General features: G+C 40.8%; 3 protein-coding genes across 5 annotated transcripts; 2 read left to right on the top strand and 1 right to left on the bottom strand.

Moving 5' to 3' along the window:
* The first annotated feature begins 56,527 nt into the window (after window positions 1-56,527).
* LOC108436949 (trinucleotide repeat containing adaptor 6A) lies at window positions 56,528-97,003 on the top strand. 2 transcript variants are annotated; one of them, XM_037544723.1, is made up of 21 exons: window positions 56,528-56,819; window positions 58,243-58,290; window positions 61,461-64,082; window positions 68,002-68,208; window positions 69,304-69,470; window positions 70,456-70,533; window positions 70,827-70,875; window positions 70,985-71,115; window positions 80,627-80,779; window positions 82,903-83,034; window positions 83,212-83,349; window positions 84,016-84,090; window positions 84,327-84,528; window positions 85,655-85,792; window positions 85,881-86,042; window positions 87,340-87,480; window positions 88,201-88,308; window positions 88,702-88,911; window positions 90,096-90,163; window positions 90,488-90,627; window positions 91,311-97,003. In XM_037544723.1, exons 2-21 carry the CDS (start codon window positions 58,245-58,247, stop codon window positions 91,663-91,665), a joined length of 5,322 nt encoding a protein of 1,773 aa, XP_037400620.1. In that variant the 5' UTR covers window positions 56,528-56,819; window positions 58,243-58,244; the 3' UTR covers window positions 91,666-97,003. The 2 variants fall into 2 exon arrangements, with proteins under 2 accessions (XP_037400620.1, XP_037400619.1); XM_037544722.1 differs by lacking the exon at window positions 80,627-80,779 and having other exon boundaries at window positions 56,688-56,819.
* A 5,958-nt stretch (window positions 97,004-102,961) lies between these two features.
* rpusd1 (RNA pseudouridine synthase domain containing 1) lies at window positions 102,962-112,900 on the top strand. Of its 2 annotated transcripts, none has more exons than XM_017713727.2 (6): window positions 102,962-103,086; window positions 106,440-106,632; window positions 108,869-108,992; window positions 109,437-109,539; window positions 111,028-111,129; window positions 112,238-112,900. In XM_017713727.2, exons 2-6 carry the CDS (start codon window positions 106,451-106,453, stop codon window positions 112,612-112,614), a joined length of 888 nt encoding a protein of 295 aa, XP_017569216.1. In that variant the 5' UTR covers window positions 102,962-103,086; window positions 106,440-106,450; the 3' UTR covers window positions 112,615-112,900. The 2 variants fall into 2 exon arrangements, with proteins under 2 accessions (XP_017569216.1, XP_037400530.1); XM_037544633.1 differs by having other exon boundaries at window positions 112,223-112,900.
* A 2,954-nt stretch (window positions 112,901-115,854) lies between these two features.
* Window positions 115,855-122,605, bottom strand: dctn5 (dynactin 5). The gene is made up of 6 exons (XM_017713768.2): window positions 122,503-122,605; window positions 120,400-120,468; window positions 120,192-120,310; window positions 118,444-118,555; window positions 118,230-118,332; window positions 115,855-116,365 (listed from the first exon to the last, which is right to left on the bottom strand). The coding sequence occupies exons 1-6, from the start codon at window positions 122,548-122,550 to the stop codon at window positions 116,268-116,270; spliced, it is 549 nt and encodes a 182-aa protein (XP_017569257.1). The 5' UTR covers window positions 122,551-122,605; the 3' UTR covers window positions 115,855-116,267.
* Between the last annotated feature and the right edge of the window lie 12,842 nt (window positions 122,606-135,447).

Here is a 135,447-nt window from a genome sequence, read left to right as displayed (position 1 = left end):
GTAGAGTGATGCTGCATCTGTAAATAAAACAGTGTAGAGCGTTGGGGTGGGGGCTGGGGTTGGAGAATTATGTAACAATATGCTTTCATTCATTGGTCATTAACCCTGATTCTGCTCTACTGGAATCAATGCATTTGTTAAGACAATCAGCTGAGATGAGGCTACTGTAGCTCACAGGCTAATGCAGGCATATAGCAATTAGCACTGTGTCTAAATCACCAGAAAATTCCCTGCTGAGGATATGTTTAAGCTAACATAGCTAACTAATGGAATCTTAGAGCAATTAGCATTGTGTCTACATCATACACTTTCCAGAAAATGGTACATTGAAGCTGTAGCTAATGTAGCTAAATAACTAATATAGATATAATAGAACCTTATGGTAATTAGCATTCCCTCATGAGACAGTACAGATATAAATACTAAACTACATCGAAATAAACAAACAGTAAGAAAGAAAATCACAACATATAATATATGATATCTGAAGAGGTGATGATCGGAGGATTATGTCTAAAATGCACAATGATCAAAGGGTAATCTCTGAAATAGGTGATGATCCAAAGATAATCTCTGACATAAGTGATAATCAGAGGGTAATCTTTGAAATAGATGATGACTGGCGGTTAAGCTTTGAAATAAGTGATGATTGGAAAGTAATCTCTCACATAGGTGATAATCAGAGGGTAATCTCTGAAATAGATGATGATTGGAGGGTAAAATCTGACATAGGTGATGATCAGATGGTAATCTCTGAAATACATGATGATCAGAGGGTAGTCTCTCACATAGGTGATGATTGGAGGGTAATCTCTGAAATAGGTGCTGATCTGAAGGTAATCTCTGAAATAAGTGATGGTCAGAGGGTAATCTCTGAAAGAGGTGATGATCAGAGTTTAATCTCTCACATAGGTGATGCTTGGAGGGTAATCTCTAAAATAGGTAATGATCAGAGGGTAATCTCTAAAATAGATGATGATTGGAGGGTAATCTCTGAAATATATGATGGTCAGAGGGTAATCTCTGAAATACGTGATGGTCAGAGGGTAATCTCTGAAACAGGTGATGATCCGAAGGTAATCTCTGAAATAAGTGATGATCAGAGGTTAATCTCTGAAATAGGTAATGATTGGAGGGCATTCTCTTGGAGGGTAAGATCTAACATAGGTGATGATCAGATGGTAATCTCTGAAATATGTGATGATCAGAGGGTAGTCTCTTACATAGGTGATGATTGGAGGGTAATCTCTGAAATAGGTGATAATCAGTGGGTAATCTCTGAAAGAGATGATGATTAGAGGGTAAAATCTGACATAGGTGATGATCAGATGGTAATCTCTGAAATATGTGGTGATCAGAGGGTAGTCTCTTACATAGGTGATGATTGGAGGGTACTCTTTGAAATAGGTGATGATCCGAAGGTAATCTCTGAAATAGGTGATGGTCAGAGGGTAATCTCTGAAAGATGTGATGATCAGAGGGTAATCTCTGACATAGGTGATGCTTGGAGGGTAATCTCTGAAATACGTGATGGTCAGAGGGTAATCTCTGAAATACGTGATGGTCAGAGGGTAATCTCTGAAACAGGTGATGAACAGAAGGTAATCTCTGACATAGGTGATGATCGGCGGGTAATCTCTGAAATATGTGATAATCGGAGGGTAATTTCTGACATAGGTGATGATCCGAGGGTAATCTCTGACATAGGTGATAATCAGAGGGTAATCTCTGAAATAGGTGATAATCAGAGGGCAATTTCTGAAACAGGTAATAATCAGATGGTAATCTCTCACATAGGTGATGATTGGAGGGTAATCTCTGAAATAGGTGATGATCAGAAGGTAATCTCTGAAATAGTTGATGATCAAAGGGTATTCTCTGAAAAAGGTAATCATTGGAGGATAATTTCTGAAATAGGTGATGGTCAGAAGGTAATCTCTGAAATAGGTGATAAACAGAGGGTAACCTCTGAAATAAGTGATGATTTGAGGGTAATCTCTGAAATAGGTGATGATCAGACTGACTGAAAAATGGAGGGTTTCCGGCGGGATGGTCAGTCCTTAGTGATTTAGTGACACGGTGAGAAGCAGATCTCAGTCCCTCTTCATAGGCTCATAACTCCGGATGTGAGTCTCGTATGATCTCGTGATAAGATGGAATGGATAGGGTGGCTCTACAGATTCAGAAAGTGTTTGAACTGGATTTCTGATCTCAATCATCACGAAGATGATATAAACAGATATAAAAACATTGAAAATGACGCATGGGTGAGTTCATAGACCCCAGACAGTTAAGAAGCCTAAAGACCGAAACAGAAGGCAGGATGTTGTGGAGTAATATTATGACTCAGAAACAAGTTGACAGTTTATAATAATAATAATAATAATGACATATTGCCATCTATAAACATGGACCTTTATGACGTTAGCATGCAAGTTCTTGCTAACATCAAATATACTGTTAAGAAGAAGCTAATGCAGCTTCTCCAAGTAAGAACTTAACAGTGTCAACTCTAACAGCAGTTTTTTTTTACAAGCTTGTTGTTCACTTTAAAGTATGTGTGTAACATTTGCTTCTTTTCACCACAAACAGACTCACTTTTGACACTGTAAAATACAACATTCTGTTATTAACCCTCTGTGGTCTGAGGACATTTTCTTGATTTTTACATAACTTCTTAAACTCTCCTTTAGAGGCTCTTTAGTAAAATATGATACCCATTTATTTCATATCAAGATGCTCCATTATCTTTGTCACTACTTTCCAGCTGGAGAAACATATATAAAGACATCAAGAAACATAAAATTTGAGATGCGGTCACATTCATCAACCCCAAAGGGTTTACAGTACCTTGAAGCCTGAATTTAGTCTGCACTTTAGTCCTAGTTTAAAGATAACAGTGAGTCATACAGCATCATAAACCACATAATCTAGTCTACTAGAGATTAAACTACATTGTTTGAGGCATGATGCTAATCGGTGGAGAATAAGCTTTCATTACCTGTTAGCTACATTAGCCTCATAGATCTAGTGCTAAAACTAAGGATGCAAACTTCAGACCCCAAACATGACCTGGTTCACAGGCTTTATTTGGAGTAAAGTGTGAGTCGGGGGGGGTCTTTAAGTAACTATCACACTGGTGTCCAGCACTCAGTAATTAATGAGAGATTAGATGTTTGTTGACACACTCTGGAGGCTCCGCGTGGGGCTTTAGTGACTCCATGTAACTGAAGCTTTGACTGTGAGAGCAAATTAAGGCGAGTCCGTGGTTGAGGCCGTGGTTGCGATCGGTACGGGTGTAACTTCACCCCCACATGAATAAATGAGGGGACGCTCGGCTCCGTGGCCTTATCAACGCAGGGTGGAAATATCCTTATGTGTGACGACTCCACAATTTAGGATGCAATCCAATGCTGCTTTTTCCACTATGGGTTAAAATGTCCACATCTAAAGGACAATGAAGATGCAGTCTTTTTCCATTCTCCCAAACATTGGCAAAACAAAGGCAGTGCAATCTGCAATGTCTTAAAGGTGCTTCTTTTAAAGACCCTCTTCAGCTTCTTCCCCATCTGACCCCAAATGTAGTCGTTCATCCAAGACATGTTTGGTGTCTGAAGTTTGCTTCTTTAGTTTTAGCCCTGGAGCTATGAGGCTAATGTAGCTGGCAAGTAATGGAAATTTACGTTCACCTTTATCATTAGGCCTAAATCATCACCCACTTGCCTCAGTTCTAGATAAACTTACTGAGTCAGAACTGATAACAGTGGTGGTGATAGGAACCAGATGTCCATCTCTAAAAGCTTCCTCACAGAAAGTTACTACGTGAAATGGTTATGAATTCACTGCCTGATGACTGAGACGCTGTTTTGGTGGAGGGATACATAACATGCAGGGGGCTGTGAGGCAAAATAGTCCCCAAAGAATTTATTATTTCAGGTTTTCCACTATTTTCCATCATCAACATTCCATATAAACTCAGAAGACTCGTGTAGGTTCACTGGTGGTTCTGGTTAGTAAATAAAATGTCTATATTTGTGTTGTAGTCATGACGACCCCTGGTTCTTATCACCACCACTGTAAAGACATCTGAATCGTTTCACATTAAACCACTCTGAATCACTTTGTTTACATATCACACACTGGATTATGGTAGAATTTTGAAAGCTGGTGGAATTGCCCTTCTGTAATAGACTAAATCACATTAGCATAGGTAAAAGCAGTAACAGTTTCAATATTACTTGTTTAGATGGGCAGCACTGAGGCCTAACATCCTCCATATGTGCTGGAGAGACATTCACACCCATGCTGATTCTCTGAAGGCTGATCTGAGCCAGGTGTTGCTGTGCAAGGCTCTCACCTCCTCCTCTGAGCATCACCCTCAGGATTACCCTGTTAAAGGTGGAGCTGGAGGGTAATTAGGCAACATCTGCTGTGCTGTGACACACATAGATGGTTTATGAGGGAAATGCAATCAGGAGAATGAAGACCTGGACAAAAAGAAAGGACGAATTTTAGATTATAACTAACACCAGTTATTTATAAAAAATGAAGAAAGGTACATACTAATTTCAGTCTTCTAGGTGGCTGCTACTGTGTTTAGCTATGTTAATGTACTTTAGTCCACATTTATAGATAACAGTGTCAGAAAACAAACAATCAAGTTTATTAAAGAAGGGCAATTTCACCAACTTTTAAAATTACACATAGATCAGAAGTCATTTCAGATCCAACCCAGAATGTATTTTATTTGCTGTGGTTAATGTTTTTACTGACAATGACTTTTCAATATTTCCACACACTTAAAGAGCTCATTTTTTTCTGCTTATTTAAGTAAAAAAGTTTAACATACAACATAAACACTGTTTCTTTTTTTATTATAATTATATTTTTATTGTCATACACAAGCATACATGTCATTGTGGGACATATTTCAATCTTTTTATGTATATGTGCACAGACACACACGTCAAAAACAAGCACAGTTGTCATAAATTTCTGTAAGTCCCTGTACATAAAGCCTTTTTTTGTCCCCTCCACCCCCCCCCCCCCCCCCCCCAATCCCCCAACAACATCAAAGAGAAAAAAAAATCCACAGTATCAGAACTATATACATACAGGGGGTGATCTTGTTTGAGCCCAAAATATAACGTCTTACTTTCTAAGGTAATTTCACATTCAAAAATCTCTTGCAGGGCTTCATGTATCCTCTTCCAGTAGACTTTAATACCGGGGCAGTCCCAAAATATATGGTAATGAGTTGCGTTTAGATTTCCACAGTTCCTCCAGCACACTGGGGGGTTATTATCATAATGGGCCTTCTGAGAGGGTGTAAGAAAATATCGTATCAGGGTTTTCCACCCAAACTCTCTCCAATACTGGGACCTGGTGCATTTCCATTGATATCTCCATATTATTTTCCATTCTTCATCTGATATAGTTATCCCTCCTTCCTTCTCCCATTTTGTTTTAATGTATGAAGTTGAATGTGTTTTTAAATCTGACAGGGCTCCATATAGACATGAAATAATTCTACCGCTGGTATCTGCATTATATGCTTTCCTGAACAAATCCATAAGACCTGCCCTTGACTCAGTTACATTTTGTGCCTCTGTTTTAATAAAATTTAGCATCTGTAAATATCAATAGAAATCATGTTTTTCTAATAAGTGTTTCTTCTTCAACTTTTCAAAACTAGGTAGTGCTCCTTCTTCCAATATCATACACAGTGCTGTTATTCCCTTGGTCGTCCAGTCCTTAAATCTGGAATCCAGTTTATTCGGTGTAAAGTTGGAGTCATATGCACACCATTTAAGAATTACAATGTCTGCCTCTAATTTGTATTCTTTTATAATAGTTTTCCATACTTTAAGGGTCCATTATAGGATTGCCTGTATAGGTATGGAGGTTATTTTTTCCTCAATATTCTTCCAGTGTGCATTATATAATGGGTTGCACCAGTATATCACAGCCCTCATTTGTGCTGCGAGGTAATAGTCTCTTAGAGAAGGTAGGCCCAATCCCCCTTTTCTTTAATTAATTGTAAGGTTTTAAGGCGGAATCTAGGCCTTTTTCCTTGCCATATATATCTCGACATTGTTTTATCCCATTCATCAAATTGGTTTTGATTAATCTCTATAGGTAGGGTTTGGAATAAGTATAACAATCTAGGTAGTACATTCATTTTAATACATTCAATCTTCAAGCTAAAGCTGAAAAAATGAATAAGATTCCATCTTGCGATATCCTCCTTGATTCTTTCATTTATAGGCTGATAATTACATTCCGATAAGACCGCAAGGTCTTTTGGTATTGTAATACCTAGATATTTTAGATGTTCCATGTGCCAGGTCAGAGGGTACCTATTTGTAATTGTTTCTGGCGGATTATAGTTATATGAAAGTAGCTGAGCTTTACTTACATTAATTTTATATCCTGAGAGTTGACCATGTTCAAATGACTGCATCAGATGGGGTAACGAATGTGTTGGTTTTGCTAAGTATACAAGGATATAATCGGCATAGCAAGCCAGTTTATGCACTACCCCTTTAATCATAATTCCGCTAATGTCTTCATTTTATCTAATAAATTGAGCCAGTGGCTCCAAGTATAGAGCGAACAACTGAGGGGACCATGTACATCCCTGTCTAGAGACTCTTTCTATAGTAAAGCTGTTTGATAAATATCCGTTAATCTTAATCCTGGCTACTGGGTTATTATATAAAGCCTGTATAGTTGTAATAATCGTATTGTGTAGGCCAAATCTGTGTAAAACTCTATAAAGAAAAGTCCAGTTAACTGAATCAAATGCCTTTTCAGCGTCAACACTCATCACCATTGCTTTTATTTTATTTTTTTGTATCTATGACATGTAGGGATCTTCGTATGTTGTCCTATGTTTGACGTTGTTTTAAAAAACCTGTCTGATCGTTGTGAATCAGAGTGGGTAAAAACTCCTCTAATCGTTTAGCCATGATAGAAGTAAAAAGTCTATAATCTATATTTAGGACAGATATTGGTCTGTATGACCCACACTCTGTATTGTCCTTGCCTTCCTTTAATATAGCTGAAATTACTGCTTCCTTCCAGCTTGGTGGTGTTTGTGCCTCTTTTAAAACCCAGTTTAAAGTAGGAAGCATAACCGGAATTAGTTCGTTACGGAATTCTTTGTACCATTCTGCTGTAAAACCATCCAATCCTGGTGATTTGTTCAATTTAAGTTTACTGATTGCCACATTCAATTTTTCTTCAGTTATATCATCAATAATTTCATTTTGTTCATCACTTAAAGAAGGTAACTCTAATGAGTTCAAAAAGGCATCAATCTGGGTCACACTTCCCCCTGGAATTTTAGAATATAGCGTTTTTATAAAATATTTCAAAGGCATCTTGAATTTCATTAAGCTTATGTTTTATTTTCTTTGTTCTCAGATCCTTAATTTTATGTACTGCATTTTCTGCTATCTTTTTTTTCAATTTTCAAGCCAATATTTTCATTGATTCAGACCCACTTTCATAATATCTCTGTTTCAAAAACTTTAGCTTTGTTTTAATTTCTTGTGTAGTCAAACTATCAATTTCATATCTAATGTTCCTAATTTCCTCAAACGTGTTTTGCGCCAGGCATGACTTGTGGTTTTTTTTTCTAATTCCTTCAGTTTCCTTTGTAACTCCTCCATTCTCTGATTCTTTACTTTTTTCTTGTAAGATGATATTGCTATTATCTTACCACATAGAACTGCCTTTAGAGTATCCCACAAAATGGGTGGGGAAACCTCCCCATTATCATTCAATTCCAAATAGTTTGTAATTTCTGTTTTAATTTGTTCCTTAAAGCAAGGGTCAATAAGTAGACTTGCGTTCAGTCTCCAAATACTATTCTTTGTCCGTATACCAAGGTCAACACACAAGTATATAGGCGCATGATCACTTAAATCTATTGTTCCTATTCCATAGGAGTGTACATTATCTTTGTCTGTTGCGAATGTTATAAAGTAGTCTATTCTTGTGTAACGGGAATGGGGAGCAGAATAATATGTATAATCCCGTCTGTTAGGAAATAGATCTCTCCATATGTCAATTAAACCAACTTCCTTAAACAGAGTGTTTATTTTCTTTTGTAGTGAACACTGTTTCAAATTATACATCTCAGTACATACAATTTCTGAAAACTCAACTTCAAAAACAGCCTGTTTTCAATTCATTATTTTTGTGATGTCACCCTGCACATTAACATATATCCACCTATTTATGTGTGTGTGTGTGTGTGTGTGTGTGTGTGTGTGTGTGTGTGTGTGTGTGTGTGTGTGTGTGTGTGTGGAATATGAGGCAATTAAAATTTTCAGATGTAAACAGTGATTCAGAGTAGTTTGGTGTCTTTACGGTGGTAAACAGGAACCAGTGGTCGCCATGACATAATTACCCTCCAGCTCCACCTTTAACAGGGTAATCCTGAGGGTGATGCTCAGAGGAGAAGGTGAGGGCCTTCCACAGTAACACTCAGATCAGCCTTCAGAGAATCAGCGTTGGTGTGAATGTCTCTCCAGCACATATGGAGGATGTTAGGCCTCAGTGCTGCCCGTCTAAACACTAGTAATATTCAGACTGCTACTGCTTTTAGTTATGCTAATGTGATTTAGTCTACTACATAGGGGAAATTCCACAAGCTTTCAAAATTCCACCATAAGCCAGTGTGTGGGATGCAAACAAAGTGATTCAGAGTGGTTTGGTGTGAAACGATTCAGATGTCTTTACAGTGGTGGTGATAGGAATCAGGGGTCGTCATGACTACAACACAAATATAGACATTTTATTTACAATCCAGATCCACCAGTGGACCTACATGAGTCTTTTGCGTTTATATGGAATGTTGATGATGGAAAATAGTGGAAAATCTGAAATAATATATTACTATGTATTATTTTGCCTCACAGCTCCCTGCATTTATCCCTCTACCATGAATGGAGTTTAAGTTCTCAAAATTATCATAAAACAGTGTCTCAGTCACCAGGCAGTGAATTCAAACCATTTCATCTAATAAATTTCTGTGAGGATGCTTTTAGAGGTGGACGTCTGGTTCTTATCACCACCACTGTGAACAGTTCTTACTTGGTCAGTTTCTCTCGAACAGAGCGTTTCACACCAAACCACTCTGAACCGCTCTGAACTGCTCTGTTTACATCTTAACCATTGACCAGTAGACCAGCAGCCCAGTAGCTTTAGTGGAAATGACTGGACGACTCTATATGAGGGTAAACAACAACAGCCCTTCAGAAAGACAGAGCAGAGCTGCTGGGTTTAATCTGAGACGGAACCTGCTCTACAGCAGCAGAACTCATTGGTAGAGCAAAGGGAACATTTGAATATTTACATTTCTGACACAGGGAATGAAGCGGAGTGTGCATGGCTTGGGGTTTCATTTCCAGCCCCCCCCCCCCCCCCCACCAACCCACACTCCGGTGCTGCTGAAATATGATGCGGTGCACCCGGCTGTTCGGGCTGCTGTTGCCATGGCAACAGCAGTCACAGTGAGTGGAAAGAGCTGCACTCACCTCTTCTGGAGTAACCAGCAGCTGGCAAAATGCCAGGACAGCACACACACACACACACACACACACACACACACACACAAACACACCCACCACTGCTGTGTGTGTGTGGCTACACTAAGTGAATGCGGATGCATTTTAAAGCAACAGTTGCACGAAAAGTCTAACCCCTCTCCTCCAGCCTGCGCCATCCCCATTACCTTAAATGTAGCTGACCAGCTGAACCATGTTTGGTGTCTGAAGTTTACTTCTTTAGTTTAAGCAGAGCTGCTAGGTAGGTAAATAGCTGTTAAAGAGCATGGTGCCAGCTACAGGCTTAAATGCATCAAACCGTGTGGAGTTGTTCAGTAACAGATTTGAATATGTGGTGTCATGCTTGGAAGAGTTGAAGGTAAAAGGTGAAGAGCATGTCCAGCTATAAGATGGACAGATACAATCAGAGGAATAATGAACCAGCCATTCAGAAGCCTGAAGACCCAACATGCTGGAGAAACACTGTCCATCGGATCATGACATGACTTGAAGGCACTTAATAACAATAATAAAAGTGACCATGCTGGGGTGAATAGCTAGACGAAAACCAGACCAGCACTAGACCAGCATAAACCAGCACAGAATATCTTAGGTCAACATGAACTGCTTCCTGGTCTATGTTGTTTTTTCAGGAGGGTGTTTCTATAAATATGGGTCATTCTACAGAAACGTCCACTCTTCTATCTCTCCAAAGGAGTCACTGGTGTTACTGATTGTCATTGGTAACACCAGAGACATTTTTAATGAACAGTGCATTTTACAAAATAACTGCTCAGGGCAACAAACCACATGTTGTCAATCATGGAATACCTAAAATATGTCATTTAATCAAATTGGATTCTATTTTTTCACAATTACCTCAGAATAAAGTAGGTCACACCAGTGACATCAGCTAAAAGCTTCATATGAAATCATGAGTTAAATGAGAAAATCTCTGATAACTGAAAGACACAGAGCAAGGGTTCGTCCATCACTTAGGCTGAGGTAGCCAAGGTGGTTGGAAAACTCCTTGGTGGCAGAGCACCGGTGGTGGATGAAATCCCCCGGAATTCCTGAGGGCTCTGGATGTTGTAGGGCTGTCTTGGCTGCCATGCCTCTGCAACATCGTGTGGACATCTGGGGCGGTCACTCTGGAATGGCAGACTGGGGTGGGGGTCCCGCTTTTTAAGAAAGGGGACAGGAGGGTGTGTTCCAACCATTGGGAGATCACACTTCTCAGCCTACCTAATAAGGTCTATGCAGGGGTACTGGAGAAGAGAGTCCGACCAATAATGGAATCTCAGCTACAAGAGGAACAATGCAGGTTTTGCCCAGGTTGTGGAAAACTGGACCAGCTTTTTATCCTCACCAGGGTCCTACAGGGTGCGTGGAAGATCACCCAACCAGTCTACATGTGTTTTGTGGATTTGGAGAAGGCATTCGATCGCGTCCCTCGGGGGATCCTGTGGGGAGTGCTCCGGGAGTACGGGGTGAGGGGCTCGTTGTTACGGGCCATTCAGTCCCTGTACAAACGGAGCAGGAGCTTGGTTTGTATAGCCGGCAGTAAGTCGCATTGGTTTCCAGTCAGGGTTGGACTCCGCCAGGGCTGTCCATCGTCACCAATTCTGTTCATAACTTTTATGGACAGAATTTCTTGGAACAGCTAAGTGGCGGAGGGTGTCCAGTATGATGGCCTCAGGATTTCATGTCTGCTTTTTGCGGATGATGTGGTCCTGTTGGCGTCATCAGGCGGGACCTCCAGCTCTCTCTGGACCAGTTTGTAGCCGAGTGTGAAGCGGCTGGGATGAAAATCAGCACCTCTAAATCTGAGACCATGGTCTTCAGTCGGAAAGGGTGGAATGCTCTGTCCAGGTCGGGAGTGAATTCTTGCCCCATGTGGAGGAGTTTAAATATCTTGGGATTTTGTTCACGAGTGAACGAAGGATGGAGTGAGAGGTTGACAGGCGGACTGGTGTGGTGCCTATACCGGTCCGTCATTGAAGAGAGAGATGAGCCAGAAGGCGAAGCTGTCAATCTACGTTCCGACTCTCACCTATGGTCACAAGCTTTGGGCAGTAGCCGAAAGAATGAGATTGCGGATACAAGCGGCTGATATGAACTTTCTCCGCAGGGTCACCGGGCACTCCCTTAGGGATAGGGTGAGAAGTGTGGCAATTTCGGAGAGGCTCAGATTAGAGCCACTGCTCCTCCACGTTGAGAGAAGCGAGTTGAGGTGGTTCGGGCATCTGGTAAGGATGGCCTCTGGACGCCTCGCTAGGGAGGTGTTCCAGACATGTCTGACGGGGAGGAGAGCCCAGGGAAGACCCAGGACACGTTGGAGGGATTATATCTCTCAAATGTCTTGGGAATGCCTTGGTATCCGTCCGGAAGAGCTGGAGGAGGTGGCAGGGGAGAGGGAGGCCTGAGCCTCTTTGCTTAGGCTGCTGCCCCTGCGATAATCGGGTAAGAGGTTGAGAAAGGATGGATGGATGGATGGATCATAAAGAAAGTTGTCACGATTGGCTCCTCCCAGTCTTGTCCATGTGCTTGTGGTGTGTACTTCCCAGTCCTGTCCATGTGCTTCTTTGTTTTGGTTTTCAGTCCTGCCCTCTTGTTTCGTGACTGCACCCCTGATTGGCCCCATATGTGTTTCCACCTGTCCCTCGTTTATCCTTGTGTATTTAAGCCGTTTTTTGTACGTATTGGCTCTCTGTCCATGGACTGTTCTGACCCTGATTTTGGATTTGCACTTAATAAATCTTGCTTGTCTCCGCACATGCGTCCACCTCAACGCTCCCGGCTGTTAAAAAAGCCAGTTATACAGCTGTAACCACTCTAGCACAGCATCAGCAACATTTTCAATAAGGCGTTTAGGCCTAGTTATTAATTAATTTCTCTGAAGTTTTGTAATATTTGTCTTAGATAAAACACAAAAATCAGTTTGAGGAAATTAAACATAAGTTAGACTTTAACACATGACAGTCATCTAGGTGGCCTGAGGGAGTCCAGCAGGCTAATATATGCTTGGTATCTGGGTCTGAGCCCAAACGAAGTCTATCAGGTAAGCTAGTTTTAGCACTGCAGCTATGTGGCTAATGTAGCACCAGGCCTTAGATGGCTGTATTTCCAATGGTATAACATCCAGTCAGCGTGGAAGCAGCTCAATTTCCAGCACAGTTTATATAAATTCAAACAGATTCAGAACTATAATTTAATTATAACAGTAAAATCTCATTGTGTTTGAGGCTGTAATGTCAAATGTAACCAAGTATGTGATGCACCCTTACAGTTTTCCATGTTTTCCAGCTTTCTAAAGCAGTATTAACCTCCCCACTGAGGATCCTCTGTGTTTGCTAACTTTTACTAACGACAATTTAGTGAATTCTTTACTCTCCCAGATGAAGTTGTCCAGCACTATTACACAACCAATAAGAGCACTGAGATGTAAACCAGGATGCTATGTTGATGTGTTGAGCTCTATGTTTAGAGTTATTACTTTGCAGAGAGTTTTAGATAAAGCAACACAAGCTATAAGAAGCTAACGCTACTAGCATTTAGGCTAGCAGCCAAAGAATGAGTGTTTTTGCTCACATATACAGAGAAAAAGCTAAGATTTGTTTGATTCTTCACCTGATTATGTGTAAGTGCAGGCATTTGTGTAATGGTGCGAGCAGAGCAGTGCAGTTTGTGATTTCATATTAGCAAATAAAGTAAGCTACAAAGCTAGCACAGTAGCTAATTAGCCAAATTAGTTACTTAAAATGACCAAAAAGGTGAAAAATGAAACGGAACTAGAACCGTAAGTTCATGTTTGGGTCAGTTGTTGTTTTTGAATGTGCAGTGAAAGCACATTTATATAGCAAGAGCTTCATATTAATTAATGCAGAGAAATGCGTGGCTGATGTTTTTGATTTTATGCCAAAATTAACCACACAGCCAAGTTTTGAAGTTGTTGATCTGGGAAGATCGGTTTAAAAAAAGTATTCTATTTCTAACATTTTAGTTAAATAAGTCTCAGAAATGGCACAAAATCCTGCAGTTGCACTAGCTGTGTTATTCACCAGGAAGTAAGTTCTGATTTTCAGTTCCACCTTAAATGGTGCAGCAGTTACATTCAGGCCAAATCTGAATGAGACTAAATTCAAATAGGACCATTTAAGGTTGAATGGAAAATCTGAATAACAAGCTGAGTAATAGGTGTGATGATTTAGGCCTGATTTTAATTGGTGGGGTGTAAGGCACAATCCCATTTCACACCTCGCCCCTACCACTCAGACCTTAGCCCTCTGTTTTGCATGTTCACGTCTAGGGGGTAGGGTGTATCGATTCTTGTTGAGATAGAGGGTGAAGTGTTAAGACTATATTACCCTCCAAACGGAGGTTTTTCAGAGACTCCAAACGGAGTGTTATGAGGGAAAAAACGGCAAGATGGCTGAACAAGAGACTACAGAAATAAAAACCACGATATCCATCATATTTTCTTAGTTTAATGTTGTTTCAGTTTATTATGGTCATTTTCTTTGTAACATGCATAAAAAAGTTGCTAATAACATGCTAGTGTCTTGGTAGCTAGCTAGCTAACTTTTCTGTTCCACCTTAAATAGTCCAGCAGTTCTGATGCCTGAAGCTCCGGAATGTTACTGCTGCTCCATTTAAGGTGTAACGGGAAAATTCAAATAAGAATCTGGTGAATATCTGACTTCAGCTTCATATCACTGAAGAATTAGGGGTGGGTGATAATAAATAATTGGCCCCCTCTTTGAAGGCCTATGATTCCCTAAATGTAACTGAAGCCCAGCAGTGAGGAGCTGAACTTTACCCTCCTCTGCTGTCACTGTTAGACTGGCAGGGTTGCCTACAGAGCAGCGCTTGTAGCTGTTAATGAAGTAATGCTCTTTTTATCTGAGGGTCCCATTTCATAGAGAAGATTTCAACCACTACCCTGTGACTCAGTTCCAAGGGGTTAGGGTGGCACTCGAAAACAAGGGGTAGGGGTAAAAATAAGAAATGGGACTGGGCCTAAGGTTCCATTACTTGTTAGCTACATTAGTCTTGTTACTCCATTGCCAAAACTCAGCTGCACCAAAACACCTTCATGACAGGCATTTTCTTAAAAACGCTCTGATACATCATCTCCAGCATTCTAACCACTCAACACCAGCACAAAACTCAACATTACACCCAGTTAAAATGAAAATTTCATAGGTAGGGCTGTGCAAAATTGCAGAAATATAATGCATGACACTTAAAGGTGTTTTCAGTTTTCCTAAAGTTAGAACAAACAAAATTCCAGTGGAAAACAGATGTTCAAAACTATTCTTGTACAAAAGCATCAGCTTCTTATTCAGAATTTCTGTTCCACCTTAACAGTTACATTCAGGTGCATCATTTATATAGAACCATATGCAACACGTTCTACAGCACTCTGAAGAACCATTTAATCATGATGTTTCATGTTTTCGTTACACCTGTAAAGATTTATTGAGGGTGAATATTACTAAAGAGGGACACTTTCAAAAATATTACTTGTCAGCTGCTAATTTGAATTTTCCATACCATCTTAAACAGTACAGCATTCAGAAGAGCTATTTACAGGGGAATGGAAAATTTGAATAAGAATTCACTGAAAATTCACTGCAGCCTTAAATTGACTGCTCCCTTACATCCAGTGCCTTTTTAAATCTACTTCCACCTTGAATGTCCTTCTTCCTTAAATCCACAGTCACTGCTGCTGCTGTTAATCCAGTTATACCTTATATCTCAACATATCCTGATGAATAGGAATCCAATTTCACGGACATGTGTGAGGCGAGTGCGTGATGATTTAGCACTGATGCTAATTGGTGGGATACCAGCTTTCATAACCTGTTAGCTACATTAGCTTCATAGCTTCAGTGCTAACACTAAAGAAGACTTGGTCAGTTATGTTTGAGCTAAGAGGAGGGAAACAGGAGAATCAGAATTTTTGGCAGTTTGTTTACAGATAAATATCCCTGCTGGGAAAAGACAAACCTGAATTAAACCAGGATTAAACCATGATGGTTTTGTTTTCTAATGGGAATTTGCATAATGGTTACCAACGGAGACCACTAGTTACCTGTAGGACACCTATAGACCCCATAATGGAACCATCAAATGCATCTGGAATCAGAACACCTGTCAAACCATTAGTCCTTTACACTGTGATATCAGCCAATCAGGAAAACACACAGTACAATTATTGATTATTGGACACCAGCAGGAACCCGCAGAACCTTTCAATGGTTTCTCTGATTGTTTTAGTGGGGCTCTCAGCTGCTTCTCGTTAGCCTGTCCTGCTGGAGTCATGTACTGTTGGCTCTGGGCTTCAAACCGGCGACCTTCCGGTCACAAGGCTGATTCCCTAACCTCAGCCCATGACTGCCCCGGCTACACTAACACTGTCACTAACACTGGCACAAATATTAACACATGTAAAGTTGTTTTGTACTAAATAATTCAATTAAAGTTTATTTATATAGCGCTTTTTACAACAAGGTTGTCACAAAGCAGCTTTACAGAAAAACAGGTCCACGCCTCTTATGAGCATCACCACAGTGAGGCCAATTTTGTGGTGACTACAGTGGTAAGGAAAAACTCCCTTTAAGAGGAAGAAACCTTAGAAGGGACCAAGGCTCAGTCCGAGGAACCCAACCCCCGTGGGTCGACCCGCACAGAAGAAACAGAACAGAAACAAGAACAACAGTACAAAGAGAGTGCAAAAAGATGGCTGGAACGCTGGAACCACGAATGGGGCACCTCCAGACAGGCCAACGGGGCATCTCGACACATGTGAGAGAGATAGAGAGAGAGAACGGAGTGGGAGGGAAGAAAGATAGGTTAGAAGGGTTGTGTTAATCTCTGTTGAGCGGGACAGGGCCAATTCCAGAGTGCTGCAAACACGAATCGGCACCTCCAGACAGGCCAACCGAACATCTCGACGCATGCGAGAGAGACAGAGAGAGAGAACAGAGTGGGAGGGAAGAAAAAGAGGTTAGAATGGTTTTATACTTTGCTGAAGAGCGGGGCACGCCTGTGAAAAAGCACAGGGACCCTGGATGGACACCTCCAGACAGCAGCTCAGGACATGAGGGGAAAAAGAGAAAGATAATGATTAGAACAGGGTTTGTGTTTAAATTATTTATTATGGTAACCAAAAAAATAACATGATAATTTGGATTACAAACAGTTAAGTAAAGTTTTCCCAGGAACAGTGTTGGAGTTTGATCCCTCTGAAGCTCCACTTTGGCTTAAAATGAAGCTGGAATTCAGGAATGTTCCAGTAACATCTGGTGTTTCTCTCTGCACTTAATTCATCCAACCATCTGCACTTGGACGAAGTTAAAAGAGCACAGAGCCAGACGCTTCGGAGGAAAGTCAGAATCTGGACACTTTCCTTACAGATAGGACTGACTGAGGTGTGTGTGTGGTGGTGGGGGGGGGGGGGGGGGGGGGGGGGGGGGGATATGCAAATCAGGCTCATTTGGGGAACAAAGTTTCTGAGGACTCTCTGAAACATCTCCCATCTAAAATATGTATTGCATATATGAATGACAATAAGGCCAGTGTAGAGAGTGAGGATGGCCTTTTGACCATTATTTGCATCTTTTTCTGCAGAGAACTGAAGAGCCCGAATCTGAATCAGTCACTCAGATAGCTTTAAATTGATAGTTAAGCCAAAAATTAAACCCCCTCAGTCCAACCCCCACTCCCCACACCACTTACCCCAAATGTAGTTGATCAGCAGAGTCGTGTTTGGTGTCTGAAGTTTGCTTCTTTGGTTTGAGCGCTAGAGGTACAAGGCTAACGTGGCTAACAAGCAATGGAGGCTTATACCCCAACGATTAGCATGGTGCTACCTGCAGGCCTCAGTTTTCATACAATTGTCTCAAATGTGTTGGAAAAGTTCTTTCACTCCACTACATTTTGAGAAATGTGTCCTGTCTTTTGGTTTCTGTGTGTATAAAAACGTAACATGTCAAAACGAGAAAAGCTCAAAGTAACAACACCAATCAGGGCACAGCAGCACTTTGTTTTGAGCTTGTTTTGACCTGTTGATAATACCGACCCAGTGCAAGCACACGGTTCAATGTTAGTGCAGCAGAGTGAAATTTTGGGAGAGTCTATTAAACATAAATGATGAACTAAGCTAACTTTGTATAAATAGAGCACAATATAGAAATATGGACACGTATGCAGTCGTGACTGACGCGTCTTTTTACTGAAATTCTACAAACCCTTTCATTTTATAGTAAATTAGTTTTGACTAGTTTATGTTTATGAACAGAGGCCTACAGATCAACATAGTAAAGGAAGCTCATTTGTGATCCTGAGTTTAAAGCCAGTTTTTATTAAACTTAAACTTGTAACTAAGTTGTAAATAAATCTTAAACTGCAACTTTGCTTGTTTGTAAAAGTGATTTCAGAGCCACTTGGTTCTCCCTGATGGAAACTGTTTACCTTCAGTGTTTTGTGCTTATGATCATTTTAATAGACATCAGCGTCACTAATTAATGACGTTCTATTAAAAGACTGGTTTACCAAGAGAGACGCTGGAGGACTTTCACCTGAAATGAGTTCATGAAGCAAGTCTTGTTATAACAATGATAACAGGACATTAGAGTCATAATTCATCTTTTTGTACTTTTACTCAAATGGAGGTCTAAAGGGAGGAACTTCTACTTTTACTGGAGTAAAATTTTACCTTGGATATTTCTGCTTTAACTCAAGAACATGGTTTGTGTACTTCATCCACCACTGGTGCACATGAACATTTCAGCCATTATAGATTAAACTTAAAGTCACTTCATGAGTTTTATCTGAATCTTGTATTGTAGACATTATCATGTATCTGATCTTGTATGTATCAGTGTTACAGTCATTCTCTCAGTAAAGAGTTCTGACATAGAGCAGCTGCCACTGTTTAACATTCATAGCAATTAACACTGCTTAGACTCCTATTCACAGTCAGTTATCTAGAACTTCAAGAAGATTTTTCTTCTCTCTAAAATGGTCCCAAAGTGTGATTAGTTCACTTCCTGATTATGTTGGTAGTTAATCTAACATGCAAAGCCTTCAGTCCAGCTCCTGAAGTTCTGACCAATAGGAGAGCAGCTCAGCTGTATCTACATCCACAGAGAGAACAATCCTGATTGGACAGTTTTTAGTTGAGCGTTTCAAAATTTTTACCCATTTGTTTCCAAACAAAATTTAATTAAATGTAAGTGTTACTACAGGCTTGATGATTCTGTTGAACAAGAAAATGAACAGGAAATTACAGAAATGCATTTTATCTGTTCTCAGAAATCATTTGACCTTATTGGAAGATCTAGAAGGTTTTGAGGGTTCTGGTTTTATCTCAAAAAATTGACAAAAGCTGCTAGAGTGTTTATCTGTGCTAATGCACTTTAGTCCATGTTTATAGGTAACAGGGACTCATACACTATCAGAAACCACATCATCAAGACTATTAAAGATACTGAACAACTACACGCAGTTTGAGGCAGATAGGACCATGCTAATTTGTAGCGTATTAGTTACATTAGCCTTATAGCTCCAGCTCCAGGGATGTTTGGTTACCAGTGTTTGTTAACTCGACTCTGCTGTCAGATGTATAAGTTATAAGCGATATCGATCAACTACATTTGGGTCAGGAGGGGAAAACTGGGTGTATATGACCAAACAATTCCTTTAAACAGGTGAGCTAAAAGTAGAGCTGGACAGAGAGCTTTAGTACGCTTTAGTACACTTTAGAAGATTTTTCCACAGAAAAAGTAAGAAACACTTAAGCAGCAAGTGGATATGTTTGGTCTGGCATGTAAAACAAATCAAACAAACCTGTTTTGGAGGCAGCAGAACAGAAAATGAAATAGGTTCAGAATGAACAAGAAACTCAGTTTATATAACAATACCTACATTTAGATTGAGTTATTCATTATATTTTAATGGCATTTTGTTGAGTGATTAGGTTACACGCAGTCCCAGGCAGTAACTTGAAAAGGTGAGTGTAAATGTGAACATGTGTGTCATATGATACATAAAGAACATTCTATATACATATACATACACACATACACATGTATGTGTTGGTGTATACATATATACATACATGTACATGCTATATATACCCACTTTGACAAAAACATAAAAATGTAGGATACAAAATATAATAATTTGGCATACTTTTATGCTTAAAACTTTAAAATAAAAACCATATTGCAAAATATGGCAAGTTCTTACTTCCTCAAAGTAGAGCTTGTTTAATCTGAAATTAGTATAAAAAGATAGGTGGCACAACCAGTCAGTCAGATGGAGCAACCAGACCAGCACAGTTTAATAACTGAACCAGGCAGTTAAAGCTTTAATAAAACTAATTGTGTTTAAGATAGAAAATACAGAGATATAAATGCAAATATATATGCATATATAAAAGTGAACATCATTTAAAATCTTAAAATTAACTAAAACTTCATTTTTCGATAACAACACTCTAAGGTCCAATCATGAAGTTTGTGTCATTTTGTGTGACAAGAACATTTTCAGGTTAATTTTTTACGTGATCGAGAGGGCGGAGCTATGGAGGATGTATGTAATGGTGGATGTATGTAAATATGTTGAACGACATCATGACAATAGGCTGTTTTGGTTGTTTAGTTTTCATGTATGTGTTTGCATATTATATCAAAGTCTTCTATTAAAAAAACAAGAAAATTTATTTTTTATATAGTTTTTACTTATATTTATTTTTTATTTTATTTATAGTGAAGACCCACAGAGACTTTAAATCAAATCAAATCACATTCATTGTCACATCACATTTACACAGATGGGAAGTGAGTGAAAATCTTAGGTGCGTAGCCCCCTTATAGAGTTTAAATACAAAAAATATATATAAATATCTAAGAAGAAAAAGAAATATATATATATATATAAATATATATATATATATATATATATATATATATATATATATATATATATATATATATATATGTGTGTGTGTGCATATATATATATATATATATATATACACACACACACACACACACACACTGACTCACATATACACAATATACACTAATATTGCACTATTCCAATGTACAGTTGTACTGTAATAAGTTATTAAATAAAACTATGAAATGTGCTGCTGTACACATTCCGTATGTGCAGTTAGTCTGAGGTAGATAATAAATGAGATGCAGGAACTCAGGGACAGGATACTGATATAGAATCTCCCAGATTATACAAGATATGGATAGAAGATGTCAATCAAATATGTGCAAGCACAGATTTGCTGGATTGAAGGTGCAGTAAGTGTCACGGTTGGCTCCTCCCAGTCCTGTCCATGTGCTCATGTTTTGGTCTTGTAACTCCGCCCCTGATTGTTATCACCTGTCCCTCATTGTTCCGTGTATTTAAGCCCTGTGTTTGCCCCTTCCGTTTGCCAGTCTTTGTATCTTTGTACCTTTGTATCGTGTCTTTGTACCTGGTCTTTGGTTGTGTTGATTCTAGTCTTTGTTATGTCTTACCCCAACTCTGTACGTGTCGGCTCATTGACCCTGGACTGTTCTGACCACGACCCTGGATTTGCCCGTAATAAATCTCGCTTATCTCAGCGTGTGCGTCCGCCTCCTCGCTCCCCGTTACAGAAAGACTGGCCACCACAGGACGCAGCAGGTGAGCGAGACTCCGGCATGTGGTTGTTCCGTTGGGACGAAACTCCGGCTGTTTTAAAGCAGCCCGAGTTCGCTGTGTCCCAACGCCACCAAGCCGGAGACAGCAAATCCCCTGGCGCTGAGGGAACACGAGCGTCTCGTCGGTCCCGCAAGAAAGCGGAGGACCTTCCCGCCTTGTGTCCGGGCGACGAGAGCTCAGGTAAGCGCCTTGGGTCTGCCCGTCTTGAGCGCCACTGCAGGGAGGAGCGACCTGCAGTGCAAGACGGTGTCAGACGGCAGGAGCATTCAGATGACCCGTTTTTTGGTACTCGGCTCGTTCGCAAGCGTCACTGCGAGCTGCCAATCGCTCGAGTGAGCATTGGGAACGGCCGAGTGGGTCCAGTATCTGTGTGTTCCTCCAGGTTGGAGCAGAGGTCCCCAGCCCGAAGGCTTGATCCCGTGGCCGCACCCCGCGGCACTTCTGATCCCGTGGCCGCACCCCGCGGCGCTTCTGATCCCGTGGCCGCACCCCGCGGGGCTTCTGATCCCGTGGCCGCACCCCGCGGCACTTCTGATCCCGTGGCCGCACCCCGCGGCAAGCCTGCGCCTCCGGACCCGCCGCCAGTCGCCGCGCCTCCGGACCCGCCGCCAGTCGCCGCGCCTCCGGACCCGCAGCCAGTCGCCGCGCCTCCGGACCCGCCGCCAGTCGCCGCGCCTCCGGACCCGCCGCCAGTCGCCGCGCCTCCGGACCCGCCGCCAGTCGCCGCGGACGTCGCAGCAGGCCCCGCGCCTGCCTCCGCGGACGTCGCAGCAGGCCCCGCGCCTGCCTCCGCGGACGTCGCAGCAGGCCCCGCGCCTGCCTCTGTGGACGTTACATCCCCTTTGTTCCCTCCCATCCCGCCCTCGTCAGTGTCTGTTCCCCCTGGGCCCTCCGTTTCTGTCCCTGTTCCCTGTGGTCCTTCTGTGCCTCCTGTGTCTGTTTCCGTTCCTTTGTTTCTGCCTTGTTCTGTACCTGGTTTTGTCCTTTTCCCTACTGTTGTGTCTGTCTCAGTTCCCTTTCCCGTTGTGGTTCCCGTTCCTGTGTCTCCTTTTGTTTCTGTTCCTGTTTCTGTTTCCGTGCCCGTTTTCGTTCCTGTGTCTGTCCTGGTGCCTGTTCCCCTGTCTTTTGCGTGGTCTGTTGTTCGTTCTTGTTTTCCTCGTCCTGTGTCTCCGGTCGTCTCTCGTTCGGCGTCGTTTTGTGTTGTGCCTCCTCGTCCTCCCTCCGTTTTTTTGTCCTCGTTCTGTTTCGTCTGTTCCTGTGTCTGGTGTGTCTCCGTCTGTGTCTGTTCCTGTGCCTTGTGGTTCTGTTCCTGTGCCTTGTGGTTCTGTTCCTGTGCCTTGTGGTTCTGTTCCTGTGCCTTATGGTTCTGTTCCTGTGCCTTGTGGTTCTGTTCCTGTGCCTTGTGGTTCTGTTCCTGTGCCTTGTGGTTCTGTTCCTGTGCCTTGTGGTTCTGTTCCTGTGCCTTGTGGTTCTGTTCCTGTGCCTTGTGGTTCTGTTCCTGTGCCTTGTGGTTCTGCCTCTGTGCCCGTTTCTGCCTCTGTGCCCGTTTCTGCCTCTGCTCTAGCTTCGGTGTCTGTGCCTGTTTAGTTTAGTTTTGTCTTTCTCTGGGTTTCGCTTTTTTGTTGGGTTGTTTTGTTCTGTGTGGCACGCCCGGTGTGCGTGCCTTTGGGGGGGGGTTCTGTCACGGTTGGCTCCTCCCAGTCCTGTCCATGTGCTCATGTTTTGGTCTTGTAACTCCGCCCCTGATTGTTATCACCTGTCCCTCATTGTTCCGTGTATTTAAGCCCTGTGTTTGCCCCTTCCGTTTGCCAGTCTTTGTATCTTTGTACCTTTTGTATCGTGTCTTTGTACCTGGTCTTTGGTTGTGTTGATTCTAGTCTTTATGTCTTACCCCAACTCTGTACGTGTCGGCTCATTGACCCTGGACTGTTCTGACCACGACCCTGGATTTGCCCGTAATAAATCTCGCTTATCTCAGCGTGTGCGTCCGCCTCCTCGCTCCCCCTTACAGTAAGTAAGATCAGAGTGAGTCTGAAGAGATGTGGATGAGGTGGTGACTGTCCATGGAGATGATGACTCAGAGGTGCAGTGAAAGGCCTATAGACTGATACACCAGCACTACTAGCTGTTCAGCAGCCTGATGGCCCGGGGGAAGAAACTGTCTTGGAACTGGCTGGTTCTGGACTTTATGCTTCTGTACCTCCTCCTGCTCAGTGGCTATGAGAACAGACAGTGGCTTGGGAGGGTGGAGTCCTTTAGAATCCTCCTGGTCTTCCTCAGGCAGCGGCTGGTGTATAAATCCAGGAGGTTTGGGAGCTGGACCTTCGTGATGTGCTGGGCTGTCTGCACCACCCTCTGCCGAGCTTTCGGTTCAATGGCTGTGCAATTTCCATACCAGGAGGTGATGGAGCCTGTTAGAATGCTCCTTGTTGGTCTTGTTGACATTGAGAGGGTGTTCTCCTGGCACCAGAGTGACAGAAAGCTGACCTCTTCTCTCTAGGCCTCCTTGTTGTCATTGGAGATCAGGCCAATAATTGTGGTGTCATCTGCAAATTTGATGATGACATTGGAGCTGTGTCTGGCTGAGCAGTCGTGGGTGTGCAACGAGTACAAGAGAGGGCTGAGCACACAGCCCTGAGGAGCTCCGGTGTCAAGGGTCAGTGAGGAGGAGGTGATGTTGCCCATCTTTACTGCCTGGCATCGGCCAGGAAGTTCAGGATCCAGCTGCACATAGAACTGTTCAGACCCAGATCCCAAAGCTTAATGTTGAGCCTTAAGGACACGATGGTGTTGAATGCTGAGCTGTAGTCCACAAACAGCATTCTCACATACGTGTCCTTTTTGTCCAGATGGGAGAGGGCAGTGTGTAGAGTCAGGTCTACTGCGTCAACAGTGGATCTGTTCTGTCTGTAAGCAAACTGCAGTGGGTCCAAAGTGGCAGGTAGTGAGGAGATGAAGTCTCTGACCAGCTTCACAAAGCACTTGCTTATGATGGAGATCAGAGCAACCAGGCACCAGTCATTTAGATTTTAGGGCTCATTTTCAGCAGCATGCGGCTCTTTTACTGTCCTGTTGTGGCTCCACAGCTGAATTAGATTTAGAGGTAAAAATAAAATAATCCTCCTTTACAGTAAAGTAAAGCTCTGCTGATTGTTCAGCACAGTTTAACAATAAATGGTCTTAAACTCTGGAGTTAATGTAGAACTGCAAATTCACCCTTTAACCCTGAAGATCACCACAGACTGATGGTCATCATAGCAACTCAGACAACAGTCTCACCCAGCTAGTAGCTAACGAAATGGCAAAGAGAGAGATAACAGAGAGAGATAAGAGTAAGATGAACATTGATAATTTGGAGATGAATGAACTGATTTCTGCTTATAATCACTCCAGCTGGTTTCCTGATATGTTTAATCTGCAAATAGAAACTGACAAACACTAAAAAGCTGAAGTAGTTTCTCATTTGCCAGCTTCTCATTCAGATTTTTTTATTCCACCTTCAATTGTGCAGCAGCTACATTCAGGCAACTCAGGCACCATTTAAGGTCACATGAGAAAAATTTCAACAAGAAGCTGGCAAATGAGAAGTGACTTCAGCCTCATAACAAGTTGAACGTTAAGAGACATTTTACAAGAAACTGTAACTGCAACTTTTGCTGAAAAGAGATGCGAGAGAAGCAGCTACAGCTAAGCTACAGCTTAAAGCAGAGCAAAGTAAGTCTGCGTTTTCATTTATATTATATTTTTTATCCTATACTAGCATATTAACACATACTGAGAACGATTTTTTTTATGATTAACATTTTTTATTGATTTTTCTCTTAGATTAATATAAAACCACACATATCAGTATTTTGTAACAACATGACCCCCCTTTATCCTCCCCCTTCCTGTTGGTGCTACATGACCTGGTTTAATCCAGTGCTGTGCAAGGCTCTGTATCATTAAAAGAAAGGGAAAATAAATAAATAAATAATACTACTAATAAAATAAACATACAAACAAGCGAGCAAGCATACAAACACACAGACCCTATAAATAAATAAATAAATAAGCCAAAAAATATATAAATAAAAATGGCAATAACAACAAAGTGGCTCTTTAAATCTTAAATGTTTGTAAACATCTAAATGCCTGAACAATTTAAATGATAGTTTTTCATATGCAGCTATTTTGCCGATCTCAGCAACCCATTCATGAAATGATGGAGGGTGTGCTCCCCTTCACCTCCTAAGGATAACTTGCCTACCAATCATTAAACTGGTTTGAATCCATGCCTTTAAATGCTTGTCCCTTGTTTCTAGCCCCAAAGGATCTCCTAAGACAAACAATCTTGGGCAAAAGGGGATTTGACTCCCTAATACTTTACAAATAAAATCATAAAGCGTCCTCCAAAATTCCTGAACTCTAGGACAATTTCACACAGTATGAACTGAGACAGATTTACTGCCAAGACAGTAAAGTGAACATAAAATGTTATGACTCTCAAGGTGGTTTGATTTTTGTTGAAAAGACAAACTGGCTCTTCTTAATGTTTGGGTTACGACTCCAGTACTAGTACAAAATTGAAATCAAACAAAATACTTTAGAAAGGAAGGTAGTGAACAAAATAAGTTCAATTAAATTTAATTAATTAAAAAGTGAAAAACTCTGCATTGGCAACCCCCACATTCCCTGAGCCGGAGAAAATGGATTCTTTTCTGTATTGACGTCGTCAACCTGGAACTTTCAGCTGCCCGCATTCATGGCGCTAAGGAAAAGACACTAATGGCTTGGGAGAATGCTGCTGACATGTTTACAACACTGCTTTGAACTTGTCTAATCTTATCTCTGCTCACTGTTTTTAACGTAACATTGTTTTTGACTGAACTGGCCACTGGAGAAGGGTGCCTTGGGGAGGGCGGGTGGGAGTTCGCGGGAGGTGTACACAATCACCCCCATTCTTGATTTTATTCTGTAATGTATGTTATTGCTTATAGGTGGAAAATAATGAAAATAAATAAATGATTGATCAAAAAAAAGGGAAAAACAAAAATAAAAAATAGTGCATATAAAATAGGTGCTGAAATATTGAAATATGGGTTAATCTCTGGTTTAAGTCTTCCATGTAAACACATTAGCCAAAAAAAATAAAAACATTCAGTATTAGATTTGAAATTAACAAATGTAACCATAATGGAGGATAGTTAATTACAGCTAGCTGAGTGTAACGCGTGTGGCTTTATTTTAAACCTATTATTATTGTTGTTGTTATTGTTATTCTGTTGCCGTGCTCTGAGTGGTCCAGACTGCGCCTCTGAGTTCAGGAGACTCTACAGGTCTGATTATTATGTGAGGAGTGAGTTTGTGTTGGTTTGCTCCACTGAAGCCAAAGCCACAGCTTCGTTTTGGTCTTTGTCATGCAAAGCCGGCCTGCTGGAGCACAATGGAGCCGGCCGTTTTCCCAGGACCTTCTCTCTCTCTCTCTTTATGACCATGCTGACCTCTCTCTCTCTCTCTCTCACAGCTGCCCCTCTGCCAATCATCAATATTCATGCCTTCATCCTTCATACAAAATTCATCCTCACCTCCAAGTCTCTGCTCTACTGTTACACTCTGAGCTCTGGCTGGAATAAACTGCTCTCAGGTGGAGCTGCTGACGCTCCAGTGAAGACGTTGGACACAGTGTGTGTTTATTTTGGATGATTGTGAAAGTTTTCTGTGGTAAAGCGTCACATTTCTGAACTGTTAGTGATTCAGATTATAACTTACACATCTGACAGCAGAGTCGAGTAAACAAACACTGGTAACCAAACATCCCTCAAACTGTATAAATCTGATAGGATTTAATTCCAAGTTTTGATACGACAACATTCCTTATAACTCCAGGGTAATGAATGGAGCTAAACTGTTGTAGGCTGAATGGTGGAACTAAACTGCTGTAGACTGAATGTGTGGAGCTAAACTGCTGTAGGCTGAATGGGTGGAGTTAAACTGTTGTAGGCTGAATGGTGGGGCTAAACTGCTGTAGACTGAATGGGTGGGGTTAAACTGTTGTAGGCTGAATGGGTGGAGCTAAACTGCTGTAGACTGAATGCGTGGAGCTAAACTGCTGTAGGCTGAATGGGGGAGCTAAACTGTTGTAGACTGAATGGGTGGAGCTAAACTGCTGTAAGCTGAATGGGTGGAGCTAAACTGCTGTAGGCTGAATGGGTGGAGCTAATATGGTTTTAGGGTGAATGGGCAGGGACAAACTGCTGTAGGCTGAATGGGTGGAGCTAAATGGTTTTAGGGTGAATGGGCGGGGACAAACTGCTGTGGTCTGAATGGGCGGAGCTAAACTGCTGTAGGCTGAATAGGTGGGGCTAAACTGCTGTGAGCTGAATAGGCAGGGCCAACATTTATGTAATTTGTTGCTTGTATCATTAGACTAATATTCTGTAAAACTCTGATACAGTCAGTCCAGAGTTCAGTCCAGTTCTGCAGACACAAATCACGTAAACACCACCTGCCTTGTAATTGGCTGAATTAAATGCTTCTCGTTAGCTGGGTTCATTTGCATAAAGTTCATCTCTGCTGTATTTTTTTATGTCCTGCACCCTCAAAACGCACTCTGGAGCAGTTTAAATGCAGATTAGTTTCCATATATGGACTGTATTTAAAATTTTAACTACATTTACACACTACAACTCATGTTATGAAAAAAGAGAGTTTTTCTTGATTTCGGCCCTTTAAAGCTTAACATTTCTAAGCTGTTAAAAGCCAAAAACACCCAAAGTGATGAACAAATGAACACAGAGTATAATTCACATTTACATCTGAGGCCAGCCAGTGTCTCTTCACGACCTAATGCCCTGTGCTAGCTCCATTCACTTACACTATAGCCTTTTAGGGACTTGTTAGCACCGACAGTAACTGGCCATTTAAAGTGGAACTCCACCAACCTTTCAAAATCCCTGCATAATTGAGTGAGATATAACCAGAGTGATTCAGAATGGGTTTGGTGTGAAATGGTTCAGATGTCTTTACAGTGGTGGTGATAAGAACCAGGGGTTGCCTTGACTACAACACAAATATAGACATTTTATTTACAATCCAGAACCCAGTGAACCTACACAAGTCTTCTGAGTTTATATGGAATGTTGATGATGGAAAATAGTGGAAAATCTGAAAGAATAAGTTTTCTTTGGGGACTATTTTGCCTCACAGCACCCTTGGTTTTGTAATTGTGCTATTAATTGATTGGTAATTTTAAAGTAATACAAACTCCACACAGATTACAAAATAACTCTGAAATTAAGTCTGCTCTGAGAGAAACAGTAAAAATGATAAGTCATGTGGTGTATGTGAGGAGCACCTGCCCAATGAGGCAGAATGACTGTCTTCAAAAGGACACCGGGGTGGGCGCGGTGGGCCGCTTTTCGCCAGTGTGCCGTTGCTTTGTCTACAAAGTGAAAACGTAGGCAAATTCCAGCTGCGAGGCCGGACAGTATCAACATTGTTTCTGATTTGTTTAGGGTTTTTCTCTCTCTGCAGACGGCCGGACGCTCTCTCTGTGTGCCTGCATTGAAAACGGAGCCTGTGCACAAAAGCTAAACGTGCCTCACTGTAAACAAACAGTTAAAAAGAACGACTGCTGAGTTTAGAAACTGTAAACACACCGAGAGCAGAATCTCTCACACCCAGTCACACATTTCTGTGTTGCTTTTACCCAGAGAGCGTTATCTGCACATCCACAGCCCTGAGATCAGCTTCAGCTCTCTGCTTGGTCTAGTTGTCTAACTTCATTCTCAGTTTGTATGAACTTTACACCTTTTTGTTTCACTGATGGAAATAAAGCTGATGCTGGATGTTCGTTTTATGCCATTATGCATTCATTTATTCATTCATTCATATATCTGATTTTCTTCTCTTCTGTCTGTCTGTTATCACCTTTAATTGGCCAAAAAATAAATGTTCAAGTTTAGACTATAGGACAGACAGACAGATAGATGGTTCGATAGAGTGACAGATAGACAGACTGACTAGCAAACATATAGACAGGTAAAGAGATGCAGATCAATAGACCAACCAATTGACAGGAGGATGGATAGACAAGCAAACACATAGATAGATAGATAGATAGATAGATAGATAGATAGATAGATAGATAGATAGATAGATAGATAGAATGAGTTTGACAGATAGATTGACAGACTAATCAATAGATAGGAATCAATAGACCGAAATACAGATCAATAGACCAATCAATTGGCAGGTGGATGGACAGAGAAGCCAATAGACAGACAAACAGACAGACAGACAGACAGACAGACAGACAGACAGATAGATAGATAGATAGATGTTAAGTATGAGAGCACTGAACATGGTAAAATACATTGACGGGGTTTTGAGGTTAAAGTTCAGTGAACTGTATTTTAATAATTCTATCTTAATTATACTTTATCGCCATTATTCAGGGTTTTATGCTGCTGTGTGTTTAATTCGAGTGATTTAAGCGATTTTAGTCCGTTTGACTTTAGTGGCTTTTCTAGTCGTTTCTCTGCTCTGTGGCGCCATTTCGTAGCGGAAGTAGAGCCGTGCGCGCCCCCGAGCTCTTCCTGTGGGAGCGCGCAGTGAGAGAGAAAATGTCCGCGCAGGCGGAGCGGTGATTCTGCAGGAGAGCGCGAGCTCGGGTTAAACAACTATACATTACTGGAAAAAGAGAGAGAGAGCGCGCGAGAGAGAGAGACGGCCTTTACCACACCTTAAACACCGCACTTTAATCTAAACAGGTGAGCCCCTCGCTGTTCCTTTCCCGCTGTATGGTTTTCGCTCTTCGCCAGCTCCGTCCTCGAATTTTCCGGTCCACCTTAAGCGGTGTTGCAGTTACGTTCTGGCGCTTGCAGCACCATTTAAGGTGGAACGGAAAATTCGAGGACGAAACTGGCGAATCTCGTTTTATTCCCGATCGCTTAAACAGCGGTAAGCTGTAAACACTTGTGCATCTTTCTTCTGTCGTTTGTGTGGGTTTGTATGGATGAAATACTCGTTTGTTCGCAAAGTTTGTGGCGGTTCTTTATGTGTTTTGCTGTTTTTGTAGCGGTGCTAACCCTTTTAGCATAACTTGACTTAGCTTATTTAGCTAGTATAGCTTAGCATAGCTTATTTCACTTTTTTAACCGACTCTGCTCGTCAAGTAACAAGATGTTCGACACGCTTTAGATGGAAAAGACCAATTTATCACCTCAAAACAATACATTGTTCGTATGTTTGTTTTTTTTATGAGTTTCATCGTGTTTTTGGCGGCGTTACTGTATTCAAATGTGAACTTTAGCTGAAAAGCTAACAGTTGGGACGTGTTTACAGCAAATCACGATGATTTATGAACAAAAACATGAACGTATTTACCAGAAGTTTGAATAAAGTCCAGAATTTTAGCTACTTTTTGTTCGGATATCTCCGAGGCTGCTGTAATTTTCCAGTCCACCTTAAATACCAAATGCATCCGCTGCACCATTTAAGGTGGAACGGAAAATTCTGAAAAGAAGCTGACTGTAGCTCCGTCGGATGAGTTCTGTCGTTGGTATTTTTGTTAGCATTATCGGCTAAAACATTTAGCGGACTAAAATGCCGGAATAATTAATTTTAGCATTTACAAATACTCCCATTTTATAACGTTAACAGTCTCGACGTGAACATATTGTCATGCTTGTACATGTACAGCGCACCTTTATTCGTCATTTTTGCCAGCTTTTTTGTTAACCAGCTAGCCGCATTAACTGACTTTAAGCAAGCGTCGTGTGTCGAAAACACTATACATTTTGGGAATGTTTACATCTCATTCATGCATGTACAAATACGTCCAGTAAGTTGCAGCTCATATTAATCATTTTAAATAAGTTCAACACTGATAAAAGCTGTATCTGTGCATCTGAAGCCCTTCACGTTCCGACTAACATTCACATTGGCCACAGAAAATAATTCACATTTAATGTCTACAGTATTTCTTTTTTATCACTGTAATGGCACATTACACTAAATATTGTGCACAGTACGTGCAAGTATAAGTATAAACGTTTTTTGTCGTTTTTGTGTTAGCCGATTTAACATCCAGCTAACTAGGTTGAAGATGGTTCTTTAGTAAAGGCAGTGGTTGTATTCAGTGTATAAACATTTTCATGCAGGTTCTTTTGCACGGCGAAATTGATGGAGTGTGTGTGTGCTGCACATTTGTCTATCAATCTGAGGAACAACTTCACCATGCAGAGAACCATTTGAGCATGCGGATGGCTCCACGTAGAACTCGTGGTTCTAAATAGAACCGTTTCCGTTGTGTATAGTGTTAAATGAGCGTATAAAGTAAATAAAAGCCGTCTCGTCTTTTGGGTAAAGCTTAACCGACTACGCAGTTCGTATTGTCGGTTAGCGTTAGCTGTTCGGCTAAAGCCCTTCACTGCCACTGAACACGATGCTGTATTGTAGCTAATTTCATGAAGAGGGTGTGTTGACATGTCGGTATTATACTATGTATATATTATTACACTATGTATGTATATGTAAAGTGTGCATGGTCGCCTTAAATAAGGAGCTAATGTTATTAGTAAATAGGTGTCGACTGCAGAGCTAGCAGTGCTAACAGTGCTGCAGATTAAATCGACTATTTTTCCAATATTAAAAGTAAATCGCAAATTTTTGTTCCTACGAGATTATAATGGGGCATAACTTAATGCCTATGCAGCTGTAGGTGGTTAGGGTGAAGCGTTTGGTAACAGTAAGGCTGATGTTTGAGGCTGAAAATGACCTCTTAGCTGGTTTAGCCTGGTTAGCTCTGTGCGCGTGCGCGCGGTGGGGGAGGTGTCCACTCTGTGTCCTGCTTATAAAACCACACTGAACCACTTTATCTACTTAAAGGGCGATCCCAGAGATGTGAGATGTAAACAGACTAAAGCACATTAGAATCATTCTGTTTCAAAGGGCAATTTCACCAACTTTCAAAATTCCAGCGTAACTCTCAGACCGTAAGTGTGTGGGATGTAGTGATTCAGAGTGGGTTTGGTGTGAAATGGTTCAGTTGTCTTTACAGTGGTGGTGATAGGATCCAGGGGTCGCCATGACTACAACACAAATATAGACATTTTATTTATTATCCAGAACCACCAGAGAACCTACACGAGTTTTCTGAGTTTATAAGGAATGTTGATGATGGGAAAAAAATAGTGGAAAATCTGAAGTTTTCTTTGGGGACTATTTTGCCTCACAGTGCCCTGCATGTATCCCTCCACCATGAATGGCATATAGGTTCTCAAAACTATTATAAAACAGTGTCTCAGTCATCAGGCAGTGAATTCATAGCCATTTCATGTGGGAGCTTTCTGTGAGGGAGCTTTTAGAGGTGGACGTCTGGTTCCTATCACCATCACTGTGAACAGTTCTGACTTGGTAAGAAGAACTTTCACATCCCAACCAATTGAATTATTTGGAAAATTTGAAAAGGCATGTGGAGTTCTCCTTTAAATGGATTTAATATACTTGTTAAAGAAAAATTCTGCTGCTATTTTGCCAATTTTTGAATAATTGAACAGTTGAGATGTAAAGAGTCATTAAGAGTAGTTTGGTGTGAAACTCTGTGTTTTAGATAAACTTACTGAGTCAGAACTGTTCACTGTGGTGGCGATAGGAACCAAAAAAGCTAAAAGCTCCCTCAAAGAAAGTTACTGCATGAAGCGGTTATCTCATTTACAGCTAGATTTTTTTACTCTTTTTGGTTACCTAAGTGGGTGTTTCACAAACCAGTAATTCCAAATTTGTAATAAAGGTATCAAAAATGGTAAAATCTGTACTGTTAGATGTTCGTCTGTGCTACAGCTCCATCAATCTAATCTCTTTAGACTTGTCAGCAGCAGCTGTGTGGCGTTTCTGTCTCATTAAACGTAGCTGTACGGTGTGAATAGGTTAAGCATATTAGTGTTCGGTTGCAAATCAGCGGAGATGCTTATTTATTAATGCATGTAATTGCTTCTGTGCAGGTGTCAGATATTCAATAAGGGTCTAACAAATATGACCACATCACCCCTGTTCTTCTGTCTTCACTGGTTGCCCATTATATTCTGTATTGAATACAATTTTTTCCTTTTAACATGTAAAGTTCTGCACAGTCTGGCTCCTCAGTACATGGCAGAGCTTCATCTATATGTCCCATCCCATAATTTGAGATTGCAAAATCTAGGCCTTCATGTTCCTAGATTTAAATTGGTTTCTATGGGTGGTCGATCATTTAATGTAGTAGCTCCCAAGTTATGAAATACTGTCCCACAGTCTGTTTGGGATGCAACCTCTCAGTCTTCATTCAGATCTCTGTTAAAGACATACTTGTTCTCACTGTGTAATCTTTGTTCTGTTTATACTTGAATGTTTACTTGTATTGTCATTTTGTTTGTGTTGATGTTCTTTGATTGTAAAGCGCCCTTGAGCATGGGAAAGGCCCTATATAAATAAAAGTGGTGATTGTTTTCTTATAGGGGTGGGCAGTGAGAGGATAAAGTATTGCTATTGTGGTAAACTACGTCACCATACGCGTTTCTGAGCATATCATCAGTAATTAAAGAACCCTGACTGACTGTTTCATTAGTGAGCAAAGTGAGGCCTGTTTAACTGGATCTAGTGCAGTTTGTACAACCATGAATAAAAATTATTATACTTTATAGGAAAGTTATATTTTAGTGTTGTTTTATATGTAGCACTTCAGGTTCTGTATGGTCTGCTCTAGAGGTGGGTGATATGGCCAAAAATGTCAAAATAAACAAAATTCATATTGTTTATTGATACATATTGTGATAAATGTCAAATCATTATTTCTTTCAAGTTTGAAGGCTGATTTTTGCTTTTGTCTCATGTTTGATCTTCAATATCATTAATTCGCTGTGTTGTGCAAGTGACGCTGCTTCAAGTTAGCCAGGTGCTAAAAACAGCTAGTCTGGAATGATAGCGTTCTCCCGCTTTGCAATGTCTCACAGCTTCCTCAGTTCACTTTCATTTAAATCAGGGCTGTAACTGCATGAACACACTTTCTTTCACTTTCATTGCTTGGGAATGCGCTAATACTAAAATATGACTGAGCGCTGTAACAGCGCTGTAGTTGAGAGGAGTGGATGTAATTTAACGCTGCTAAAGCTTGTTAGGATGTATTGGAAGTGGTGAGTTCTCTGTAGGACAGTACAGTCACACCACTGTTCTCATCACTCAGTAACAGGAGAACAGATCGCCGGTTGATCCACTCTTAACAGGGAATGTATAACTCCACGTTTCAGATGCTGCTGAACACTCATTTCACTCGTTGCCCCTCCCTCTCTAATCATGTTGGATGTGCGCTCTCTCCTAGTGACAGTGGAGTAGTGTTGCTTTGCTTGCAGTAGAAAACTCCACCAGGGCTGTCGCTAGAAGGTGGAAGTGTGAGAAAGGTTCTATATAAATACACCATTCCTATCGCTCTATCGAGGAAAAGTTATATCGTGATAGTTATCATTTTATCACTCAGCTCTAGTCTGTTCCTACTCATTAAACCTTATAAAAACAAAATATTGTGATTATCATAATGTGAAAATGTCTTTAAGTATGATGATACAATATTTTTGCAGTATCACCCTAATTCTTTGGGTATATTTGTTTTAATATAGTGTCAAATATATATGATATTGCTATTCTTCCTGAATATTTAGATGATATGTGATGTCACTATTTATTTGTTCAAACATCTGACCAGAGAAAGAAACAGTAGTGCTACATTTTAAACAATATCAATTTTATTTTTATTCAGCATTTGTCACTAAATTGAGTTAAACGGGACTAATTTTGCTCTTTTTATAGTGAATCATGCGGTTGGTCAGTGTCTACAAGCAGTGATGATAAACACGATGTGATCAGACAAGCAAACTGTGCTGTATTGTGACATTCATCACGATAATGATATACATCGTCAAATGGCTGAGCCCTAATTGTGGTTTAATGTTGTGTGTATGAGGCGGTACACAGCTGAACTGATATTGTATCCAGTCACCAGTATTGGCATATTATTGCTTTTTAATAATTAGTTTTGTACCAGATGTTTAGATTTGGCTGAACTCCAGTAGAGCAGAATGTGTAGGTGACGCTGTGTGACTGCTCTAAAATAAATGTTATATTTCTGTGATAAGTGAAAACAAGGTGTTTTTTAAGCAAAGAAACAGGAATGCTCTAAGAACCCTTAGCATGATTAAATGGGTTCTTTGAATGGTGAAATTGTTCAATTTTTTGAGAATTTTGTAATGGAGCCTTTTTGAAAAGGGTATTACATAGAACCATTTTGACAAGGCCATTATTCTGTTTACACTAACCATCTGTATTACTGTCCTAAGTGAACACAGTCTTTAGCTGTAAATTCACAGCCGACAGGCAACATCACTGCATAAAGTCAATATTTTTTCTGTAAGTTTTACATGTTTTGAGTTACGCACATGAGATGGGACCGTTTTATGATCACACAGCTACTTTTATTATAAGGGTTTAAAATGATATCTATTTGACTGGAAAGAAGGCAGTTACAGCCTCATATGACGCCCACCTTCTGAGTGTAGTTTATGAAATAGGAAAGTTATGAAGTGCATTTTTGGACCACCGCTGGTCTCAAGGAATTGATTAAATGTTTGTTGGAGCCTCCAGGCTTAATACATTCCTTTTCCACAGAATGTGATATCGGTTTTAGTGATGTCAGTTTGCATTATTAATATACCCTGGGTTTTTTTTTCTTCAGCTTGGCTTTAAGCCCTGTTAGGGTGGGATTAGTTGTACATGAAGAGGAGTGTAATTATCACAGTTTCTCAGTCACTTTATTCCTCTGCATCGGTTGTTCACTTCAGTACAGCTTCTGCTGCCTTTCACCTTCTATACGTCAAGCTGTAGGAATAGCCTCAGGTTATAATCCGTGTGAATTTACGTGTCTGAATTCTCTCATGTCCTGTGAAAATGGAGTTTGTTTGGAGATGCTTAAAGAAGTGCTTATTTGTGTTCTCTGACTAAATCATCTTTCTGTTCATCAGATTCCTGCTTGAATTTTCCCATTCCACCTTAAATGGTGCATCAGCCAGCTTCATGTTTGTATTTTCCCATTCCACCTAAAAAGGTGAAAATTTGAACAAGAAGCTGGCTGGTGTGCCATTTAAGGTGGAATGGGAAAATTCCGGCAGGAAGCTGGTAAATAGAAAGCCAGCTTCAGCATTATTGTTCTCTGCGATTAAAATCAGACAGATATGTAATGTTACTTTCCTGCCTCACGTGTACAACTCAGAACAGATAAAATTACAAAAAAGTTTGGTTTTATGCAGTGAAGTTGACTGTAAATTCCTGAGCTAATGGTGATGCTAATGCCACAGCCCATTCACATAAGACAGCAAAGTATGGGAATATGCAATATCGATCTAATATATATTTAATAAGATTCATTCTTAGAGTAAACAAAATAATGGTTAAATTAAAAGTTTTAACATTTTTCCACTCTTTTTCCATGTAGCTGCTCCATCTGTCATTTATACTGAGTTTTCTTATCCTGTGCAATTTGGATATGAACATTACAGACGTCCTGAGGTGAACTGGCGTGACCAACCTCCCCATGGTAAACTAATCCCATCTGAATAGGGCCACACAGGGTGAAAAGTGCCAGAATCTCTACTGACGCAGGTGCAAGCATGAAAATCCTGACGTGGCGCATTTGGATGGTCCCGTCTGACTAGGGCTTTAGCTGATTTTCTCTGGAGGAAAATGAGAGGAATCTCGAAATGGTTTCTGGCGACATTAGTCCCCGGAACAGAACTCGTCTGAATTACGAGGCCAAAATGCTAATGTTAAGACATACTAGCTAACACTTCTGTACTGAACTCATGTCACAAGACTGACCTCACCAAAACAGCAAAGCAGCTCTGTCCACTGTGGGGCTTTAGAGGCTTTAGCAGTTGGAGTAGCGGGTGTTGGTGTATAGAAGTGATGGTTTAGTTATAAGCCCTTTTGTAGCTGGCTTAATTTCAGTTTAGAAGGTCCAGTTATATAATCTGCGTGTAATTTTGATTGGCTGATTTGAACGGGAAAAATGATCCTTAAATTCCCATAAATGCCCACAATACCTGGTATCCAGACATTATCGCACAGATGTTTAGTTCAGTATTATGCAACAGCAACCACACTTCCCAACAATGTGTGTTTACATGCGTCTCAATAATCCGATCATAATCTGATTTCTGCACTTATCTGATTATTCAAATGGTCCTGTAAATAATAGTCAGATGAGGAAATCTGATAGAGGCTAGATTTTAGCTCAGTAGATGCACTGAGAAATCAGATGAAACTCTTACTTTTGATTTCTGTCAGATTTTTCAATCTGCACGAGATCAGACAGTGGATGTCGTGAGATGCAGCAAAACACTATTGAAGCGGTGCTGTAAGCAGACACAAATATTCATCTTCTAGATGATGTATGTCCATATGCTCTTACTAATCCAGATCCAATAGGGCTTATAGACGATGCTTCACTCTGGAATTATTACTTAGCAGACCATTAAAAACTACAGACATGGCAGATTCATGCTGGATTAAAATCATAAATCTCATGTGATCACTCAGATTATAGCACTTCCCCAGATTAAACTAATCCAGCTCCATTAGGATTTATAGACGATAATTTGCTCTAGGATCATGATTTAGCAGACTTTAAAAACTACCGACAAGGCAGATTAATGGTGGATTAAAAACATGGATGCTGTATGTGATCACTCAGATTACAGCACCTCCCCAGATTAAAGTAATCCAGCTCCAGTACGGTTTATAGACGATAATTCACTCTGAAGTTATTACTTAGCAGACTTTAAAAACTACAGACACAGCAGATTCATGCTGAATTAAAATCCTGTGTGATCACTCAGATTGCAGCACTTCCCCAGATTAAACTTTCATATGGTGGCGTATCAGTGAGCAGAAGTATTAGCATGTAGTGTAGAGCTGAGCGATTTTTGTTCACCACAGAACATGATGGCAGTGATTTCTCAGAAATCTGAGCGATGTTTGTAATGGAGGAAGCCCAGCGTTCCTATGATGGGGCAACTTCGCGTCAGAGCTCCGCTGGAGCACTGATCCTAGTCTGATCATGATCAGTGAAGTCTTTAAAGTCTGCTGATCCTTAAAGTGATTAGTGTTTAATTGAAGCACTTCAGTGATGATAAAGTGGGCTATGATGCTGAAACTACTCCGTCAGCCTGACAGGAAGATCTGCACAGCTCGCAGCTTCGTACAACTGATGAAGTTTTGATTTTTTGGGATGTGATGTCTTCACAACTGAATCGGCTAATTTACTGAGGCCTTTTAAATATAAAGTTCTCACTGTTTGGGGGAAAATGAACACATGAAAATGACCTTCAATTCACAAAAGTTAGTTATAAATAGCATTTTTGGCTCTAACTGGCATTTTAAGTTCTGAAAATTACATAAATCTAATGAAGTGCTGTAGTGAGAGTAAGAGGTGACTGGAAACTTGTCTCAATAACTCATTAATATAGTTGGACTGTTGTGATTATTTTTTTATATATAGTAAATTCACGCGGGAAAGGGTGGAGAGCCCTCTCTGGGTCGGGGATGAGCTCTTGCCTCAAGTGGAGGAGTTTAAGTATCTCGGGGTCTTGTTCACGAGTGATGGTACAAGGGAGCGGGAGTTTGACAGGCGGATTGGTGCTGGGTCAGCAGTGATGCGGGCTCTTTACCGGTCTGTTGTGGTAAAGAAAGAGCTGAGCCATAAGGCAAGGCTCTCGATTTACTGGTCGATCTACGTTCCCACCCTCACCTATGGTCATGAGCTTTGGGTAATGACCGAAAGAACGAGATCGCGAATACAAGCGGCTGAAATGAGTTTCCTCCGCAGGGTGGCTGGACTCTCCCTTAGAGATAGGGTGAGAGGTTCGGTCATCCGGGAGGGACTTGGAGTAGAGCCGCTGCTTCTTCACGTCGAGAGGAGCCAGTTGAGGTGGTTCGGGCATCTTGTTAGGATGCCTCCTGGACACCTCCCTTGGGATGGATGGATGGATGGATGGATGGATGGATGGATGGATGGATGGATGGATGGATGGATGGATGGATGGTAAATTCGGTTTCTGTACACTTTCTTAAAGCTGGTTCTTCTTTGGTAAGGGCAGTGCTTCTGTATAAAACCATGAATACTCAAAGAACCATTTGCATGCTTAAGTGGTTCTGCGTATAACTTTTTGAAAATGGTTCTGTATAGCACTAGAAATAGTTTAGTGCCAAGCTTGACCCAAGCAGAACCCTGTCTGTTGCTGTATAGATCCATTTACAACACATTCTCCATCAAACTGAAGAACCATTACAGCATGCAAAGAACCAGTTAAGTATGCAAATGTTTTCTTGTAGAGCTCATGGTTCTATGTAGAGCCATTGCCTACTTAGTTCTATATAGCACAAAAAAGGGTTCTGCTGTTGTTAAGCTTGTATGCAATGGCAGAAGCCTTTTGGTGTTATATATATATATATATAAAACCATATGTAGCACATTGCCCATCACTCTGAAGAACCATTTCACCACATGATCAGAAAAGCTTACTGTGGTGTGATGGTTTATCACGGTATACTGTCACTTTGTCCGTTTTGTTTTCCTTTGTAAGTAAAACGGTGTCAGGTGTATCCTGATTGTTCTTTCAGGCTCTAATTTGTTTATTTTCCTTTTATTTACAGAATTGGATGCTATTTCCACCAAAGACATTAACATAGAAGTAACACAGGTGAGTCTGTCTGTTTCTGTCTGTCTGTCTGTGTTTCTGGATGATTCCAGGTCCTACTCTGTCAGAGAGCTGACGCTGGGTCGTGGATGCTGGTGTAAGCAGCGGCGGTTCTGTGTGAATTAAAGCGCTGCAGCATGCTGAGTCAGCTCTGCTGCTTCAATACATTTAACCAAAACGGCGTTTGTGTGGCTCTTTGTCGTCGCTGTGTTGACGTAGAGATCTGAATACAAAAGAGGTACTTCTGTGTGCGGAGATGGACGCCAAGGCCTCTGTCTGTCGAGCCTGAACCTGAACAGAAAGGAACCACCTGTATAGGAACAGGCTGAGATTCAGAGACATATTCATATTGGTTTGGTGTGAAATGGTTCAGATGTCTTTACAATGGTGGTGATGGGAACCAGGGGTTGCCATGACTACAACACAAATATAGACATTTTAATTACTATCCAGAACCACCAGAGAACCTACACGAGTCTTTTGAGTTTATATGGAATGTTGATGATGGAAAATAGTGTAAAATCTGAAATAATACATTTTCTTTGGGGACTATTTTGCCTCACAGCGCCCTGCATGTATCCCTCCACCATGAATGGAGTTGAAGTTCTCAAAACTATTATAAAACAGTGTCTGTCATCAGGCAGTGAGTTAAGAATTAAATTAAGAACCATTTGTCACTGTGTTTGCACACTGTGAAATTAGACCTCTGCATTTAACCCATCTGTGCAGTGAAACACTCTCATACATGCACACTAGTGAACACACACACTAAGGGGCAGTGAGCACACTTGCCAGGAGCACTGGGCAGCCCTATCCACGGCGCCCAGGGAGCAATTGAGGGTTAGGTGCCTTGCTCAAGGGCACTTCAGTCATGGACTGTCAGCCAAAGGGGGTCGAACCGGCGACCTTCTGGTCACAGGGCTGCCATCCCCGACTGAATTCATAACCATTCCATGTAGTAACTTGCTTTGAGGTAGAAGTCTGGTTCCTGTCACCATCACTGTGAATAACTGATTCAGTAAGTTTCTTGAGAACGAAGCATTTCACACCAAACCACTCTGAACGGTTCTGTTTGTCTTTTGTTATAATGCTGTAATGTTCATCTGATCCACACAGGCACTCTCACAGACTGTAATTCACAACAAGAAGTGTAGGGGCAATATGGCTTCTACAGTTTAGTTTAAAAGCCTCTATATTGTTTATATGATCCGCACAGATGTCAGAGTCCCATCATCTTGGCTATGTTTGAGTTCCTTTCGGTTCCTGCAGTCATTAATGTGTCAGCATTAAAATAATGGACTTGGTGAACCCATGCTTTTATAAAATTAAATGGGTGGTAATAAACTTTGCTCTCCAAGCTGAGCATTAAAAGTCAGTAAGTTAGCGTTAAAAAAGTTGTTAATGGAGTTGTTTGCATTAAAATGAGTAGGTTAGCATAAATAAAGTCCTGTTGGCCTTAAAATGAGCAATAATAGAGTTAATGTTATCGTAAAAAAAAAAGTATTGGTATTAAATTGAATTAACTTTAACGTTTTCTATTTTTAAAGTTAGTTTTTACTTTCAGCATGAAGTTTATTATTAGTGAAAAGAGTGTTTAGTTGACAAAGTGAATTTTGGCACTAATAATGTTAGCCCTTTTTAAATGTTGGCATAAATGGTTTTGGCATAACTTATTTTCTATTAATTTATGTCTGTCACAGCAGTTTATTGTAGTGTAGAAAACGTGTGTGAAGGTGTATAAACTTCCTCACAGTGAGTGTGATGGGTATGTGGTGAGAGTGAGTCTACAGGTGTGTTACAGTGTGCAGGTAAAGGTGCGGAAATCCCATTGAGGGTGTGCAGGTGTGGAAACCCCAGTGAGAGTGTGCAGGTCTGACCCACAGAGGCCTTAGTCTGTTTATAGAGGGTAATTCACGCTGTAATCCTGTAAGGAGATTATCCAGGTGAAGCTTCTCTCCCTTTTACCTTGCTGTGCCAAATCGATCCTCAGGGCAGACACGTTTCACTTTTCTGACATGATTCTGTTTGGGAAATGTGTCCTCACTCTTTAATCCTTGCATTTGCAGGGAAATCTCAAGAAGCGAACGGGCATTTGATGGAAGGAAGAGTATAGTACGGCTGAAGGACGATAGGGAAGAGGGGGCTGGTGTAAAGGTACGTCTGTTTTGATCTTTATTAAACACTCCTGTTTGGCTGTAGTTAAAGGCGTATGAGTGGACGAGTCTTTGGTCCTCCTTCAGGACATGGTGAAGGACAGGCTCTCCATTATGGTGATATATGAACAGGCTTCATGCTGAAACCTTCCAGTCGGTGTAGAGCTGGTTAGTTTTCCACCGAGCGAGGTGGAAAGTCTAATAGCTCAAGATTTATCTCCTGACCTTGTCTTCGTTTGAACAGCCAGAGTGCCAGCTGACACCGCGGCAGAGCCGTAAGAGAGTAAGATCTGGTTTATTATGCTGCTTTTATAGCGCCGTCACACTTTAGGAATGCTTTACCTCATAAAGTACCTGCGGACGGGGGACATAATGAAACCTGGAAAGTTTGTTTACATACATGAAGGGGGTTCTCTGTGCTTTATGTAAATAAACACATGCACACAAAAAAAAGCTGTGCTTAGGAGGGAAAAATACAAAAAAATGAAAGTGATATAATCTTAATAATTACTAATAACTACAATCTTACAGCAGAGTAAAAGCATAAAGGAAATTTAAAGTGTTAATAGAAGTCGCTAATTAAAATAAAATGCCAGGTTTAAAGAGCTGGCAGGTTCGGTTTCTCTTACTGTTGCACAGAGTCAATAATTAGTGCCACTTTTTGGCTGCTGCTTTCAGGATCAACTGATATTATTGATGATATTGGCTTAACGATATATCAGCTGAGCCCTACAAAAAAACAAAACTATCAGTAATATATAAGTGAATGTAAGACATTCCTGAGGATAAATAATTCAAATGAAGCCATAAATTTTGAGGTGTAAATGATTTTATATATTGCTGCTGTCGGAAGAAAACCTTGTCTCTGTTTTTGTCTTTTTTTCTTCTGGTTTTGACATGCTTTGAAAATGCCTGTTCTTCATATTGTGTGTAAATTTCAAGATTAACAGACCAAAAGAAACAGCCCGAAAATTCTGGTTGCATTGACTTGCATTAAAAGTAGTGTTTTTTCCTTCTCCTGTAAAGTTACTATTAAAAGATAAAAGGTTTTCTTCCAAAACCACATGACACACATACATAACTGTGCATGATTACATGGTTCTCTACATGGTAAAATGGTTCTTCAGGTTGATGGAGAATGTGCTGTATATGGAACCAAAAGGGGTTCCACTGTTGCATTGTAAAGCTTGTAACAACAGAAGAACCCTTTTTGGTGCTGGGCGGAACCGTTTTGGCTTTAACACATCGCTGTCAGGTTGCTTAGGCTACATTTACACAGCAGGTAAAACTGGCCAAAATCCACTCATTTGTTTGTCAGTTTGAACAGCAAAAAAAATGCATTGAATCTGATATTTTCAATTCTGATCCATATGTGGTACTGATATCCGATCTGTTGCAATGTGATTCAGTCTGAACAGCCAGATCGTCCAACTCAACATTTGTCGCCATTTTGCGCTGCTGAGACTCAAACATTTAGGCTGATGTTTCTGCACGACGAAATAGAGGAGACTCATGACAGCCGCTCCGTGTTTGAAGAGGTTTCGATTGAAATGGCTGAGCGCGGCCGGAGGAGCCCGAGGCTGCAGCGTCAGAGAATAGTTTAGAGAATCCAAGGACATGAACCAAAGACGTGCTTGTGGCCGAATAATGTGCCCTTTTTACGCCGAACTTGAACACGCTGTGGGTGATGAGTCCAGCTGTCCACCATTGGAACTTGATATTCGCTCCTGCGATGCTGACGGAGACGACACTGAAAGCTCCAAGAGTGACAGGCGTTCACTGGCCGTCATGACCGTTTACCTCCACCTCGTGAAGCATTGTTCTTTTGCGCATACGGGTCGGTTTAGGAGCCATATCTGTTCAGACTGATGTTGCATACAGATCACATTTAAAAGATAGTGTGAGCAGCCAAACAAAAAAATCGGATTTTGTGAACAAATCAGATTCAGGCCATTTTAACCTGCTGGGTGTAAACATAGCCTTATTGATCACTGTTCATATCTGGTTGTTATTGATTACATTGGCTGATAGAAAACCCAAAAACTCTTATTGTTAATATAGAAAAGTGTGTGTGTGTGTGTGTGTGTGTGTGTGTGTGTGTGTGTGTGTTATTTCATATATATAATTTTAAAAAAGAAAATATATTTATGTATATGTTAATATACATACAAACAATTATATTTCCAAAAGTATTTGCTTGTCTGCCTTCACACGCATATGAAATTGAGTGACATCCCATTCATAATCCATGGGGTTTAATATGATGTTGGCCCACCCATTGCACCTGTAACAGCTTCAACTCTTTTGGGAAGGCTTCCGACAAGGTTTAGGAGTGTGTTTATGGGAATTCTTGACCATTCTTCCAGAAGCGCATTTGTGAGGTTAGACACTGATGTTGGACAAGAAGGCTTTGGTCCGCTCTAGTTCATCCTAAAGGTGTTCTATCGGGTTGAGGTCTGGACTCTGTGTAGACCAGTCAAGTTCTTCCTCACCAAACTCGCTCATCCATGTCTTCATGGACCTTGCTTTGTGCACTGGTGCGCAGTCATGTTGGAACAGGAAGGGGCCAAACTCCCCAAACTGTTCCCACAAAGTTTGGAGCATGAAATTGTCCAAAATCTCTTGGTCTGCTGAAGCGTTGAGTTCTTTTCACTGGAACTTAGGGCCAAGCACAACTCCTGAAAAACAAACCCACACATACATTATCTGGGTGGTGAGTCCAGCTGTCAGTCATCAGAACTTCTGATCAGCTCCTGAGATGCTGTGAAGATGAAGCTGAATCCTGGCACTCCTTTCTGATTAAAAAAATAATAATTATCTCTGGATAAAAAAATCTGCATGAAGCGCATGCTGGTCTAGTCAGGCTGTCTATATAGATGCCAGTTGAAGATTCCTATATCTGCAGCTCCAGGTCTTCAGGTTCCTCTCAGCTTTTGTTTGTTGACCAGATCATTCGCGGTTGCTTAGCGATGGTAGATCTAAGTGCAGACGTTAACTCTGGGGAGGAAGAGGCTCTGGGGAACGTTGAAGATCTGGTTCTCTTTGGGGCTTCAATATTAGTTTTACCATGTTAGAGATTTTATTGTGATCATTGCGCAGATTAAATCCACTGCGTGTGGGAGCACTGGCGCATTGCTAACTCTGATTAGCATCTTTCCCTACTTCCTGGAGAGACAACTGTGAAGCTGATCCTCACATCTGTCTGTGCCGAGTTAGCGAGAATGTCGGGCCCCGCCGGGCCTGTGTTCCACACGGCTACGTGCCGCACGGTTCTCCATTTTTACACAGCTATGTTTCTCTGCTCTGACTGAGGGGCTTCAGCATGTGGAGGAATCTACTCATGGTTTAAATATAAAGATCAGAATTATTTAATATATTTAATATGCGTGTTGTACTAACTGCTGTGCAGGTTCTGTTTCACCTTCTGTTTCACCTTCTATGTTTATTCATCCAAGATTAATGTGATTTTTATTGAAGCTGCAACAAACATTTATTGTTTGTATTTGTATTTCATATGGATGTTAAACACAGACATTCATAAAATATTCATGTATAAGAAGGAATAGTCATCATTTGTGCTTCCTTAACAGGATCATACAGAATATTTTCCCCAATTTGTTATAATTGAAAAATTGTAGTTTTGATGTTGTGCTTTTCACATTTTCAATGTACTGAAGCATTCAACATATAATAACAAAAGATTGTATAAAGTACAGACAAAAGGTTTGGACACACTTTCTCATTCAAAGAGTTTTCTTTATTTTCATGACTATGAAAATTGTAGATTCACACTGAAGGCATCAAAACTATGAATTAACACGGGTGGAATTATATACTTACACAAAACGGAATTATATTACAGGAATTACATACCTACACAAAAAAGTGTGAAACAACTGAAAATGTGTCTTATATTCTAGGTTCTTCAAAGTAGCCACCTTTTGCTTTGATTACTGCTTCGCACACTCTTGGCATTCTCTTGATGAGCTTCAAGAGGTACTCACCTGAAATGGTCTTCCAACAGTCTTGAAGGAGTTCCCAGAGATGCTTAGCACGTGTTTGCCCTTTTGCCTTCACTCTGCGGTCCAGCTCACCCCAAACCATCTCGATTGGGTTCAGGTCCGGTGACTGTGGAGGCCAGGTCATCTGGCGCAGCACCCAATCACTCTCCTTATTGGTCAAATAGCCCTTACACAGCCTGGAGGTGTGTTTGGGGTCATTGTCCTGTTGAAAAATAAATGATGGTCCAACTAAACGCCAACCGGACGGAAAGGCATGTCGCTGCAAGATGCTGTGGTAGCCATGCTGGTTCAGTATGCCTTCAATTTTGAAAAAATCCCCAACAGTGTCACCAGCAAAGCACCCCCACACCATCACACCTCGTCCTCCATGCTTCACGGTGGGAACCAGGCATGTAGAGTCCATCCGTTCACCTTTTCTGCGTCGCACAAAGACACTGTGGTTGGAACCAAAGATCTCAAATTTAGACGCATCAGACCAAAGCACAGATTTCCACTGGTCTAATGTCCATTCCTTGTGTTCTTTAGCCCAAACAAGTCTCTTCTGCTCGTTGCCTGTCCTTAGCAGTGGTTTCCTAGCAGCTATTTTACCATGAAGGCCTGATGCACGGTCTCCTCTTAACAGTTGTACTAGAGATTTGTCTGCTGCTAGAACTCTGTGTGGCATTGACCTGGTCTCTAATCAGAGCTGCTGTTAACCTGCGATTTCTGAGGCCAGTGACTCGGATAAACTTATCCTCCGCAGCAGAGGTGACTCTTGGTCTTCCTTTCCTGGGGCGGTCCTCATGTGAGCCAGTTTCTTTGTAGCGCTTGATGGTTTTTGCGACTGCACTTGGGGACACTTTCAAAGTTTTCCCAATTTTTCGGACTGACTGACCTTCATTTCTTAAAGTAATGATGGCCACTCATTTTTCTTTACTTAGCTGCTTTTTTCTTGCCATAATACAAATTCTAACAGTCTATTCAGTAGGACTATCAGCTGTATATCCACCTGACTTCTGCACAACACAACTGATGGTCCTAACCCCATTTATAAGGCAAGAAATCCCACTTGCCCAACCTGACCGGGCATACCTGTGAAGTGGAAACCATTTCAGGTGACTACCTCTTGAAGCTCAAGAGAATGCCAAGAGTGTGCGAAGCAGTAATGAAAGCAAAAGGTGGCTACTTTGAAGAACTTAGAATATAAGACACATTTTCAGTTGTTTCACACTTTTTTGTTAAGTATTCCACATGTGTTAATTCATAGTTTTGATGCCTTCATTATTAATAATAATAATAACAATATCATTAACAGTAGTTCCGTGTTTGTTTGGAGTAGTATGTATTGGTGGTTAATCTTTACATCAGGCATATTATGACCACCTCCTTGTTTCTGCACTCATTGTCCATTTGATCAGCTATTATATCTGATCACCTATATATTTACTATATAGGTGCACTTTAGTTCTACAGTTACAGACTGTAGTCCATCTGTTTCTATGCATACTTTGTTAGCCCCTTTTACCCTGTTCTTCAGTGGTCAGGAACCCCCATGGACCCTAACAGAGCAGGTACTATTTAGGTGGTCAAATAGTCAGTAACTTTGGTGTGGTGGTGTGTTAGTGTGTGTTGCGCTGGTCTGAGCGGATCAGACATCGCAGTGCTGCTGGAGTTTTTAAACACCTCAGTGTCTCTGCTGGACTGAGAACAGTCCACCAACCAAAAACATCCAGCTGATGGTGTCCTGTGAGCAGCGTCCTGTGACCACTGAAGATGGACTAGAGGAAGACCAACACACATTGTGCAGCAGATGAGCTGTTGTCTCTGACTTTATTAGACACTCTTACCTTGTCGCTCCACCTTGCAGATGTAGAGTGGAGTGAGTGGACACTTTAAAGATTCCAGGAGCACTGCTGTGACTGATCCACTTAGACCAGCACAACTCTCACAAACACACCACCACATCAGTGTTACTGCAGTGCAGAGAATGACCCATCATCCAAATAGTGCCTGCTCTGTGAGGGTCCATGGGGGACCTGACCGAATAACACGGTAAAAGGAGGCTAACAAAGTATGCAGAGAAACAGATGGACTACAGTCTGTAACTGTAGAACTACAAAGTGAAACTATACAGTCAGTGGAGCTGATAAAATGGACCATGAGTGTAGAAACAAGGAGGTGGACAGAATGTCATACCTGATCGGTGCATTGTGATGTCACCATTTCAAAGACCAACCTCAGATGACTGCATTATGCAAATGAGCATTCCAGCCGATCAGTGTGCTCAGATCCCCCTGACCAATCAGACTCCAGGACAGTCTCTGTAGGAATTTTGATTAACTGCTGTATTAAACAATAAAACTAATTTAGAGAGATTAAAGTAATTCAGGTAGGTTTTTGATTAAGCAGAGTGTGTAAATGCTGTGAGGTGCTGTTTATAGGAATCAGGTTGGTTATTAATATCTCAGTATTGATAAGGAAACTGGGGAAGCGTTCTGTAATCCCACAGTGTATCCTGGTGGGAATCTGTCGGAATGTGTACAGTGAGCGAGGGCTTTGTGTCCGACCGTGTTGGAGTTAGTCACTCTTTCCTTTGAGCAGATCCTCCTTCACTGAGTTTGTTTGTTAGTCCCGCAGGTATCGGAATGTTTGTATTGGTGAAGTGAGAGTATCAGCCCGATATCAGTATCAGTGTTTGTATCGATGCACCCCTTGTGAAAACTGAAAAAATACATTTCTTGAAGAAAACGGATATGCTTGCTGAACCTGCTTGGTTGTTGCTAGTTTCTCTGGTGTTCTGGTGTGGTTGCTTAGTGGTTGCTATAGTGTTGCTGTGATATTCGAGGCAGTTGCTTAGGTGTTGTTGGCTGGTTGCTATGGTATCCCAGGGGGTTGCTAGGTGTGGTTGCTATTATGTGGCTAAGTGGAGGCTAGGTTGTTGCTAGGGTATCCCAGGGGGTTGCTAAGTTTGTGGTAGCTAAAGTGCCAAGTTGCTATGGTTTCCCGGGTGGTGGCTGTGGTGTTACTACCACCTTAAGTTTCCTGCTACCTTAATTTCACTTCTACCTTAAATCCACTACCACCTTAAACAAAGAGCAAGATAGTTACACATCGCTTTGCCTCTCTAATACTGGTTCAGTAGTTCTCCTTCCATTGATGAATCAGTGTGTTTAGTAATAAGAGTTGCATTGTGTATGGATATTTTTCAGTGCTAGTATGTTAAGCACTTTTTTTTTTTTTTTTTTTTTTTTTTGTGCAGTCACAGCGGTTTTTTAGGCTATGTTGCAGCACGACGGGCAGACTTCCTTGATGCCGTCAGTCTCTGGCGAGCATTCGAACAGGAAGTTAACACTGGGCGCTCAGGAATCTCCTGCATAGCTGCAGTGTTTCCAGTGCTTTCTGTTTACTTTGAAGGGAAATGCTGAGGCAGGTCCTCTCTGTGATCACCTCCCCCCTGCTCTCGGGGGATCCGCAGGAGGAGCCGTAGAGACCAACGGCTCCCAGCAGTAAAATGACTCCACGCTCCTCCATTCTTTCCAGTGAAATATGCACAGAGGGACGCCACGAGGCTGGAAGGGCTCTGAAAGCTCTGATTGCAGCCGGACGAGGGAGGAGAAAAGTGGTCTGAGTCTGTTTTACTGGAAGGTAGAACCGCTTTATGTGGCTAAACTTTCTCTCCTGCGCGTTCCGCTTTGTGTCTCCAGCTATTAAACCTGTTTTCTTTCGAAAGGGCGCCGTTTCAGCAAGTCTTTATAGATAGCGATGTGTGGTAAAAGCTAGCTCCACAGTGCATCTGCTGTTGAAAGGTCAGGCAGAGGAATGTGTAGCTCAGCCGTGCCTTACTTCACCAGATTAATGTGGAATCTGAGCTTTTTTTGGTGGGTCTTCTGAAATGGACAGAAATAGCACTGCAAAAAAAAATCTGCAATCTTGTTTATAATGCTGGAAACAAAGAAAATAACCAGTAGAGAGAAAAAAATATATAAAAAATTGTTAAATTGTCTAGACATGTTGCTAATAATTTATAAAGCAAGCTTGACAAATTGTGTGTGTGTGTGTGTGTGTGTGTGTGTGTGTGTGTGTGTGTGTGTGGCTTTTTTTTTCTTTTTCTTTTCATATTCACTCACTCACTGGCCACTTTATTAGGTACAATATAAATAAAAATAACCTTGCTAGTAAAAGGTTGGACCCCCTTTTGCCTTCAGAACTGCCGTGATTCTTCATGGTATACTTTCAACAAGGTGTTGGAAACATTCCTCAGAGATTTTGATCCATATTGACATGATGGCATCATGCAGTTGTTGCAGATTTGTCGGCTGCACATCTATGATGCAAATCTCCTTTTCCACCACATCCCAAAGGTGCTATTTGGATTGAGATCTGGTGGCTGTGGAGGCCATTGGAGTACAGTGAACTTATTGTCATGTTCAAGAAACCAGTTTGAGATGATATGAGCTTTGTGGTATGGTATATTATCCTGCTGGAAATAGCGATCAGAAGATGGTACACTGGTCATAAAGGGATGGACATGGTCAGCAATAATACTCAGGTAGGCTGTGGCATTTAAACGATGCTCAGTTGGTACTATGGGGCCCAAAGTGTGCCAAGAAAATATCCCTCACACCATTACACATCCACCACCAGCAGCCTGAACCATTGATACAACGCAGGATGGAACCATACTTGCATGTTGTTTATCCCAAATTCTGACCCAACCAGCTGAAATCGAGACTCATCAGACCAGGCAACATTTTTCCAATCTTCTATTGTCCAATTTCGGTGAGCCCGTGCAAGTTGCAGTCTGTTTCCTGTTCTTAGCGGACAGGAGTGGCACCCGGGGTGGTCTTCTGCTGCTGTAGTCCATCTTCTTCAAGATTTGACGTGTTGTGCAATCAGATTGTGGTTGTAACCATCATCTCGAACCAGTCTGCCCATTCTCCTCTGACCTCTCACATCAACAAGGCATTTTCGTTCACACAACTGTCGCTCACTGGATATTTTCTCTTTTTCTGACCATTCTCTGTAAACCCTAGAGATGGTTGTGCGTGAAAATCCCAGTAGATCAGCAGTTTCTGAAATACTCAGACCAGCCCGTCTGGCACCAACAACCATGCCACGTTCAAAGTCACTTAAATCACCTTTCCTTCCCCATTCTGGTGCTCGGTCTGCACTTCAAGTTGTTTTGACCACCTCTACGTGCCTAAATGCATTGAGGTGCGGCCATGTGATTGGCTGAATAGCTAATAATGTACCTAATAAAGTGGCCTGTGTTTGTTGTATATTATTGTATGTAATATATAGTGTCTGTATATAAATAATAAAATTTCTGATTGAGATGTGAAGAACCTTTTTAAATAAAGGTTTTAATAAAGGTTAAGTGCTTTAGAAATTGACATTACACAGTGGTTCATTAAACCTCTTTCAAGCTTCACGCTTGTGGTTCTTTAGGGAATCAGTTTCCCGTGTGTATATGTATAAATGCAGATACATAAAGAAACACTTCTGGGTTTTGTTTTAAGTACATTGCAGTTTTATTTCATGTCATAATGAAACGAGGCGCTAAACTCGGTTCTCCACCTGTTCTGCTGTCCTTTATGGCCATGTTTTGTGGAGAGGTTCCTGCCTTGGTAAAGAAGCTGTAGAGACCCATCTGTCTGGTCACTCTGCATGCCTGCAGGCCGTCAGCTCCGTCACAGGCTTAATCTGTGCATCAGATCAAACGTGGTTAATTTAGTGCGAGTTGCCTCATGGCTGCTTTATCACTGAGTAACACTGCTGTGTGATCTACGTTACAGCCGTCTGACTCAGACTGATAGCCTCACTACGACTCCTAAACACACCAGCATTTGCTTACGGTCACCGCAACACTGCGGAGTGTTTACAGAACATGCAGTGTGTGTATATACATGTTCACATTCTCTCTCGCTCACGCACACACACATGGTCACAGTGGAAGAAGATGACTTAACAGGAGAAGGAAGAAACCTTAACTATCAATGAAATGGTTACATTTTGGAGCATTTCTGCTGGTCCATTCATATGAAACTTGCACACAGTATAAAGGATTCTGGTGTTTACAGATTGTCCCCACACACACACTTGTCTTGCTATGCATATAAGGACATCCATAGGTTTCTACTGATTGTGTTACTGTAACTGAATAATACTACACCTAAACCTAAAACCAACCTTAATCTCAGTATCCAAAATGCAGTCTTTCTGCTCTTTTAGTTTCAAATAAAGTAATTGCCCATGCTCGAGTGAGGGCCAGCAAAATTTGCTCATTTGAGCAAAAGATTTCATATAGTCCTATAGTGCTATCAAAGTATAGCAATAAAAGAAGCCACAAAACCCCTCATCTCAATGTTATGTCTGATCAATGTATGTGTGCATGTGTTTCACTTTTTCAGTTTTTGATGTAATTCAGAAATGCCTTTTGTCCTTTACATTTGTGTAAATTTCATGATGAATCGACAAAAACAAATGAAAATTCTGGTTCCAGTGACTTACATTAAAAGTGGTGTGTTTTCCTTCTCCTGTGAAGTTAATCTTGTATCTCCAAAATGGTTTCCTACCATGGATGCAGTTTATATTTTCACGCCTGACTGTCTCGCTGCCCTCAGAGCTCAGTTTTATATATCGTCCTTGTAGATGATATTTAAGCGAAGCGTTTTAGTAGGTTTTAATATTTTTGCTCTTCTGTGGTGATGCACTGCTGTCGGTTTCCCTCTTTCAGTATTGTGATAGGACTAAGACGTCAATTCAGTTCATCTGTGACTTGAGTTGTCAGTCATTTATGATCGGTGTCATTGATCATGTTGATTAGTTGCTGTAGTAGTGCAGTATTTCAGTACCATAAAGGTACTGAACTCTCATAACTACACTTGTATGATGTTCAGGAGTGGTCGCTAAACGTGGATAGTATTAAACGCTGTGTTTGAGCTCTGATGGACCTGTTTGTCAAGCTAAGGTTAAAGCTGCTCTGTTATTAGCTGCAGTACCGTGTGCAGACTTGTAGAACCTGGTTCTTGTCTCTACAAGCAGCTGTAGGACAGTTCTGTAAGACCCTTCCGGACTGGCTGTCAGTTACAGGTGTTTTTGTGACCGTGTGTTTGACAGTCTGCGTCTGAAGAGTCTGTCTGGGGGAGGTTTTGCTCTGAGGTTCCTGTAGAGCTGCATGGTGTGAGCTTTCAGCATTGTTGTGATGGGTTTTGTAGAGAGAGCAGCCCTTTATGACATTTTGACTGATTTCAGAAACAGACATTGATATTAACTTTTGTCCTTTGGTTTGTGTGCGAAATTCTTGACTAGTCAAATTATGTGGGTATCAAATGACTGTCACTCAAATTGTCATGACATTTGGTGTCTGGCTTTACAAAACAATGTTTGTGTATAAAAGTGCGAAAATTACATGTAATCAGAAAAAATGATTAGGTATGGATATTTTCTATGGTCTAACTGTACAATTTCATAACTTTAGTCCAGTCAGAACAGATTCTGTGACAAGTTCTTTATTATTTTAAAGGACAGATTTTAAAGACCATTTCACAAATTTGATTTTATATGGACGTAAACATTATTAGATATGAACCAATCACTCCCCCATCCATTTTGCATGAGCTGCAAAACAGCCCATTTTGTACTGTCACAAACCGTTACATTTACATAAATGCACCTGCAGCAGTTTAGCTCCGCCCTCTCATTAACATTATATGGAACGCTTGGGGTTAGTCAGAACAGAGCTCATTTACATGTTAGCCTTAATTGCACAGCCTGTTTTAATTGTTAGAGATAAAGAGAGGTTGGTAAATGATTTTTTTAATTATGGCTGTTTTTGGAACATGGTATGTAGAATAGGGTGCCTTTTAATTGGAAATGTGGTGAATGATTTGGACAAAATAGCCATTTTTTTTTGTGTAAATTGAGAATTTTATTAAGATTCAGGCCTGCTTATTTTGGCCATGACGATCAGAATATTCAATTTTTTTTTATTTTTTTTTTGGCTTGAGAGTCTACCCCTGACCATAGTGTCCCAAACTGCCAGTAAGTTGTGGTTGTGATGTCACAACACATGGAGGTTTGGTTGCTTCTGTTTGGTACAACTCAGGTGAACAGGCAGTTCACAAGCTCTTATTAGGTTCAGGTTACCCTCTCAAAAGTGAAGACAACGTTTTTGTTAATGTACACACTTAAAAATAGACACATTGAGTTCTCTGCATGGTGAAACTTTTCTTCAGATTGATGGAGAATGTGTTGTTCAATATAGCACCAAAAAGGTTCTGTTGTAACAAGCTTAAAATCATAATGTGAGTAGAACCCTTTTTGGTGCTATATAGAACCATTGCTCCATGCAAAGAACCTTTTTATGCAGTTTGTTCTGTATAGAATGACCCCTTATTGTATTAAAGTGCGATTTCTATGTAAAAACAATTTTTTAAAAATTGTAAAAACAATTCAGCCCTGAATGGAAATTGTAATTCTACACAGTGGGAAGTGTGGCAGCTGCAGACGCTGCATGACTGGAATCTAATCATTTGTTGACTTAATTTCTTATGTCCCTTTTATAGTGTCAGTTCACTGAGTGAAACATACGTTTGAGTGTTTGTTTTTAGCACTGATACGGAAAACAACGGCAGAGGGTTAAAAAGTAGGTTGTGTGAAGTGCGATTGATATTAGCTTCAGCCTCAGAAGTGGGATATGATGTCGATTTTTGATTAGCCAATTGTGATTGAGCCCACACTGTAAAATGTAACACTGCAGAACTAAACAGAATAAGCTTCCCTTCAGCTCAGTTTTCTGTAAATTACACTAACTGTAGAGGAAACAGAACTGCTGCAAGATCAGAACCTCCTGTGTGAATGAAAAAGTGAATTAAACGCAGCCCTAGACAGTCTAAAGTAAACAATAAAAAATATAAATAAAAAGAAATCAAAAAACAAAATAAACAAAAAAAGTGCCCTGGATCTCTTAATCGTTGTTCAGTTCTGGTTTAAAAGGTTGCATTGCCAGTTAACTGAGTCGTTGGGATTAACTTCCTTGATTAAACCTATTGTAAGAATGTCGGATATCATTAAAGGGCCCGTATCATTTAGAAATGTCCTTGAACTATAAATTGAAGAGGAAACGGAGCTGCAGTGAGATCAGAACCTTCTGTGTGAATGAATCAATGCAGTTCTCGATGGCCTGAATTAATTGAACTAACAACATAAATAAATAAATCAAAATAAGCCGAATAAGTGCCCTGGATCTCTTAAACATCGTGCAGTTCTGGATTAAAAGGTTACATTGCCAGTTAACTGAGTCGTTAACTTCCTTGCTTAAAACCTATTGTAATAATGTAGGATATCATTATAATTGACCATATCATTAAGAAATGTCCTTAGATTATAGACTGCACAGTTTTTATACTGTACCTGTAAAGATGGGCCTGCTGAGAGTTTGGAACCTCCTGTGTGAATGAATTAAACACAGTTCTGGATGGCCTGAAGTGATGCTGACTCCTTTGCAGTGTTAAGAAGTAAAATAATTAAAACTAAATTTATAAATGAGCCAAAATGAATGGAAAAAGGTACCCTAAATCTTAAACGCTGGGCAGTTTATGATTTTAAGTTTAAGCATGACTTAAAAGGTATAAGACTGCCCATTAAGAGTTGTATGGTTATATTTTCCTTGCATAAAACAGTAATGTAGGGTATAATTGAAGGGCCCAGATCATTTAGAAATGTCATTGAATTATAAACTGCACTGTAAATTACACTAACTTTAAAGACAGGACTGCTGTGAGATTAGAGCCTCCTGTGTAAATGAATTAAATGAAGCTGTAGACTGTGTTAAGTGATGCTGATGACCCTATTTTTACTTTAATAGGTAAAATAATTCAAAGTAAATAGTTACATTAACCAGAATGAACCTGAAATTGACTGAATCCACTGCCTGATGACTGAGACACTGTTTTATGATGGTTTTGAGAACTTAAATTCCATTCATGGTGGAGGGATACATAACATGCAGGGTGCATTCCATATAAACTCAGAAGACTCATGTAGGTTCTCTGGTGGTTCTGGATAGTAAATAAAATATCTGTTTGTGTTGTAGTCATGGTGAGTCCTGCTTCCTATCACCACCACTATAAAGACATCTAAACCATTTCACACCAAACCACTTTGAATCACTCTGTTTACATCCCATTGTGAAATTCCAATTTTTTTATAACTTGTTCTGTAGATAAAGTTTTAGACAGAAATGTTAGGGCATTCAGGTGCTGCTAAACCCAAGTGGGTCTCCAGCTCTGGTTCTAATGTGTTGTCTCTTGTCTTCTCCTTTCTCCTCCTGCAGTGCCAGAACATATCGAGTCCAGTTTCTGCCAGCCTCAGTCTGCCAACCCATCAGCAGCACACTCTGCGCTATCAGCAATGCCAACAGGGTCCGAGCCAGCGGCCCGCCCCGACCCCCGCTCCGCTATCACCCGCCACATCTCCGCCAGCTCTTGCGCACGCAGCTGCTGAAGCGTGGGCGCCGGTCCACTGTCCTGCCCGCAGTCCTGGGAACTCAAGTGCAGCTTACGTCGTCCAGCGAGCCAGGAAAGCTAACAGAGCGGCTTGTCCTGCACTGCACCAAAGCCCCCCACTCAGGTCTCCCACACTTCCACTTCACTCTCTGACTTTCTGCTTAGGAGGAGTTTGGGAACAGTGGCTTTGTTTAGAAATTCAACTTCGTTTAAGGAAAATGTATTTATTTTCAACGTATCTTAATATTTTCAGAGCATCTACTTGCTATAAAAAGCAGCTTTTAAATAATTATGACAATTTTCTCTTTCAAACTGTTGTTAAAAACTCAATTTGAAACTCTTTTGGTCTTTTTAAAGTTGCTTTTAAACACCTGAAAGGTTTGAGTGCTGACATCACAAGGGGGAAATAATGTGCCACCTACTTGGCTTTTATTTTAGTGCACAATTACTGTTCGTTTACCTGAGTGTAACATATTGAGCATATAATTTCATATAATTAACATATAAATTCACCATTTGTGATGTCGCAAAAAATTACACGTTTACCTATATCTGAGTATTCAGGCTAAAGCAGTTTAGCCCTGCCTATTTGGCTCATGGCTTTTTAGCACCACCCATTTGGCCCACGGACATTTTGACATCAGATCCACCTTTATAAGCAGTGTTTCAGCCTAAACTACTTTTTAGGCTCAATAAAGGGCAGCCAGTCAGAACAGAGCTCATTTACATATCAGTTTTAAAGGCACAGTAACAAAATCAGCCTGTTTAATTGTAATTAATGCAAGAATCATGTTTAATTTACAACTGTTTTTGGTCTGTAAATCTATACAAACCAGTTTTCTGTGAAGGGTAAAATAAATGTAGCATGTAGGCTCTTATTGAAAATGAATAACCTGGGCAGTAATTTGATTTGAAAAGCAGGGCTGGGCAATATGACATTGTTTTTGTGATACGCGACTGATTCATGACAGTGAGCGTTTCTGAGCATATTGTGTTTATCGTCAGTAGAAACTGACCAACTGTATGTTTAACTATAAAGAGAGCAAAATTAGTCCTGTTTAACTGGATTTAGTGACTAATAATTAAAATCATTCTCCAGATTTGGATTGTATTTGTTTACTACTGACTTGTTTTCCTGTCTCAACTGATCAGGCAAATGGAAACATTGTATCATGTTGTGTGTTAAAATTTCCTCAATATCGCAGTATTATATGTGCCATATCACTCAGCTCCATTTAAATGCCAGAATTCTATGTGTCCCCAAACTCCTGCTGTGTCTGTGACTACACTGTGACTGTGTTTGTCCTGCTGAGTTAATGTGTAAAGAGTTTACAGCAGTGTGGTCAGACTGTAAGATTTCTGCAGCCTGGTGTTTTATCTGTGTGCGTCGGTGTTTGATGGGCGGATTTGTGGAAACTGAAGTGGTTTGGTTTAGTTTAGTCAGATGGTCCCGATTCACTGCGGGAGATGAGGAGGTGGTTTAGTGCCGTAGACTCTTAGCGAGCTGCCGTATCTGAGACTCATGGTGTTGCTCTTCTGTTTCGTAGGCATGGCTCCCATTCGGGACTCGGTCAGCCACTCCCCTAACCAAACAGGTGACTTCTTTGTTTGTTTTCGTTGTAGTGCCTGTGTCTGCTGTGTGCTTGCTGTGCTGGTGGTGTTTGTATTGTGTTGTCATGGCGCTGCTTTATCACACAGGCCTGTCTGACGTCACCATTAATGCCACTCATTCTCATTTTGTCAAACTGAATATGAAAGTGAAGCAGTGACTGTAACAGTGTAGTGGTGTAGTGCTTTTGGCAAGCATTTATTTAGAGTAAAATGATTTTTTTCTTCTGTTGACATTTCAGTTTGCCTGTATTCAAATTTCAAATAGCAGTCTTTTTTTTTATACTGGTGCTACAATGAACCCTGTAATACAGGGGGAACATTACTTAAAGGGCAGCTCCATCAGTATTTATTTTTAATTATTTATGTGTTCTGTCACCTTTTAACCTTAAGAGGAAAACATGCACTTATTTAAAAGAAATAATTAGGAAGAAATTGATAAATAATTAACAGACAAAAAGAGAGAAAATAAATAAAATGTTACGGTCACAGTACATATGAATCTTCTACATAGCGAATGGTTCCAATGTTCTCAAAGGCATCCCTGTTATCTTTTAAACAGTAAGTGCCCAGTTTAGTTAAATGTTGGAAATCTTTCTTGGTTTTAAGATGCTTTTTTTTTTCTATGTATGATGTTATGTCCAGAGGTGCCATGTACGTGTAGAGTGTAAGGGAACTGCCAGGACCTTGGCAGTAAGGGTGTGCACCGCTTTCCCAAAGTGTTTTAATTTTCTTCAGATCCAAAAAACCCAGTTAGATAAGGCAGTACATGTGCTCCACCGATCTTTCAGAATTCCTCCATAACTCAGTACGTGAGATGGGAACTGAGTGATTCAGAGTGGTTTGGTGTGAAATGGTTCAGATGTCTCTACAGCGGTGGTGATGGGAACCTGGGGTCGCCATGACTACAACACAAATACAGACATTTTATTTACTATCCAGACCCACCAGTGAACCTACATGAGTCTTCTGAGTTTATATGGAATGTTGATATTGGAAAATGGTGGAAAATCTGAAAAGTTTTATTTGGGGACTATTTTGCCTCACAGCGCCCTGCATGTATCCCTCCACCATGAATGGAGTTTAAGTTCTCAAAACGATCATAAAACAGCATCTCAGTCATCAAGCAGTGAATGCATAACCATTTCATGTAGTAACTTTATGTGAAGGAGCTTTTAGAGGTGGACGTGTGGTTCCTATCACCACCACTGTAAACAGTTCTGACTTGAACCACTCAGCTGTTCTGTCTACATCTTAACTACTTATTTAAGCAAAAAGGGTTGGTGTTGCTCTCGGAGGATATCATACAATTTTTAAGGTCCCCTAAGAGGGCACAGAGATCAGATGCAATTGACAGTTTGTCTTGGTCTTGCATTTATGCGTGGACTTTGCAGTTGCCGGTCTATTTTGCTTCTCATTTCTCACATAAAAACGTACCTTTAGTGCACAGTCAACTATCATTTGTGATGTTTGCAGTTATATGAGAAAGCTGCAGTTGTAAAAGCTGTCTGCAGCCGTTTTCTCTCACAAGCTATCATGTTGCAACAAGCACAGTGTGGATTTGTGCTCACAAATATAAATTCATGATGAGACAACAGCTTTTAACTTGGTGCTAAAACACTCTTGGAGCGGTATGTATGTATGTATGTATATGTAAATATCACCACAGTTTGTGTTGCTTCTAAGCAAACAGCATTAAAATGGAATCAGCCAGTTTAGCCTCATACTAGTTGAATGCAATGATGGTGCTAATCTGCTGCTTTCTCTGTGCCGCCTGCTGCCAAAAAAGCAGTATGTCAGCTCATTCAGGCTGGAGTGCAGCGCCGCAGAGGCACGTCTGCAGCTTGTGTTCGTACCCAGGCCTATACGTTTTCAGTATGCCTGTGGTTAATGACTCATTACAGCCTCTGAGTAATAAATGAACATATTTAAGCGCAGCTTTGTGCGATTGCAATCAGAATCTGTGATGCTAACTGTGGCCACCGTCTACTTGAGGCCCCCCGAGTGGGAGCGTCTGGGTTTTTTTTTTTTTTTTTTTTTTTTTCCTTTGCGCTGTTTCTACTGAGAACAGAGCTTGTCTGGGAGAAAAGCCCTCAGACTTGGCAGGAGAAACACTCTTCAGGGAGCTTGGCAGCCATCTTTGAGTGTAATTTGAAAGCAAGCACAGGCTAGCAGAAATAAGTTTAGAGGAGAACTCCTCATTGGGGAGGAAGAAGAAGAAGGCAGTTTAAATAGGTTTCTTTTGTTTTGTTCTTTTGATTAAATTCGAGTTTTGATAGGATTTTGTTTATCTTTTGTTTTCTCTCCTTATTTGGGTCAAAGTGAAATCCAGACACCCTTGAGCTCGCTGTGATCCTCTGGCATGCTGCAGGATCACGCTGCTGATACAAAATGGTGGCAGCTGTGCCTCTGTTTTAGCCAGACTCGAATGAGACGGCGCTTGATGGAGCACACTAATGTCTGTTAATCTGTGAAAACGGATGTAAACGTTTAAATCGTTTGAGTCTGCAGATCGCTCCAGTCGCTGTAGGTGTGCTGAGAGATTTCAGTGTAGATTGTATGTTCCGCCTGTGATGTTTTTAATGAATATTTGGTCAAATGTTCATTCGATTTTCGTGCTGTCAGTGTCATTTTGAAGATAATCAATAGGGATGCGCTGATACGACATGAGCTGATGCTGACATCGGATATTTTACCTATCTACTGTTACGTAAACCTTTTTGAAATGTTTACGTTGGGACTAAATCCACTTGGGTTTTAAGACATCACCTTAACATTCTTCCAGAGTCTGATAATTTAGTGAGTAATTAATCACATGTCTGCCAGTGCATCAATTATCTTCAAATGCAATGTAAGAATTGGGACTTAATCTACCTGGATTAGCATATGTAATTCTGTAGGGTTACAGATGCAACAAAGTGACCCATCAGTCAGTATAAATTTCTCTCTGATCTAAGTAATTATTTCTAAGTAATTCAGTTCATACAGGTGTAATTCCAATATCGTGTGCCCGTAGTAATTGTATTTGCCTTATTTATGTGTTGTCTGCTCATTTGCTTTTATCGCAGGCAGTGTAGAGAAAGCTATGTTTAGCCTTCTGGTGTCGCATCCTTGTTTGCATGCGCTCTAAACTTGACATTTGCTCTTCTATCCGCAGGTTTGGATCACGCTGGTCTGGACCCTCAGTATGAGAATTCGCCCTGGAGCTCTGGCTCACCGTGCAGTGACTCAAACAGCAACTGGGGCAAAGTCATTGTAGACGGCTGTGATAAGGGACCCTGGCCCTCCATCAGTGGCAGCGACTCAGAGTTAACCTCAGAATGTATGGATGCTGACTCTGCCTCCAGCTCTGGGTCTGAGAAAAACCTCAGTATGATGGCATCTGGGATTGCTGGCGGTGACAGCAATGGCAATAGGCAAGGTTCTCATTTTATGGTTGCAAATGGCAGCAATAACGGGAGCGTTAAGGGGCTGTGGGGTGTATCCAATGGCTCCATGCTAAGCACATGTCAAGGCTCTGGGGAGAGCCCCAGCGGCAAGCTGGTGGAAGGTAGTCATGGAAAGATGAATACATGGGGTACCCAAGGTCCCCCAACCAATGGAGGTATAAATCCAAGCACTTTGAACCCAAATGCCAACCATGGTGCCTGGCCCGTTCTGCAGAACACAGGGCCCAGCCCCCACGGGCCTGTGGGCAACGGGAATGGGGGCACCAACTCTCAACGAAGCACCATAGGTCAGAACCCCGGTATGCAGAGTATTAGCTCTAAGATGTCCTGGGGAAGCCTGCAGGATAGCGTTGTGGACTCTGAAGTCAATGGTACAAACAAGGTTCTAAGTGGGCAGCCTCAAAACCTTAACACTGAATTTAATGGACCAAATAACACTACTAACACGATGACCTCTAGTTTACCAAACTCTACAGGTTCAGTGCAGATGAATGAACAGCCCCCAGGGCACCGAGCCTGGCCTGTGAGCACAGGGGGCTCCCCTCAGCTCCAAACTTCTCCAGTCTCTAATGGCACTTCCATTTCTCAGCATGGCAACGGCGAGGGAATGAACAGCAGCAGCGGGTCTTATGGTACAGCGTGGGGCGCTACCCCCGGCACTAATTACTCTGGAGACAAACGTCCTGTCCCTAAAGGCCAAGCTGTGGGCGACACTGTGAATGCAACTCTAATGCAGTCCGGAGCCAATGGCTCCTCTGTGAGCGCTACTTCTTCTTCTTCATCTTCTTCTTCATCTTCTACTACTTCTTCTTCTTCTTTCAAGAATAATAATAATGGGATGGGCGACCGTGGAGGTGGCTGGGACTCAGGGTCCACCTCCTCTCAGAGCCTGACTTGGGGAGCAGGGAACAGCTTGGCTCCGGCAGGGGCCCCCAGGCCCTGGGGTAGTGCCTCCTCGTCCTCTTCGTCCTCCTCATCCTCTTCGAACACTGGCACTAAGGTCTCGAATGGGGAATGGAACGCATTGCCCAGCAACAATCAGCATTCCAATGATGGCACGAATGGGATCAGGAAGGGAACAAACGGATGGAAGTCCTTGGAGGATGATGCTCTCGGCTTGGGGAGCGCTGGCCAGTCATCCCAAGGCAGCACATGGAACAAATCTACAGGTAGCGAAGGAAGTGGGGAAAGCTCGGCAGGTCGTAGTGAGAGAGATGGGCAGCGAAGCGCCAACCGCAAGAGGGGCAACCAGCAGAATATGATACAAGTGGCTCTCTCCAGAGCTGATATGGACCCAAGGGTGCTGTCCAACACAGGATGGGGCCAGACCCCAGTCCGCCAGAACACTGCCTGGGACATCTCCAGCTCCGACAAGAAGACCGGAAGTGGGTCGCAGGGCTGGGGTAACCCTCCTACCCAGCCGTCAAACTCAGGTGGGTGGGGGGATGGACCTAGCACTAACAGTAGCGACTCTGGCTGGGGCGAGCAGAAGCCAACATCGGGATGGGGAGAAAGCAGCAAAACCTTGACGGGCCAGAATGGCTGGGAGGATTCTTCCATTGGAATGAGCAAGAGCAGCTCTTCTTGGGGAAACGGCAAGGATGACAAGTCCTCTTCCTGGAATAATGGACCGAAGGCAAAGCAAGGATGGGGTGGTCCCTCTTCTGGAGAAGGTTGGGGCGGAGAAAGCTCAAGAGGAAACCACTGGGGAGAACCCCAGAAATCGAGCTCGGGAGGTTGGGACAGGGACAGTGACAGTGACCGTTCCGGTTCAGGCTGGAGTGAGACAGGCCGCTGCAACCAAAGCAACACCTGGGGAGGCAGCGGAGGAGCCAGTACCCCTGATCAAGTTGGCCCTACCGGTGGGTGGGGAGATCCTGTGAAGACAAACAATCAGAACCATGGCTGGGGTGAGACGATAAAACCGAGTCACTCTAATCTATCCTGGGGTGACTCTGCAAAGCCCAACAACCCTTCGGAGTGGGGCAAGTCCCAGGATACCAGCATGGGAACCTTTAGGGCAGGGAACGCCTCTCAAACCGGATCCCAGAACAAGCCTTCGGGTTGGCTTGGAGGTCCGATGCCAACTGCTCCGAAAGAAGAAAAACCTACCGGTTGGGAAGAGCCATCGCCCGAATCTATCCGGCGCAGGATGGAGATTGACGATGGGACTTCTGCATGGGGAGACCCCAGCAAATACAACTATAGCAACGTGAACATGTGGAACAAGAATAGCTCGACAGAGCAGGATGGAATGGCTGGGTCTCAGCAGCAACCTCCCCCACAAGCCTCAAGCTCCATGGGGCAGAAGGAGAAAAGCAGCAGCTCAGGTAGGGTTTTTTTTTTTTTCTTCCTCTGTCCTTTCTTCAAAAACTTGCAGGCTGTATTTATTTATGGAGGTGTAGTCATACCTCTGGAATTTCTCTGGACGCTCTCCTCCCTCCTACACGTTCCTCAGTACTTGCACAGGCAGAGCAGCTGTGTGGGGAATCAGCTCTGCTCAGACCCACAGAAAGGTTCTTTTTGTTTTGTTTGACAGGTACAGGTTTGTTCTATGCGTATAACAGCAACAGTGTTTCAGAAGGTCAGGTTTTGGCCGTGGATGAGCTGCGCTTGGAAAAAATAGACTCGAGTTACTCTGTAACTGAAGGTGCAGTCATATGCTAGCAACTTGAGCAGAAGGACGCACATGAACAGAGCTATTTTTGTAGGAAGAATCCAGGGCATGCGCTGGACAGTGAAAGTGCAAAGAATCTTCTGTGGTCAGATTTAAGCCGATCCTTCATCAGGACTTCAAAGTAAACAAAGCTTACATAAGCATGTTTATACGGGAGGCCAGACAGGGCCGCTCCGCCCACGCACAGTCCAGTAACTCGTACTCTTCTGAGACTGAAAACATAAACACTTCATGAGAGTGCAGGGTTTTTTTTGTTTTGTTTTTTTTTGTTTTGTTTTTTTGTAAAGCTGTTAGCATTATTTCACAGTTTGCTCAGGTTAAGCTGCTTTATTTGTGTAAAAGATGTGCTAAGGAAGACCTGCTGGATCACCTTTAAACAAAATAGTGTTTGTACGTGTTAAATGTGAGTTGGGAATTTCTAAATTTGTTTTTTTAGATTGGATTTCTTTACAGTAGTGGTGATAGGACCCAGGGGTCGCCATAACTGCAACACAGATACAGACATTTTATTTACTATCCAAAACCACCAGTGAACCTGCATGTGTTGGTTTATATGGAATGTTGTTGAATGGAAAATTATGGAAAATCTAAAAACTTGTTTTCTTTGGGGATTTTGCCTCACAGCACCCTGAATATTACATATCCCTCTACCATGAAAGTTTAACTGTTTTCTTAACCATGATTTCATTAAATCAGAGCTGCACAGAACATATCCAACCCCCCCCCCCCCCCCCCCCCAACACACACACACACACACACACACACACACACACACACACACACACAAACAAATTGGGAGAACATATTTTGGTATATATAGTCACCCTCACAGCAGCGAAAAGCTCATCACTCCTGTTTACACACTGCACTGACCGTCTGGATCGTTTAGCGAGTTTAAAGTTCTTCTGCTGGGTTTTAAAGCTCTAAATGACCTTAAAGCTCCTGAATGTTGGGTCTGTTTATGATCTCAAATCTTCAAACACCTTCAGTAAAACAAAAAACAGGGAGAGACTCTGTTATTCTGCTTCTAAACTGTGGAGCTCAGTTCAGCTTTTATTAGACAGTCGAGCTCAGAGCTCACTTTTAATAAACATTGGAAAACACAGCTGTTTAACTGAGTTTCAGTAAAACGCTACACACTTAAAAATAAATAAATAAATGCTTCTTTAGTAAAGGAAGTGGTTCTGTATAGAACCATGAACACTTGAAGAACCCTTTGCAAGATTTAAATGATTCTTGGCATTGTTAAAGAGTTCTTCAGATTGATGAATAATGGTAGGTGGTTTTATGTAGAACCCTTTTGGAAAATGGTTTTATACAGCACCGGAAAAGGGTTCTAGTATTACAAACTTGCTGTATAGTCATTTTTAAATAGGTTCTGTATAGAACCGTATACAACCCATTCTGCATTGATTTGAAGGACGCATGAACGATCATGCAAAATGTTCTTTGGGTGTTGATGGCTCTATATGGAGCCATTTTTAAGTGTTCCTCACTTATGTTTTTGCATTTATAGTTTTAATTAATCTATCAAATTTATAAAATTTTTCATACTAGTAGTAGTATTTTATTTTTGTATTATTGTTAGTAGTAATAGTATCATTACTATTTCCTTCCTTATTTATTTATATATGTATTTTTTATTATTTTTTTTTGCAACTGGGTCAATCACAACTTTGTGCTTCAGTCCTCTAAGACAAAGTTTGGGCACTGCTTTAAACTCTTCAGACGTCTGGTTCCTATCACCACCACTGTGAACAGTTCTCGGTAAGTTTCTACAGAATAGGTCGTTTCACACCAAACCACTTTGAACCACTCTGTTTACATCTTAACCAGTTAATTATGCAGGAATTCCCCTTCTTAAAGTTTGTCCAAGACATGTTGTGGCAGATGAATTGGTTGTAATGGTTGGGCTTTATGAGCTAAGCTGGCCTCATAAAGTTTGGGGTTGTAGATGTAAACTTGGACAGAACTTCAGGCTGATCTACACAGGCTGTAGTTGATGGACGCAGCTTCATTTTGATTTTGAGAGAGCAAAAACTAGTTCAGCACCCTGTACACATATATTAATAATGTCACTGTGAGGGCCAGCTGGCTCTACAGAGCACCAGAGCTGGAGCTCCATATCTCAGGGTCACTGTTGTAGCTTCCTGGATGTTTGCAAAGTGGCTACATGTCTTATCAGGCCCGGAGAGTTTATCCTAGTCGTTAGACCCTGTAAACTTTTAATAATGTCTCCCTGTAGGGTTTTTTTCAGTGCTTCTTCTAAATTAGAATTAAAACATTTATACTCAGGGGATCTTTTTCAGAATGGGAATTTCACCATTTTAAATATGCTCATAATTAAGCAGTTAACATGTAAACAGAGTGTTTTGATGTGAAACGCTCCATTCTAGATAAACTTAAGTTAGAACTGTTGACAGTGGTGGTGATGGGGAACCAGACGTCCACCTCTAAAAGCACTCGCAGAAAGATACTACATGAAATGGTTATTTCACTGCCTGATGACAGAGATGCTGTTTTATGGTGGAGGGATACCTGCAGGATGGTGTGTGTGTGTCGTTTGTAATAATTCTTATATATATTTTTTATATTATAAAAAAAAGATAATTCTTGGTATGAGTAGTTATTGGTTAGGTAGTTGTTGCTATGGTTGTGTAGCGGTTTTTAGTTGTTTTTATTTATTTATTTATTTTTTCGGTGGTGAATATAGTTTGTCAGGTAGTTTTTGTTTTGCTACTTTATTAGTTTTTTTTTCTGGTTAATATGGTTTGTTAGTTGTTGGTAGTCTTGGTAGTTGTTGGTATGGTTTAATAGTGCCTTGGTAGTTGCTGCTATGGTTTAATAGTTGTCTTGTTAGGTGTTGGTATGCTTTAATTTTTGTGCATTGGTAGTTACTGGTATGGTTTAATTGTTTTGTCTTGGTAGTTGCTGGTTTGGTTTTGGTAGTTGTTGGTATGGTTTAATAGCTTTGTCTTGGTAGGTGTTGGAAAGGTTTAATATTTGCGTCTTGGTTGGCGTTGGTATGTTTTAATAGTTTTATCTTGGTTGGCGTTGGTATGGTTTAGTAGGTGTTGGTATGGTTTAATAGTTGTGCCTTGGTAGTTGCTGGTATGGTTTAATAGTTTTGCCTTGGTAGGTGTTGGGGTATGGTTTAAAAGTTGTTTATTTTTTTTTTTTGTTTTTTTTTTTTTTTCTTCTTCTTCTTTTTGGTAGTGATATGGTTGTTTTTGGGTTGAAGGTTCTAAAGCAGGACAGCACATCAGCACTGATTGAGGACATTAACCAACATCACAAATTCAAAGAAAAAACTTGCACCTAAAATCTGAGAGTGGTACGTTTAAACAGTCCGTGCATGATGGTGATGGCACCTTTGGTCACTCGGCTCAAGCGTGTTGGAGAACCTTTATTGATCTGAGCTGAACTGGCCTGTGTGGAGTAAATTAGAGTTCTGTGGAATCAGGAACATTTTTAACACCTGTAGATTGTATTGATTCTGAGGACGTGCGCAGCTGCTGGTAGTTGTTCAGCTGCATGGTGCTGATTGATCCTGAGTGTGGGTGTGTTTGCAGGGTGGGGAGAGCCATATGGTGGTCCTCAGAAGATGGAGTCCTCTACGTGGAGTGAGCCCGCCGGCCCACCTGTCACTGTGGACAATGGCACGGCCGCCTGGGGGAAGCCCATGGAAACAGGCTCCAGCTGGGAGGATTCGGGCAGGGAGGGTGGAGGCAGCGGCTGGGGTGGGGCGACCATGGCTCCTCCAACTCAGCACAAACCCGGTGAGTCCAGAGCCCATCTGGGCCAGGCAAACACATCATTAATGGATTATGGGTGGTCTCTCAAATCTCTCTCAGCGGTTTTTATCTGCTCTTGGGCAGCAGTGTGGTGTTCAGCGAGACCACTGAAAACACTTTTACTGTGTACAATCACATCACCACCACATAGCACCAGCTCGGCCTCATTAACCCCTGAAGCTCTGCTTTCCTGAACACAAATTAAGCTTAACCTGTGTTGACGTGTGTCACCGCTATAAATGCTGCATTTGTACACTGAATACCTAAAATATAGTACCGAGCATGTGAATATACGTTATTGGGAGTTGCATACAAGAGATCTGTGCTTTGTGATTCACTTATTAGAAATGAAAATGTTTTTATTTGTCAGCATGATGAACATGGAACTCTTCATACACAGATGAGAACTATATACAAAGTAGACCGCAAAGATAAGAGGGTTAAACAGAGCTAATTACGCTCTTTAATGAAATGAGTGGTTGGTCAGCGTTCTTTAAAGCAGCACTATTTAATGTTTTCTTAATTAAAACTAAAAAGTTCTGTTACTGAGTGTGGAGAGTAAAAACCGGCCATTGTGAGTCACCTTGTAAAACCGGAAATAATCAGTTAAAATTCAGAGGCTTTGAGTGTTTCACACCACGTCGTATGTTAACATCACACACACAGACTCAAAAAGAAGATCCGGCTCTATGTTTCGACCTCAAACGATCTCAAAATTAACATACACTGATGAAGATGCGATGACAGTATTAGATAATTCACTTGCACCCTCAGAAGACACTCTTTCACAGAGTTCGCAAAAGTCAGATTCATCCGCTCGTGGGCATCTGAAGCACAACTGATGCAAAATGTTTTCCTGCACATTGCATGTTTCCACCAGAGAGGGCTCCAAATCTCCAAAGCCTCCAAAGTGCTGCTTTCAGTGCTGATGGTATCCAGATATACTCAGAAAATTGTATCACAGTCATCATGATAATGATAAAATCCTTTTGCCCAGCTCTAACAAAAACCTAAACATTACCCATGAAGGTAAAAACCCCTAACTGTTTCCCCTTTGCCCTGCCCCTTTCTGTCTTCCAGGACCCAAACCTATGCAAGACAGCTGGGGTGGAGAGGAGATGTCTATGCCTGGAGTGTCCAGCTGGGAGGAGGAGGAAGAAGTGGAGATTGGCATGTGGAACAATAACGCGTCACAGGAAATGAACCAGACTGGAAACTGGTCCTACATGAAGAAGATGCCTCCTAAGGTAGTTCAGACTGAGATTAACCTGCTTCTCTGATCCTGGTCTACAACTGGCACACTTTCTAAACCCCACATGTCAAACACAAGGCTCTCAGTCCAGATCGGGCCCTTGGTACAATCCAGCCCTAAAAATTTAGATTTTTCTATTAATATTAGCCCATTTCACAATCAGTAGCACTACAGTCCTCAGCATGCATTGTAGTTTGCGCTGACACCCCACTTCCAGCAAATCTATAGGACAGCAGTTTTCTACCCAGTTGCACACATCACATGACCAAAAACATGAGCTACACTTCAGCTGCAGGTCAGCCAGCCTAAACAATATAAACATTTTCACAAACTGATTAACAATTATTGAACTTGCAGAAAGATGTTGAGACCAGAAATTTAAAAATACCTGTTGTGTGTAAATTTCATGATAAATGGACCAAAAGAAACGGGTGAAAACGACTTGGAAAAAAATTCTGGTTCTGTTAACTTACATTAAATTATTATTATTATTATAATATAATAATAATTATTATTAAATAATAATGTTTTTTCCTTCTCTTGTAAAGTTACCAATTTGGAGATACAAGGTTTTGTTCAGACAAAACACACACACACACACACAGTAGGCACCCAAGACACATTTTCAAAATCTGTCTAGCTCTACATATATATATATTCACATGCAAAATTTGATGGTTCGCTACAAGTGCTTACTTCTCACTTTTTGTCATGTTAAAATATAAACACACTCAGGCCCTCAGATTTGTTAAGAATATATTGAATTTATCAACAAAACGTTCATGCATAACTTAACATAACTTTTGCATGTGACATTTTAATGAGTGGATAATTACAAATAGTTTGTCTTGTATTGCGTAATTATTTTCATGCCACATGGCAACAACGTGTTTATATTTTGTATCTGTAGTGTTACCAGTATGTGACGAATTAAACCCTGTTGTATCTGATTTTATCACTAATGTTTTGTATTTTTCCAGTTGAATAAAGGACCCAGTAAGCCAGACGATCCGTGGATGAACCAGTTTGTGAAGCAGTTCAACAGCATGAATTTTCCTGTAAGTGTACAGTCTTTAAACTACCTGAACCAGTGCCACATTAAACGGTGCAATTTAAGGTGGAACTGGAAGTTTGAATAGGAAGCAGGACCACGAGAAATGTGGTTATTTAGCCATGCAGTTAGTGCCATGCTAACTTACTGGTTAGCTACATTAGCCTTGTAGCTCGAGTGAAATTCCAGATGAAGAACGTTTTGCCTTATTGGCTACATTTAGGCTGAGATTTCAGTGGCTTTTTGCGTTAAATTTGAAAAATGGAAATAATGTGATTATAATAACGTAATGTTTTGCAGAGGGACTCTGATGATTCCATGAAGAGCAATAAGATGGACATACCTGGAGGTCTGACACATTTAATCATGCTTTTTTTTTGTTTAAAGGATAATTCCACCAAATTTTCAGAATATCTGAAATTTTTTTTTTGTGCTAACATGCCTTATTCTCTCTGCAGGAGTTATGCCAGATAAGCGCATGGATGTTGACAAACATGTCCTCAACGTGGGAGATTATCAAAAAGGCTCAGCTTCACGCCATCAGATCCATAAAGACTCGTCCATGGACCGCAGTCCCTACATGGAGAAGGTCAGTGGGGCTTTACTGCGTCATACCATCCGGTATTTCTCCTCTCTGCCTCTCTCTCTAGCTTTAGCCCTTTAGCACCCTCTGCTGCAGCTTCACCTGCTTATTCTTTTCATATGTAGAGCTATTTGATCTGTAGGGCAGTTGCTCTTAGCTGAACTTTCTGACTCGCATGCCAGCCTGTTCAGGACATTCCGTACTACCTCAACAATACTTTTAAAGTGATAGATCAGCAAAAGTAGATCCACTGTCCTCCTTCTTGCCCCGGATGTGTTCAGTCAGCTGAGAATCATGTTTAGTGTACAACGTTTGAATGTACAATGTTTATCACATTCACTTTATATGCAAAAGAAAGTTTGCTTCTTTAGTTTCAGTGCTGGAGCTACGAGGCTAATGTAGCTAACAAGTAATGAAAGCTTATACCCCACCAATTAGCGCCGTACAAGAATTTTAATTTCTATTTAATTTTTTATTTCCATTTAATTTCTGATTATCAGTGTTCAGTGCAACAAATGTTTAATGGACTGAACACAAATATATCAGTTGTTAGTTTTTATTGTTATGAGTTGCTGCTGTTTGATGTGAATGTCACAAACAGTAACATTTCAAATCGGTGCATTTGTATACGTCACTACAGAAGTTTAGCCAACCATTCACATTGTAGTTAAAAGGAGTTTTAAGTCCATACTGTGTTTGTTTTTGTTTCTTAATAAAACAGGATGAATCAAGATGGCTCATTTACATATATTAAAGGGATAAAGAGAGGTTGGGGAAATTGTAATGTACAAATTAAGACATGTTATACATAGACCTCAGAGAAGGGAAGAAATGCAAAAAAGATGAAGATTTGGACTCTTTAACCTTTAAAAATGTTCATCACACTCACTTATATGCAAAAGAAAGTTTGCTGCTTTAGTTTCAGTACTGGAGCTATGAGGCTAATGTAGCAAGTAATGGAAGCTTATACACCACCAGTTAGCACAGTAACAGAATTTTAATTCCTATACTGATTATCACAGTGCCCGGTGCAACAAATGTTTATCGGACTGAACACAGAAATATATCAGTTGTTACAGCTTTACAGATGATTTTTAAATGGTCTTTTTTTTAAACCTGTAAAAACTCTCAAAGATAAATAGATCTAATAATTAGCTGAATATTCATTCAACATGTTGTGAATGGAAAGAGAGTCTACAGTTTAGCCCAAGCGTTATTATACTGTTAAAACTAAGGAATGTACTTTATATTGATGCTTTTTGGAGCGTGTAAAGCACCTACATTACTGAACTCTTCAAATATATATGTTACATATGCTAATATTGTCACCAGTCTGATTTGCATGTAGACTCATAAAACATAAAGGTTCCTAATGACACACACATTTTTAATTGGTGCTGAAACTTTGTCTTATCCTATCAGGAACCTGAAACATGGTTTTCCTGGCTTTATGAATTGTTGATGTGTGCAAATGTTAGATATTCTGAATGTCACACAGCACCTTGGAGATATACACTGATAAGGCATAACATTATGACCACCTCTTTGTTTATACATTCATTGTCCACTTTACTAGCTACACTTACTGCACTTAGGTGCACTTTGTAGTTCTACAATTACAGACTGTAGTCCGTCTGTTTCTCTGCATATTTTGTTAGTCCCCTTTTATCCTGTTCTTCAGTGGACCTGCATGGACCCTAACAGAGCAGGTACTGTTTGGGTGGAGGATCATTCTCAGCACTGCAGTAACACTGACGCGGTGGTGTGTTAGTGTGTGTTGTGCTGGTACAAGTGGATCAGACACAGCAGTGCTGCTGGAGGTTTTAAACACTGTCCACTCTTAGACATCCTACCTTGTCGCTCCACCTTGTAGATGTAAAGTCAGAGATGATAGCTCATCTGCTGCTGCACAGTTTGTGTTGGTCTTCCTCTAGTCCTTCATCAGTGGTCACAGGACGCTGACCACAGGACGCTGTGGGCTGGATATTTTTGGTTGGTGGACTGTTCTCAGTCCAGCAGCGACACTGAGGTGTTTAAAAAAAACTCCAGCAGCACTGCTGTGTCTGATCCGCTCATACTAGTGCAACACACACTAACATACCACCACCACATCAGTCTTACTGAAGTGCTGAGAATGATGTGAGGGTCCATGGGGGTCCTGACCACTGAAGAACAGGGTAAAAGGGAGATAACAAAATATGCAGAGAAACTGATGGACTACAGTAAAGTGCGCCTATATGGTAAGTGGAGCTGGTAAAATAGACAGTGCGCATAGAAACAAGGAGGTGGTCAGAATCTTCCTGATCAGTGTAGATATATGATATTATGCATAATGACAAATCTAAAAATATATACATAAAAGCAATAACAGGAAATTGGTATAAGATTAAACCTCCCTTGTAAGACAAATTTATATACTAGAAAAAAATTGGCAAAATGACACATGACACCACAGACACACACATGGGGATAAATGGACAAATACAAGGATACTACACCTTTAAAAACACTAATTTGAATAGTTTTGTAACCAGACAACCCCTTTTCCTCCTCTGTATTTGGTGTTTTTCTGATCATGACATTGTTGTATACATATGTCTATTTGTAAAAAACTCAAACACTTAAGTGTCTAAAAACGTCACACAACAGTTTATATATGGAAACTAAGCTGTTTGTGATGTCAGAACAATCTGTGCATTAGCCTACATCACTACATAGCCAACCATTCACGCTGTAGTTAAAAGGAGCTTTTAAGCCCATACTGTGTTCGTTTGTTTTGTTTTTTTCTTTGTTTTTGTTTCTTAATAAAACAGGATGAATCAAGACAGCTCATTTACATATATTAAAGGTTGGGAAATTGTAATGTACAAATTAGACTGATTTTGGTCCATCAAAACTCTCAAATCTTGGACCTCAGAGAAGGGAACAAAATTCAATTTTGATTAAGATTTGGGCTCTAACTTTTTTAAAATGTTCATCACACTCACATGCAAAAGAAAGTAGTTTTGAACCATTAATTAAAAAGGGAACTGACGGTTCCGGTTACGTCACCAGCCAGATGGCAGCGTAAAAACGTGTCTCCCGACTAAAGGCGAAGAAAAAGCCCCAAAACAGTGAAGTTTTTTACAAAAAAAGTAAACAACATTTCTACATGGAAGACGGGGCAGGTATGGCGACTAGGCTTAAGGGGAAAAAGTCGACCCAGCAACTAGAAAAACGTGACTACGAAGCTGACTCTGGAGACAGCGTGCCCGTGGCTAATGCTAAAACCCAAGACGGTGGTCAAGCGGAGGAAAAGGTAGAAGGAGGGAAGTTGGAGTTGATTTGAAGAGAAATACGGGACTTTCGACAAGACTCTAAAAGTCAGCTTGAAGCCATTAAAGGAGAGATCTCGAAAATTAACTCTAGGATGGATGCTGCAGAAACGCGAATCGTACAAAATGAAGAAAGAATACAAGTCACGGAGAATGTCCTGGCTGAAATGCTCAAACTGCAGACGCAGCTTCAGGGTAAACTAATGGACCAAGAGAGTCGTTCAAGACGTGAAAATGTGAGGATATATGGGGTCCCAGAAGGAGCAGAGGGGGAGGCAGACTCTGTGACCACATTTGTTGAAAAGCTGCTTAGGGAAAACCTTGACATACCACCCTCCACGGACATGCTTATAGAGCGAGCCCACTGCGCTCTGGGTCCGCGGCCCCCCGCTGGAGCACCGCCGAGGTCGCTGGTTGTCAGATTTCTAAGCTACAGAACGAAGGAAAGCATTCTGAAACTGGCGTGGCGAAAGAGAGGCTTCGTATGGAAAAACAACAAAATAAGCCTGGATCATGACTACGCATCCGGAATTCTCAACAAACGACGAGAATACGCAGAGGCACGGCAGATTCTGAAGGATAACAACATAAAGTTTCGGACTCTGTATCCAGCAAAGCTGAAGGTATTCTATGATGACGGGACATTAACCTACGAGTAAGTGGAGGAGGCAACACGAGATATGGCAGACAGGGATCTACCCGTAACGGTGATTATGCAACCTGACACGCTTCTGGACCAGATTCGCCGTTTGACGTGGCAGCCAGGCGGGCCACGGTCCAGACGGGGCGGCCGCTACGGGGACGTGGCCGGCTTCAAAGAAAAATTAAGTGTCTTTAAGTGGTAGGCACTGGTTGAATAAGATAAGAACGATCTCTTTAACGAGGTATCTAAGTTATACTGTGGGAAAGGCTAGTTTCAACATGTAGAGGAGAAAAATTGTCCTAGTCCATCAGAGTAAATTAATATAGTCGGGTTTGATGGGTTGCTGCCACCTAAAGGCTAAACATGGAGGGTCCTCCTCAAAGGACAGAAGGTGGAGGTTTTCCCTCTAGATGTGTCAACTTGTTTAAGGTCTGCATTGAGACCTCTATATCGGAACCAAGGTTACTTTGTGTTAATTCCTTCTTTTTCTTGTACCTGTTTATAGTGCATTTACAATTGTTCTTATTGCTAAGGGGACTTGTTAACTTTAAGTTACAGAGGAGATGGGAGGAGGTCAGTCTATCTATCGGTTCATTTTTCTGTGCAAGGGAGTATGCAGGTGGATAATATTATAAAAATAATTTCTTTTAATGTCAATGGGGTCCTAAATCCAATCAAGAGGCGTAAATTTTGTCCAAATTAAAAAAGGATAAGTCACACATTGCATTTCTTCAAGAAACACACTTAAAGCAGAACATGTTAAACTAAAATCAATGGGTTTTAAGTACTTGTATTGTTCCTCGTATAAGGCAGGACATAGAAGAGGAGTAGCAATTTTAATATCGAATGCACTGACTTTTGAACATATATCAGACACTATTGATGAGGATGGGAGATTTGCAATGGTTACATGTAAAATAGAGGGATCGTTAGTAACACTTTTGAATGTATACGCCCCCCCAGGAAGTGATTGGAGTTTCTTTAAAAGGTTATTTGACTTGATGGCTAGTTCCCAGGGCACATTGATCTGTGGGGGGGATCTGAATATTCGTCTGAATCCAAATTTAGATTCTTCTGGAGTAGGTATTCAACGATATTCAACTTGCAAGAAAATCAATACGATAATGAAAGAATTGGGAATAATAGATATCTGGAGGGAAACATATCCATCCAGTAGGGATTATACACACTACTCCTCTCCACACTCAACTTATTCAAGAATAGACTATTTCTTCCTTTTTAGCAAGGATAGATATAAGGTGAGAGATTGCGACATTGGTACAATAGACCTATCTGATCATGCCCCTATCTATTTGTCCGTAATCCTGGATAGAACACATAGATCGACAATATGGAAGCTGAATTCAACCATTCTGAATAACCCTCACACTGTGCAGAAATTAAAAAACGACATTGGAGAATATCTTGTACAAAATGATAAAGGGGATGTTTCTCCATCCATCATATGGGATGCTATGAAGGCCGTCATGAGGGGGAAAGTAATAGAAATAACCTCTTTTAATAAAAAACTAAGGTCTCAGAAACTAGAACAGTTACAGGCACAATTAAAAAGATTACAGACTACAACTTATACAACATTTCAGACAAAACTGAAGCAAGAAATGAATAAATTAAAACATGAAATTAATGAGCTGTATACTTTGGAAACAAAGATATTATGAAGGGGGAGGGAGATCAGCAAAACTTCTAGCTTACAGGCTTCGAAAACAGCAAGCAGATAACACTATATACAGAATTAGAAACCCAAAAACTAAAGTGATGGAATCTAAACTTGAGAAAATACAAGAAAGCTTTAACACTTATTATAAAGACCTATACTCTCAACCACCTATGTCAAATGACCTACAGATTGATAAGTTTCTATCCAAATTGAATTTACCAGTAGTAACATTCACAAAATGTAATACTTATTCGGCAGATAACAGTTGAGGAGCTAAATTTAGCCATTTCTAAATTAAAACCAGGAAAATCCCCAGGAACAGACGGCTATACATCCGAATGGTATAAATGTCTCAAAGAACAACTTACTCCAGTGTTGCTGTCAGCTATGAATTGGGTAATAGAAACAGGTGAAATTCCACCATTGTGGAGGGAAGCAATTCTCAGTTATACCCAAAGAAGGAAAAGACAAATCAGAATGTGGGAACTACATGGATTAAACTTGGATTACAAATTATTTACTTCGATCCTAGCTAGACGAATAGAGCAGTTATTACCTAATCTTATCCATTTGGACCAGACTGGATTCATAAAGCAAAGACAAACACAGGATAACATAAGGAGAACTTTACAAATAATGAGATACATTAATCAAAATAAACTTGAAGCAATGTTGTTAAGTTTGGATGCGGAAAAAGCCTTCGACACCGTTAGATGGGCTTTTCTATATAAAGTTTTAAAAAAAAAATTGGTTTCCATCACATGTTTATCAAAACAATTCAAACAATATATGATAAACCTAGTGCAAAAATTAAAATAAACGGGAACCTTTCAAGCTCATTTGTGCTGGAACGAGGAACTAGACAAGGGTGTCCGATGTCCCCGTTGTTATTTTCTTTATTTATTGAACCTTTAAGCCAAGCAATTAGACAAAAACAAGATATTAAGGGAATTGAGGTCTATGGTGTTGAACAAAAAATTGCACTATTTGCAAATGATGTTTTAATGTACTTAGGGCAACCCACTCACTCATTCATGGCACTAATGAACACAGTGGAAGAATTTGGGTTTCTTTCGGGATATAAACTTAATATTCAAAAGACCCAGGTGATTACAATAAATTATAACCCACCAAAAACACTCACAGATGCATATCCATTTAATTGGCAGGCAAAAAATATAAAATACTTAGGAGTGGTTTTACCAAAAGATCTGTCTGAGCTATTTCAAGTAAATTATGGTCCCTTAAATGGTAAAATAAAAGCAGATTTGCAAAGATGGAATCTTATCCCATGCCTCACACTAATTAAGAGAGTAGAGACAATTAAAATGAATGTATTACCACGATTACTTTTTCAGACCTTACCAATAGAAATATCAGATCAACAATTTGGGGAGTGGGACAAATGGCTTTCGCGATTTATATGGCAGGGAAGGAAACCTAGAATAAGATATACCATATTACAACAGGAAAAGGAGAATGGAGGAGTTGCCCTCCCTTGCCTTCGTGTTTATTTTTATGCCTCCCAAATAAGACCTTTAATATGTTGGTGCAATAAATATTATACAGCAAGATGGAAGGAAATTGATAATGCAATGGCAGCAGATTTTCCCTTGGAAGCTATTATAGCTGATAGAACATTAATGAAACACCTTTTGGACATGTAGAATCCATGGATTAACCTAACTATGAAGATTTGGGAAAAGATAATTACATTGAGTGGGATACATGATTCTGTAAAATTGTTGAGATGGTGTGCCTATGATAGTGACTTCTCCCCTAACAAAGAAGATAATACTTTTAAAAGGTGGGCTAAGAGGGGTCTAACAACATATTTGACGTTTTTACAAAAGGGGGTATTTCAATCATTTGAATCTCTAAAAGAAATATACGGATTGGAACAGAAGGATCTTTATAGATATTTTCAAGTACGATCCTATTTTAACGAACTGTCTAGACATGTAAACCCACAAGCCCATGAGACAGGAATTCTTACATTTATTTGGGCCACTACTAAAACAGGCTCATGTCCTAAACTCATTTCGAGGCTTTCTAAAGAGATTAACATTCTCAAAGACAATAAAACATTATATATTAAAGAAAAATGGGAAAAAGAGGGGAATGTGTCACTATCTGAGGATGATTGGGGGGAAATATGTAAATATCAGTGGGCAACAACAAGTTCTCTACTATGGAAAGAATTTTGTTGGAAAAATATTCTTAGATTTTTTTATTACCCCTGTGCAGAAACGGCATCAGGGCTCAGGGTCTAGCTGCAGGATAATGTGTGGCTCGGATGGCGCAAACCATTTCCATATTTTTTGGGAATGTACTGCGCTGACTGGATATTGGAGGGATATCCATCAGGCTGTCTGTAAGATATTCCAACTAAACATACCTTTTGACTTTACTTTTCTCTATTTGGGAAATCTTTCTTTGGATACGTGTCAAAGTGATAAAAAAACTACTGAGTGCCTTGTTAGCCGCAAGTAAAAAGGCAATCACTCGAAAATGGTTGTCCTCTGAACCTCCCCAAATTCAAGAGTGGTACGATGTCATTTATGAAATTTTTATTATGGAGAAACTCACCTATTCTCTAAGAATTCAAGCAGACAAATTTTATCGGATCTGGTCTAGATGGCTAGCATATATAAGACCCCAGCGACCAGACTTTTTGTAGAACTCATGACCTCCCGTCCTTCTCTCCTCTTTTTACTAAAGAGTAAGCTTCCCCATCTTTATGTAAATAGTTTTTATCTCAAAATAAATAAATAACAAAGAAATTGTTAAATAAATAATAATAAATTATTAAAAGGGGAACTAAATTTAGGGACAAATCAGTGACTTTAATGTTACTTTGTGGAAAAAATGTGATCTCGTGGAAGTCTAATTCTTGATAAGATTTGTATTCTTTTTTTAGTTGTCTATATTGTTTTGTGTGATCGTTATTTAAGATATATGAATCTTTGAATGTCACTGTATTTCCTTTGTCTTGAACAGAATTTCCCAATAAAAAGTAATTTACAAAAAAAAAAAAAAGGGAACCAAAGAAGAATGTCAGCCTGGTACTAGCAGATAAAATATATAATATGTTTTAATCAGGATTTTAGGTGGCTGCTACTATTGGCTACACTTTTTGTTTTTAGTTTTTTTTTTTTTTTTAATAAAGGTTCTACAAGGGTTTTTTTAGTAAAGAAAATGGTGCTATATCCATGAACACTCAACCATGAACACTCGGCTATGTAGCACCAAAAAGGGTTGTTTTTATTGCTTACCGTGTCAAGCTTATATGCAGTAAAAGGACCCTTTTGGTTCTATATAGAACAATATGTTCTCGGTCAATCTGAAGAACCATTTCACCATGCAAAGATCCATTTAAGCAGGCAAATGGCTCTGAGTGTTCATGGTTCTGTGCAGAACTGTTGTATTTACTAAAGAATCCCAGAACCATCTTTTTTTTTAAGAATGTATCCTGATGTACTTTAGCGCATGTTTATAGGTAACGGTGGGTCATGCAGTGTTAGAAACCACATAATCAAGATGAGTCTGAGACAGTTAGCTCCATGCTAATTGATTGGATACAAGTGTCCATTAGGTTCTTAGGTGCGTTAGCCTCATAGCTGGGTTTATAAACCCTCAGAGATACCATGCATGTCTTGGCTGATTGACCACATTTGGTCTAAAGAGGTCAACTCTGAATAGATTTGTAGCTGAACTGTGGAAGTGCTTCTTTTTTCTCTCTGCTTGTTTTCTGCGGCTTCTGCTAACAGCCTCTCTCTCCTGTCTGTTGGTGGTTGTTGTTTCTTCTCTCTGGGCTTTTCCGTGGTGCATTTCCTGCCGCTGCTCTTCCTCTTCCTCTCTGCTTGGCCTGCGCTTCAGCTCGCGCTCCCCGTTTCTGCCTACGATAGCTCTGTAACAGAGGAAGCCCAGAACACAGCACACAGCAGCATGAGCTTTTCCCCTTCACACTCTGCCCAACCTAACCAGTGCCTTGGGTCCAACCCAGGGCCCAGCCCCGCAGCGGTTAGGCAGGTGAGTCTCTGCGGGCTGCAGCCTCCAGCTCACTGCGTGGACAGTAGGGCTGCTTGATTATGGCAAAATCATAATTACAATTATTTTGGTCAGTATTGAGTTCACAATTACTTAACATGACTACAAGTTCCAATACTTTATTGCCTTATCAGTTGGCATTTGACAAAGGAATTTATTTTGGTGCTGCTCAAACACAAACAATATGCATTCATACACAACATATACAGACTTAATAAACACAGGTAAAGATTGGAGTGGAGTAACTCACTGAACTACTAAACTACTACAAAATTTCATAGATTTATTGAACTTTAAAACTCCCTTTTTGTTCGTGTATTTTCTTGAAATTTTAAATAGAATTTATCTGAAAAACAAGTAAAACTAAGAAAAAGGCTGTGCTCAGTTAATAACACAAGACAAAAGGAGAACATCTTTGTGGAACAGAGTCGTTAGAAGCCAGTATCATAGTTGAAAATAAAATTTGTTTGCTCACCAAGCCCTGATGTGCTGACGTCTGAAGTCACTCTGTAGTCAGCATCATTCCATATAAGGATCTCTGGTCTTATCAACTTCTCACATGTAAAATGCAAATGTTAAAAGTTGATGCCAAACAGACATTAAAGCTGAGGTCACACTGCACGACTTTAACTGCAATTTTAGCTGATTCTCAGACTGAGTCTGAGCTAGTCAGCTCTAGTCTCCAGATTTCTGGGTCGGTCGGCGTCAACAGTTGGAGAGAGAGAGAGTCAAGTCGTGTGTGAGGGGCTCTGAATCAGACTTACTGCCTTGCTATCGCATTTCAGACCAGTCAGAGTTTATCAAACGTTACACTCCGAGTGTAATCTAATGTCAACTGGTCAACGACTCAATATGAACAGACTTCTCCATCAGCCACTGAAAACTGAGAGAGAAGAAAATACAGCAAGTAAACAAAGAAAAATGGGAACAAGTCTTTCACAAGTGGAGCAACGTTTTTTTTAATGAGCTGAGTTTAAGGCACAGTTGAGTTTTCAAGCTTTAAAAATACCCACTGATCACGTTTTTAAACCCATGAGTCTCATGTTAACATGTTTACCTGCTGCTTCTTTATTGTTTAATCGCAGCAGCAGCTTCACGTTTGTTTATTTGGGTCTCCTAGTATCAGGAGAACATGTTCACATGAGATTAAAAGTTGAGTAGCGTTTTGATCTCTAATGAGTGTGGATCCCCAGTATTTCAATCGCCCTAATAAAACCTGCAAAAAAGTCTTGATAGTGTGAGATGCCCAGTCTTTTAAGACTCTAAAAGCTCTGTAGTGAACCCAAGGCTTAACTCCTCTGGAGTCAGAGCTTTAAATGTGGTGGTCAAGTTTAGGATTGGTAGGATTAGGTTTGTTTTGGGTTGAGGTTAAAGTTGGGTTTAGGGTCAAATTTAAAGATAAATTTAATAGAATTCAATTTAAATGCAAGACGTGCATCCATGAGTTGTCTGCAGTGGGATATCAAAATAAAGTGGCACCAGATATTACAGAGGCTATGTACAGGCTAACACTTCAGCGCTATTATATACCAACATCAGCTACTCAAACTGCAGCCTAAAACTGTCAAGACGCCTCTGATCATGAAGGGTTCCCTTTTTTTTTTTTAATGTTAGATGTCATGTAAACATTGTTTCAAAACATAACTGTCTTGTCTATACCTGGGAAAATCTTTGTAGAAACCTTTTGAATTATGTGATGCAACAAAACAACAACTCATTTACATATCCGCCTATTTAGTCTGCAGCACTTTAGCCCCACCTGTTCAGCAGAGAGCCACCAATCAGTAAAGAGTGCATTTACAAATCAGTCTTAAAGGCACAGTGAAAACAGCAGCCTTATTTATTCTGATTAAAGAGAGGTTTGAAAATTATTTTGTAGGAATGAATAATGACACATGGTAAATGTAGAATATGCGCTCATTAGGAGTTCAGGGACATTTTATAATTAAATTCTTTTATTATTTGATATGTTCTTATACATTATCAGTGGCTTGTCCTGTATGAACTCTGCAACATTGTAAATGAGGGTCACCCTCAATCTCTTTCAGTGCTTCAGTATTGTCCAACCTCGTTTACGTCTTTGCTCTCGTTTCTCTTGTTTGTAGAATATGAACATGTACGGTGGTGGTAACGCAGCAGCACAGGGCCGGAACCCCCAGCAGCCTCCAGCACAACCTCTAAACTCTGCTCAGCCCAATCTCCGAAACCAAGTGCCTCCTCCACTGCTCTCCTCTCAGGTACACTCGGCACCTCCTGAGCCTGAGGAGATCAGATATATTTCATCAGACAGTTCTTATTATGCTGTTGTGTTTATCCTATCTGAACTATTTCTCACTGCTCTGTTTGCAGGCTTTCCTTATGTGTATTTATAGAACTATAGAACACTTCTGGAATTTATTTTTCCCCTTTTCCAGGTTCCACCATCCCTGTTGAAGTATCCTCCCGGTAACGGCGGTCTGAATCCCCTGTTTGGACCCCAGCAGGTGGCCATGCTCAATCAGCTTTCCCAGCTCAACCAGCTCTCGCAGCTCTCTCAGCTTAACCAGCTACAGGTACGGAACTAAACCTGCTCAGTTTGCCACAGGTGCAGATCTAATACAGCTTGATTGGCCACAAGGCAGATCTCACCCATGTTAAGACTTGTTGGACAGCAATGAAGTAAATAATTTGTTACTGTACTTAAGTAGTTTTTTCATGTATCTGTACTGAAGTATTTCCATTTTGGGTGACTTTTTACTTTGACTCCACTGCATTTTAGTCAAATACCTTACATTTTACTCCACTACATTTTGAGAATTCTGTCCTTCCTTTTGGTTTATATGTTTACACCAATCAGGGCACAGCGGCACTTTGTTTTGAGCTTGTTTTGACCCGCTGGTCATACCAACCCAGTGCAGCACACCGTTCAACGTCAGCACAGCAGCGTAACATTTTGGGAGAATCTATTCAACATAAATGATGAACTAACCTAACTTTGTGTAAATAGAGCACAGTATAGAAATATGTACACATATGCAGTCGTGACTGATGTCTTTTTTTTTTTTTAATATATACAAACACGATTTCATTTAATAGTAAATTAGTTTTGGCTAGTTTATGTTTAAGAACAGAGACCTACAGATCAACATAGTAAAGGAATCTGAATATGTGCCAGAATATTGTTAATTGATTTTAATAAGAAAATGTGAAATGTCTTCCATCTGTTGTTTTGTCTGCAGCGTCTTCTTATTCAGCAGAAAGCTCAGAATCAGAGAGTGATTCCTGGAAACGGACGCCAGGTCCAAGAGCAGCAGGTGAGCCTTAACATATGAACTGTACAACTTGGCGATGTGGCCAAAAATCATCTATTTTTCGTCATTCTTTATGGATTATTATTGATATATTTTAGAACTCAGAAGAAATTGAACATCTCATTTAAGAAAATAGTCCGCTCTGTAGTGGATGTTTTCACTAGAGCTACCTTCACTTTATTATTGTATTACAGTATTATGTCGTCATGCTCTGTGTTGTCTGTATCTTCTTGTTTTAGGCTCGTGGCCTCGGCCCCTCCCCGATGATCCAGCCTGCTCGCCATCTGGACCCCTCCCTGCTGAAGCAGCAGACCTCCCCCCAACCCCCCACTCTGCACCAGCCTGGCCTCAAGTCCTATATGGACACCTTCTTGCCCCCTAGCACCTCCGACCTGCAGAAAGAACAAAACGCCCTCAGCTCCTTCTCTAACTTCCCTTTAGGTGGGTGCCCTCTAGTGGTGGGACAGAAACCGGCATGTCTTGGTCCAAACGCAGCATGAAGACTGATTTGCAATTTGGTGTTCCATGATGGAGTTTATCAAAGACAAGCATGGATGCTGTGAAGTGCAAACAGCCCACAAAATCATATGAACAGCGTAACAGGGTTGTCCCCATTAATCTGTTACTTTTTTAAATGGAGTGAAGTGGCGCAAGTCGTTTGGTAGTGCTGCATTTGGAGGACTGTTCTATGTACTAGCACCCAGGTGGTGGAACGAACTTCCACTAGCTGTCCATACAGTGGAGTGTCTCGCTGTCTTCAAACGCTGAAGAGACATCTCTTTATACAGCACTTAAATGAGCACTGAATTAAGTATTAATTGTAATGTAATGTATTGCACTGCACTGTGTTCAGCACTGTTCCTTTTTCTCTGTGTCAACAGTGACTTTTTGTTTCTAGCAGTATCTGAGCTCAGGACTAGCTTTCTCTCCAACCTATTGTTAACTAGCAGAGATATTTTCTTTAGATAGACAAAGCACTTCTTGTAAGTCGCTCTGGATAAGACCATCTGTTAAATGCTGTAAATGCAAGTCTGCAGTCTGAGTGATGGATGTCATAATAGTCACATTTAGCAATCTAAAGACCCTTCACAAGGGGAGCTTTTAGCACTCAAAATAGTAGAACTGGCCCAAGTAGTATTAAAAATTGTTATTGAGATTTTACTTTTGAGATTTTATTCATTCCCAGCCCATCCTCCCTGTCTCAGCCCTTTAGTGTTGTAACCTGTGTCTATTAAATGCAAACAGATGATAAACTGCCAGTTAAACATCACGTTTGATTCCCTAACAGACTCGCTTAAAAATTTAGCTCTTTAAATTCTCCTTTTGACTGAACATATTCTGCTCTCGCTAGCAGACTGGACAGGTAGCAGAAAGCTAGCTGGCTAACGCTACAGTAATAAGAGTTTAAGCTTTTAAATAAAGCATTACTTCAAAACTGAGACATACAAAGTAAAGGTTGTTACTAAAGTGCCTGTTATTAGCTTCAAAAATAATTAAACTGTTTAAAATGTTTCTGTGCATTTCTGTGATTCCACAGCACAGTCTGAATCTCTCTCGCTCTCTCTAGGCTTGAACTCAAACTTGAATGTAAACAACCTCGATATCAGTAGTGTTGGATTTAAAGAACCGCAGTCCCGTCTGAAGAAGTGGACTGCTATGGATATTTCCGTTAACTCGCCACTCGATCAAAACCCCAGCAAACCTGGTGAGCGATCGATCGATGGCTCGTTGTGTGTGTGTTCAAGTCTGTGTCAGTGGTCTGGACCCTCCTGACCGACTTTGTTGTCCTGCAGGTGCTATGTCCTCTGCTCTGAGGCTCGAAGACTCTCCCTTTGGTCCATATGACTTTATGAATGCCAGCAGCTCCCCCATCAGCCCGCCCGGATCGGTGGGGGATGGCTGGCCCAACCGTGCCAAATCACCTCATGGATCCACCAACGTCAACTGGCCACCAGGTTTGTCTTCTCCTTCACAGCTTTTGTAATATAAATATTTTTTTTTTTTAATTTATTGATTTGTCCATATATTAATTTAGGGAGAATACATTTAAACACAGGTTTTACAATTGAAGTTTGCACAATTTTGGAATTTCTGGAACTTTTTTTTTTTGTCATGTGTAGAATGTGCTAGCTTATTTACAATTTTTAAAAAATCAACAAAATTTGTATTTATTTTGAAGTTACATGTGCGTGAAATTAAAGCCTGGACTCTTGTTATAATTTTATATTATTACTATTTTGAATCTTGCATTGTTTTTGGTTTTGTTTTTTGTTTGGGTTTTTTTTTCCCCCTTTTTTGTAAATCTTTTTTCCATTGTGAGGCACTTTACAGTGCTTTTCACTCATGTAGTAGCTCAAAGACTCTGGGCCTCGTTCTCCAATAACTTTATTGATCTTGAGTGTGTTCTTGATAAAGGTTCTAAGAAAGTCTCCGTCAGATTCATGTCATGTTAAAGCGCAGAACTGTTCTCTCCTTTGTGCTCTTAAGTGTGTGTGTAGATTCTGTTCTCACCTAAGAACACATCCTGAATAAGAGAACACTGGTGAGTAAGAGTCTTCGTCAGAACTGCGTAAGTGGGTTTAAGAAGAAATTTCTTAAGAATGGTTGGAGAACGAGGCCCGTTGTTGTTCGTGTATATAGTAGGAAAGACATGGTGGGCTGAAGCTTAATTGGAGGAATCAAACTGAGCTGTTAGATATTCCAAAAGAAATTGCCTCACCATCTTTGTGCTTAAGGCTGTTTCAGTATTTCTGTTGAGGAACTGGTCATTTTTAGTTTTTAAATGCAGTTTTTAAACAGTTTTTCCATTGTTTTTATAGCTTCCTGCCTAATCCAGTGTGTGAGATGTAAACAGTGTGATTCAGAGTGGTTTGGTGTGAAATGGTTCAGATATTTTCACAGTGGTGGTGATAGGAACTAGGAATCACCATGACTACAGCACAAATATAGACATTTTATGTACCATTCAGAACTACCAGCGAACCTACATGAGTCTTCTGAGTTCATATGGAATGATGATGATGGAAAATAGTGGAAAAAAAACAGTCACAAAACAGTGTCTCAGTCATCAGGCAGTGAATTCATAACCATTTCATGTAGTAATTTTCTGTGAGGGAGCTTTAGAGGAGGACGTCCAGTTCCTATCACCACCACTGTGATCAGTTCTGAGACTGTAAGTTTCTTTTTGAAAAATGAGTGGAATTCCCCTGTAGGTATGAGTGTGTTCTGCTGCTGATTGTGTGTTGTGTGCAGAGTTTCGTCCTGGTGAGCCGTGGAAAGGTTATCCAAACATTGACCCTGAAACGGACCCATTCGTCACTCCTGGCAGTGTGATTAATAATCTCTCCATCAATACAGTCCGGGATGTTGATCACCTCAGGGACAGGAACAATGGTGCGCTGCTCCACTGCACTGTTCACTCTTCTCTTTATTTTATTCTCCCCTTTTCCTCTCATTTCTGTTCTTCTTTTCCTCCTCATTGCTCTTCTCGTTTTCGTTCTTCGCCTCCTTGTCTTCTCCTGCTTCTTTCTCCTCCCATTTTTTTCTTTCTCGTCCTTATTCTTTTTCTCTTCCTTCTTTCTGTTCCTTTCTCTTCTCCTTTTTCCACCTTCATTTCTTCCATTTTTCTCCTCCGCTTTTCTCCTGCTTCCATTTCTTCTCCTTTTCCTTCTTCATTTTCTTCTCATTTGTCCTCCTTTTTCTTATTCTTTTTTCCTTCTTCCATTTCATCTTTCTCCTGTTTCTTGTACTTTTTTCTCCTTTCTTTCTCCTTCCTTTCTTGTCCTTTTTCACCTTCTCCTTTTTTCCTCCTTCCATTTCTCCTTTGTCTTAATCCTTCTTTCTCCTCAGTCTTCCTACTTTTCTTCTTCCCTTTTCCTCCTTTCTTTTCATCTTTTTCGTCCTTTTCTTCAGCTTCTTTTCCTTTTTTCTCCCCCTTATTCTACTGTTTTTTACTTCCACTCCATAGTCATGATCTTTTTCTACTTTTTTCTTCTTTTTAATCTGCACTCTTTGCTATTTTCATATTTTCTTATTCCCTGTAAAAGTTTGAGCTGGAGCTGGTGTGAGTTTCTCAGTACAAGTGTGTCTGACAGTGTTGTTCGTGTTCTGTAGGGCCATCCTCATCACTGAACACCACGCTGCCTTCAAATAGTGCCTGGACATCCATTCGTGCCTCCAACCACAGTAGTTCCCTCAGCAGTACAGCACAAAGCACTTCAGGTAGAACCTTAAATACACTTTACACCTGATCTGATTTCAGATCAGACCCACAGATGCAGCTGTTCACACAGTAGTAGAATGTACATGACAAAAACACATTCTCATTGATGTTGATCTTATTAGACAAATCAGGTGTCGGTAGATGTGTACTGATATGCTCGGTACCGTCGCTTAGCCGCCGTTGCTCTTCACTTGAAGTGTTATTCTAAAACATTATTAGCATCAAAAACACTTTTTGTTAACAGAGCAGAAAGCTTCAATGTTTTAATAATGTATGATCACTACATGCAAACTTCTGTTAAAAAAAAATGTAATTGGCAGTTATGAAACCTGTTTATCTGTCCAGCTGTTTGTCTGTTTTTTGTCAAACGGCTTCTGTTTTTCTCCTCACAGCCCGAAACAGTGACTCCAAATGGTCTCCTGGTTCCGTCACCAACACCTCTTTAGCTCATGAGCTGTGGAAGGTTCCCCTCCCGTCGAAAGGCATGTCTGCTCCGTCCCGCCCCCCACCCGGCCTAACGGGGCAGAAACAGCCCTCCTCCTGGGACAGCGGCTCTCTAAGACTGGCTGGCTGGGGCAGCTCCGAATCCAGATACACCCCAGGTCAGTCACACATCATGCAAATAACACGCTTGCATTTGCTTCAGCACACAGGACTTTATCCAGATCAACTTGCATGATTATTAGAAATTAAGCATGAACTGAGCACCAATTTACACACTGAATATTCAAATGTCTGTTCAGGAACATATACATTCTCAGAAACACTTTCATAAACGATAACATTAAACATGTCATAAATGTGGTTCTCTGTGAATCCACTGGTTGTCAACATTGTGCTTAATCTTGCAGGCTTTTATAATAAAACCACATATGAATCCAGAAGTTAATTACCTAATTAACCCAAAAATGGTTTGTTTTATTGCTAAGATGATTTTTTTAATTATATGCCCGTGTCTTTGCATTATATTAACTTAATTACACTTAAAGTGTTTTCCTTTCTGTAAGTCAGCGTTTTAATAACTGACTTCAGACTCTCAGCACGAGCTGCTGTAAAAAAAAAAAAAAAAAATTAGATAAGAAATAAAATGCCGATTTCAAAATAGAGATTTCAACCTGCAAGAGAGTATATTTGGCTAAGCAACAGCGACTTGATTAAACTCAAATTGCTAAACAAATGACAAAGAAGCAGATATGAACTGAGATTTATCATTATTATTGATCGTGACCATGCTGATCCAGAAGCTCAGTGAGTGAAGTGTTTTATTTCAAGTGCATCACAAAAAGCCTCAAAACTGAAGAGACCAAACAGTTACTCTCTTAGGAAAGCCTGCTTAGGATTTAGGGTTTTCCCTTGTACATTTGTCCTGTTTTTTTTATTTTATTGCTTTTTTCCTCCTTTTTAACATCACTATGACCATGTGTTTTTGTTTTTTAAACATATTTTTTTGTGTGATTTAACACACCTGCAGGTTTCGAATTTAAAAAGCTGATTTTAGTTTTCCTTAGTTTGCCACTGTGCTTTCTAGTTATGCACAGGTGGGCTTTGGGTGTAAAAGATTGAGAAGCTGGTGTGACTGAGCTGTGTGGAGTGGCTGCAGGGTTCTGAGGATTAGCTTACACAGAAGTACATTGCAGCCTATAATTTCAGTCCCTATAAGCGCTTACTGCTCTGTTTTGTGTGAAATTGTCCAGAGCTGTCAGCTGAGTCATGACTCTCGCGGTGTGATTGTGTTAGTTGTAAACTCTGTTGTAAAACAGTGAAGTGACTGTTTTTTTTTCTCCAGGCTCCAACTGGGGTGACAGCAGCTCAGGGAGAACCAACTGGCTCGTTCTCAAAAATCTCACGCCTCAGGTAAGAACGACTCAGAATGCTTTTAAACCAAATATATACGGATTTGCTATATTCGGGTCGAGCCCTAATGTATTTTACAGTTCAGTTCTTTCAGGTTTGGTATGTTTTATGTGTGGTGCAGAACGCTAGTTTTTCTTAAGTACATATTTAAAAAATGGAGTTGTTTCCACTTTACTAGGACAGCAGTCGAGATAGATGGCATTCGTAGCAGAGCTCAGATGAGGATCAGGTGTCATGTCTGAAGGGAAACTGATATCAGTGCAACCGCAGTGGTTGCTCTGCTGGTGTGTCTGCTTTAGTTGAGTGTCTTTGTGTTGTCTGTAGATCGATGGCTCCACCCTGCGAACTCTGTGCATGCAGCACGGTCCACTGATAACATTCCACCTCAACCTGCCCCATGGAAATGCCGTTGTCTGCTACAGCTCCAAGGAGGAGGCGGCCAAGGCCCAAAAGTCACTGCACATGTGAGTCCATGTTATTAGTGAATTTTAATTGAGCGTGAGCTTATACTTAAGCCATCAGTGTTTCAGGTACCGCTCAGTCTGCAGCAAATGATGGTGGCAGTAATATGTATATATATCGCTGTTGTTGGAGGAAAACCAATCCAATTTTTGACAATTAGAAAATACGTTTTTCTTTACATTGTATGCAAATTTCATGATGAATGGACCTAAAGAGATAGAGCACAATGACTTCGAAAAAACTTTTGGTACCATTGATTTACATTAAAACGAGTGTGTTTTCCTTCTCCTGTAAAGTTAAAAAAAAAATTTTAGGTACAAGGTTTTGTTCCAACAACAATATATTTGTCATTACTATATTGGTTATTCACATTTCTGAAAAATTTTTCTTGTCCAGCATTTATCAGCAGGGTTTTCACTGATGAGCCCTGTTTGATAACATTTTCGCTAAAAGTGAAAGTCTTTCTACAGTGCGGCTGAGATTTTAGATCTTGTGTTTTAAAGAGGAGTTTCCCCCATAACTGTGTTTGATGTAAAACAGAGAGCGGTTTTATGTGAAATAGTTCAAATTTCTTTAATGTGACTGTGGTAGGAACCCAGTGAATTATGTCAAATGTTTTTGAATAAATCAGTGTATTTTTGCATGTGTTGCCGTAGTAACTCTGCTCCGCCCCCTCCTGTTCCAGGTGTGTTTTAGGGAACACTACTATTCTCGCTGATTTTGCTAGTGAAGAGGAAATCAACCGTTTCTTTGCACAAGGTCAGTCCTTGACCACCTCGCCGAGCTGGCAGACGCTGGCCTCTTCTCAGAACCGGATCGGATCCATGGAGAGTTCGCATGCCTTCCCCAACCGCACTGATCCAAACCACTGGAACGGGGGGGACCTGCACGGCTCCTCGCTCTGGGGGGGGCCCAGCTACTCCAGCAGCCTGTGGGGCAGCCCCAGCGGCGGAGAAGGGGGCCGCATTGGCAGCCCCGGCCCCGTCGGCTCCTTCCTCCCCGTCGATCACCTCGCAGGCAGCGGCGGAGACTCCATGTAGTTCATTTACTCACGTACCTTCAGACTAAAAACACGGAAAAAAAAAAACAAAAAGGAAAAAAAAATAGAAATAAACCTGTGACCTCAGCGTGGCTAGTTAATCATAATCATATGACTATATATATATTATATAAAAAAAATCTAATGGCACTAGTTGGACACTTCACTTAAAAAAAAAAAAAAAAAAAAAAAAAAAAAAAACCTAAAGAGGCGGGGTCACCCTGTGGAAATAAGTTACTTTTTTCTGCACACATGTCCACTTTGTTTTAGCCCAAAACATATCAGTTTGAATACTTGAATCATGCAGGCCAATAACTATAATGTGAAAGGATGTATTTAAACTTCCAGGTAGTGCTCTTCATATGAGAAAAAAATCTTCAGCTCATGTTTATTCATCATGTTTATTTGAATTCCAGTTTTGTTTTCTGTTTTATTTTGCGCAGTTGTTTGCTGACAATGTTGGAGTATGAGCTTTTTTTGTTTTGTTTTAACTTTGCACTGAATGTGGTTTTTCTCAGTATAATCTGCAATATCGAGGGAGCCGACAGTTCCAGTGTAGATGTTTACTCAAGGACGTTCTTAAAGAAAAAGAAAAAACAAACAAAAAAAAAACCTAAAGTGTGCGCTCTACTATGCCTTGATGTACGCCTACCTTCTTTGTGGTATTGTGGAGTTGGAGATCAAGACTATAGATGCTGACCTAGGATTATCTGATTACAGAAATGAGTATTGCACCGATTTTTATGTTTTAAAACTAAATAATTTAGCATTCTGCAGTCTAAAAAATAAAAACTGTAGCCACAGCTGTGACTTGCAAACCCAACCTGCAAAACCAGGGGGAACAGCACTTTCACTTTCAGATAGGCTTTTTGTTTTTTTGTTTTCTTTTTTTTTTTTCGTTTGTTTTTGTTTCGTTTTTGGAGGCACGCCCTCTTGTTTACAGACTCTTTTGAGGGGGAAAGTATGGTCATTCTTCCTTCATTTTAAATGAAAAGAAAGAGAAAACATACAAAAAAATAATAAAAAGGTAAAAATGCTTTAAAAAAATATATAGGAAAAATAAAAAATAACCCTCTTGAGGATGAAGACGAAGCGGTCTATCTCTGGGAATACTGATCAGTGTTTGGCCATGTCATTGGTTATTTTTTTTTTAATCTGTTCCTCGTCTGCTAAAAAATAAAAAAAATAAAAAAAATAACCAGCATGGTTCTCAGGAAATATAGCCAGTCCCGCTGCCCCCCTCCCCCAAACTCCCATAGAAAGTCCTTATTGTAGGAAAAATCCAACTTTTAGCACTGAAAACTACTTATAGCTCTGTAAGTTTTTCTGCCAAATAACTGCTTTAAGCTGGAGACATTCTACACTGCTTTCAGTGCTGTTTTATTACTGAGTGGATTTGGTTTGCTGAATCACTATTATTATTACTAATCATTATTATTATTATTATTATTATTATTGTCCTCCTCCTCCTCTATTTCCATCGAGTGTTTGTTTTCCGCTCGTCGGTGTAACTGTTAAAAAAGAAAAAGCCGAAATCTGTAACTATGCATACTGTAGCCTGTCGTCCGGCTCACAGAACCGCTTTTTCTTTGTCTGAAAGTGATGTTTTTTTGTCTTTTTTTTTCTTTTTTCTTTTTTTTTTTTTTTTTTGAAAAAGTAATCAAATATATCTTACTTTGAATCTTTTACATTGCCAGAGATGGTGTTATAAATGAAATCTTTTTTTTTTTTTTTTTTTTAAACAGTGCAAAAGTCGTCCACATTTCATTCATTGCCTTGATTCTTGATTCAAAAGAAGATGCAACAAGTCAAGTGGCTTTTAACTGTTTACAAATAGAATATGATTGTAACGTGTACAGTTGTTTTTTTTTTTTGTTTGTTTTTTGTTTTTGTTTTTTTATTATTCTGAAGTTCATTACGATATTAAATCTGTTTTTGGCTGCTTATGTATTTTCCCCCTGTTTATTTTACTTTTATTTTATTTTCCCCTCTCCTTTCTCACAGCTGGTTTGTTGTAAATGGCTAGCCTCTTAATCAGAGGTGAATGTAATCGATTGCTGGTAGATTAAACCATTTACACTGTTTAGTTGAGATGATTGAGAGAGAAAGAGAGAGAGATGTCAGCATTAGGCCAAGCCATGGACCTTAATTTGTTTAAGCTGTTTTGAGAAGTAGTTGAAGATTTAATTTAATCCGTATTTAAGCGCTCTGAAAGCCCTGCAAGTATTAGCCTGTGCTTGGTGGTTTGCGTGCCAGTATTTGAACCATTTAAGTAACTGCTTTACCAAAAAAATCTTTCAATCAGAAGATTCTATGCTTAATTCCACATCTTTTCTCCTCATTCTCTGTGGCGAGTATCTAATATTAAGTGGAACATTTTGGAACAGGTTTACGTAAGAACCTAAAAATGAAAGCCTTGGATTTGCACTTGGAGTTCATTAACTGATGTAAACTGATGTTTGTGTGTGTTTTTGGGCCGAGATGAATTTGACTTTTTTTTTTCTTTTTCTTTTTCTTTTGGTCTTGATCGTTCCTGTTGGCTTTGGGAGCGTCTGCGGCGCAGCCCGTCCTCGTCTTCATTAAGCTTAACTGCAGGAATACATTACTTATGACTAGAGTGCTGTGATTTATTATTATTATTATTATTATTATTATTCACTTTCTCCCTCTGTGTTTTTCAATGGGAGTTTGTTCTCCTTTGATGTGGTTTAGTCCAAACAAAGTGTGTTTTGAGTGTTTTGTGCCCAGGTTAGTTTGTGTGTGTGCACGGTGTAATTTGCCACTTAAGGCTAGAAAAATACTGAACGCAAGTGCGCGAACGCAAACTAGGACTGTCGCAATTGAAGAATATTAACTGACCATCAGGTGCCACTCAGATTTGCAGTTTTGTACTTGAAGTTAATTTATTAAAGTACAAGCCTGAAGTGGCCAAAGTAGCTGATTAGCAATCTCTCTACCCCAGCTGTCCATACTTAGTAGCTCCCAACTGACAACAGAAACGGTTCAAATAAACTAACGTTGCGCAGCAGCGTCTTCTAAAGGCATCATTAAACCTTGAATAAACTAACATCAAATGTACATTAAATAAACGTCGCTCTGCACCATCCTCTAAAGGTGTCATTAAACATCAAATAAACTGACGCCGTTCAGCGGCGTCATTAACAAATAAACACATCAAATAAACGTCCCTCTTATGATTGAAGGGAGTTATTAACACACGTCAAATAAGCGTCAAAAACACTCACAGCCACCCTCTAAAGGCATCAACAAGTATCATTTCACTTGCTGCAAGTTAGAACTCAATTTGTATGATCTCTGTGTCCGATGTTTTTTGTTCTTTTACTCAGATATATTTTTTCTGTCAACTCAGCATAAAAAAACGCACACAGTTCATGTTCTGTTTGTGACATAAACAAATGACTTGTGTAAAACTTACCACTGTCTATAATCAGCTTAATTGTTGATTGTGTAATGATTTTGACTGGTCTAACACGGATTGTTTCGCGGTTTTTGAAGCTGCATTCTCAGCGTTGCCGTTAGGGGGTGCTGTAGCGACAGCCAACATTCACCAGACTGTCCTGTACCTCCAGCAGTCAGACGAGTCCTCGCATATAAACAATTATTTATAAATAATCAACTGCTCATTCCAGTAGAACAAATAAATCAGCACACAGTACAGAGCTCTACCGCCGCAATGCTTCGTCACTGTGGCTGAAATCAGATTTTATTCAGATGTTAATTTGTCCTCTGTCGCCCCCTTCAGGTTGTGTTTCATTTGTTACATCAGGACGGCGTGTTATTTGCGTTCGCGTGCTTGCATACGATTCTGGCCTCACTCAGCTTTAACCAAGATCGTTCCTTCAGGCTAGCTTGTATCCCTTTTCAATGCTTTGAGCAGTAGGAAAGTGAAGGAGAAGCCATTGCCAGTTAATTTCCGCCGTTTATTTCATCTTTTATTTTGATTTTTGTGTTTTTTTTTTTTTTTTCTTCACCTCTGTCCTCTTAAAGTTTGTCTTTCAGCTATCAGAAAAGTGTCTTTGCTAAGTCATCGTCATGCCAAATTTGGAGGGGTGGGGTCGGAAAGGGATTTTTTGGGGGGGACTGTAAAAGCTGGACAATGTTTATGCTTAATATGCTTCACTTTCGATTATTTTACTTTAATTTTTTTTTTGGAAAGTTCACGAGCAATGTACAATCCCCATTTTTATGGCCAGGTAAAAGTGGAGGGGAAAAAATTACAATGAACTTGGCCTGACATTCTAACGTTTTTGTATTTTCAGATTTATCCTGTGAGCAAAATATTTACCCGCGTCTTTTAAATGGTTCCTACTGTCGAGAACAATGTGCTAAAGGCAATTGACTTAAACTGTGAGTATCGCTGTCATGTCGTTATGTATAAAATGAAAATGATGAAATAAAGCTTTAGAAAAACCAGCACAAAGAGAGGAGAACGAGAAATCTTCCACCGGGGAAATTCTAAGAAAGTCTATGCAGTGAAGGGTGAGGCTTCCATGTCTGTGTTTGCATAATAAAAGTCCCTGACATGGGATTTTAAAAGGAAAAAAAAGTTATGATTCCTGAAACACGTGCCATGACTGAAATCGGTTTGTTTTTTTGTTTTGTTTTTTTTTTCCTGTTTCTCTTCCTCTTCTCCAAATAACAGTGGGCCAGTTGTAGCAGATTAATACATACATACATACATATACATATACATATATAGAGAGAGAGAGAGAGAGAGAGAGAGAGAGAGAGAGAGAGAGAGATTTTACCTTTCACAACACTCCTCAGACAAACGCGCTGTGAAACGGCAAATTCTCAGCTGCAACGTTTTTAGAGAAACTGTCACAATATTCTTGGGGTTTTTTTGCTCACGTATCCTTATATGCACACACTGCTTTGGTAGACTGTTTGAACAACAATTGATCGGAGAGTTATCAACGTCAATAACTTTAAACAAGCAGGAAGGTCTTTTTCAGCGTCTTCCTGGGGTCATCTTAGAATTTTAACTTGAGGAACTGCACTTTTTGAAGGACAATCCTTATTTGTAATGGTAATAATAATTGACGATATTTAGTCTAATAATACAAGGTAGATTACTCATGTGTAGTGATGAATGTTTCCTCTAATGCTGTTTTATTTTTTTTCCTCTTTGTTGCTTGGTTTTCGATTATAGTGCCCTTAAGTGCGATATTATGGAATAAGACGTAGATTAGATTTTAGGTCTTTTGTTGGCTGTACTTGTAGACTGATAACTGTTTGTAAAAGTTCTGATCTTAATATCGGAATACAAAGCTGTATAACTCGGGTACAACCCACAATAAAATAACAGTGACAATGTGCGTCTAGAGTCCTTTTGTTTTTAACACTGCAGACTACACATGTACCTACACATCACACCTACTGGTGCTTTTATGAATCCCATTTTAAATCCTTAGGCATTAATATGGAGTTGGTCTCCCTTTGCAGCTCTAACAGCTTACACTCTTCTGGGAAGCTTCCTTAAAAGATGTTGGAGTTTGTGGGAATTTGTGCTCATTTCATCCAGAAGAGGATGTGAGGTCAGACACTGATGTTGGATGAGAGGCTCTGGTTCTCAATCTCTGTTCTAGGTCATCCCAGAGGTGTCTGATGGTGTTGAGGTCAGGACTCAGGGTCAGTCAAGTTCTTCCACGCCAAACTCACCCAGTCATGACTTTATGGAGCTGTTTTGGTCACTGGGGCTCAGTCATGCTGGAACAGGAAAGGTAATTCCCCAAACTGTTTCATAAAGTTGGAATTGTACAATTGTCCAAAATGTCTTGTTCTGCATAAGAATTAAGATTTCCCTTCACTGGAACTGAAGTCCCAAAGAAGGAAAAACAGTCCCAAAGCATCATCCCTCCTCTACCAAAGTTTACCTGCCTGACTGCACTGTACCATCTCATAATGTTCTCCTGGCATTCGCCAAACCCAGGCTCAGAGAAGCCGTTTCACTCCACAGAATACGTTTCACTGCTCCAGAGTCCAGCAGTGCCACTTCACTCCACTTCATCTGACGCTTGCAGTTTTTCTGCTGATGTTGATGCCAGAGGAGGTTTGAACTCTGCAGTTATTGATCAACAGAGCGTTGGTGTCTTATGCTCTATGCTCCTCCTGTATATATAAATATAGACACATAAATACACTGCTCAAAAAAATAAAGGGAACACTAACACATCCTAGATCTGAATGAATGAAATATTCTCATTGAATACTTTGTTCTGTACAAAGTTGAATGTGCTGACAACAAAATCACACAAAAATCATCATTGGAAATCAAATTTATTAACCAATGGAGGCCTGGATTTGGAGTCACCCACAAAATTAAAGTGGAAAAACACACTACAGGCTGATCCAACTTTGATGTAATGTCCTTAAAAAAGTAAAAATGAGGCTCAGTATTGTGTGTGGCCTCCACGTGCCTGTATGACCTCCCTACAACGCCTGGGCATGTTTCTGATGAGGTGGCAGATGGTCTCCTGAGGGATCTCCTCCCACACCTGGACTAAAGCATCCACCAACTCCTGGACAGTCTGTGGTGCAACGTGGATGGAGCGAGACATGATGTCCGAGATGTGCTCAATCGGATTCAGGTCTGGGGAACGGGCGGGCCAGTCCATAGCTTCAATGCCTTCATCTTGCAGGAACTGCTGACACACTCCAGCCACATGAGGTCTAGCATTGTTCTGCATTAGGACGAACCAAGGGCCAACCGCACCAGCATATGGTCTCACAAGGGCTCTGAGGATCTCATCTCGGTACCTAATGGCAGTCAGGCTACCTCTGGCGAACACATGGAGGGCTAGGCAGCAGATCTATCTCCACCACGTCTCCAGACTCTGTCACATGTGCTCAGTGTGAACCTGCTTTCATCTGTGAAGAGCACAGGGTGCCAGTGGCAAATTTGCCAATCCTGGTGTTCTCTAGCAAATGCCAAGCGTCCTGCACAGTGTTGGGCTGTGAGCACAACCCCCATCTGTGGATGTCGGGCCCTCGTACCATCCTCATGGAGTCGGTTTCTAATCGTTTGTGCAGACACATGCACGTTTGTGGCCTGCTGGAGGTCATTTTGCAGGGCTCTGGTGTGAAAAGTGTGCAAAACTCTGCTCCACCAACATTCAAAAGTGACCAAAACATCATCCAGAAAACATCGGTACTGAGAAGTGGTCTGTGGTCCCCACCTGCAGAACCACTCCTTTATTGAGTGTGTCTTGCTAATTGCCAATAATTTCCACCTGTTGTCTATTCCATTTTCACAACAGCTGTGAAATTGTCAATCAGTGTTGCTTCCTAAGAGGACAGTTTGATTTCACAGAAGTTTGATTTACTTGGAGTTATATTGTGTTGTTTAAGTGTTCCCTTTTATTTTTTTTGAGCAGTGTATATACCTCTTTCAGTGTGATTTTATTATAATACGCACTTAAAAAATAAAAAGGTTCTTCAAGGGTCCTTTTAGAAGACAGTGGTTCTATGTAGAACCAGCTTGTGTATATAGCACCAAAACAGGTTCTCCTGTTTAAGATGTCAAGCTTCTGACAATAGAGTAATGCTTTTTGGTGTTATATAGAGCCTTATACAACATGGATCTGTATAGAACCATATGACACATTCTCTGTCGAGCTGAAGAACCATTTTAAGCATGGAGATGGTTTTTTTTCAGTGTTCATGGTTCTAGATAGAACCATTGTCTTTACTGAAAGCCTTTTCAAGTGTGTTTTATAGGCTGAATAAATGAGGATATTCTGTTTTCATGAAACAATGTGTCACAGGGCTGGTTCTCTAACTTCGAGCCTACGACTGCCCAAGTTATTTGTCAAAGACCAGCATTTATCATAACCGGTCACTGAATACCAGCTTAAGCTAGACAGTTTGGTTAATAACAATGCAAAGACTAAATTTTTATTATTCATAGTTACAAATTTTTAAACAACTTTCCGCTCTTTATTTACACAAGAAGAGGATTTGTATCAGCCGTGTTGGTTCTGGATTTTAGACCATTTGCGCTTGTATTTGCAGAATCTTTAAAAAAAAATTTTTTTTGTAAAAATGGAATATTAAATCTTTGACACTTTGACCCTTGATTTGAGATGCAACTCCTATGGATGTAAATCTAATTTGTACACATACGAGAAACATTGGTGCTGTATTGTGATTGTGAAGTACTTTTATTAAAGAAATGAATTTTTTCGTTACACAACAGATTCCTTTCAAAAACGTATTCAAAATTGTACTGGAGTGAGTATAAAATTTACATTTACAGCATTTAGCAGACGCTCTTATCCAGAGCGACTTACTGATAAAGTATCTTTGCTAGTTAACAATAGGATAGAGAAAAAGATGGTCCTGAGCTCAGATAGTGCTAGAAACAAAAAGTCGCTGTTGATACCCAGAGAAAAAGGAACAGAGTTGAACACAGAACTCTGTGCTATTCAATGCAATGCAATGCAATACTAAACAATACAATAAACTACAGTACACAGTGCAGTTCAATAAAATATATAAGTGCAGCTTATAATTCACTGCTCATTTAAGTGCTAGATGTGTGCATGTACACTTGTTATACGTGTTCATTTTGCTCAAGTAAGCCATTTTACTGGTCCTGTTTTTACACAAATTACATTTTTATAGCAAAGACCAAAATGCCTTTAGCATTCTAAGGTTTAGGTTTAGCAGTGATGCTCCTTTAATACAGTAATACAAAAATCAATAGAAACCTGTTGACGTCCCTACAAGTACAGCAAGACAGGCATGTGTGCATGTGTAAGTGATCTTTTCTATGGAGGTCAGTTGAACCGGAGTTAAACCTGAGATGCAGCGTTGGATCTACAGACTGTTTCAACTGACCACGGTATGTGTGTATGAAATGAAGTACAAAGACAATTGGGTTGGATTCTTATTTTGATAAAGTATGTAAATACATTGGGTCAAACTCTTATTTTGGGGTGTGTATGTATGTACACACACGCACAAATATATACATGCATACACATATAAGGGCGGCACGGTGGCGTGGTGTGTAGCACCATCACTTCCCAGCAAGTAGGGTCAGGGTTTGATTCCCCGGCTGGGCGACCAGGGTCCTTTCTGTGTGGAGTTTATATGGTCTCCCAATGTCTGTTGGGGTTTCTTTGAAGAAAATATCTTTGAACCATAATTAATAAAAGTTTTGTAACAATCATTAGCTTGGAAAATATTAAAAACAGAGTTATAAACATTAAACTGAGACAGACAGGCCTATAAGCATTTAACTCAGGCAGGCAGACAAGGACCAGAAAAAGCAGGCCCAATATTTTCATATATGGAATAACGTGAACTCTACTCTAGACACAAAGCAGGGTAGTGTAATGAAAGGAGCCTTTGTAGGGAGACACCTCGAAAGTCAGAAAGAGTGAGAAACACTGCCTTTACGGTAGAAGTTAGCTGGGAATAGGAAGGCTAGCTGATAAAGCTTGGTAAGAACCAGTTTTTGAGCCAATTTGATAATAAAAGGTTACAAACAGGGAGGACAGGTTGGCCTGATAAAACAAGGCAGAGAAAGTCTTGAATTGGGTGAGAAATAAGGGTTCCTAAGAAAGCTAGAAAAAACATTTACCTGACGCTCTTATCCAGAGCGACTTACAATTTGATCATTTTACACAGGTAGGCGAAGGCGGTGTTAGGAGTCTTGCCCAAGGACCCTTATTGGTATAGTGTAGGGCGCTTGCCCAGGTGGGGATTGAACCCCTGTCTACAGCGTAGAAGGTAGAGGTGTTAACCACTACACTAACCATCCAAGGTGATTTCAGGATGTATCAAAAAAGGTGGAGCGATGATCTCACCCCGGGAGGGGTGATAAGGTTGCTCATTTTTGGGTATAAGATGTAATGTGTTTGGATTGTCTGCACATGTTGGCTTTCGGGTGCCATTTTGCCACATTGGAACTAATACGGAGGGCCTTTTCTCCTTCGAACCGAACCTGCGGCTGAAGTTGGGTTTTTCATTTGACTTTGACTTTTTTGTAAAGATCGATTCTTCATTTTTCTTTAACTTTTGCAAGAACGCGTTTCCAAGGAAGGAAGGAAACGCGGGATAGCTGCGCAGCAGATACTATGGAAGTATGTGCGAGAAACGAGGGATGGAATAAAAGAGTGAATTCGTGCTTGGCGGCTGCCCTGAGGTAGTGTACGCCAAACTGGCTGTGTTTACATACAAATATTTTTGCCAATCCGATTGAATACAATCGGATTACAGACTCAGACTGAAGTGTTTATATGCTCACTCTACTCAACAATCTGACGAAAATCTTTGTTTACACGTTCACTGCAAGTAATCCGATGCAAAATGACGCGCAGGCTCAGAAAAACGTCCTTCACATGTACTTATAAAGGAAGACATAAAATGGACGTCCGTCCCACCGCAGTCTTTTAAAGCTCAGAGTATGAACCTCGTCTCCTCTGCAGACCATCTTCTGCTCCACTATAAGGTATAAAGGTATAAACCTTTCGCTTTGACGCGCCGCGCATGCGTAGAACGTTCTTACACGGTCCGTTTGGAGTGTAATCGGATTCAGGCGGTTACACGGCTGTTATTCTTCTATTTAACGGAATATTTAGAGGTTTACCAGATTAGTCTATTCAGATTGAGGTGTTTACATGGACGTATTCTATTCCGGTTGAGCTATTAGTCGGATTATTAACGGATTATCAGGCTGCATGTAAACGTGGCTACTGTGTCGTTCGGGCAAGCAGAAAAACAGTAGATTATCATGCAATAATAATAGAAAACGGATAACAGTACAGTTGCACATTGTAAAGCGATTTATATTATATAATATACTCAAAGTTTTAGTCTTAATTGCAATGCGCAACTATAATTAAGACTAAAACTTTGAGTTAACTTTAATTAATTAGTAAAGTTTTTTCACATCGTCGGGAACTTCGGAGCGGAGGACGGGGAGCTCTTTGGTCCCGGCAGTTTCCTCTGGTTTCCCCCGGTTTCCCCCCACAGTCCAAAGACATGTAGTCAGGCCAATTGGACATGGCAAATTGCTCCTAGGTGTGTGTGAACATGTCTGTCTGCCCTGCGTTGGACTGGCGACCTGCCTTATGCCCGATGACCGCTGGGAAAGACCCCAGCAACTCAGAAGGAGAAGTGGCTTAGAAGGTGTGTGTGTGTGTGTGTGTGTGTGCGCGCGCATATATTCGGTCAGACTGATGAATAAATAAAATACATTGTGTAAGACTTTTATTTTGATAAATACATAAGGACGTTGGCTAAGACTTTTATTTTTAAATCCATACCCGGTAGTAGGGGCTTGTGTGTTCTGTGTGTGAGCAGAGATGAAAGTGAGCGATGGTGAAAACTGATTAATACACTATTTAAAATAATTCTTAGTGACTGGAGTCGCTGCGGCCTCCCCTGAGCGGTGAGTACAGAGTAGAGACTAATACCCAGAGCGGAAATAAAGAAAGCAGCGCGCCGAGTCTGCTGTACCTGTAACTAGCAGTTTGTTTGTTTATTGGGTTTATTTCTAAGCTGAAGTTTAGAGTTCAAACCGCGTTTAAACCAGACCGAGTCCCGTGGGTCATTAAACTCCACCGCCGTGTCCGCAGAATCTGCTGTTTATCAGCTGTAACTGAGGTTCATCTTCATATTTTTGTTTTTATTTGTAAAGATCATTGGCATGACGTGCATTTTTGTGTCCAAGTCAAAAATACACATATCAAATTACTCAACAGTACCTCTGTTATGTGAAACAATTTTCAGTGCGTTCATATAAAATTCTTTTTAGTTTCTTTTTGCCTCCAAAGGTCTAAAAATGTCAGGTGGTGCAGTTGTTCAACCATATATGTTGATTAAAAGGGTAATTTACTTATAAAATCCTAAATAAATAGTTAGGCATCATTTTATCTTTGAAAACTTTAGTAAAATGTCACAGATTCAGTAAAAGTGTGACGTTTAAGTCAATTAGAATGGTTCCATTTACCAGGTGTTCTGACCTCAGGAGAACCATGAAGATGTGGAATTATTATAATGTTTATTTATTTGAAAAAATTAAAGTTGAAACTCAGATTAAAGGACAAATGTTTCTACAGTTGTCTAAGAAGATGCCTGTTTAATTTGAAATTAGTCTGAAAAGTCAGGCAACACAACTTGTCAATCAGATTGAGCAACCAGACCAGCACAGTTTAATACCTGAAACAGGACATTATAGAGTTGATAACACTCACTGTAAAGATGCACAGAGATATAAATACATGTGTGTGTTTGTGTGTGTGTGTGTGTGTGTGTATAAACACACACATACAACCCCAATTCCAATGAAGTTGGGACATTGTGTAAAACACAGGGGCGGGGCTTCACGGGGGATTGGGAGGACGGTACACCCCCGGCCCGGGCCTAGAGGGGGCCCGGATGGGAGAGAGGATAAGATTTCAAGTAGCCGGGCCTCTATCACAAAGCGTATCCTTGTCAACCACCCAGCAGTAATTTCTACATTCAGTGAGGTTTGCACCACCCTCCTTTTATTTTTGACTCTTCCCGTCACTGTTGCAACCTCTGAGTGCTCATTCTACATGCAGAGCATCGTGGACAAGTTCACGGAGCGCAAGGTTCGTCGTATGCCCTTCAAATAGTAGTGAATAGGCCTAAAGCACTTGAGTTTGTGAACATGTGGGCCGCTGAGCCACTTATACCAAACTTAAAGGCTACTGATTTGAAATAGATAAAGTGGGTGTCAAAATGGTCCGATCGCTATCCGTGGTGCTGAACTGCTTTGAATTTGTGTTGTTTTATCATTAGTTACCATGTAGCCTAATGTTTTTGTTGTTCTCTTGGTGTTTTATTTCATGTCCTTCAAATTCAAATTCAGAATGACACAGTTGTTTTCCGTGGTGCCGAAGCTTGTAAGCCCCGCTGTTGCGGGTATGTGTATGTTGTAAAATGATGTTATAATGAGCTTTATTAATTAACAAAGGGGCCAGTAATTTGCCCCGCCCCCGGCCCGGTTCTGAATTTTTCCGCTAGTGGTAAAACATAAATAAAAACAGAATACCATGATTTGCAAATCCTTTTCAACCTATATTCAATTGAATACACTACAAAGACAATATATTTAATGTTCAAACTGATAAACTTTATTGTTTTTTGCAAATATTCACTCATTTTGAATTTGATGCCTGCAACACATTCCAAAGAAGTTGGGACAGGGGCAACAAAAGACTGGGAAAGTTGAGGAATGCTCAAAAAACACCTGTTTGGTACATTCCACAGGTGAACAGGTTAATTGGAAACAGGTGAGTGTCATGATTGGGTACAAAGGGAGCATCCCTGAAAGGCTCAGTCATTCACAAGCAAGGATGGGGCGAGGTTCACCACTTTGTGAACAACTGCGTTTCTCAACGTGCAATTGCAAGGAATTTAGGGATTTCATCAACTAAAGTCCACACTATCGTCAAAAGATTCAGAGAATCTGGAGAAATCTCTGCAAGTAAGCGGCAAGGCAGAAAACCAACATTGAATGCCCGTGACCTTCGATCCCTCAGGTGGCACTGCATTAAAAACCAACATCATTCTGTAACGGATATTACCATATGGGCTCAGGAACACTTCAGAAAACCATTGTCAGTGAACACAGTTTGTTGCTCCGTCTACAAGTGCAAGTTAAAACTCTGTCAGGCAAAACGAAAGCCAGATATCAACAACACCCAGAAACACAGCTGGCTTCTCTGGGCCCGAGCTCATCTGAGATGAACTGACGCAAAGTGGAAAAGTGTCCTTTGGTCTGACGAGTCCACATTTCAAATTGTTTTTGGAAATCATGGACGTCGTGTCCTCCGGGCCAAAGAGGAAAAGGACTGTCCAGATTGTTATCAGTGCAAAGTTCAAAAGCCAGCATCTCTGATGGTGTGGGGGTGTGTTAGTGCCCATGGCATGGGTAACTTGTACATCTGTGAAAGCACCATTAATGCTGAAAGGTACATACAGGTTTTGGAGCAACATATGCTGCCATCCAAGCGACGTCTTTTTCAGGGACGTCCTGCTTATTTCAGCAAGACAATGCCAAGCCACATTCTGCACGTGTTACAACAGCGTGGGTGCGTAATAAAAGAGTGTGGGTACTAGAACTCCCAAACGTTTATTGAGTGTTGTTAAAAGGAAAGGTGATGTAACACAGTGGTGAACATGCCCCTGTCCCAACTTCTTTGGAACGTGTTGTAGGCATCAAATTCAAAATGCGTGAATATTTGAAAAAAACAATAAAGTTTATCCGTTTGAACATTAAATATCTTTGTAGTGTATTCAATTGAATATAGGTTGAAAAGGATTTGCAAATCATCGTATTTATGTTTGACACAATGTCCCAACTTCATTGGAATTGGGGTTGTGTGTGTGTGTGTGTGTGTGTGTGTATGTGTGTGTGTATATGTATATATGTGTGTGTATATATATACACACACACACACACGTTGTCCTTCTTAATAAGATTTTTAAAAATTGTAATTTTTGAGAACCTAGTCACTGATCACTGATGATTTTGTCATATTTTGAATAAATAGTGGTCAGTTCGGGTCATGTCAAAATGTTAATTATAAATAAAATAAAACCGTAGTTGTTCTCTGGTCCACAGGTTTGTTGAGATTTTTGGCCCTTTTATTGGCTGAGTTTGACGCCCTTGGTCTAATGAGAGACATTAAAGGTGTGAGTAGAGAGAAGTGATTATGTAATGATGAGCAGGTGGTTAGTGATTCAGGTGTGTTGTCCTGCTGGTGTGTGCAGGTGAGGAGAGGATGGAGGCGGCGAGTCTGGAGTGTCTGGAGCTTCTTTACCGCAGTGCGGATTATCTGGTGGTGAACAAACACTGGGACATCCGCATAGATGGGAAGTTCTGGGCCGAAGAGCGTACAGTGCAGAAACAGCTCCAGCACCATTTCCCCCAGCTCGTGGACCCCGCTACCTACTACGGCTTCAGGTACACACACACGCACACACACACACTGACACAGTCTTTTGGAGCTCTTATAACAAGGGGGTCCAAATGCGGCCAGGTTTTAATCAGCCTCTGTTTTAGAGTGTGTTCTCAGTGTTCCTCTCACCCCCTCCTCTGATCTGGAGCTTCATTTACTGACCACATTTAGTCCAGACTGAGCCATAAAGCTTAGACTAACACTGAGAGCTGCAGATTTAGATGTAAATGAGAACTCTTTCATCAAGAGGCGCAAAACGAGCTTCATATTTCAAAACATTGTAATGAATTTAAAGCCAACCGACAGGAAATAGCGTAACATCACAGTAAATATTCAGGAGAGAAATTAAAGCAGTTGCAGCTCCGCGAGTCTCACAGCACCAACTTCCTATCAGAGCAGATTCTGCAGATCAGCAGATTCTCCTCAGGTCCACCGGTGGTTCCAAAACTTTGTCATGTTCTTCATAAATTTCATATTTCATAACCTACAATCAGAAGGTGGGCATCGTCAAATAGATGGTGATGTCATTTTAAACCCTTATAATAAAAGAAGCTGAACACACATTTTGCTCTTCTACTGAAAGCCAACTCATTTTTCCACAAATCTAAATGTAAATTCAGATGGACAAACCAAAATATACCCTGCAGAATAAGAGGTTAACAATAACGGCTGCTTTTATGATTAATCTGATCTTCTCATTTAAGAAAGTGGTTTATGAATGTATTCACTGTGTTTTCTGATGTGTCTGTGTGTGTGTGTGTGTGTGTGTGTATATCGTGGGCCATTTATATGGATACACCCAAAAAAAATGGGAATGGTTGGTGATATTAACTTCCTGTTTGTGACACATTAGTTTATGGGAGGGGGAAAACTTTTCAAGATGAGTGGTGAATTTTGGCAGTCATTTTGAAGTCAGCCATTTTAGATCCAACTTTAGTTTTTTCAATGGGAAGAGGGTCATGTGACACATCAAACATACTGAGAATTTCACAAGAAAAACAATGGTGTGCTTGGTTTTAACATAACTTTATTCTTTCATGACCTATTTACAAGTTTCTGACCACTTATAAAATGTGTTCAAAGTGCTGCCCATTGTGTTGGATTGTCAATGCAACCCTCTTCACACACTGATAGCAACACCACAGAAGAAATGCTAGTACAGGCTTCCAGTATCCGTAGTTTCAATTGCCTTCAGATGACCCCAAAGATAAAAGTCAGATCGGGAAACCTTGGGGGCCAGTCAACTGGCCCACGACGACCAATCCACTTTGGAAGCTGGCATGTTCCCTGAGTTTTTCCAGCAAGATGGTGCACCACCACATTATGGGTGTCAGGTCCAAGCATTCCTAGATGAACAGTTTCCTGGAAAGTGGATTGGTCGTCGTGGTCCTCCTACCTGACATCCTACCTGATTACCGCACAGTCAAACCTGACATCCCAACGCTCTCACTATCATTCTCACCGTCATTCTGAGAATAAGTAGGTCTGAACAGAACAGAATGAGATTAATGTGATCATCTGAATCAGGATCATTACAGCACTGATCTCCTGAGTGGAGCAGTGTGAGTCTCATCATCAAGGGGTCCATCTAAGGCTGGGAGACAGAGACAGCACAGTCGGCTTCGCTCTCTCCAGGCAGTAGGATGGCACTCCTTTGTGTTGACTGTGGTCAGTACATAAAACCATGTTTTTATATAGGGATAAAATAAAGTGAATTGTGGGATACGGGTCCTTTTAGTTCCGTCTTTCATCTGGTGTTGTGTGTTTGTGGTTAAAGTGAAATATGCATGTTAATGAGGCTGCTAGAGACAAATATGACTGATTGTGTTTTTGTGTGTGTGTCTGTCTGTGTCTTTGTGTGTGTGTGTGTGTGTGTGTTTTGTCTGTATGTCTGTGTGTGTCTGTCTGTCTGTCTGTCTTTGTGTGCGTGTGTGTCTGTGTGTTTTTGTGTGTGTGTCTGTCTTTGTGTGTGTCTGTCTGTGTGTGTGTGTGTGTGTGTGTGTGTGTCTGTCTGTCTGTCTGTCTGTCTGTCTGTCTGTCTGTCTGTCTTTGTGTGCATGTGTGTCTGTGTGTGTCTGTGTGTTTTTGTGTGTGTGTGTGTGACTGTCTGTCTGTCTGTCTGTCTGTGTGTGTGTGTGTCTGTCTGTCTGTCTGTCTGTCTGTCTGTCTGTCTGTCTGTGTGTGTGTTTGTGTCGTGTCTGTCTGTCTGTGTGTCTTGTGTGTGTGTGTGTGTCTGTGCAGGTTTTGTCATCAGCTGGATTTCTCTACCAGCGGAGCTCTGTGTGTGGCTCTGAGTAAAGCTGCGGCGGGCAGAGCGTATCACTGCTTCAAAAACAGACTCGTCATCAAGGCCTACCTCGCTCTGGTACTCTGGTCTCTGTCTCTGTCTCTCTCTCTCTCTCTCTCTCTTTTTCTCTCTCTCTGTCTTTCTCTATCTTTCACTATCTCTCTGTCTCTGTCTCTTTCGCTCTCTCTGTCTCTTTCGCTCTCTCTGTCTGTCTCTGTCTTTCTCTCTCTCTTTCACCGTCTCTCTATCTCTGTCTTTCTCTGTCTCTCTTTCACCGTCTCTCTCTCTATCTCTGTCTCTCTCTCTCTCTCTCTCTCTCTCTCTCTCTCTCTCTCTCTCTCTCTCTCTCTCTCTCTCTCTCTCTCTCTCTCTCTCTTTGTCTCTCTACCTCTCTCTACCTCTCTGTCTTTCTCTGTCTCTGTCTCTCTTTCTTTCTCTCTTATACTATTTTCTGAGTATTTAGTGCTTTTTTCTATTATTATTTTGGTGGATTGTTCCTCATGTGAACCGTGTCGTGTGCAGGTTCGAGGTTCCGTGGTCGATGAGAAAATGACGATTGATTGCGCGATCGGGAAGAGCAGCACGGAGGGAAAAACTCACATGATGTGTGTGGAGGGGACAGACGGTAAGTCCCAGACATATCTTTATTTATTTGTTTGTTTGTTTGTTTATTTGTTCCTCCATCCTGAATTCATTCCTCAGTCTTTGTAGTTATGAGAAATTTTGAGACCCAACCTGTATGTTTTTTTTTCCTTGGACATATAAACGGTGATGCTGGGTTGAAAATCTACAAATAAACCTAAATGATTGAATTGATTTGTAAACAGTGATCAGAAATGATTTGATTCTTAGCGATACTGCCCGATTTATGTGACTGAACTCTCATCAAATTACACAGGTGAAAAGGTGAGTGGTCCCCTTGTAGAACTTAAATATACAAAAAGCCATAAGGAGCTATGATGTGTACAATTGTACACATTTCCATATGTGTAGTGTGTGAGTCTGTAACATCGCAGCAACACAGTAAGGTTTAATGATATATATAAAAAATGTTTTGAGGTTTTTCCGCTGGTCTGCATTGTACAATCTGTTCACCCTAATCAGACTCTGTATTGTAAAGCTAATTATTAGAATCTACATATTTTGCAAGATATAGTGTTTTATCTCACTACTGCAACACTGACACCACTGAGGGTTTACTTTTATTGATTTGTGCCACGCTTTGTTGTTTTGGTCCACTTTCATAGTGTTTACATAGAAAAGTAAGTAAAGACGTTCAGGAGTTCAACATAACTCAGTTTATTTAGTTAAAAGAGAAAAAAATTAAGTAAAAGGAAAAAAGTATCTGTAATGAAAAAACAGAAATATCAGTGCATTACGGTTATGAGAGTTAGGGTAAAAAGTACTTTAAAATAGGAAAATGACCCGTTTATCTTGTAGCTGTACTGTATAGAGCTCCAGCTGATCTACTGACTCATATCCATTTATAGAGATGACCGGGTGACCAGCGTCCTTTCTGTGTGGAGTCTGTATGTTCTTCCTGGGTTATTCAGTTACCTCCAACAGTCCAAAGGCATGCAGTCAGGCCAATTGGACACACTAAATTGCCCCTAGGCAGTGTGTGTGAATGTATATGTCTGTCTCTTTGCCCTGTGGTGGACTGGTGGTCTGTCCAGGGTGTTTCCTGTCTTCTGCCCATTGACCACTGGGATAGACTCCAGCTCCCCTTGCAACCCAGAAGGATAAGCAGCTTAGAATGTGTGTGTTTGAGCTGTGATGTGAGTTTGAGCTAAACATGAGGAAGCAGAACATAAACTAAACCCTCTGACGTTTGTCTGAAAGTTCTCGCTGCCAATCTGTCAGCTCTGTTGTTACCAGAGACAACAGAGATTGGTGGAGTGAGTTCATGTCAAATGTTTGGTGAATAAAATGTTGGATATTCCCCCAAAAATCCTGTCTTTTCTACAAGATTTCATCAGTTATAGATGTGCTCTGATTTAATGTTTGGAATTGAGTTGAATTTAATTGAATTTGAAATGACATTTGGATCGTGTATGAAGGTGTTTATACGCTGTAAGAAAACAGACTCGATGTGCGGCTCTTCATGTGGCAGGATGTGAGAATCCCAAACCCAGCCTGACGGAGTTGACGGTGTTGGAGTTCGGAGCTTATGATGGAGATCCGGTCACTAAAGTTCTCCTCCAGCCTCGGACAGGTAAACACCGCCACATATAGCCCTAAGTGCAGTGAGATATGGCGTTAAGCATAAAGTCAACAAGTGCAGATCTCTAACTTATAATAACCAGGATAAATATACAAAATTCATACATCCAATTTTGCCTTTTTATATCACATTAAAAACTGTTTACTGTGCTGATGTTTGGTATCTTATTTGTTCACTTTAATGTACTGCATCAGTTCATCAGATTTGAAAAATTATTGACAGTTTTTTTTGTTTCTTCATATGACAAAAACGACAGTTATTTAGATAAATGATGAATGTGACGGCCCCATCCAATTTTGCACTTTTATGCACATGTAAAGATGTCATTTTTATATTTCCTATCTCTATTTTTACTTGGTCTTTATCAAACAAAAAATAGCTGAGCGTTTCAAGCCAGCACTTTCGGCGGAAGTTGACTGTGATGATCAGTGTGACTTTGCTTCTTCCTTTTTACGTCTTGAACGAGCTCCAGATTTGATCAACAACTTGAAAATGTGGCAAAATGAACATCCACTAAAGTTTAAATGAAAAAACAAGACTGAAATATAATAAAAGCCGCTGAGAACCTGTCTGAGAACTTTTTGGGCGTGGCCTAATATTGTAATGAGCATCCTGAAGACCATGTGATTGACAGCCCTCAGTCCAGCCTCCTGCAGCACTAAAACAAAACAGAACAGCATGACTGAAACGGGTTCTACGTATACAGACCTGTGGTATCCACTTACTGAAACCATCATCCAGCTGTATACGGAGATCTTTAATTAAGGTTCTCATTCGTTACGTTCATTCATTTATTGCATTCATAATGCTGGATCTTTTACATAGAGAACCTTATAGAGGGTTCTAACTCATTTTACTGCTGGATCTTTTACGTAGAGAACCTTACAGAAGGTTCTTATTCACTTTACTGCTGAATCTTTTATACGGTGAACCTTAAAGAAGGTTCTTAATCTAATTCTTCTTTCTATGACTGGACTCATAACTGAAGAACTGGCTCCAAACCAAACACTTAATATAAATATTTCTAAATAATCACTTTAGGGTCAAATCAGAAATCAAGAAATGACTTAATGAATATTTTAAGTGTTTTCTTTGGCAGGACGCACCCATCAGCTTCGTGTCCACTGCACCTCTATTGGTCACCCCATAGTTGGCGACTACACCTACAGCCTGGGCTCGGACAGCAGCCCGTACCGCATGATGCTCCATGCTTACCTGCTGCGCATCCCTCTGGAAGACGAACCCCTCGAGGTCACAGCCCCGGACCCCTTCCTGCCCTGCGTCGACCCCAAATGGACCCCACAGAGACGGGTGAGGACCGTGGAGAGCGTGGTGGAAGACATTTTATCGAGGCCACTTGCCAAGGAGACAGAGAGCTTGGAGGAGTGTTCGCATGAGGAGAGAATCAGACCAGAGGAGACCGAAGAGACAAAGGTCCAGTGCCAGCACTGGCTCTCGGAGTGGCCTGTGGACTGAGGATCCAGCGATGTTCATATTATAGTGATGTTTATATTATTATACCTGCTTACAGCAGCATCATAGATTTAGAGGAGATTTAGCAATATGGAAATATGGAATTGCAAGGACAATAACCGTTTTGTAGCATTGGTTAACAGTGTTGCAGTGCAGTGGCAGCAGCGTTGAATGTGTCCTGCAGGGCTACTTCAGGTTTTAACTCGTGTGTGTGTGTGTGTGTGTGTGTGTGTGTGTGTGTGTGTGTGTGCGCGTGTGTGTATGTATATGTGTGTGTGTGTGTGTGTGTGTGTGTGTGTATGTGTATATATATATATATATATATATATATATATATATATATATATATATATATATATATATATATATATATATATATATACACACACACACACACACACACACACACACACACACACACACACACACACACACACACACATACCTACATTCACATATATTGTGAATTATGAAGAGGTTAATATTTCACCCCCTGAGCTGCACTGAATCCAGTTTAACAGGACTTACGTGGTTCTATAATTAAACATTCAGTTGTGAAGAGATTTTAAGAGCCGATGTTCTTCAATATTATCTAATCCACAATAAGTTCAGAAAAACATATTGTGATGTGATTTATCACGATCAGTCATATTGCCCAGCTCAGAATATTTAGGCCAAGTCTGATGTGTGGAGGTCAGATTGAGTCCCTGTGCTTCTCCGTTAAAGCTTATCTATGCTGAGTAGGGCTGCAACTAACTATTATTTTCAGTGCCGATTAATCTGTCGATTATTTTCTCAGTTAAGCGTTTAGTCTTTTGGGCTATAAAATGTCAGAAAAGGGTGAAAAATGTCAGTCAGTGTTTTCCAAAGGCCAAGATGACGTCCTCAAAACTTTTTGTCCATTCAGTTTGGTATCACAGAGGAATAAAGAAACCACAGAATATTGAAATTTAAGAAACAAGCTGGTTCATAAACTGCTGGTCTGATCTCAGCTAATCCGCTACTCTGTCCCACCATCTTTACAGGGATAGTTCACTGAAAGAGCGGAGCTGTTTGTTAGACACGCTTATATCACATGCACTAAAGTATGTTAGCATAGCAAACTTACAAAACATGGTTCTTCAAGGGCTCTTTAGTGCATGGTTGTATGTAGAACCCTGAACAGTCAAAGAACCCTTTGCATGACTAAAGAGTTATTTTCTTAATGAACAGCTTCTTCAGAATGATGGAGAATGTGTTGTACTTGGCTCTGTATAGAACCTTTTTTGAAAAGGGTTCTACTATTGTTGATATTGTAACATGACATTGTATGACATTGTAACAATAGAAGAACCCCGTTTGGTGCTATATAGAACCCCTTTCTTTATTAAAAAACCCTTGAAGAACCATCTTTCTTAAGAGTGAAGGACACTTATGAAGGACAGATCATCCTCTGTTGTTTATCGTGTGAATGGTTTATTGATTTTTAAGTTCATCTGTTTACACCCAGACATTTTAATCGAGTGTTTTTATGTTTTGTATTAAGTTACTGTTAGCTCTGATTTTATGAGAACTCAAGAAATGTGGTTATATTTTGCATAAATGCTCCTGAGTGATGATTTTTCCTTTCCAGATCTGACCGACTCCAAACGAAGTGCGAGGTTTTAATTCATTAATGTTCATTTTTCACTAAGGGTGGTTAAACTGTCTGCTGCAGTGCTGGTTAAAGAGCCACTATGGCCTAAATCACTGCATTATCATCTGTTGTAAACAAGCTGTAAGCGATCTGGGGATGTGCCAGTGGGAAGATGTTCTTTTGTGCCTAGAGCTTATTTGTGTGATGGTCAAGGTTGTCTGGCTTGAGGGAAGCTATCAGAGTCAATTGATTACACTTCATCTTTAGCTTTAGATATATATGTTTCCTAAGTGTGCAGTTGGGTTGTTCATCTCTGTAGGCCCTGACAATGAGTGCTTGTCTCTCTGGCTAATGCTGATTGTGTGAAGGTCACTTCAGATACGCAGGGTTGTTATAAATTCTTTTGGTAAAACCTTAAGAGTTAGTTCGGGCAGGAGCACAGAGAGTTGAGACTTGGAGAGATAAGTGGGAACTCTGTCTTGGGAGATGGGCGAAAGAGCGAACCCGAGTCCACACTCAGGTTTACTGGGGTGATGGGTGCCCTAAAGGCTTTCAAGCCTATTTTTTCCATTTTATTACATTTTTCTTATATTTTTCATATTTAGCATGATTTAGCATAGTCTTGTTTAGCATTTCTGTTTTTCATATTTCCCTCATCATAAAAACTGTTATGTCCAGCGGTTTCATCCAATAAACTGGCAAAACTCCTTTTGGACTCGGGTTAGGTTTTTTTTACATCACAACGGACAATTTTTCCATTTTCACAATCTTACAAAGCTTATTTACATCCCTAAGACGAGAAAAGAAAACCCTTGTGATGATGCAGGTTTGAGAAACCACGGAATAAAAATGCTTTTGAGTTGATTTTTGAGGATGAAAAGTTATTTTTAGCATTACGGCTAAAGTTACCGCTGGAAAACTGAACATCACATCTGTTTTTAGCTTATTAATTCTTTGCGTTTCTTTCGTTCCAGTTATCTTCTTCATCGTAATTATTATTCGAATTATTATTATTATTATTAATAACATCGTAGTTATTATACTGGCAGATCATTTTGCTTGAAATGAGTGAAATTACCTAGCAATATAGTGAGAATTTGACTCACTAAAATAACATAAAACATGGAATGTCTAGAAATAAGTTATCATCTTATAACACATTTATAACGGTCTCAAAATTAGAAATACGATATATCCACTACATTTAATGTACTGTCACCGTTTTACATTGTTTATGTAATGCATGCTGGGTTTTATAGTTAGAAAACTGGACCAAGAAAAGGCAAAAAGAGTGTAAAACTGCAAATTGTGTGAACTGAGGCCGACTGATCTAACACTGCACTACTTAATATTATATGAAAAGCATATTAAACTTTTTAGGCCAGAATTCTTCTTTAACTCTATGTAACACTGATTAATAACCCTTCTCATCTTAGTCTGTACAGTACGTTAAAACCCAAACACTTCTTTAAGGGTTCTTTTGTAGAGAAAATTTTGTAGAGAACCATTTCACCGTGCAAAGAACCCTTAAATCAGTGTTAATTGCGTCTTGATGATTCTATATAGAACCGTTTTCTTTACGGAAGAACCATCTTTTTTTAATGAAACAAATTACAGTATCGGCAAAATTTACAGTCTATGGTTATTTATTTATTCATTGGAACAGAGAAAACATTTAGTCTCGCAGAAACTAAACATGAGAACAAATACAGGCTTTCACTGAAACCCAGCTGATCTCAGAGACGCTGCCGAGGGAAGATTCCTGGGCCTTGTGATCTTCGGTCTGCTGACAGACACAGTAGATCAGTACAGGAATAACGCTCAGCAGAGGAACCCTGTGCATTATGGTTTTATTTTTAATTATGCTTTATGCTTTAATAAATAAAAAGAAATGTTTTCATGGCTGGAACTAAAGACCATCAGACAAGCACGTGTGTCTGTGTTTAAGACAAACACATTCAGCACATCCTTCACTCTGCTGCAGTAAATAAAGGGTGAATGTAAATAAAATGTCCAGTTTGGTCTGAGAGAGAATCAGTGATTATATCTGGCTTAAAGGCAGGAATTTCTGGTAGTAGCTTTTAGTCACGTCGATCATCAGCTCCTGTGTGCACTCCGGCAGCTCTCCCGAAAACAGCCCTGAAAAGGAGGAAGATCGATCAGCCGCAATGCAAACTTTTAATAAAGCATTAACCCGCGAGAGGCCGTGCAATACAGTGACTGTAAAGGCTCAATGCATCGTAACCGTCACTGCCCTCATACGTCCATGCATCTTTCACCCTGGCATGGATGTTAAGCGGTACGTCCACTAGAGGACAGTCGAGAGTAAAAAAAATCTGACAACAAACATGGCAGCGAAATAGGCTGTGGCGTAGACTCTGGTGACGATGTTAAACACTGGCTACACTGCCCACTCCCCCACCCCCTGGGCACTGTGGGCTGCCCTCTCCAGGCAAGTGTGCTCACTGCCCCCTAGTGTGTGTGCTCACTAGTGTGTATATGGTGTTTCACTGCACTGATGGGTTAAATGTGGAGGTGAAATTTCCCTGTTGTGGGACTAATAGGGGTCACTTAATAATTAATAATAATTAATTATTTAATAAATAATTAAAGCTTTCAGAGAACGGACATAATGAACGCAGAGTGCAGACAGAAGGCTATCTGTATGCATATTTAACGTTTAACATAAATAAGCATTAACACTTTTTATTAGTAAAACCCCTTAGCAGTGATAACATCACTGTAATACATGGCTCTAAGTGGCTTATTACTTCAAGAAAACAGCAGGCAACACAATGTTTTAATGCATAATTAGTTATTTTTAAATAATAATTGAGATGAACAACTGTTCCACCAAGAAATGTAGTTCTATTAAATCAGTGGTCACCAACTACGTTCCTGGAGATCTGCCTTCCTGCAGAGTTTAACTTTCATTCCCACCTGATCTAATTATTGTTATCTACAGGAACGTAGATTTCCAGGTAACAATGCCTTAGAGTTTGTGACTGCTGCCAAATAACTTTATTTAATAATGAACACAGCACTGTTTAATGAAAAACTTCACTTTATTAGTAATTTTCTAATGTAGCACCAAGCTAACGTCCCTCCCTACATAATGCAAAAGTACTAAAGTACAGCCTCTTGTACACAGACAGCACTTAATATATCTAACAAAGAGCCGTTTGGGATTCAGCCGCATCCATGCTGGAGAGACCGTGCCTATTTTGGGTGCAGAATTCAGACTTAAATGTTTTTGTGCGATTTAAATGATAGTGATCATCATCATCATCACACAAACTAAACTTGAGAACAGCCAGAAATATTGTGGTCAACAGGCCTTAAATAATTAGCTTTAACCTCTTCAACTCCTCGGGTCCACTGGTGGTTACAAAATGCACTTCATCATATTCTTCATAACTTTCATATTACATAAACTACATTGAGAAGGTGGGCATCGTATGAGACTTTTTTCTACTTCTTCTTCTATTTTCCACAAATCTAGGCTATAAACTATAAACAGAGCGCGTCTCTTCAGTGATTTGTTCTGTGAAAATTATTTTTATCAAATACAAAGAGCGTCTAAGATTTTTGGCTTTCTGCTGTAAATTGTAAGCATAGAGCAATGTGTGTGATCATGAAACACATTTTCTGTTAATTTGCTTTTACAAAAGAAATAAAAATAAAATAAAAATACATTATTTCATGCAGTTACTGAATAATTTGCCTTATGATTTGGTCATGGAAATTTAAATGGACAAACTAAAATATACCCTGGAGAATAAGAAGTTTACTGAAAATTGCATTACTGGTTTTCCCACTTTTGGCTACTGACTTTCTACAGTGAAGTGATTTTAATATAATCTGTCTAACCTGATTCTTTTTAAAGAAACACTAACATGTAAGTTTAGGTTATATGATGTTTTAGTGATAACCTGCGCTCAGTACAGGCATATCACAACTGCAGTTTGTAGCGATGAAGCGGTAAACATCTGAAAAGACCGACCTGGACATCCAGAGAACACTGTAAACGGAGGGACCACCGTCTCCGGGGGCAGAACTGTGTTATCTAGAATCTTACAGCAGTCCTTCAGGACACAACGCCGACCCTGAAACATACAGACCTCAGTTAGAATGCAGTAACGCAGCTGCAGTTCTGGTATAATGCTCTCATATTCTGACTGACCGTATGTCTGAATTATTTTTTATTGTCTACGTACGATGACGCAGTTTTTGCCGATATGAACATATGATCCGATCTGAGCTGCATTCACCACACAGTCCTCCTCTATGAACACATGATCTCCAATGTGCAAAGGGAAGAAGGCCACACTGTGAAAACAAGCAAAAATAAACATTTTATAGGAGGTAAAGGGAAGGACTATAAAACATCAATGATTGGATAATACAGTATTTTGCAAAGGTCAGAGGACACCTTTCTTCTATTATTGATTTTTCAGGAGATACCTGTGAGATCAGATATGAGATGATCCACTTTCATAATGAAGGAGAAAGTCAAGGTGAAAAAAACAGGAGTTTTCAAAACTGAAGTGTATAAACTGCTTAAAAGCTATAGAGAAAATGTGTTTCCTAACAACCACCTGGACAAGCTGTTAGACCCTGTTAGCCCCCATCAGATAAGCAGCACTTAAAGCGTTCATCTTTGGGAGAGAGGAGAAAATCAAGCTGCTTCAGATCTGAAAACATCCACAGGTGTTTCTGTCCAGCCTTCCACTGTGAGAAGATGACTCAGCACTCCAGGTCTGAAAGGATGTGTAGCAGGTCAAGAAGAACTTCACTGAGAAAAGGAGACGGACAAATCAAACACAGAAGCTGAACGATGGACTGACCACCCCAGAGTCCAGACCTCAACACCACTGAATGGGTTTGATTACTTCAGAAGATCATCAACCAGCTTCTAAAACAGGACGTGTGTCTGCAGATTTCTTAGTCTTGTGTTTAGACTGCGGTTGATTTGTATGTCTATCTCCAGTCTACCTGAATGGGTTGCCGTGGTAACAAGGTAAGCGTCAGTAACTATGTAGCTATGCTGGTTCCGCTGATTTCAGTCGTGGATGCAGGAAAGGTGGAGGAGTATCATCTCCCCTCCAATCTCTTCAGAACTCTCTTCATCATCATGAATCTTCTGAGCTCTTCTTGAGCACTTCATCTCTCTGGATTTGACATTGTCGCCATTTGTCATGTTGCGAGTGACGAAAAAAGACTCTTTGAAATTAAATTTGTGTCTAGAGCGTCCAGACTGAGACACATCTGTAAAAACTTGACAGAGTCGCATTTCAAACCACCTCCAAATGTGCTTTGCATCAGATTTGAAGGATTATTTAATGTGTTTTTTTTGCTGTCAACAATCAATCTGGATATGACAAAACATGTTTGTCTTAATTAATTCTCTTCTTTGCCATTTCAGTAGCTAGCTAGGCGAGATTGTCCTGGGGGGTCCGGAACCCCATAATTAACCTCATGGACCCCCAAATGTCTCAAAATCTAAATTTTGGAGGTCCCTGAAGATGAACTTTTCATGGTTTATCTGCTTCCCTCACAATCAGCTTCTGTCTCTGGTGGTCTTAACTAATTAGAGCTGCAGCACTGCTCTGCCTCAGGGTGGCACTGTAGCAGACTGGCTCACCCAGTTGGTCCTTTATAGCCTAGAAACTGTAACTCTGCTGCAGCGGATGTGTAAATCTGAAAACTCGCCCAGTTTCCCAAGAGTTTGGAGTGAAGAGTGACTGCTCCTCATTTCTCAAACTGAAGACAGAAGAGGAGACGATGAAGATCTCAGTTAATGTGAGGAAGAGCGCAGAACAGCTGATAAAACAGACATTTACTGACATTGAAGCATCAATGCCGCTATGGAAAGAGAGTTAGCAGTTAGCTAACACGGGACCTCCGAACACTTGGGGGTTTCACACTGTAGATATGTATCTGTAACGATGCTAAATGAACTCACCCTTTGCTAAATTTTTTAAAAGGCGGCCTGATGACACTCCGGCTTTTAATAACGCAGTGTCTCCCGACTCGGACGTTAGCGAGATCCCCTCTGATGATGCAGTCATTCATCACGATCGTCTGAAAGAAAGGAGACAATGTTAAAGAGCATTACAGACATGTAGAAAACCCCAGTGATGAAGAGGAACCAGAAGAGCATCGAGTCTCACTTTTCCATTAAGGACGATGTTCTGGCTTCCACAGAGAACAGACTGCCTGCTCACTTTATTACCCGACGCCTGGAGGAGAGACACATCAGACCACTTTAGTAGACTCAGATTACAGTAAAAACTCAGATTATACCTTAAAAAAAGCAGACAGATTACTCGTGATAAATATCGAGCTGCAATTTTAATTAGTCTTACTGTCTAATGTCAACAACACTTAGACAGTGAAAATTTTAAGTGGGGAAATTTGGCCTAATAACTTGGAGTTTGTGAACTGCTGGGACATCACAACCACGAAATAACTGGCTTTTCAGACCAGAAAACATATCCACTGGTCTTCTTAGCCAAATAAAAAGGCCCATAACCTCAGTTTATACCTCAATTATAAACAACTGCAATTTAAATTGCAATATTAGTCAGAAAAGTCACAATTAGATATTTTGACAAAATTGTTCAGCCCCAGCCTAAAACCAGCTCAGGCTGATAGTTTTAGTGCTTCAGGTGTTGCTGTATTTATCATTATTAGCAGAGAAATTGAGTTTATTTAATATGTAAACTTAATACAGTTTACCCTTAAAGAACTAATCTATAGCAATACTATACATGCATCTTACTGAAGAGGTTTTAGTACAAAGTTCTATTTAAAGCCATGAGTTCTATATAGATCGTTGGCATGCTTAAATGGTTCCTTGCATGGTGACATTGTCTGCACACTGATGGAAATTGTGTTTTATATGGTTTTATATGGAACCCCTTCTAGGATTGGGCTGCCCACTGCTCTGGGCAAGTGTGCTCACTGCCCCCTAGTGTGTGTGTGTGTGCGCTCACTAGTGTGTGTGTGGTGTTTCACTTCACGGATGGGTTAAATGCAGAGGTGAAATTTCCCTGTTGTGGGACTAATAAGGGTCACTTAATAATAATAATAATATACACCATCATGAAGGGTTCTTCTACTATGACAATAGAACCCTTTTGGATCCTACACAGAACCATAGACAACACATTCTCCATCAATTTGAAGAATCATTTCACCATGCAAGGAACCATTGTAGCTTTAATGCTTCTATGGTTTTATATACACTCTTCTTATTAAAGAACCCTTACAGAACCATCTGTTTTGCATGCCTAAATGGTGCTTCAAATTGATGGTTGTGTATGGTTTAAAGCATGAAATGATTCAATACAGAACCCATAGTTCTAAAAAGTACCACTGCCTTTCCTAAATAAGTTTTTAAAAGATGACTTTTCAGAGGTTCTTTAGTAAAGGCAATGTTATGTGTAGAACCTATATAAAACCGTTATCATTACCATTTGCGTGATTAAATTGTTCGTCAGACTGATGGAGAATGTGTATGGCTCTACATAGAACCCAAAAAAAGTGTTCTTCTCTTATCACAGGCTTGGCTTGACATTGTAACAATAACAGAACCCTCTTGGTTCTATATAGAAGCATGTACAGCACATTCTCCATCAATGTGAAGAACCATTTAGGCATGCAGTAAGTCTACATAGAACTCATGGTTCTGTTTAGAACCATTTTCTTTACTAAAGGATCCTTGAACAACCATCTTTTTAAATGGATAATAAACTACAAGATTTCTTGTTAATGATGTAAAATTCCGCGCTAATCATCTATTATTCTAGCTAAATACTCGGAAATGATGTCCGTTATATTATTCCTGCTGTGCTGTGTTCTAGTTCTGTATATGGTCTCTATAAGACGCTGTAACTGTCTTTGCAGATTTTGTTATTTATGAGGGTTTTTTTTCCTCAGTGTTTACATCTGCAGTTCTCTTATTCTGCCCAGAATTATGTTTTCCTGCATCAGTGTTAAAGATTTCGTCCCTCTGACGCTGAATAGGGTGTTTTAGTGCAGCTAAGACTGTAAAATGATTCACTTAAATCAGTAAAATGAGGGTTAGATAAAAGTAAAATGAGGATTAAATTCAGAGCTGAACTCAGAGGGAGCGGCTCTGTGGCTTTAGCTTTAGCATATCGCGCTAAATCCAGGCGCTACCGTTAGATATCAGTTATTAATCTGTAAATCTGCATTAAAGCTCCTCGCATTGTGTATAAAATGTGTAATAAAGGTAAATATGTACATACAGTCTCTATATATTCCGCTTTGTTGTATAAAATCTCGCACAGCTCCATCACGCAGCTCCGCTTCCGCAACGCAGACACAACTAAGAGAGCGCGGAGCTGCAGATTCACATCTACACTGTCGTGTTAAAATACCAAAATAAAGCGCAAACAAAGTTATACTGAAGCTTTGCATATTAATGTTTATGAAATGGTGGTTCGCGTTATTAGTCAAATGTTCCATCCACGATGTTAACAAATAATGTGTGTAATAAACGATGTGCGCAAATAGGAATGAAGACAATCCCCTGTCGGATTTCAGGTTTATTACTACTTGCAAAACTTGACACATTATAATATCAATATTTTTGAGAACGTTTAGGTTAAAATCTACAGTGAGACGCATGTCTGAGGTTATCGACTACATATCGATAAGTATGCCTAGAGATCCTCAAATAAATGCGCTACCGCCGCAAGGTGGCGCTGTGAGATTTCAAATGCTCACTAAACTCACACTCTTTCTTCCACCCTTCTCTCTCTCTCTCTCTCTCTCTCTCTCTCTCTCTCTGTCTGTCTGTCTCTCTCTCTCTCTCTATCTGTCTGTCTCTCTCTCTTTCTCTCTGTCTGTCTGTCTCTCTCTCTCTCTCTCTCTCTCTCTCTCTCTCTCTCTCTCTCTCTCTCTCTCTCTCTCTCTCTCTCTCTCTCTCTGTCTGTCGGTCTGTCTGTCTGTCTCTCTCTCTCTCTCTCTCTCAGAATAACTTTATTAGCATGACTGTGAGGTACAGTGTTACTAAAGCATCTTAACAGTGGAAGTGAACAAAAAAAACAATGATGAAAACAGAGTGATATAAAAAGAACCAACAAAAATAATAACCATATTAATTATTATAATCACAATATTACAGAATTATTATCACTAAGATTATAATCAAACTAATTAATAAACTAATGACATATTTGCAGTTTTTAACACAAATAAGTGTAATGTTGGGGGTCAGTAGAGTGGGGATATGGAGGGGGGGTCAGTAGAGTGGGGATATGAAGGGTGGGGTCAGTAGAGTGGGGGTATGGAGGCTGGGGTAAGTAGAGTGGGGCTATGGAGGGTGGGATCAGTAGAGTGGGGGTATGGAGGGTGGAGTCAGTAGAGTGGGGGTATGTAGGGTGGGATAAATAGAGTGGGGTATGGAGAGTAGGATAAGTACAGTGGGGGTATGGAGGGTGGGGTAAGTAGAGTGGGGGTATAGAGAGTGTGGTAAGTAGAGAGGGAGTATGGAGGGTGAGGAAAGTAGAGTGGGGCTATGGAGGGAGGGATCAGTAGAATGGGGTATGGAGGGTGGGGTAAGTAGAGTGGGGTTATGGAGGGTGGGGTAAGTAGAGTGGGGGTATGGAGAGTGTTGTTAATTAGAGTGGGGGGTATGGAGGATGGGGTAAGTAGAGTGGGGGTATGGAGGGTGGGGTAAGTAGAGTGGGGGTATGGAGGGTGGAGTCAGCAGAGTGGGGTATGGAGGGTGGGGTAAATAGAGTGGGGTATGGAGAGTAGGGTTAGTACAGTGGGGGTATGGAGGGTGGGGTGAGTAGAGTGGGGGTGTGGAGAGTGTGGTAAGTAGAGTGGGAGTATGGAGGGTGGGATCAGTAGAGCAGGGGTATGGAGGGTAGGGTAAGTAGAGTGGGGTTATGGAGGGTGGGGTAAGTAGAGTGGGAGTATGGTAAATAGAATGAGGTTATGGAGGGTGGGGTAAGTAGAGTGGGGGTATGGAGGGTGAAGTCAGTGCATCTTTGCCTCGACCTCACCTGTCAGACAGTGACCACACTGCCTCTCCTCTTTGGGCAGCCAGGACTCTTCATACCTGCCCCGTTCTATGACCAGGCTGTGGTCTCTCTCTCTCTCTCTCTCTCTCTCTCTCTCTCTCTCTCTCTCTCTATCTCTCTCTCTCTCTCTCTCTATCTCTCTCCCCCCACATACCGTTCAGATCAGATCAGTGTTATTGCCTTTATAGTATACCGTGTTGTAAATGCATGTAGGGTGAACTCAGGGTTCTCTGGGTTCTTATATGCATTAGACAGTATAGACAGAATATAAACGTGTGTACTCAGCACACTCAGTACAGAGGTACTCAGTACAAAATCTCATCTATGTTCTGTAGGTGTCAACACTGATCAGAAGTCTAAATCAACAATTCAGTTTTATTGTGATTCTTTAGAAAACGATTCAGTGCATTTTAACATTTCAAAACTTTCAAGATACTTTGTGAAATGATTCAGGACATCGTGCAAAACACTAAACATCCCCAATCAGTGGTCTGTAGGCATCGCAGTGTTTCAGTCAACAACTCAGTTTGATCAAGGTTCTTTAAGAAATGATTCAGTGCATTATAACATTTTAAATTTGACCAGAATTAGATTACGATTCTTTATCAAACAATTCAGCGTCACCTCAGATTTCACCATGGTTCAATTTGATCCAATTAAAATTGTTTGTCAGACAATTCATCCATTTTCTAAGCCGCTTCTCCGTCAGGGTCACGGGGGGGTGCTGGAGCCTATCCCAGCAGTCTTCCAGCGGAAGGATACACCCTGGACAGGTCGCCAGTCCATCGCAGATCAGACAGACAGACAGTCACTCACACCTAGGGGCAATTTAGCATCTCCAATTGGCCTGACTGCATGTCTTTGGAGTGTGGGAGTAGACCGGAGAAGTTCTCAGTAGCCAGAGCAGGCACAGGGAGAACATGCAAACTCCACACAGAGAGGACCTGGTCACCCGGCTGGGGAATCAAACCCAGGCCCTCCTTGCTGTGAGGTAACATCGCTACCCACCACGCCACCGTGCCGCAGACGCAGACGATTCAGTCAATCGTAAAATTTCAAATTTCATGACAGGTCAATTACACATCTTCTGGAAATTATTCAGTGCATCATACATTGTAAAATGTTAGCATGGTCTGATTGCGTTTCTTTAGGAATCAATTAAACTTTGATTTGATTCAAATCAATTTTTATTCTTTAGGAAATTGTTCAGTGCATAAATCGAATTAGATTCAATGATGACTTAATTTAATTAAATTATGATTCTTTAGAAAATGATTCAACACATCAAGAAATCTGAAATTTTATGATGATTCAATAACAATTCTTTAGGAAATGATTTTAAACAATATTGAAATTTTAGATTAATTAAAACAGCCGCACAGAAGCTCTTCTGGAGCTGTGATTGGTCAGCACAGCACACACACTGATTGGTTAGGTTTGTTTAGTGCCGTTTTCAGTCAATATCAGGACATCAGGACATTAATAATCGGCATAATGTAACGTGTAGCTCTAACGGCCACTTGTGCTTCTTTTTGAGTCATAATGTTGTTATGCTATTTGACTGTAGTGAGGGGTGAATCAGCTCTAACAGCTCAGCAGGACAGACAGGAGCTGCTGATTTGTGGTTTATCTCTGATTGTGATGAGCACTAAAGCTGTTTCCAATAACCCTGAGACTGACCGGATACAGAAGGCAAAAGTGACCTGTACGATCTGTCTGGTTACATCACTGGACACGGAGAGTCAGGCACTCTGTCACCGAAACACTGCAGCGCCTGTGTGAGCCGAAAGTTACACAATACAAAACACTGAACATCCCCACCAGTGCTCTGCATAATAATTCAGTCTGATTACGATTCTTCAGGAAATGATTCACACACCCACACACACACACACACACACATCTTCTAAGCCGCTTCTCCTTCTGGGTCAGGGGGGTGCTGGAGCCTATCCCAGCTGTCATTGGGCAGATGGCAGGATACACTCTGGACAGGTCATCAGTCCTTCACAGGGCAGACAGACAGACATACACAATCACACACACCTAGGGGAAATAAAGCATGTCCAATTGGCCTAACTGCATGTCTTTGGACTGTATGAGGAAACCAGAGAACACATAGGAAACTCAGAGAAACCCAGAAGAAACCCACGCAGACACAGGGAGAAGACGCAATCTCCACACAGAAAGGAAACCGGAGAACCCAGAGGAAACCCACACAGACACAGGGAGAACATGCAAACTCCACACAGAAAGGAAACTGGAGAACCCAGAGGAAACCCATATAGACATAGGAAGAAGACGCAATCTCCACACAGAAAGGAAACCGGAGAACCCAGAGGAAACCCACACAGACACAGGGAGAACGTGTAAACTCCACACAGAAAGGAAACTGGAGAACCCAGAGGAAACCCACACAGACACGGGGAGAACATGCAAACTCCACACAGAAAGATAACTGGAGAACCCAGAGGAAACCCATATAGACATAGGGAGAACACGCAATCTCCACACAGAAAGGAAACTGGAGAACCCAGAGGAAACCCACGCAGACACAGGGAGAACGTGTAAACTCCACACAGAAAGGACCCTGGTTTAAATCAAATCAAATTCATTTGTATAGCGTTTTTTACAACTGATGTTGTCACAAAGCAGTTTCACAGAATTTCATTAAAGACAAAGTTTTAACAAGAAGGTGAGCAAGCCAGTGCCGACGGTGGCAAGGAAAAACTCCCTCAGAGCTGAGGAGGAAACCTTGGGAGAAACCAGGCTCACTAGGGGGGTCCATCCTCCTCTGGTCAGACGACCTACAAGTGATTATACTACTAATATTAATAGCAGTAGTATTAGTAGTAGTAATAGCTATGAGTCTATAAAAACCTCAATGTAGGGTGGGCAGTTGGTCCAAGGCAGGTGGCGGTAGCTGGGGCGTGGGCAGCTGGTCTGAAGTGGGTAGCAGGAGAGCTTGACGGTCAGTCGTCCTTCAGTGTCCAGCCAGACATGTGGGCGGTCGTATACACGGAAAAAAGGCAGGGAGATGGAATTAGTTTTATTCTGTCTGTTTGTACATAAAACAGGTGATGTAAACATTTCCAGAGTGTGGCTAATGACTCCGGTATATCTGACTATGACAGCTTAACCAAAAGGAGAGAACCAGAAGGTCATATAGACACGGGAGCATTCTGAAACAGTTTGGCATCCCTCCGCTCCACAAATCTGAGTGACCGTGGGCAAGCAGCGGGACGACAGCACCAACGTCTTAGTTTACTATAATTCCCTGTGTCCATGGAGCCCTGGATCTGCTGCCTTTATCTAAGGGTGAACATTAACTACCAAAAGCTAAACTGAACAAGTGAGTTTTCAGCCTAGTTTTAAAGATTTAGAAAAAGTCCCGAACATTTACTGGAAGATCAGTCCAGAGTTTGGGAGCTTTATAAGAAACAGCTCTTCCCCCAGCTGCAGCCTTATGAATTCTAGTAACTATTAATAAGCCAGCACTCTGGGATCTGAGTAGTTGTGATGGCTTGTAATAGGAAATAAGGTCTTGCAGGTACTAAGGAGCGAGCCCGTGTAGGGCTTTATATGTCAATAAAATAATTTTATAATCAATACAGAATTTAACAGTCAGCCAATGAAGAAATGATAGCACTGGACTGATAGGACCCTGGCTGCAGCTTTTTGGACTAGTTGAGGTTTGCTTAGATTCCTGCTCGTACATCCTGACAGTAGTGCATTACAGTAGTCTAGCCTAGAAGTAATAAAGGCATGTACTAGTGTTTCTGCATCATGCAGGGATAGGGCATTTCTTATCTTGGCAATGTTGCGAAGATGTAGAAAAGCTGTCCTAGTGATGCTGCCTGTGTGTTAATTGAATGATAAATCTGAATCAATTATGACACCAAGATTTTTTGCTGCTGAGCCAGCTGTAACTGGAAAGTCAGCGGGATTTAAAATTAAATCTGGTAATTTATTTCTTGCCAATTTTGGACCCAGAAGGAGAACCTCTGTTTTGTTACTGTTCATCCATCCATCCATCCATCCATCCATCCATCCATCCATCCATTATCTTCCGCTTCTCCGGGGTGCGGGTCGCGGGTCGCTTGAACTCCTCCACTTGAGGCAAGAGCCTATCCCCAACTCAGAGAGGGCTCTCCACCCTTTCCTGCCTGAGAACCATGGTCTCGGATTTAGAGGTACTGATTCTCATCCCGGCCGCTTCACACTTGCCTGCAAAACGATCCAGCGAAAGCTGAAGTTCGCGGCCTGATGTCCCCAATAGGACCACATCATCTGCAAACAGCAGCGATGTGACCCAGAGGTCACCAAACCGGACACCCTCCATCCCCTGACTGCACCTAGAAATTCTATCCATAAAAATTATGAATAGAATCGGTGACAAAGGGCAGCCCTGACGGAGTCCAACTCTCATTGGGAACGAGTCTGACTTACTGCTGGCTATGCGAACCAAACTCCAGCTTTGTTTGTACAGGGCCTGAATGGCTCGTAGCAAAGAGTCATGTACCCAGTCCTCCCGAAGCACCTCCCACAGATTACCCCGGGGAACACAGTCGAATGCCTTCTCCAGATCCACAAAGCACATGTGGACTGGTTGGGCAAACTCCCATGAACCCTCCAGAATCCTGGAGAGGGTGAAGAGTTGGGCCAGTGTTCCACGACCAGGGCAGAACCCGCACTGCTAAGGCTGAGGTAAGCCGGACTCTCTTCTCCAGTACCCCTGCATAGACCTTACCAGGGAGGCTGAGGAGTGTGATTCCTCTGTAGTTGGAACACACCCTCCGGTCCCCTTTTTTAAAAAGAGGCACCACCACCCCAGTCTGCCAATCCAGTGGCACTGCCCCAGATGTCCACGCAATGTTGAAAAGGCGTGTTAGCCAAGACAGCCCCACAACATCCAGAGTCTTAAGGAACTCAGGGCGGATCTCATCCACCCCTGGAGCCTTGCCACCAAGGAACTTCTTAAATACCTTCGTGACTTCGGCCTCAGTAATGGACAAGCCTATTCCCATGTCCCCAGACTCTGCTTCCTCACTGGAGAATGTGTCGGTGGGATTGAGAAGGTCCTCAAAGTATTCCTTCCACCGCCCAATGACGTCTTCAGTCGAAGTCAGCAGCACGCCATCTCCACTATATACAGTGCTAGTGGCACACTGCTTTCCCCTTCTGAGTCGCCTGACGGTTTGCCAGAATCTTTTCGGAGCTGACTTAAAGTCACTTTCCAAGGCCTCACCAAACTCCTCCAATACACGGGCTTTTGCCTTGGCGACAACTGAAGCCGCAGATCGCTTGGCCTGTCGATACCTGCCAGCTGCCTCTGGTATCCCACAGGCCAACCATGCCCGGTAGGACTCCTTCTTCACCTGGGGTGAAGAAGGAGTCCTACCGGGCTATATCTAGCCGGTATTTCTCAACCTTGCGCACCAACTCAGGCTCCTTCCCCGCCAGTGAGGTAACGTTCCAAGTTCCAAAAGCCAGTTTCAGCAACCGAGGATCAGAACACCAAGGCTCACGCCTTCGGACACTACCCGAGCCACAGAGCACCGAACCTCTACTACTGCCCCTCCCATTGGTGGTGGGTCGATGGGAGGGGGGACTCATGTAACTCCTTCGGGCTGAGTCCAGTCTGGGCAACATGAGTAAATGCCCGGCCACCAGATGCTCGCTGGCAAGCCCCTCCCCCAGGCCTGGCTCCAGGGTGGGGCCCCGGTAACCCTGTTCCGGGCAGGGTACACAAGTCCTGTTCTTGTCTTTTCATAGGGGTTATTATGGATCACACTTTGTCTGACCTGTCACCTAGGACCAGTTTGGCATGGGAGACCCTACCAGGAGCTTTTGCTCCAGACAACATAGCTCCTAGGATCATTCAAGCACACAAACCCCTCCACCACAATAAGGTGGTGATCCATGGAGAAGTTGTTACTGTTTAGTAGGAGGAAATTATGTAACATCCAGCATTTTACGGCTTTTACACAGTCCTCTATTTTCTTTAATCTGTATTTGTCATCATGCCTGGTTGATATGTACAGTTGCGTATCGTCTGTGTAACAATGAAAGTTAATGCCATGGTTACTTATAACTGTGTATAACGGTAACCCGTACAGTGTAAATAATAATGGTCCTAAAATAGAGCCTTGCGGAATTCCAAATCTTACTTTTGAATAATTGTAAGATAAATCCTTTACACTGACGAACTGATAACGTTCTGTTAGGTAAGATTTGAAACATGATAGGGCCGTCCCTGTGATTCCAACCATGTTTTCTAATCTTTCTATGAGAATATTGTGGTCTATTGTACCCAAAGCTGCGCTGAGGTCAAGTAGCACTAACAGGGATACATAGCGTTGATCAGAGGCAAGAAGAAGATCATTAGTTATCTTAACTAGAGCTGTCTCAGTGCTGTGATGTGGCCTGAATCCAGATTGGAATTTTTCATATATATGGTTCTTATGTAGATATGAACTAAGATGTTGGGCCACAGCTTTTTCTAAGATCTTTGATATAAATGGTAAGTTATAAATAAGCCTATAATTTGACAATATGCTAACATCAAGATTTGGTTTCTTGATCAGAGGTTTGATAATTGCTAGTTTAAAAGCTTTGGGTACATGGCTGAGGTTAAGGGACGAGTTTACTACAGTTAAAAGAGGGTTTATAATGACTGGCAGTACTTCTTTGAGTAATTTTGAAGGAATTGCATTGAGTGTGCAGGTTGTGCAATTTGCAGAGGAGATAATCTTCTCTAGTTCTAGCTGTGGGAGTGGGTAAAAAGTTTCCAACCCTTTTTCTACAACTGTGTTTTGTTTTATATCAGCCAAGTCAGATGACAGCCAAGTTGGATTAAATATTGTGGGTTGAATTTGTTGTCTAATATTTTAAATTTTATTATTAAAGAAGTCCATAAAAATTTAACTGGTGAGAGTTGCTGGAATTTGTGGTTCAGTACCTGCCTGATTTTTTGTGATTCTGGAAATCCCACTAAAGAGAGCTCTAGGATTATATTTAATATACTCGATCAGCGAGGCCAGATGTGCTGAGTGAGCTTTAGTGAGAGCATTCCTTTACTCTATAAGGCTGTCCCTCCAGGCAGAGTGGAACACTTCTAGCTTGGTTGATCGCCATTTCCGCTCTAGATTCCGAACTGTTTGTTTTAAGGTATGGGTTTTATCATTGTGCCATGGGGACGGCTTTTTCTGCCTTATTCTTTTTATTTTAAATGGTGCCACATTTTCTAAAGTAGATCGAAAGGTTTTTTCTAAATAATCAGTTAGTAAATCTAGTTTCGTTGGGTCTGACGGATTGGAAACTGGGGTTGATAGTTCTGGGAGGTTTTCTATAAATTGTAGGCCGGTAAAAGGTTTCATTGGTTGCCTGGCCGGGGAATCGAACCCAGGCCCTTCTTGCTGTGAGGTGCTACCTACTAATTAGACCTTACTCAGTCAAGATTCTTTAGTAAAAAAAGTGAATTAAATTTAATTTCACTACAATCTGATTCTTTTGCAGTTCTTTAGGAAATGAATCAATGCACATCTTAAATTTTACTATGATTCAGTTTGATTCTTTAGGAAACTTTTTGTATTTCATGATGATTTAATTTTATGACTTCATGATTATTTAGGAAATTATTCAATGCATCATAATTGTTTACATTTTAGCACGATTCTGTTGCATTTTAGTCCACATTTTCTGCTCATTTTCAATGCCAAAAAGAAATTTAAGCTAGAAGAGAAACAAACTTTATATTCACTTTCAGTACAGTTGAAAAGTTAAAGTAGTTGAAGATGGAGGTTAATAGTTTTTGAAATCTTAACTGATTTAATTAATAATTAATTAGTAATTCCCAGTGGTTGCCAAGGTGTAGCTATGCTGTTGCTATGGTATCCTGGTGATTCCTAAGGTGTTGCTAGGCTGTTGCTATGTTATCTCAAGTGATTAAAAACATGTTACTAGGCTGTTGCTATGTTATCCCAAGTGATTAAAAACGCATTGATAGGCTGTTGCTATGTTATCCCAAGTGATTGAAAAGGTTTTACTAGGCTGTTGCTATTGATAAGGTGTTGCTAGGCAGCTGCTGTTTTATCTTAGGTGGTTACTAAGGTGTTGCTCAACTGTTGCTGTGTTATCCCAGGTGATTGATAATGTGTTGCTATGTTATCCCAGGTGACTGATAAGATGTTGCAAGGCTGTTGCTATTGATAAGGTGTTGCTAGGCAGTTGCTGTGTTATCCCAGATGATTGATAAGGTTTTGCTAGGTCATTGCTATGTTATCCCAGGTGATTGCTAAGGTGTTGCTAGGCTGTTGCTAGGCTGTTGCTATGTTATCCCAGGTGACCCCTAAGGTGATGCCAGGCCAATTCTGTGTTATCCCTGGTGACTCCTCAGTTGTTGCTAGGCCATTGCTATGGAATATCCCATGGTAGTTGCTAAGATGCTGTGCGGCCATACTGTTTCGCTAGCCAACTTACAAATGTCACTTTCGTCTTTGGCCTGTAAAATTGGTACTTTTACTGTACAAGCTGTGACATAATATCAAAGCAAACATCTGCTTCAGTGCATGAAGTCATCAAAGTGAAGACATATTTCAAGAAAATGATCTAAAGAAGTTGAGGTGCCCCTAAGCTTCCCACAAACAGCATCTAAAACAAGAATGAGACAAAATAAAGAGTTCTGAGTTGGTGAAGCTCCAGAGTTAAATCTCTCTGTAGGAGTCTCTCGGCTCACTGTGTTCAAGTTTTGGCAGGCTGCTGGGTTTCTGCCTCCACACTGAATGAGGCGTCGGTGAAGAACAGCAGCTATTTTCACATTTCTCACACTGTGTCCTGCACCACTCCAGCTCCAGTCCCACACAGTTAAAGCGATAGTTCAAGGAAGAATCAATTTCACACGGTTTTTAGCCCCTCACATCAAATGTAGTCTGTGTGTTTTGTGTCTGAAGTTTTAACATTGCAGCTAAGAGGCTAATGTGGCTAATTAGCAGCCAGTTAGCATGGTGTTAACTGTATGGACTGAAGTAGACAATTTGACCACATAATCAAATCTGTTAGAAGTCTTAGAAATTTGGCAGTCTTTTATTCAGACTCTCCATTCCACCTGGGTAAAGTGGAATAGAAACTGTATGTTAGAAAGCTGGCAAATCGAAAGCCAACTTCACTAACACATTTGAGGCGAGTGTGTGATGATTTAGCCATGCAGATAGCACCATGCTAATAGGCGGGGTATATGCTATTTTAGCCTCATAGCTCCAGCGTCAAAAGTAAAGGAGGAAAATTAAGACACCAAACATGGCTTGGCTGATTATCTTGGCTAAGTGGGAAAAATGAGGGCAATTTGATGTTTTGATGAACTATCGCTTTAAAACACAGCACTGTGTTTGAATCTCTGGGCCCAGGAACCCCTCTGTGTGCACGTGGTGTGATGGTTGAGTGGGTTCTGCGGATCAGTGTGGAGGACTGGGTGAATCCCAGAGGAAAACAGCTCTGTGTATGATTTTTATGTAACTCCGGCCCCCGTATCTGTGGGCAAGTGAAACGCTCTGCGCTAAGTAGAGGTAGTGACTGCGTCAGCTGCTGGCGTATGGAAATGATCCACTCCGTCTCTGTGTAGGCAACTGGGAATGAAAACCTGCTGTAGATCCAGTTTGGACGGATCAGAAGAAGCGATTCTTTAAAATGAATCAAACTTGCCCACCAGGAACACCCTGTTGAAAAAAATAGCACAGACCAACATGCATTTCATATTGATCTAAGCTGATCTGTACTGGTTTAGCTGGTCACCCCAGTGTGGTCATGCTGGTTGACCAGCATATCAGTGTCACAACACAACATATGCTAAAACCAAAAGAATCTCTTTTACAGAAACGATCTTTTGACTCTCCAGACAGGAGCAAGGTTGGTCAATTTCAATTAATTATCCAATTCATTGACTCATTTCATACACACTGATTATTTATGTCAGCTTTATACTAAATTTATATACAAAGACGTAATTTAGCACTGCAAAAATCCTCTAAATTTGAAATAAACAACTAGCAGCAAAATTGAGGGGTCATTGATCAGTCATTTACTGAATTTATAAAGATTCAATTCTGAAATTGCTGCTTAATAAAAGCCCTCAGGGCCTTTTAGACTTTCTGAGGTCTGTTAAATTCAGAAAAAAAAAAAAAAATTTACTAAAAAGTCAGATTTAAGCCTGGGAGTGTTCAAACATTTGCCTAGAAGGGTATGTATGCTGATGTTTAATCTAGAACATTGGTTCAAATGTTGGTATTTCAAGAGCGGCTCAATATGTTAACATGCACCAGGCTATTAGAAATCCAATAGAGGCACTAGTAAATTCCTGTTGTAGACATGTTATATTGTAGATTTGCTAGATTTATTTTCTTGTTTTTTGACTAATTTTGACATTCATGGCCTGAACTGAAGGCCAAGCTTTGACAGTCATGACTCGCCACTGTATAATACAGCAGTCTACTGTAGATATGTATATACAGTAATCTCCTCACAGCTGAATTCCAATCAAAATACTGTAAATTTACAACAACTTTGCTGCTGAGGAGAGTTGCAGGGAGATACTGGACACTGTTGAATTTGCACATCTACAGCTTTTTGAAGCTAACCTTATTAATAACATTATTAGCTATATTATATTAGGTGCTATATAAATGTAACTTAATATTATTATTATTAATCACATTATTCATTACAGCAGTGACGCACATGTTGAACAAGCACACAATATAAAACACAACTTATACACTGTTAGAAATAAAGGTTCTGTTCAGGTACATTTTTTATTCATCAAGGTACAAACAGTGTAAATGTTCCCTAAAGCAGTGGTTTTAAGGTCTGATTGTGAACCTTAAGTAAGTTTTCCAGGTGAAAAGTTTGTGGTAGTACCTTTTCATAACCAAATGTTTTAAAACAGAACAGTAAAATAAAAGCCTGGAGGTGAGACGGGGTGTGTGGATTCAGTACAGTTTAGAAAATATAATTTCAGTGGATTATGGTTCCCTGACTAAAGTTACTGAGATGTGACAAGAGGGGAACTGACCCAGAAACAGTTTAGCATTTTTATTCTGTCTGGGTATTAAGGGGTCAACTGAGCGTGTCGGTTTTGAATAAGGCTGGTTTCTGTTGGTCTTGTCATCT

The sequence above is a fragment of the Pygocentrus nattereri genome, chromosome 14 (assembly GCF_015220715.1).
Source record: "Pygocentrus nattereri isolate fPygNat1 chromosome 14, fPygNat1.pri, whole genome shotgun sequence".
Classification (NCBI taxonomy): domain Eukaryota; kingdom Metazoa; phylum Chordata; class Actinopteri; order Characiformes; family Serrasalmidae; genus Pygocentrus; species Pygocentrus nattereri.
This window is presented reverse-complemented; position numbering and strand designations above follow the sequence as displayed.

Coding starts and splice junctions, on each gene's coding strand:
- LOC108436949 (XM_037544723.1), top strand. CDS start 58,245: ATGGCTCCCATTCGGGACTCGGTCAGCCACTCCCCTAACCAAACAG. Junction 58,291..61,460: donor CCACTCCCCTAACCAAACAG/GTGACTTCTTTG, acceptor TTCTATCCGCAG/GTTTGGATCACGCTGGTCTG. Junction 83,350..84,015: donor CTCAGCTTAACCAGCTACAG/GTACGGAACTAA, acceptor TTTTGTCTGCAG/CGTCTTCTTATTCAGCAGAA.
- rpusd1 (XM_037544633.1), top strand. CDS start 106,451: ATGGAGGCGGCGAGTCTGGAGTGTCTGGAGCTTCTTTACCGCAGTGCG. Junction 109,540..111,027: donor GTGTGTGGAGGGGACAGACG/GTAAGTCCCAGA, acceptor TTCATGTGGCAG/GATGTGAGAATCCCAAACCC. Junction 111,130..112,222: donor TCTCCTCCAGCCTCGGACAG/GTAAACACCGCC, acceptor GAATATTTTAAG/TGTTTTCTTTGGCAGGACGC.
- dctn5 (XM_017713768.2), bottom strand. CDS start 122,550: ATGGAGCTGTGCGAGATTTTATACAACAAAGCGGAATATATAGAGACT. Junction 120,311..120,399: donor ACATCGTCCTTAATGGAAAA/GTGAGACTCGAT, acceptor CCTTTCTTTCAG/ACGATCGTGATGAATGACTG. Junction 118,333..118,443: donor TCGGCAAAAACTGCGTCATC/GTACGTAGACAA, acceptor TGTATGTTTCAG/GGTCGGCGTTGTGTCCTGAA.